This window comes from Heptranchias perlo, unplaced genomic scaffold (assembly GCF_035084215.1).
Source record: "Heptranchias perlo isolate sHepPer1 unplaced genomic scaffold, sHepPer1.hap1 HAP1_SCAFFOLD_134, whole genome shotgun sequence".
Lineage (NCBI taxonomy): Eukaryota > Metazoa > Chordata > Chondrichthyes > Hexanchiformes > Hexanchidae > Heptranchias > Heptranchias perlo.
Genome location: NW_027138580.1, coordinates 87,473 through 215,395, shown reverse-complemented (window position 1 = coordinate 215,395; position 127,923 = coordinate 87,473). Strand labels below are relative to the sequence as shown.

Sequence of the window (127,923 nt, the reverse complement as noted above, 5' to 3'; positions counted from 1 at the left end):
ACTGAATTCACCTTGATCTGAACTCGGTTAAATGGAAGACAGTTCGGGGAGTCGGGAATCATTCACCCCGAGACCGACACTGACAGGTAAAACCCCAGACCGTTCCTCAGTAAGGATTCCTCTGGTTCCTCTGTATTTGTCCGGATACCGAAACCCACCTTCCTTACAGTGGACTCCTGGAGGCCCCACTCCCTGAGCCTTCAGCAGGGTGAGTGATGGAGTTCCGCAGTGGGAGTGATCCCAGAGTAACTCTCGGGATCGACCCCCCTGGGGATATCCCGGGTCGTGTATTTTTACTTATCCTGGTGTCTAACCCGCTCACATCAATAAAACAGGGAATCTGGAAACACACTGCAGGTCCTTCTTTATCTGGAGATCAAATGACTGGTGGATAATTGTACCAGCAGTTAACAGGCTCCTGTGAACTCCTCCCTCTGCTATTTTAATGCAGACTTTAACCCATTTATTTTAGACAATTTTACAACACCAAGTTATAGTCCAGCAATTTTATTTTAAATTCACAAGCTTTCGGAGGCTTCCTCCTTCCTCAGGTGAACGATTCCTTCACCTGAGGAAGGAGGAAGCCTCCGAAAGCTTGTGAATTTAAAATAAAATTGCTGGACTATAACTTGGTGTTGTAAAATTGTTTACAATTGTCAACCCCAGTCCATCACCGGCATCTCCACACCATTTATTTTAAACAGGTTTATTTTAAATGAATTAACACCCGCCTTAAAATAATAGACTCAGGACTGTAACACAAACAGGTTCAATCTTTGTCGAATAATTCCCAGTCAGTTTTAGACTGAAAACTTAAACCTGCCGTTTCCCTTTCAGTCAGGAACAGATCCCAGTTTTACACCAATCTCTGATTTGACAGCACTTTTCCAGCACTCCCCGTTGTTCTTCCTGACTCTAAACACAGTTGTAAAGGAGCCTTCTGTTCCGTGCCTGGAGCTCTGGACCATGGAAGAGAGCGGCTGGGACACATTTCTTACACGCCTCAAGATTAACCCACACGGCGACTCTGCTGTCAGTGAAGAGAGAGGAGAAATCCCAAAGTGCCGTTTGCCCCTCTCAGTGTGGCCCTGAAGGACTGTGTCCAGGCTGAAGTCATAATAAGAATAAAACCGGACGGACCACCCGGCATCGGACCACTAGGCACCAAACACGCCAAAGGCAAACCAAGCTCCGTCCACCCTGCAAAGTCCTCCTCACGACCCTCTGGGGATTTGTGCCAAAATTGGGAGAGCTGTCCCACAGACTAGTCAAGCAACAGCCTGACAGCCATGCTCACAGAATCATACCTTTCAGCCAACGTCCCAGACTCTTCCATCACCATCCCTGGGTATGTCCTGTCCCACCGGCACTGAAATCTCATGGCATCAGGTCAAACATGGGCAAGGAAACCTCCTGCTGATTACCACCTACCTTCCTCCCTCAGCTGATGAATCAGTCCTCCTCCATGTTGAACACCACTTGGAGGAAGCACTGAGGGTAGCAAGGGCACAGAATGTACTCTGGGTGGGGGACTAAAATGTCCATCACCAAGAGTGGCTCGGTAGCACCACTACTGCCCGAGCTGGCCGAGTCCTGAAGGACATAGCTATCAGCCTGGGCCTGCGGCAGGTGGTGAGCGAACTAACACGAGGGAAAAACCTACTTGACCTCATCCTCACCAATCTACTTGTCGCAAATGCATCCAATACGGCCAATTACCACCCCATCAGTCTACTCTCAATCATCAGCAAAGTGATGGAAGGTGTCGTCGACAGTGCTATCAAGCGGCACTTACTCACCAATAACCTGCTCACCGATGCTCAGTTTGGGTTCCGCCAGGACCACTCGGCTCCAGACCTCATTACAGCCTTGGTCCAAACATGGACAGAAGAGCTGAATTCCAGAGGTGAGGTGAGAGTGACTGCCCTTGACATCAAGGCAACATTTGACCGAGTGTGGCACCAAGGAGCCCTCGTAAAATTGAAGTCAATGGGAATCAGGGGGAAAACTCTCCGGTGGCTGTAGTCATACCTAGCACAAAGGAAGATGGTAGTGGTTACATAAGAAATAGGAGCAGGAGTAGGCCAATCGGCCCCTCGAGCCTGCTCCGCCATTCAATAAGATCATGGCTGATCTGATCCTAACCTCAAATCTAAAGAACACAAGGAGTAGGAGCAGGACCCGGCCACTCAGCCCCTGGGCCGGCTCCGCCACCCACAGGGCCTTGACCGATCCGAACTCAGCTTCATGTCCAATTTCCTGCCCGCTCCCCGTAACCCCTAATTCCCTTTACTTCTAGGAAACTGTCTATTTCTGTTTTAAATTTATTTAATGATGTAGCTTCCACAGCTTCCTGGGACAGCAAATTCCACAGACCTACTACCCTCTGAGTGAAGAAGTTTCTCCTCATCTCAGTTTTGAAAGAGCAGCCCCTTATTCTAAGATTATGCCCCCTAGTTCTAGTTTCACCCATCCTTGGGAACATCCTTACCGCATCCACCCGATCAAGCCCCTTCACAATCTTATATGTTTCAATAAAATCGCCTCTCATTCTTCTGAACTCCAATGAGTAGAGTCCCAATCTACTCAACCTCTCCTCATATGTCCACCCCCTCATCCCCGGGATTAACCGAGTGAACCTTCTTTGTACTGCCTCGAGAGCAAGTATGTCTTTTCTTAAGTATGGAGACCAAAACTGTATGCAGTATTCCAGGTGCGGTCTCACCAATACCTCATATAACTGCAGCAATACCTCCCTGTTTTTATATTCTATCCCCCTAGCAATAAAAGCCAACATTCCGTTGGCCTTCTTGATCACCTGCTGCATACTAACTTTTTGATTTTCTTGCACTCGGACCCCCAGATCCCTTTGTACTGCAGTACTTTCCAGTTTCTCGCCATTAAGATAATAACTTGCTCTCTGATTTTTCCTGCCAAAGTGCATAACCTCACATTTTCCAATATTGTATTGCATCTGCCAAATCTCCGCCCACTCACCCAGCCTGTCTATATCCCCTTGTAGGTTTTTTATGTCCTCCTCACTCTCTATTTTCCCTCCCATCTTTGTATCATCTGCAAACTTTGATATGTTACACTTGGTCCCCTCCTCCAAATCGTTAATATAGATTGTAAAGAGTCGGGGACCCAGCACCGACCCCTGCGGAACACCACTGGCTACTGGTTGCCAGTCCGAGAATGAACCATTTATCCCAACTCTCTGCTTCCTGTTAGATAACCAATCCTCCGCCCATGCCAGAATATTACCCCCAATCCAGTGATTCTTTATCTTGAGCAATAATCTTTTATGTGGCACCTTGTCGAATGCCTTCTGGAAGTCTAAATACACTACGTCCACTGGTTCCCCTTTATCCACCCTGTACGTTATGCCCTCAAAGAACTCAAGCAAATTTGTCAGACATGACTTCCCCTTCGTAAAGCCATGCTGACTTTGTCCTATTAAATTATGTTTATCCAAATGTTCCGCTACTGTCTCCTTAATAATAGACTCCAAAATTTTACCCACCACAGATGTTAGGCTAACTGGTTTTTAATTTCCAGCCTTCTGCCTACTACCCTTTTTAAATAAGGGTGTTACATTAGCAGTTTTCCAATCTGCCGGGACCTTTGCTGAGTCCAGAGAATTTTGGAAAATTATTACCAAAGCATCCACAATCCCTACTGCCACTTCCCTCAAGACCCTAGGATGTAAGCCATCAGGTCCAGGGGATTTATCCGCCTTGAGTCCCATTATTTTACTGAGTACCAATTCCTTAGTGATTTTAATCGTATTAACTCCTCCCCCCCTAGAGCCCCCTGTTTGTCCAGTGTTGGGATATTCTTAGTGTCCTCTACCGTAAAGACTGAAACAAAATATTTGTTCAGCATTTTTGCCATCTCCCTGTTTCCCACCATTAATTTCCCGGTCTCATCCTCTAAGGGACCTACTTTTGCCTTAGCCACCCTTTTTCTTTTTATATTTTTTGCTAATTTATTTTCATAATCTATCTTCCCTTTCTTAATCAATCCTTTAGTTACTTTTTGCTGTCTTTTGAAGACTTCCCAATCTTCTATCCTCCCACTAAGTTTGGCTACCTTAGAGTCATAGAGTTATACAGCACGGATAGAGGCCCTTCGGCCCATCGTGTCCGCGCCGGCCATCAAGCCCTGTCTAATCTAATCCCATATTCCAGCATTTGGTCCGTAGCCTTGTATGCTATGGCATTTCAAGTGCTCATCCAAATGCTTCTTGAATGTTGTGAGGGTTCCTGCCTCCACAACCCTCTCAGACAGTGAGTTCCAGACTCCAACCACCCTCTGGGTGAAAAAGTTCTTTCTCAAATCCCCTCTAAACCACCCGCCTTTTACCTTGAATCTATGCCCCCTTGTTATAGAACCCTCAACGAAGGGAAAAAGCTCCTTAGTATCCATCCTATCTGTGCCCCTCATAATTTTGTACACCTCAATCATGTTCCCCCTCAGCCTCCTCTGCTCCAAGGAAAACAAACCCAATCTTCCCAGTCTCTCATCATAGCTGAAGCGCTCCAGCCCTGGTAACATCCTGATGAATCTCCTCTGCACCCTCTCCAAAGCGATCACATCCTTCCTGTAGTGTGGCGACCAGAACTACACACAGTACTCCAGCTGTGGCCTAACCAGTGTTTTATACAGCTCCATCATAAACTCCTTGCTCTTATATTCTATGCCTCGGCTAATAAAGGCAAGTATCCCATATGCCTTCTTTACCACCTTATCTACCTGTTCCGCCGCCTTCAGGGATCTGTGAACTTGCACACCAAGATCCCTCTGACCCTCTGTCTTGCCTCGGGTCCTCCCATTCATTGTGTATTCCCTTGCCTTGTCAGTCCCTCAAGTGCATCACCTCGCACTTTTCCGGGTTAAATTCCATTTGCCACTGTTCCGCCCATCTGACCAACCCATCTATATCGTCCTGCAGACTGAGGCTATCCTCCTCGCTATTTACCACCCTACCAATTTTTGTATCATCAGCGAACTTACTGATCATACCTTTTACATTCATATCCAAGTCGTTAATGTAGACCACAAACAGCAAGGGACCCAGCACCGATCCCTGTGGTACCCCACTGGCCACAGGCTTCCAGTCACAAAAACAACCTTCGACCATCACCCTCTGCCTGATGCCACTAAGCCAGTTTTGTATCCAAAGTGCCAAGGCACCCTGGATTCCATGGGCTCGTACCTTCTTGACCAGTCTCCTGTGCGGGACTTTATCGAAGGCCTTACTGAAATCCATGTATACCACATCCACTGCGTTACCCTCATCCACACGCCTAGTCACCCCCTCAAAAAATTCAATCAAATTAGTCAGACATGATCTTCCCTTGACAAAGCCATGTTGACTATCCCTGATTAATCCTTGCTTCTCCAAGTGGAGACTAATTTTGTCCTTCAGAATTTTTTCCAATAATTTTCCTACCACTGATGTTAGGCTCACTGGCCTGTAGTTCCCCGGTTTTTCCCTACTCCCCTTCTTGAATAATGGTACTACATTAGCGGTTCTCCAGTCCTCAGGCACATCCCCTGTGGCCAGAGAGGTTCCGAATATATGTGTTAGAGCCCCCGCAATCTCCTCCTTTGCCTCACACAGTAGCCTGGGATACATTTCGTCTGGTCCTGGGGATTTATCCATTTTTAGGCCTGCTAAAACCGCCAATACCTCCTCCCGCTCGATGTTAATATGATCGAGTATATGTCCTTGTTTTTAGTCGGATACTATCCTTAATTTCTTTACTTAGCCACGGATGGCTGTCATTTCTTTTACACCCTTTTTTCCTCAGTGGAATATATATTTTTTGAAAGTTGTAAAATAACTCCTTGAATGAACACCTCTGCTCATGTACCGTCTTACCCTTTAATCTATTTTCCCAGTCCACTTTAATCAATTCCGCTCTCATACCATCATAGTCTCCTTTATTCAAGCTCAGTACGCTTGTTTGAGAACCAACCTTCTCACCCTCTAATTGGATATGGAATTTAACCATGTTATGGTCACTCATTCCAAGGGGATCCTTAACTAGGACATTATTAATTAATCCTGGCTCATTACACAGGACCAGGTCCAAGGTTGCTTGCCCCCTTGTAGGATCAGTTACATACTGCTCAAGAAATCCATCCCTAATACACTCAATAAACCCTTCCTCAAGGCTGCCCTGCCCAATTTGATTTGTCCAGTTAATATGATAGTTAAAATCCCCCATAATTATAGCTGTTCCCTTATTACATGCCCGACTATTTCCTGATTAATACTTCTTCCAGCAGAGTTGCAACTATTAGGAGGCCTATATACTACGCCCACGAGAGTTTTTTGCCCCTTATTATTCCTTATCTCCACCCAAACTGTTTCATTATCCTGATCCTTTGTCCCAATATCATTTCTCTGTATTACAGTGATTCCTTCCTTTATTAACATAGCCACCCCACCTCCCCTTCCTTCGTGCCTGTCCTTCCTGATTGTTAAATACCCTGGCATATTTAATTCCCAGTCGTTGTCACCCTGCAGCCATGTTTCTGTAATGGCCACAAGATCATACCCATACATAGTTATTTGTGCCGTTAACTCGTCCATTTTGTTACGAATGCTACGTGCATTCAGATAAAGAACTTTCAAATATGTTTTGTGACACTTAGTTCCTGCTTTTTCCTTTTTTAACACTTTACCTTTTACTCCATACCTCAGGTTCCCAACCCCCTGCCACTTTAGTTTAAACCCTCCCCAACAGCACTAGCAAACACTCCCCTTAGGACAGCGGTCCCGGCTCTGCCCAGGTGCAGACCGTCCGGTTTGTACTGGTCCCACCTCCCCCAGAACCGGTTCCAATGCCCCAGGAATTTGAATCCCTCCTCCTTGCACCACTCCTCTAGCCACATATTCATTTGGAATATCCTCCTATTTCTACTCTGACGAGCACGTGGCACTGGTAGCAATCCTGAGATTACTACCTTTGAGGTCCTATTTTTTAATTTACCTCCTATCTCCCTATATTCTGCTTTTAGGACCTCATCCCCTTTTTTACCTATATCGTTGGTGCCTATGTGCACCACGACAGCTGGCTGTTCGCCCTCCCCCTCCAAAATGTTCTGTAGCCGCTCCGAGGCGTCCTTGACCCTTGCACCCGGGAGGCAACACACCATCCTGGAGTCTCGGTTGCGGCCGCAGAAACGCCTGTCTGTTCCCCTTACAATTGAGTCCCCTATCACTATAGCTCTTCCACTCTTTTTCCTCCTAGCCTGTGCAGCAGAGCCACCCATGGTGCCAGGAAGTTGGCTGCTGCTGCCTTCCCCTGATAAGTCATCCCCCACAACAGTATCCAAAGTGGTCTATCTGTTTGAGAGGGGGATGGCCACAGGGGACCCCTGCACTACCTGCCTGCACCTCTTACTCTGCCTGGTGGTCACCCATTCACTTCCTGCCTGTACACCCTTTACCTGCGGTGTGACCAACTCGCTAAACGTGCTATCCACGTGGTTCTCAGCATCGCGAATGCACCAGTATGTATCCATCCGCACCTCCAGTGCCGCAATGCGGTCTGTCAGTAGCTGCAGCTGCAGCTGGATACACTTCCCGTCAGGGACACAGAAAGTTTCCCTGATTTCCCACATAGAGCAGGAGGAGCATGGCACGGGGCCGAGCTGTCCTGCCATGACTTACCCTTTAGAACATAAGAACATAAGAACATAAGAAATTGGAGCAGGAGTAGGCCAATCGGCCCCTCGAGCCTGCTCCGCCATTCAATAAGATCATGGCTGATCTGATCCCAACCACAAATCTAAAGAACACAAGAAGTCGGAGCAGGACCCGGCCACATAGCCCCTGGGCCCTCTCCGCCACCCACAGGGCATTGACCGATCCGAACTCAGCTTCATGTCCAATTTCCTGCCCGCTCCCCATAACCCCTAATTCCCTTTACTTCTAGGAAACTGTCTATTTCTGTTTTAAATTGATTTAATGATGTAGCTTCCACAGCTTCCTGGGGCAGCAAATTCCACAGACCTACCACCCTCTGAGTGAAGAAGTTTCTCCTCATCTCAGTTTTGAAAGAGCAGCCCCTTATTCTAAGATTATGCCCCCTAGTTCTAGTTTCACCCATCTTTGGGAACATCCTTACTGCATCCACCCGATCAAGACCCTTCACAATCTTATATGTTTCAATAAGATCGCCTCTCATTCTTCTGAACTCCAATGAGTAGAGTCCCAATCTACTCAACCTCTCCTCATATGTCCGCCCCCTCATCCCCGGGATTAACCGAGTGAACCTTCTTTGTACTGCCTCGAGAGCAAGTATGTCTTTTCTTAAGTATGGAGACCAAAACTGTATGCAGTATTCCAGGTGCGGTCTCACCAATACCTTATATAACTGCAGCAATACCTCCTTGTTTTTATATTCTATCCCCCTAGCAATAAAAGCCAACATTCCGTTGGCTTTCTTGATCACCTGCTGCACCTGCATACCAACTTTTTGATTTTCTTGCACTAGGACCCCCAGATCCCTTTGTACTGCAGTACTTTCCAGTCTCTCGCCATTAAGAAAATAACTTGCTCTCTGATTTTTCCTGCCAAAGTGCATAACCTCACATTTTCCAATATTATATTGCATCTGCCAAATCTCCGCCCACTCACCCAGCCTGTCTATATCCCCTTGCAGGTTTTTTATGTCCTCCTCACTCTCTACTTTCCCTCCCATCTTTGTATCATCTGCAAATTTTGATATGTTGCACTCGGTCCCCTCCTCCAAATCGTTAATATAGATTGTAAAGAGTTGGGGACCCAGCACCGACCCCTGTGGAACACCACTGGTTACTGGTTGCCAGTCCGAAAATGAACCATTTATCCCAACTCTCTGCTTCCTGTTCGATAACCAATCCTCCACCCATGCCAGAATATTACCCCCAATCCCGTGATTTTTTATCTTAAGTAATAATCTTTTATGTGGCACCTTGTCGAATGCCTTCTGGAAGTCTAAATACACTATGTCCACTGGTTCCCCTTTATCCACCCTGTACGTTATATCCTCGAAGAACTCAAGCAAATTTGTCAGACATGACTTCCCCTTCATAAAGCCATGCTGACTTTGTCCTATTAAATTATGCTTATCTAAATGTTCCATTACTGTCTCCTTAATAATAGACTCCAAAATTTTACCCACCACAGATGTTAAGCTAACTGGCCTATAATTTCCAGCCTTCTGCCTACTACCCTTTTTAAATAACGGTGTTACATTAGCAGTTTTCCAATCTGCCGGGACCTCTCCTGAGTCCAGGGAATTTTGGAAAACTATCACCAAAGCATCCACAATCCCTACTGCCACTTCCCTCAAGACCCTAGGATGGAAGCCATCAGGTCCAGGGGATTTATCCGCCTTGAGTCCCATTATTTTACTGAGTACCATCTCCTGAGTGATTTTAATCATATTTAGCTCCTCCCCCCCGAGAGTCCCCTGTTTGTCCAGTGTTGGGATATTCTTAGTGTCCTCTACTGTAAAGACTGAAACAAAATATTTGTTCAGCATTTTTGCCATTTCCATGTTTCCCACCATTAATTTCCCGGTCTCATCCTCTAAGGGACCTATGTTTGCCTTAGCCACCCTTTTTCTTTTTATATAACTATAGAAACTCTTGCTATCTGTTTTTATATTTTTTGCTAATTTCTTTTCATAATCTAACTTCCCTTTCTTAATCAATCCTTTAGTTACTTTTTGCTGTCTTTTGAAGAATTCCCAATCTTCTATCCTCCCACTAAGTTTGGCTACCTTGTTTTTAGTCGGATACTATCCTTGATTTCTTTACTTAGCCACGGATGGCTGTCATTTCTTTTACACCCTTTTTTCCTCAGTGGAATATATTTATTTTGAAAGTTGTAAAATAACTCCCTAAATGAACACCACTGCTCATGTACCGTCTTACCCTTTAATCTATTTTCCCAGTCCACTTTAATCAATTCCGCTCTCATACCATCATAGTCTCCTTTATTCAAGCTCAGTACGCTTGTTTGAGAATCAACCTTCTCACCCTCTAATTGGATATGGAATTCAACCATGTTGTGGTCGCTCGTTCCAAGGGGATCCTTAACTAGGACATTATTAATTAATCCTGACTCATTACACAGGACCAGGTCCAAGGTTGCCTGCCCCCTTGTAGGATCAGTTACATACTGCTCAAGAAATCCATCCCTGATGCACTCAATGAACTCGTCCTCAAGGCTGCTCTGCCCAATTTGATTTGTCCAGTTAATATGATAGTTAAAATCCCCCATAATTATGGCTGTTCCCTTATTACATGCCCCGACTATCTCCTGATTAATACTTCTTCCAGCAGAGTTGCAACTATTAGGAGGCCTATATACTACGCCCACTAATGTTTTTTTTCCCTTATTATTCCTTATCTCCACCCAAACTGTTTCATTATCTTGATGCTTTGTCCCAATATCATTTCTCTGTATTACAGTGATTCCTTCCTTTATTAACATAGCCACCCCACCTCCCCTTCCTTCCTGCCTGTCCTTCCTGATTGTTAAATACCCTGGCATATTTAATTCCCAGTCGTTGTCACCCTGCAGCCATGTTTCTGTAATGGCCACAAGATCATACCCATACGTAGTTATTTGTGCCGTTAACTCGTCCATTTTATTACGAATGCTACGTGCATTCAGATAAAGAACTTTCAAATCTGTTTTGTGACGCTTAGTTCCTGCTTTTTCCTTTTTTAACACTTTACCTATTACTCCATACCTTCTGTCCCTTCCTGTTACGCTTTCCTCTCTCTCCCTGCTCAGGTTCCCAACCCCCTGCCACTTTAGTTTAAACCCTCCCCAACAGCACTAGCAAACACTCCTCCTAGGACAGCGGTCCCGGCCCTGCCCAGGTGCAGACCGTCCGGTTTGTACTGGTCCCACCTCCCCCAGAACCGTTTCCAGTGTCCCAGGAATTTGAATCCCTCCCCCTTGCACCATCCCTCTAGCCACGTATTCATTTGAAATATCCTCCTATTTCTACTCTGACTAGCACGTGGCACTGGCAGCAATCCTGAGATTACTACCTTTGAGGTCCTATTTTTTAATTTACCTCCTAACTCCCTATATTCTGCTTTTAGGACCTCATCCCCTTTTTTACCTATATCGTTGGTGCCTATGTGCACCACGACAGCTGGCTGTTCGCCCTCCCCCTCCAAAATGTTCTGTAGCCGCTCCGAGACATCCTTGATCCTTGCACCAGGGAGGCAACACACCATCCTGGAGTCTCGGTTGCGGCCGCAGAAACGCCTGTCTATTCCCCTTACAATTGAGTCCCCTATCACTATAGCTCTGCCACTCTTTTTCCTCCCAGCCTGTGCAGCAGAGCTACCCGTGGTGCCAGGAAGTTGGCTGCTGCTGCCTTCCCCTGATAAGTCATCCCCCCCAACAGCATCCAAAGTGGCATATCTGTTTGAGAGGGGGATGGCCACAGGGGACCCCTGCACTACCTGCCTGCATCTCTTACTCTTCCTGGTGGTCACCCATTCACTTCCTGCCTGTACACCCTTTACCTGCGGTGTGACCAACTCGCTAAACGTGCTATCCACGAGTTTCTCTGCATCGCGGATGCTCCACAGTGAGTCCACCCGCAGCTCCAGCTCCGAGATACGATCGGTCAGTAGCTGCAGGTGGACACACTTCCCGCACACATGGTCGGCAGGGACACTGGTAGTGTCCATGACTTCCCACATCTTGCAGGAGGAGCATATCACGGGTGCAAGGTCTGCTGCCATGACTTGCCTTAGCTTAGTTACCCCTTTTAAATTACGTTGAAATTAGAAAATGTTAACTATACTAGGGACCTAGGTTCACTAAAAAAAAACACTATCTGCTATAAAACCTGCAGATCTTCCCTTTCTTATTACTTTACTTACAGTAAAACGGTAGAAATACTCACCTGAACCTACTCACCAATCAGCTGCCTCCCCTGTGCCGCGTCACTTTCTGACTGGTGACGTCACCCCGAACTCTGCCGCTGGTCTCAGAGTCTCGCTCTCAGAGTAAGCTCTGGTCTCGCTCTCTCCGCGCTGTTTATATCCCCGCTCTGGTCTCGCTCTCTCCCGCCGCTCACCGACTGGACTCTCGCTCTCTCCGCGCTGTTTATATCTCCGCTCTGGTCTCGCTCTTTACCGCCGCTCACCGACTGGTTGATTGATTTAAATTAAATGGATCCCACCAATCACACTGGAATTAAGTGATATCCTCAAGGGCCCTGCTGAACAATCGTCCCCTCGACACAAAGAGACCGGAGTAACCACAAAATATAAGTTTAGAAAGATTGAGAAAGAAAATACTCACCAACCAGTCACTTACCTGCTTTTTGGTGATTCACACTCCGAATACCTTTTGCTTCCCTCTCCCGGAACCTGGATTTGGAAACAACCTCGGGGCTCACCGTTAGTACGGCCCCTCGCCCCCTCGGGGCTCGCCTTCGGCGCCTCCCCTCGCCCCCTCGGGGCTCGCCTTCGGCCCCTCCCCTCGCCCCCTCGGGGCTCGCCTTCGGCGCCTCCCCTCGCCCCCTCGGGGCTCGCCTTCGGCCCCTCCCCTCGCCCCCTCGGGGCTCACCTTCGGCGCCTCCCCTCGCCCCCTCGGGGCTCGCCTTCGGCGCCTCCCCTCGCCCCCTCGGGGCTCGCCTTCGGGCCGGCCCCTCGCCCCCTCGGGGCTCGCCTTCGGCACCTCCCCTCGCCCCCTCGGGGCTCGCCTTCGGGCCGGCCCCTCGCCCCCTCGGGGCTCGCCTTCGGGCCGGCCCCTCGCCCCCTCGGGGCTCGCCTTCGGCCCGGCCCCTCGCCCCCTCGGGGCTCGCCTTCGGCACCTCCCCTCGCCCCCTCGGGGCTCGCCTTCGGCACCTCCCCTCGCCCCCTCGGGGCTCGCCTTCGGCACCTCCCCTCGCCCCCTCGGGGCTCGCCTTTGGCACGGCCCCTCGCCCCCTCGGGGCTCGCCTTCGGCACCTCCCCTCGCGGCTCGCCTTCGGCCCGGCCCCTCGGGGCTCGCCTTCGGCACCTCCCCTCGCCCCCTCGGGGCTCGCCTTCGGCCCGGCCCCTCGCCCCCTCGGGGCTCGCCTTCGGCCCGGCCCCTCGCCCCCTCGGGGCTCCCCTTCGGCATGGCCCCTCGCCGCCTGTGTTTCCTCGCAGGTCCGCCGCCTCTGCCGCTCTAGGTTGTTGGAGGCCAATCATCTCAGCCCCAGGGTAGTGTCCTAGGCCCAACCATCTTCAGCTGCTTCATCAATGACCTTCCCTCCATCATAAGGTCAGAAATGGGGATGTTCGCTGATGATTGCAGTGTTCAGTTCCATTCGCAATCCCTCAGATAATGAAGCAGTCCGAGCCCACATGCAGCAAGACCTGGACAACATCCAGGCTTAGGCTGATAAGTGGCAAGTAACATTCGCACCAGACAAGTGCCAGGCAATGACCATCTCCAACAAGAGAGAGTCTAACCACCTCACCTTGACATTCAACGGCATTACCATCGCCGAATCTCCCACCATCAACATCCTGGGGGTCTCCATTGACCAGAAACTTAACTGGACCAGCCATATAAATATTGTGGCTACAAGAGCAGGTCAGAGGCTGGGTATTCTGCGGCGAGTGACTCACCTCCTGACTCCCCAAAGCCTTTCCACCATCTACAAGGCACAAGTCAGGAGTGTGATGGAATACTCTCCACTTGCCTGGATGAGTGCAGCTTCAACAACACCCAAGAAGCTCGACACCATCCAGGACAAAGCAGCCGGCTTGATTGGCACCCCATCCACCACACTAAACATTCACTCCCTTCACCACCGGCGCACTGTGGCTGCAGTGTGTACCATCCACAGGATGCACTGCAGCAACTCGCCAAGGCTTCTTCGACAGCACCTCCCAAACCCGCGACCTCTACCATCTTGAATGACAAGAGCAGCAGGCACATGGGAACAACACCACCTGCACGTTCCCCTCCAAGTCACACACCATCCCGACTTGGAAATATATCGCCGTTCCTTCATTGTCGCTGGGTCAAAATCCTGGAACTCCCTTCCTAACAGCACTGTGGGAGAACCGTCACCACACGGACTGCAGCGGTTCAAGAAGGCGGCTCACCACCACCTTCTCAAGGGCAATTCGGGATGGGCAATAAATGCCGGCCTCGCCAGCGACGCCCACATCCCATGAACGAATAAAAAAAAAAGTTCTGTTCCCACCGGACGATCCTCCCCCCAGATTGTCCTTTCTGAGCTCCAGTCAGGTGATGCTAAACACTCAGGTGGGAAAGACCAAAATCGACAACAATGTGTTTGAAACAAAGCTGATTTATTTAACGTGTATCCAGAATATTAAACTCCAGCCCAGTTATAGGGGTTATTAACATCAGAAACAAACCCCAACTGTCAGAATGAACATGGTTCAGTCCTGGATGTGATTAACAGCAGAATCCAATCCCTGCAGTCACTGGTGAACTCGCTGGTGTTTCAGCAGGTCGGATGACTGAGTGAATCCCTTCCCACACACGGAGCAGGTGAACGGCCTCTCCCCAGTGTGAACTCGCTGGTGTGCCAGCAAATTGGGTGACTGAGTGAATCCCTTCCCACACACGGAGCAGGTGAACGGCCTCTCCCCAGTGTGAACTCGCTGGTGTGCCAGCAAACTGGCTGACTGAGTGAATCCCTTCTCACACACGGAGCAGGTGAACGGCCTCTCCCCGGTGTGACTGCGTTGGTGTGTCAGCAGATCTTTTGTAGTTTTAAAGCTTTTCTCACAGTCAGAACATTTAAAAGGTCTCTTATCACTGTGAACAAGTTGGTGTGTCAGAAGGTGGGATGACTGAGTGAATCCCTTCCCACACACAGAGCAGGTGAACGGCCTCTCCCCGGTGTGAACTCGCTGGTGTGTCAGAAGACTGGATGAATGAGTGAATCCCTTCCCGCACACAGAGCAGGTGAACGGCCTCTCCCCGGTGTGAACTCGCTGGTGTGTCAGAAGATTAGATGAACGAGTGAATCCCTTCCTGCACACGGAGCAGGTGAATGGCCTCTCCCCGGTGTGAACTCGCTGGTGTATCAGAAGATCGGATGAACGAGTGAATCCCTTCCCGCACACGGAGCAGTCGAACGGCCTCTCCCCGGTGTGAACCCGCTGGTGATTAAGCAGGTTGGACATCGAAGTGATTCGCTTCCCACAGAAAGAGCAGGTGAACGGTGTCTCCCCAGTGTGAGCTCGTTGGTGAGTCAGCAGGCGTTGTGACTGAGTGAATCCCTTCCCACACACGGAGCAGGTGAATGGCCACTCCCCAGTGTGAGTGCGCTGGTGGTTCAGCAGATCGCTTTTGCTTTTATATTTCTTCTCACAGTCAGAACATTTAAAAGGTTTCTCCCTGGTGTGAACTCGCTGGTGTGTCAGAAGATTGGATGAACGAGTGAATCCCTTCCCGCACACGGAGCAGGTGAACGGCCTCTCCCCGGTGTGAACTCGCTGGTGTATCAGAAGAACGGATGAATTAGTGAAGCCCTTCCCACATTCCATGCAGGTGAACGGCCTCTCCCCAGTGTGAACTCGCTGGTGTGTCTGGAGCTTGGATGACTGAGTGAATCCCTTCCCACACACGGAGCAGGTGAACGGCCTCTCCCCGGTGTGACTGCGTCGATGAGTTTCCAGCTCAGACGGGTAATTGAATCCCTTCCCACAGTCCCCACATTTCCACGGTTTCTCCATGGTCCGGGTGTCCTTGTGTCTCTCCAGGTTGGACGATCAGTTGAAGCCTCGTCCACACACAGAACACGTGGACGGTTTCTCCCCGCTGTGAATGGTGCGATGTTTTTTCAGGCTGTGTAACTGGTTAAAACTCTTTCCACACTCAGTGCACTGGAACACTCTCACTCGGGTGTGTGTGTCTCGGTGATTTTCCACTCACACTGATGTTTGAAATCTTTTCCCACAGACACAACAGACAAACATTTCTCCTTCCACATTCAAAGGCCGATGATATTCAGGTCCTGATGAATCGAGGGACTCTGTCAGATCTTGACGTGATGTTTGGTTTGAGTTTCCCGTCTGCAAATCCTCCCCTTCTAATCCCCTGTAAAAGGAGTTTACAAAAGTCCTCACTGTAAATACAGGATAGAAATTCAGAACAGACAATTCTAGTTTCTATGGAACATTCTTCCCGCTCATTCCCCCAGACTGTAAATCCCCGTCCCACACACTCTCCCTCCTCCCTGTGCTGAAATCCAAACCCATCGCACCATCTCCATCATTTCTTCCCTCCACTCCCAGTTTCCTCCCTCCCTCTACTCTGGTCGGGTTCAGTTCTCCACCCCCTGGGAGCAGAGTGAGAGGAAAATAAATGAGGCACTGGGACCCTGAAGCCCCGCCCACTCTTTGTTCACAGTCACAGGAACCCTGAAGCCCCGCCCACTCCTTGTTCCCTGTCACAGGGACCCTGAAGCCCCGCCCACTCTTTGTTCACAGTCACTGGGACCCTGAAGCCCCGCCCACTCTTTGTTCCCAGTCACTGGGACCCTGAAGCCCCGCCCACTCTTTGTTCACAGTCACTGGGACCCTGAAGCCCCGCCCACTCTTTGTTCACCGTCACAGGGACCCTGAAGCCCCGCCCACTCTTTGTTCACAGTCACTGGGACCCTGAAGCCCCGCCCACTCTTTGTTCACAGTCACAGGGACCCTGAAGCCCCGCCCACTCTTTGTTCACAGTCACAGGGACCCTGAAGCCCCGCCCACTCTTTGTTCACAGTCACAGGGACCCTGAAGCCCCGCCCACTCTTTGTTCACAGTCACAGGGACCCTGAAGCCCCGCCCACTCTTTGTTCACAGTCACTGGGACCCTGAAGCCCCGCCCACTCTTTGTTCACAGTCACTGGGACCCTGAAGCCCTGCCCACTCTTTGTTCACAGTCACAGGGACCCTGAAGCCCCGCCCACTCTTTGTTCACAGTCACTGGGACCCTGAAGCCCCGCCCACTCTTTGTTCCCGGTCACTGGGACCCTGAAGCCCCGCCCACTCTTTGTTCACAGTCACTGGGACCCTGAAGCCCCGCCCACTCTTTGTTCACAGTCACTGGGACCCTGAAGCCCCGCCCACTCTTTGTTCACCGTCACTGGGACCCTGAAGCCCCGCCCACTCTTTGTTCACCGTCACTGGGACCCTGAAGCCCCGCCCACTCTTTGTTCACCGTCACTGGGACCCTGAAGCCCCGCCCACTCTTTGTTCACCGTCACTGGGACCCTGAAGCCCCACCCACTCTTTGTTCACAGTCACAGGGACCCTGAAGCCCCGCCCACTCTTTGTTCACAGTCACAGGGACCCTGAAGCCCCGCCCACTCTTTGTTCACCGTCACTGGGACCCTGAAGCCCCGCCCACTCTTTGTTCACAGTCACAGGGACCCTGAAGCCCCGCCCACTCTTTGTTCACCGTCACTGGGACCCTGAAGCCCCGCCCACTCTTTGTTCACCGTCACTGGGACCCTGAAGCCCCGCCCACTCTTTGTTCACCGTCACTGGGACCCTGAAGCCCCACCCACTCTTTGTTCAGTCACAGGGACCCTGAAGCCCCGCCCACTCTTTGTTCACAGTCACAGGGACCCTGAAGCCCCGCCCACTCTTTGTTCACAGTCACAGGGACCCTGAAGCCCCGCCCACTCTTTGTTCACCGTCACTGGGACCCTGAAGCCCCGCCCACTCTTTGTTCACAGTCACAGGGACCCTGAAGCCCCGCCCACTCTTTGTTCACAGTCACAGGGACCCTGAAGCCCCGCCCACTCTTTGTTCACAGTCACAGGGACCCTGAAGCCCCGCCCACTCTTTGTTCACAGTCACAGGGACCCTGAAGCCCCGCCCACTCTTTGTTCAGTCACAGGGACCCTGAAGCCCCGCCCACTCTTTGTTCACAGTCACAGGGACCCTGAAGCCCCGCCCACTCTTTGTTCACAGTCACAGGGACCCTGAAGCCCCGCCCACTCTTTGTTCACAGTCACAGGGACCCTGAAGCCCCGCCCACTCTTTGTTCACAGTCACAGGGACCCTGAAGCCCCGCCCACTCTTTGTTCACAGTCACTGGGACCCTGAAGCCCCGCCCACTCTTTGTTCACCGTCACTGGGACCCTGAAGCCCCGCCCACTCTTTGTTCACCGTCACTGGGACCCTGAAGCCCCACCCACTCTTTGTTCAATGTCACTGGGACCCTGAAGCCCCGCCCACTCTTTGTTCCCGTCACAGGGACCCTGAAGCCCCGCCCACTCTTTGTTCACAGTCACAGGGACCCTGAAGCCCCGCCCACTCTTTGTTCCCATCACAGGGACCCTGAAGCCCCGCCCACTCTTTGTTCACAGTCACAGGGACCCTGAAGCCCCGCCCACTCTTTGTTCACAGTCACAGGGACCCTGAAGCCCCGCCCACTCTTTGTTCACAGTCACAGGGACCCTGAAGCCCCGCCCACTCTTTGTTCCCAGTCACAGGGACCCTGAAGCCCCGCCCACTCTTTGTTCCCGGTCACAGGGACCCTGAAGCCCCGCCCACTCTTTGTTCACAGTCACAGGGACCCTGAAGCCCCGCCCACTCTTTGTTCACAGTCACAGGGACCCTGAAGCCCCGCCCACTCTTTGTTCCCGGTCACTGGGACCCTGAAGCCCCGCCCACTCTTTGTTCCCGTCACCGGGACCCTGAAGCCCCGCCCACTCTTTGTTCACAGTCACTGGGACCCTGAAGCCCCGCCCACTCTTTGTTCACAGTCACAGGGACCCTGAAGCCCCGCCCACTCTTTGTTCCCAGTCACAGGGACCCTGAAGCCCCGCCCACTCTTTGTTCCCGGTCACAGGGACGCTGAAGCCCCGCTCACTCTTTGTTCACCTTCACAGGGACCCTGAAGCCCCGCCCACACTTTGTTCACAGTCACTCGGACCCTGAAGCCCCGCCCACTCTTTGTTCACAGTCACTGGGAGCCTGAAGCCCCGCCCACTCTTTGTTCACAGTCACAGGGACCCTGAAGCCCCGCCCACTCTTTGTTCACAGTCACAGGGACCCTGAAGCCCCGCCCACTCTTTGTTCCCAGTCACAGGGACCCTGAAGCCCCGCCCACTCTTTGTTCCCGGTCACAGGGACCCTGAAGCCCCGCCCACTCTTTGTTCACAGTCACAGGGACCCTGAAGCCCCGCCCACTCTTTGTTCACAGTCACAGGGACCCTGAAGCCCCGCCCACTCTTTGTTCCCGGTCACTGGGACCCTGAAGCCCCGCCCACTCTTTGTTCCCGTCACAGGGACCCTGAAGCCCCGCCCACTCTTTGTTCACAGTCACTGGGACCCTGAAGCCCCGCCCACTCTTTGTTCACAGTCACAGGGACCCTGAAGCCCCGCCCACTCTTTGTTCCCAGTCACAGGGACCCTGAAGCCCCGCCCACTCTTTGTTCCCGGTCACAGGGACCCTGAAGCCCCGCCCACTCTTTGTTCACAGTCACAGGGACCCTGAAGCCCCGCCCACTCTTTGTTCACAGTCACAGGGACCCTGAAGCCCCGCCCACTCTTTGTTCCCGGTCACTGGGACCCTGAAGCCCCGCCCACTCTTTGTTCCCGTCACAGGGACCCTGAAGCCCCGCCCACTCTTTGTTCACAGTCACAGGGACCCTGAAGCCCCGCCCACTCTTTGTTCACAGTCACAGGGACCCTGAAGCCCCGCCCACTCTTTGTTCACAGTCACAGGGACCCTGAAGCCCCGCCCACTCTTTGTTCCCGGTCACTGGGACCCTGAAGCCCCGCCCACTCTTTGTTCCCGTCACAGGGACCCTGAAGCCCCGCCCACTCTTTGTTCACAGTCACTGGGACCCTGAAGCCCCGCCCACTCTTTGTTCACAGTCACTGGGACCCTGAAGCCCCGCCCACTCTTTGTTCACAGTCACAGGGACCCTGAAGCCCCGCCCACTCTTTGTTCCCGGTCACAGGGACCCTGAAGCCCCGCCCACTCTTTGTTCACAGTCACTCGGACCCTGAAGCCCCGCCCACTCTTTGTTCACAGTCACAGGGACCCTGAAGCCCCGCCCACTCTTTGTTCACAGTCACTGGGACCCTGAAGCCCCGCCCACTCTTTGTTCACAGTCACTCGGACCCTGAAGCCCCGCCCACTCTTTGTTCACAGTCACTCGGACCCTGAAGCCCCGCCCACTCTTTGTTCACAGTCACTGGGACCCTGAAGCCCCGCCCACTCTTTGTTCCTCGCCCAAGATGGCCGCGCATGCGCCGTGATCCCTGTCTTCTTTGCCCAAGATGGCGGCCAGTTCCCTGCTCACCCGGGCGGCCGCCGGTCGGGCCTGTCACCGCGGTGTCAACACGGGGCCTGTGGGCTCTTATTCGGGGCCTGGGGCCTACACCAGGTGTTTATGAAGCTTCCCTGCCCACCCACAGGTCCAATTCCTCCCCCGCGCCCACCGTCTCCTACCGGATCCCGACCCGCCTGTTCCTCCTCGGTCCGTCTCCACCACTCGCACCGCGCATGCTCAGAGCACAGCCCAGTCCCGCGCCTGCGCACTGGGCTCCTGTAGTCACTGATAGGGCGCTTTCTGGGCCGCGGGGGATTCTGGGTAAATTCACCGCCATTGAAGGCCCGAATCGGTGAACAGAAATTTAAAGTTTTGTCATCGCATCGAGATTGGGGCCGGAGGGGCAATCAACAAAATCAATAAATAAATTATACAGAACCCCGACTGTCCGGGCCCTCAGACATGGTGCAAGTTCGCTGGCCGCCACTTTCAGTTATTAACTCGCACCTGAGGCTCGCCCGGTCTGTCATTCTCAGAGAAACTTAGAGGCTTCATTTTTTCTGTTTCCTACCCGAGAAATTGTTAATGGTTTTAATAAGCTCCAACAATTCATTTTAAAAGGTGGAAAAACACAGGGACTTACACTGAGAGACCAAATCCAGGGACAGTGATCGATGCCGGGATTGTTCAATTAACAAAATGCCAACATCGTACTTATAATCTCCAGATAAATAGAAGGGCTCCTGATTCCAACAGATTCAGCAAACTGAGACAGCATAAAATGAAGACATTTCATAAAATGAAGACATTTCATTTTACAGTGAAGACCAGTGACAGTCTGTGAATTCACCCACAGTGAAGCACAGGAGGAGATGTGAAAGAGTCAGCAGCAAACTCAGTTCAGTGGTCAGACATCTGAAGCGGTGTCCGATACACAGAATGAAATAATATTTCATAACAGTGATAACCAATAAATACCTTGAACTCCCAGTTAAGCTATTGGGGAGGGAGGACATTGCGCTGCCTCCTTGTGACAATGAGACCGTGAGCTGGCTCATTATCAAACAGATTCATGAAAAAATACTCCAGGTCAGGTTAGTTCCATAACAGCTCCTGATGGTCTGATACCAACTGTTAGCCCAGACAGCTGATTCCAATACATTAAGTACAGAGAATAACCCGGTAACAATGCCAGGGTTGGATAGAATAAGATCATTACAGATATAATGCAATTGCTACAAGACTGAAAGAGAAATACGTTAACACATTCCATCATTCAATGGATAGAACAGAACAGGCGACTGTGTTAAACTGGGAGAAAAAATATTTGCCAATACAGCAGCAGAGTTAACACCGATTCAGACCATTAACAGCGGAGGTAACGGTTTACCCGGAACTCCAACCACTGCAAGAACAGAATAGTAAATGTCTTCTACCTGAAGAATTACTGGATATCCCATTTCTGTGAGAAGCACTGACTTCTGTTGGCTTGGGAACCACAGCTCGGGCACGCACTCTGAGCTGATACATTCCAACAAGCCCTGATTTATACAGCGGAGAAGACTCCACTGACATTATACCACTGATCATTGCTATCAGTTACAGTCACTTGAACAAACACATTACATCAGCAGCTTTGAGTCCGATGTAAATAATGTGGTGGATATAACACAAACATCTCAAAGTTCCTTAATCAGACCTCTCTCGGGAATAAGGCTGAAACCTGTACTCACACAGGACCGATCCAACAACAATGAGTGGCTTTATTTACAGTTTTTATATAATTGTATTGGCCATGTTCACTCTTGGCCATTCAGTTATAATTTATACCGATTTCTCCAGTGTGCACTGAATCCAGGGCCACAAGCAGACCCATTTCACTCTGTTCCTGCAGTTTCCCAGTTATAATATGAATTTTAAGTCTTTGACACGGGGACAGATAAAGACCACATTGAGGATTGCAGCCTTGAAATGACTGTGGGTGATATTAGGGGACGAACATTGAAAGTGTCCCATTGAGATTCCTCTCTCCGCTATTTCACTGCAGATACTGACCCACTGATTCTCCATTGGTTAATGGCTCCAGTAAAATTGGCCCCTTGTAAAACCGAGCTGAGCTCATGACCCAATCTGACCTCCATCACAAAGGCCCCCCGATTCCCTCACCCGCCTCCATTCCTTCCTCAGCCCATTGTCATTGAAACCCTCATCAATGCCTCTGTCCCCTCCAGATCCCATTCCTCCAATGCACCCCTGGACGGCCACCCAACCTCCATCCTTCATAAAGGTGAGCTCGTCCAAAACTCTGTTTCCCATGTTCAATCAGCATCAGGTCCTGCTCGACCTCACTGACCATCACTGGCATCCAGTTCCATACACCTTAAACTTAAAATTCTCATCCTTGGAATTAAATCCCTCCAAGGCCCACCTCTCCCCATCTCCATACCTACAGCAAACCCACCCACCACCCACTCATTCATCGGACACTGGCCTCTTTTCGTGGGAATATCCTCACTTGGTTCCACTCACCTATCTGGCCAGAATGGAAAAGGAGAGGGTGTGGCCCTGATAATAAAGGACGACATAAGGACAGTGGTGAGAAAGGACCTTGGCTCAGAAGATCAGGAAGCAGAATCAGTACGGGTGGAAATTAGAAATAACAAGGGGCAGAAAACACTGGTGGGAGTAGATTATAGGCCCCCTAATAGTAGCAATACCATTGGACAGAGTATTAATCATGAAATAATAGATGCTTGTATCAAAGGTAATGCAATAATCATGGGGGATTAATCACTTTAATCTTCACATAGACCGGGCAAATCAAATTGGCAAAGGTCGTCTGGAGGACGAGTTCATTGAATGCATTCGAGACTGTTTCCTAGAACTTGGACTGTGTAATGAGACAGGGATAATTAGTAATCTCACAGTAAAGGATCCTTTGGGAAATAGTAACCATAATATGATAGAATTTCACATTGAGTTTGAGAGTGACGTACTTAAGTCCGAAACTAGAGCCTTAAACTTAAAGAAAGCCAATTAGATAGGTATGAGGGGCGAGTTGGCTAAGGTGGATCGGGAAATTAGATTAAAAGGTGTGACGGTAGATAAGCAATGGTGAACATTTAAAGAAATATTTCAAAATTTCTCATTCCATTGAGAAATAAAAACTCCACGGGAAAAGTGATCCCCTGTGGCTAATTAAAGAAGTTAATGATAGTATTAGATTAAAAGAAGAGGCCTATAATGTTGCCATGAAGAGTAGTAAGCCTGAGGATTGGGAGAGTTTTAGAAACCAGCAAAGGACAACCAAAAAATTGATAAAAAGGGAGAAAATAGAATATGAAAGTAAACTAGCAAGAAATATAAAAACAGACTGTAAGAGCTTCTGCAAGTATGTAAAAAGGAAGAGATTAGCGAAAGTAAAAGTGGGTCCCTTAGAGGCTGAGACAGGAGAAATTATAATGGGGAATCAGGAAATGGCAGAGACGTTAAACAAATATTTTGTATCTGTCTTCACAGTAGAAGACACAAAAAACAGACCAGAAATAGTGGGGAATCAAGGGGATAATGAGTGAGGAACTTAAAGTAATTAATATCAGTAGAGAAAAAGTACTGGAGAAACTAATGGGACTAAAAGCTGATAAATCCCCTGGACCTGATGGCCTACATCCGAGGGTTCTAAAAGAGGTTGCAGAGATAGTGGATGCATTGGTTTTGATCTTCCAAAAGTCCCTAGATTCTAGAACGATCCCAGTGGATTGGAAGGCAGCAAATGTAACCCCGCTATTCAAGAAAGGAGGGAGTAAACAGGGAACTGCAGGGCAGTTAGCCTGACATCAGTCGTCGGGAAAATGCTGGAATCCATTATTAAGGAAGTAGTAACAGGGCACTTAGAAAATCATAATATGATTAGGCAGAGTCAACATGGTTTTATGAAAGGGAAATCGTGTTTGACAAATTTTTTAGAGTTTTTTGAGGATGTAACTAGCAGGGTAGATAAAGGGGAACCAGTGGATGTCGTATATTTGGATTTTCAAAAGGCATTCGATAAGGTGCCACATAAAAAGTTGTTACACAAGATAAGGGCTCATGGGGTTGGGGGTAACACATTAGCATGGATAGAGGATTGGTTAACGGACAGAAAACAGAAAACTCTCCCAATTCTCAGGCTTACCAATCTTCTTGGCAACATTATAAGCCTCTTCCTTTAATTCAATACTACCCTTAACTTCTTTAGTTAGCCACAGGGGATCAATTTTCCCATGGAGTTTCTTTTCCTTGTGGTACTCCATGGATTCCAACCTGGCTTTTTGATTGGTGAGTCGCTCACCAATCACCCAAGACCTTACTGACCTGCAGAGATTCCAGTCTCCTAAGCCTGTAATTTATTTTTATCCTTTCTTACACTTCAATCCATCAAGGCCTCACCCATCCCTATCTCTGCAACCTCCTCCAGCCCTACAGCCCCTCTCCCAGCTCCTCCGCCTTTGGCCACCTGTGCATCCGCTGTCCCTTTGCCCTACTTTTGGCAGCAATGCCTCAAGCCATATCCACGCTCCAAAATGCGCTCCCTAAGTCCCTCCATCTCCCTCACTCTCGTTCAGGTGTCAATGGAAGCAGCCTCGGCTCTGAGTTAGAAGGTTGTTGGTTCAGAGACTGCTCCCAGAGACTTGAACAAATGATGCAGTGCAGTACTGAGGGCGTGCTGTGCTGTCGGAGGCGCCAACTTTTGCAAGACACATTAAACCGAGTTCCGTCTGCTCTCCCAGGCAGAGGTGAAAGATCCCACGGCACAATTCAATAAAGATCAGGCAATCTTTACCCCTCAACCAAAATTACTAAAACCGATTTTCTGGTCATTTATCTCATTGCTGTTTGTGGGATCTTGCTGTGCGCAAATTGGCTGCTGCGTTTCCCACATTACCACAGTGACTACTCTTCAAAATGTACTTCATTGGCTGTAAAGCGTTTTGGGGCGTCCTGAAGTCTTGAAAGGCGTCATATAAAGGCAATTTCTTTCCTTCTTTCAGACCGTCCATGAAACCCATCTCCTGCTTCAGGCATTTTTCATCCCTCCGAACACTTCCTTCATGAGCATTGGCAACTACTCGTGGAAATCTTTTTGTTAGAACAGCATAACTCGGTTTATCTACAGACATCGCATTGAAATAGGTTTGTACAAGTGTGAGGCAGCATTTAGGGAGTCCTCCATCCGACATGACGCCAGCAACAGTGACTAGGATGAAGCTTTGTCAGATACATGTCTTTTTTCTCTTTGGATAGAGCTGGTTTCACTGCTCCCTGGGGCTGATGACTACGATGAAGCTTTATTGGTTATTCTGTATGGTTAAAGCCCAGAGTATTGAGTGCAGGTTTGGTGTCCCATAATAGAAGCAACATTAAAGCCACAGGCAGCACAGTGCAGATTCAATCGACTGAGGCCAGCAAAGGGGAACTTATCAGGAAAGATTTGAAATACCAAGATTATTTCCACAGGAACAGAGAAGGGGAGGAATACATTATAAGCAATGAAAAGTTTTGATAGAGTAATAGAGAATTAATGTATTCTCTGGTTGTGAGGATCAGTGATAGAGTAATAGAGAATTACTGTATCCTCTGGTTGTGAGGATCAGTGATAGAGTAATAGAGAATTACTGTATCCTCTGGTTGTGAGGATCAGTGATAGAGTAATAGAGAATTACTGTATCCTCTGGTTGTGAGGATCAGTGATAGAGTAATAGAGAATTACTGTATCCTCTGGTTGTGAGGATCAGTGATAGAGTAATAGAGAATTACTGTATCCTCTGGTTGTGAGGATCGATGATGGAGTAATAGAGAATTACTGTATCCTCTAGTTGTGAGGATCAGTGATGGAGTAACAGAGAATTACTGTATCCTCTGGTTGTGAGGATCGGTGATAGAGTAATAGAGAATTACTGTATCCTCTGGTTGTGAGAATCGGTGACAGAGTAATAGAGAATTACTGTATCCTCTGGTTGTGAGGATCGGTGACAGAGTAATAGAGAATTACTGTATCCTCTGGTTGTGAGAATCGGTGACAGAGTAATAGAGAATTACTGTATCCTCTGGTTGTGAGGATCGGTGACAGAGTAATAAAGAATTACTGTATCCTCTGGGTGTGAGGATCAGTGATAGAGTAATAGAGAATTACTGTATCCTCTGGTTGTGAGGATCGGTGATAGAGTAATAGAGAATTACTGTATCCTCTGGTTGTGAGGATCAGTGATGGAGTAACAGAGAATTACTGTATCCTCTGGTTGTGAGGATCAGTGATAGAGTAACAGAGAATTACTGTATCCTCTGGTCGTGAGGATCAGTGATGGAGTAATAGAGAATTACTGTATCCTCTGGTCGTGAGGATCAGTGATGGAGTAATAGAGAATTACTGTATCCTCTGGTTGTGAGGATCAGTGATGGAGTAATAGAGAATTACTGTATCCTCTGGTCGTGAGGATCAGTGATGGAGTAATAGAGAATTACTGTATCCTCTGGTCGTGAGGATCAGTGATAGAGTAATAGAGAATTACTGTATCCTCTGGTTGTGAGGATCGGTGACAGAGTAATAGAGAATTACTGTATCCTCTGGTTGTGAGGAACGGTGACAGAGTAATAGAGAATTACTGTATCCTCTGGGTGTGAGGATCAGTGATGGAGTAATAGAGAATTACTGTATCCTCTGGTTGTGAGGATCGGTGACAGAGTAATAGAGAATTACTGTATCCTCTGATTGTGAGGATCAGTGATGGAGTAATAGAGAATTACTGTATCCTCTGGTTGTGAGGATCGGTGACAGAGTAATAGAGAATTACTGTATCCTCTGGTTGTGAGGAACGGTGACAGAGTAATAGAGAATTACTGTATCCTCTGGGTGTGAGGATCAGTGATGGAGTAATAGAGAATTACTGTATCCTCTGGTTGTGAGGATCGGTGACAGAGTAATAGAGAATTACTGTATCCTCTGGTTGTGAGGATCAGTGATGGAGTAATAGAGAATTACTGTATCCTCTGGTTGTGAGGATCAGTGATGGAGTAATAGAGAATTACTGTATCCTCTGGTTGTGAGGATCGGTGACAGAGTAATAGAGAATTACTGTATCCTCTGGTTGTGAGGATCGGTGACAGAGTAATAGAGAATTACTGTATCCTCTGGTTGTGAGGATCAGTGATAGAGTAATAGAGAATTACTGTATCCTCTGGTTGTGAGGATCAGTGATGGAGTAATAGAGAATTACTGTATCCTCTGGTTGTGAGGATCAGTGATGGAGTAATAGAGAATTACTGTATCCTCCGGTTGTGAGGATCGGTGGCAGAGTAATAGAGAATTACCGTATCCTCTGGTTGTGAGGATCAGTGATAGAGTAATAGAGAATTACTGTATCCTCTGGTTGTGAGGATCGGTGACAGAGTAATAGAGAATTACTGTATCCTCTGGTTGTGAGGAACGGTGACAGAGTAATAGAGAATTACTGTATCCTCTGGGTGTGAGGATCAGTGATGGAGTAATAGAGAATTACTGTATCCTCTGGTTGTGAGGATCGGTGACAGAGTAATAGAGAATTACTGTATCCTCTGATTGTGAGGATCAGTGATGGAGTAATAGAGAATTACTGTATCCTCTGGTTGTGAGGATCGGTGACAGAGTAATAGAGAATTACTGTATCCTCTGGTTGTGAGGAACGGTGATAGAGTAATAGAGAATTACTGTATCCTCTAGTTGTGAGGATCAGTGATGGAGTAATAGAGAATTACTGTATCCTCTGGTTGTGAGGATCAGTGATGGAGTAATAGAGAATTACTGTATCCTCTGGTTGTGAGGATCAGTGATGGAGTAATAGAGAATTACTGTATCCTCTGGTTGTGAGGATCAGTGATGGAGTAATAGAGAATTACAGTATCCTCTGGTTGTGAGGATCGGTGACAGAGTAATAGAGAATTACTGTATCCTCTGGTTGTGAGGATCAGTGATGGAGTAATAGAGAATTACTGTATCCTCTGGTTGTGAGGATCGGTGACAGAGTAATAGAGAATTACTGTATCCTCTGGTTGTGAGGATCGGTGATAGAGTAATAGAGAATTACTGTATCCTCTGGTTGTGAGAATCGGTGACAGAGTAATAGAGAATTACTGTATCCTCTGGTTGTGAGGATCGGTGACAGAGTAATAGAGAATTACTGTATCCTCTGGTTGTGAGAATCAGTGATGGAGTAATAGAGAATTACTGTATCCTCTGGTTGTGAGGATCGGTGACAAGGGGTCATCAATTTCAACTCATCATGAAATAATTTGTGTGAAAATTCTTTCGGCAGAGGGTTTTTTGGAGCCTGAAATACTTTAATCGCAGCGAATGGAAAAAACAGAAAAAGAACAATTGGATATTTTACCATTGCATCGTTTAAGAGAAAATGGAATATATGTTTGAAATTGATGGGGATACGGGGCCTTGGGAAGAAAGCTTGCCATGGCATAGGTTTTGAATTGCTTCAACCATGAACTGGCAGTAACAGGATGGGCCAAATGGCCTCCCCCTGTTCTGTAAACCTCTATGCTTCATATTTCTCCTAGATTGAGATCTGTGATGTGCTTGAATGATCCTGAAGGCCGGTGTTCAGTGCTGCCAATAGCTGAGAATATGACAAGGGACGTAACAGTAATTCCCTGTCTATAATCTGAACTGAATACTCGTGTTTCTGCACTGTCCAATATACAACAATACAACTGTGTAACCCAGGGATGTAACAGTAATTCCCCGTATATAATCTGAACTCGATATCCGTGTTTCTGCACTGTCCAATATACAACAATACAACTGTGTAACCCAGGGATGTAACAGTAGTTCCCCGTGTAATCTGCACTCGATATCCGTGTTTCTGCACTGCCTCATGTCTGACAATATGATAGTGCAATTCAGGGTTGTAACAATACATAGATTTTACATCGTTTCTGAATTTACAGCACACAAACAGGCCATTTGGCCTAACTGGTCCATGCCGGTGTTTATGCTCCACACGAGCCTCCTCCCTTCATCTCACCCTATCAGCATATCTTTCCATTCCTTTCTCCCTCATGTGTTTATCTAGTTTCTCCTTAAGTGTATCTGTGCTATTCATCTCAACCACTCCTTGTGGGAGCGAGTTCCACATTCTCACCACTCTCTGGGTAAAGAAGTTTCTCCTGAATTCCTTAATGGATTTATTATTTTTATATTGATGACCCCAAGTTTTGGACTCCCCACAAGTGGAAACATCTTCTCTACCTCTATCAGGTCACCCCCTCAGCCTTCTCCTTTCTAGAGAAAGAAGTCCCAGCCTGTTCAGTCTTTCCTGATAAGGATATCCTTTCAGTTCTGGTATCATCCTTGTGAATCTTTTTTGCACCTTCTCCAGTGCCTCTGAATCATTTTTATAATGCGGAGACCAGAACTGTGCACAGACCTGAAACGTTAACTCTGTTTCTCTCTCCACATATTCCGCCTGACCTGCTGAGTGATTGCAGCATTTTCTGTATTTATTACGGTATTCTAAGTGTGGTCTAACCAAGGTTCTATACATAACAGAACTTCTCTGCTTTTCAATTCAATTCCCCTAGCAATGAACCCTCGTGCTTGGTTTGCATTCTTATGGCCTTGTTAACCTGCATTCCTGCTTTTAATGATTTGTGAATCTGTACCCCCAGATCCCTCTGCTCCTCTACCCCATCTACACTCTTACCTCCAGAGTACGTGGCCTCCTCACTCCGAATAGCAAAATATACCACAATTACCCATATTGAAACTCAGTTACCATTTACATGCCCATTCTGCAATTTTATTAATGTCTTGTTTTTTGTCGCAATCTGCCTCAGTATTGTCTATACCCCTCAATTTGGTGTCATCCGCAAATTTTGAAATTGTACTTCTGATTCCCGAGACCAATAGTTCGCCCTTATGATCTGAACTGGAAATTCGTGTCTCTGCACAGTCCAACATCTAACAAGACGAGAGTGTAACACAGGGGTGTAGCCACAGTTCCTCATCATAGCCTGAACTGGATATTCGTGTCCCATATCTCACTGACAGCGTGTTCCAGAGGTCCACTGTCCTCTGGGAAAGGACCAACTCCTGACATCTAACCTAGATCTGGCCTTATACAACTTAAAACTGGTCCTCCCTCACTCATTTAGTTGGCAAAACTGTCTACTCGAACGCAACCTATTCCCTTCATCATTTTATACACCTCGATCAAATCACCCCTAAGTCTACGCTTCTCTAAAGTGTAAACTCCCAGCTCTTCTGGCCTATCTTGATAACTAACATGCTTCAAACTGGAAATTGATCTCGTCCTCTCCTCTGCACCCTTTCCAAAGCCTCAATATCACCCACCATGTGGGGAGACCAAAACCGGATGCAGTATTCTAACTGAGGCCTGACCAAGGTCTATTACAAGGACAAAATAGTCTGCTTTGTCTTATAGTGAATTGGAGTCCAATGTGGGAAGATGTGAGGTCATCCACTTTGGACCTAAGAAAGACAGATCAGAGAATTCTTTAAATGGTGAGAGACAAGGAGCTGTGAATGTATGGAGATATTTAGGGGTTCAAGTACAGAAATCCCAGTGGATAGGTACAAAAATAATTAAAAAGACTAAAAGAAGGCTGGCGTTTATCTCAAGGGGGCTGGAATACAAAGGGGTGGAAGTTATGGACAGAGCTCTGGTTAGACCCCATCAGGAGAACGGCGTTCAGTTCTGGGCACTGCACCTCAGGAAGGAGATATTGGCCTTGGAGGGGGTGCAGTGCAGATTCACCAGAATGATACAGGGGCTAAAAGGGTTAAATTATGAGGACAGGTTGCACAGACTGGGCTCGTATTCCCTTGAATACAGAAGATTAAGGGGTGATCTGATCGAGGTGTTTAAGATGATTAAAGGATTTGATGGGGTAGATAGAGAGAAACTATTTCCTCTGGTGGGGGGAATCCAGAACAAGGGGGCAGAACCTTAAAATTAGAGCCAGGCCGTTCAGGGGTGATGTCAGGAAGCACTTCTTCACACAAAGGGGAGTGGGAATCTGGAACTCTCTCCCCCAAAAAGCTGTTGAGGCAGGGGGTGGATATAAAATTTCAAAAGTAAGATTGATAGATGTTTGTTAGGCGAGGGTATTATGGGTTATGGAACCAAGGCGGGTACATTGAGTTAAGATACAGATGAGCCATGAGCTAACTGAATGGCGGAATAGGCTCGAGGGGCTGAATGGCCTCCTCCTGTTCCTATATTCCTCTGTTCCTATGTTTCTATACCTTATAAATGCACCACAACACCCTATTTGCTTCAGCTCTAGCTAGTGCTTCATCGCATTGCTCATGTACATTTAGAGATCTGTGCACTGGAATGCCCAGATCGATCTCTTTCTCCACCTGTTTTAATGCTTTTCCCTGAACGGTGTATTGTCGTTCAGCATTCACCCTCCCCACATGCACGACACTGCACTTTTCCAAATTAAACATCATCTGCCCAGTCACGAGCCCAATCCCCCAAAGCATTAAGGTCTGCCTGGAGCAGCCGAGCATCGTCTACAGTCCTGACACTCGCACAGATCTTGATATCATCTGTAAACTTGCAGACCATGCCCCCCGACACCTACATCTGGACCATTAATAAAAATAGTAGAGAGCAATGGTCCCAACACCACTGGTGACCGGTCTCCAAACAGGTCCAAAACCATCTATAACTAATTTTTGCCTCCGGCCTTCCAGCCAGTTCTCAATCCAATTCAATACATTACCACTGATACCAGAGGCTCCGATCTTGTAGCGAAGCCTCTTGTGCGGCACCTTGTCAAGGGTTTTTTTGGAAGTCGAAGAAGACAATGTCAACTGCCCTTCCCCAATCCACCATCTTGGTGACTTCTTCAAAACATTTGGAAGACTTGACCGTCTTTTTCTGAAGCCATGTTGGGGCCCCTCTCAATCATCAGCAAAGTGATGGAAGGTGTCGTCGACAGTGCTATCAAGCGGCACTTACTCACCGGTAACCTGCTCACCAATGCTCAGTTTGGGTTCCGCCAGGACCACTCGGCTCCAGACCTCATTACAGCCTTGGTCCAAACATGGACAAAAGAGCTGAATTCCAGAGGTGAGGTGAGAGTGACTGCCCTTGACATCAAGGCAGCATTTGACCGAGTGTGGCACCAAGGAGCCTAGTAAAATTGAAGTCAATGGGAATCAGGGGGAAAACTCTCCAGTGGCTGGAGTCACACCTAGCACAAAGGAAGATGGTAGTGGTTGTTGGAGGCCAATCATCTCAGCCCCATGACATTGCTGGAGGAGTTCCTCAGGGCAGTGTCCTCGGCCCAACCATCTTCAGCTGCTTCATCAATGACCTTCCCTCCATCATAAGGTCAGAAATGGGGATGTTTGCTGATGATTGCACAGTGTTCAGTTCCATTCGCAACCCCTCAGATAATGAAGCATTCTGTGCCAGCATGCAGCAAGACCTGGACAACATCCAGGCCTCTGCTGATAAATGGCAAGGAATATGTCCTTCTCTATCTAGGTAGTCATATATTGCATCCCTAATGATTCCCTCAAGAATCTTCTGTTGTCAAACAGTTACCCGAGTCCCTCTTATCTATATTTTTAAAGGTGGGGACTGGATTAGCCTCCTTCCAGTCTAATGAAACCATCCCAGTGTGCAGCGAGCTGTTAAAGATGTGGACAAGGAGCTCGCACAGTACCTGCCCCATCTCCCTTAGGACTCTCGGGTGGATATCATCCGAAACGGCTGCCCTATCGATTTTAAGCTTCCTAATCCGATCTAGATGTGGAGATGCCGGTGATGGACTGGGGTTGACAATTGTAAACAATTTTACAACACCAAGTTATAGTCCAGCAATTTTATTTTAAATTCACAAGCTTTCGGAGGCTACCTCCTTCCTCAGGTGAAGTTACACCTAGCACAAAGGAAGATTTGTTTGTTGTTTTATTTTTTTTTTGTGATTTGTATATTCTGAGACCTGGCAGGTAACACCTGTCTGTCTGCACACTGATTGCCTTGGCAACGGGCAGTTGAAAAAACTGTCTGTAATCACCAAGCATTGTTCTGTGAATTATAAATGCGACTTCATTTCGAGGATTTCATTTCCACATCGTTCACCTGAGGAAGGAGGTAGCCTCCGAAAGCTTGTGAATTTAAAATAAAATTGCTGGACTATAACTTGGTGTTGTAAAATTGTTTACAATAATCCGATCTAAGACAACATGTTCATCTATGTTAATATTCGCAGTTTTATTATTAACGACATCATCAAATTCTGACGGTCGAGCATCATTTTCCAAGAGTGAAGGCCAATGCAAAGTGCTCATTTAATATTTCCAACATACTCGTAAGTCCTTCGTAACCTGTTCTTAAGCATCCGTCAATGGCCCAATGCAGTCATTGACAGTTCTCTGGTACATCACATAACTGAAAACGCTTTTCCCGTAACATCCACAATTCCCCGACAATCCTCTTTTCCTTTATCCCTTTCGCTGGTCTAATCGCTGCCTTAGCTGTCCCCCGGTAACTAACTTTATTTAGTTGAGTATTAGACGCATTTAGTTTTCAGAAACACTTTTGTATCTGGCTTATTTGTCTTTGTACATGGCCAATCAGCCACCTTGCCTTTTCTTACCACACTCCCTTCTTTTGACTTGTCTCCCACACCTTTATCTTGTTTTTAAAAACTTCCAATTTTTATTCTATATCAGTTTCATCACCACCCTATCGTGCTAGCCTATTAACCTAGAATCATAGAATGGTTACAGCATGGAAGGAGGCCATTCGGCCCATCGAGTCCGTGCCGGCTCCCTGCAAGAGCAATCCAGCTAGTCCCATTCCCCCGCCCTTTCCCCGTAGCCCTGCAATTTTTTTCCCTTCAAGTACTTATCCAGTTCCCTTTTGAAGGCCATGATTGAATCTGCCTCCACCACCCCATCAGGCAGTGCATTCCAGATCCTAACCACTCGCTGTGTAAAAAAGTTTTTCCTCATGTCACCTTTATTTCTTTTACCAATCACCTTAAATCTACGTCCTCTGGTTCTCGACATTTCTGCCAATGTGAACAGTTTCTCTCTATCTACTCTGCCTAGACCCTTCATGATTTTGAATACCTCTATCAAATCTCCTCTCAACCATCTCTGTTCCAAGGAGAACAATCCCAGCTTCTCCAGTCTATCCACGTAACTAAAGTCCCTCATCCCTGGAACCATTCTAGTAAATCTCCTCTGCACCCTCTCTAAGGCCTTCGCATCTTTCCTAAAGTCCAGTGCCCAGAACTGGACACAATACTCCAGTGTAGCCGAACCAGTGTTTTATAAAGATTCATCATTACTTCCTTGCTTTTGCACTCTATTTATAAAGCCCAGGATCCCGTATGTTTTTTTAACCGCTTTCTCAACCTGCCCTGCCACCTTCAACGATTTGTGTACATATACCCCCAGATCTCTCTGTTCCTGCACCCCCTTTAGAATTGTGCCCTCTAGTTTATATTGCCTCTCCTCGTTCATCCTACCAAAATGTATCACTTCGCATTTCTCTGCGTTAAATTTCATCTGCCACGTGTCCGCCCATTCCACCAGCCTGTCCATATCGTCTTGAAGTCTATCATTATCCTCCTCACTGTTTACTACACTTCCAAGTTTTGTGTCATCTGCAAATTTTGAAATGGTGCCCTGTACACCCAAGTCCAAGTCATTAATATATATCAAGAAAAGCAGTGGTCCCAGCACTGACCCCTGGGGAACACCACTGTATACCTCCCTCCAGTCCGAAAAACAGCCGTTCACCATGACTCTCTGTTTCCTGTCACTTAGCCAATTTCCTATCCATGCTGCCACTGCCCCTTTTATTCCATGGGCTTCAACTTTGCTGACAAGCCTGTAATGTGGCACTTTATCTAACGCCGTCTGGAAGTCCATATACACCACATCAACGGCATTGCCCTCAACCTGTCCCAAATCATCGGCCGTTTCAGTGACGTTTGCCATAATTAAATCTGGAATGAGTTGTAAATTTTCAGTACCTATGGTTCTACCAGCCAATTAAAACCTTATAACATTGTGGTCGCTGTTGCCCAGGTATTGCCCCACACGGAGACCTGCTACGAGCTCAGGCTCAGTACTAAAACACTGGATTAAATACATGATTGCTCCCGTGAAGGATTGTGGACTTTGCAAAATGGATTTTTTTCACTTGCTGGATGAGCAGAGTTTGGTTCAATTCAGGATGAAAGACAGGACAGTTAGACTTGACACTTCAAGACGGCATTGTGGGAAGGTTTACCGAGTTCGAGAGGTGTTATTATTGCTTCAGACTGTTTAGAAGCCTAACTGAGGTGATGTATTTTCGCTGAGACATGGGAAAAGGTTAAAGATAAGACAGCTGCCGAGCCAGGCCTTGAAAGTCTGTGGGAAACTATCATAAACATCAAATGCTGCAGCACCGCGGGAAGCAGAGAGAGAGAGAGAGAGAGAGGGAAAATAACCAGCGGCTTGTTTTCGCCAGCGAGAATGCGATAAGATCAGCCATTCTAAAGTGAAGGGAGGAGTCACAGTCCACGAGACAGACCAGAAGAACAACAAGAAGGGATGGCAACGGAGAATTAACCCTTCAGTCTCCGGAAGCAGATGCATTTGCCCACTCCGAGTTTCGAGTTGTACTACTGACTTGAAGTTGTAAGCATCTGCACCTGTATACATCTTGTGTTTTAATGTTAATAAAACCAATTGTTGGAAATAATTAGAGGTTTGGTTTATCTTACCTCTGTAACCATAAACAGTAGAGAGTTTTTAAAAATTGTCGAATTCCCCAGTGTCTGATTCATAATTTCCTAATCTTCCAATCAGACGCTTCCTCTCACCCTCACACATTACCACTGTTGCAAGCCGCACACCCACAACTCGCAGGTCACACACACTGGCAGCTATTCAACCGTGACAGGCACATCACCCAGACATCCTGCAGGACCCTCACCGACACGCGTCCCGCTTTCTTGCAGGAGACGGTGGCGCATAACAGGAGGCAGCAAGTGGCAGTGGCATTAAGCCCCTCGAGCCTGTTCCGCCATTCGATGGGATCATGGTTGATCTGTGACCTAACTCCATATACCCGCCTTAGCCCCACATCCCTTGGTTCACAGAAATCTATCAATCTCAGATTTAAAATTAACAGCTGAGCTAGTATCAAATGCCGTCACCACACGGACTGCAGCGGTTCAAGAAGGCGGCTCACCACCACCTTCTCAAGGGCAATTAGGGATGGGCAATAAATGCCGGCCTCGCCAGCGACACCCACATCCCATGAACGAATAAAAAAAAACACTGAATAAAGGTTGCACACTATTAAATCCCACATCCTCCAATCTGCAAGCCAGACCGCACCAATCTGCCGATCTGAGTTGGGTACCAGGCCTGCGATAGTGCATGCACCAAGGTTCTCTGCTGATGTACTAGAGACCTTGGTGCAAGAGGTGGACAGAAGGAGGGACATCCTATATCCGAGGGGGGGAGGAGCAAGAGGCCCTCAAGACATATATCCAAAAGGCAGTGGGAGGTAGCTAGGGATGAAGTCAGTGCCAGGAGCACAGCATCATGAACATGGACGCAGTGCAGGAAGAAGTTCAATGCTTTGACATGAGTGGTCAAGGTGAGTGAGGTCAACTGTCATGTGGCGTCTCCTACCAACTGCTCCACGCACTACACCCCCATCACCCACATACCAATAAACTCTTTCCATCAGTACTCAACTCTTCCAATCAGACGCTTCCTCTCAATCTTACACATTACCATTGTTTCAAGCCGCCCACCCACAACTCACAGGCCACACACACTGGCAGCTATTCAACCATGACAGGCACATCACCCAGGCACACGTCCCACTTTCTTGCAGGAGAAGGAGGCGTAGATCAGGAGGCAGCAAGTGGCAGTGGCATTTAGCCCCTCGAGCCTGTTCTGCTATTCAGTGAGATCATGGTGGATCTGTGACCTAACTCCATATACCCACCTTAGCCCCATATCCCTTAATACCCTTGGTTCACAGAAATCTATCAATCTCAGATTTAACTTTCACAAGCGAGCTAGCATCAACTGCCGTCTGCAGAAGACCGTTCCAAATGTCTCTCACCCTTTACGTGCAGAAGCATTTTCTAACTTCACTCCTGCACCTCCTGGCTCTAAATGTTAGGCCATGTCCCCACGTCCAAGTATTCAAGTGTTGGAAACCTCCAAAAACAAATTACAAAGTTTTTAAAATATATTCATTCATGGGATGTGGGCGTCGCCGGCATTTATTGCCCATCCCTAATTGCCCTTGAGAAGGTGGTGGTGAGCCGCTGCAGTCCATGTGGTGAAGGTTCTCCCACTGTGCTGTTAGGGAGGGAGTTCCAGGATTTTGACCCAGCAACGATGAAGGAACGGCGATATATTTCCAAGTCGAGATGGTGTGTGACTTGGAGGGGAACGTGCAGGTGGTGTTGTTCCCATGTGCCTGCTGCTCTTGTCCTTCTAGGTGGTAGAGGTCGCGGGTTTGGGAGGTGCTGTCGAAGAAGCCTTGGCGAGTTGCTGCAGTGCATCCTGTGGATGGTACACACTGCAGCCACAGTGCGCTGGTGGTGAAGGGAGTGAATGTTTAGGGTGGTGGATGGGGTGCCAATCAAACGGGCTGCTTTGTCCTGGATGGTATTGAGCTTCTTGAGTGTTGTTGGAGCTGCACTCATCCAGGCAAGTGGAGAGTATTCCATCACACTCCTGACTTGTGCCTTGTAGATGGTGGAAAAGCTTTGGGGAGTCAGGAGGTGAGTTACTCACCGCAGAATACCCAGCCTCTGACCTGCTCTTGTAGCCACAGTATTTATGTGGCTGGTCCAGTTAAGTTTCTGGTCAATGGTGACCCCCCAGGATATTGATGGTGGGGGATTCGGCAATGGTAATGCAGTTGAATGTCAAGGGGAGGTGGTTAGACTCTCTCTTGTTGGAGATGGTCATTGCCTGGCACTTGTCTGGCGCGAATGTTACTTGCCACTTATCAGCCCATGCCTGGATGTTGTCCAGGTCTTGCTGCATGCGGGCACGGACTGCTTCATTATCTGAGGGGTTGCGAATGGAACTGAACACTGTGCAATCATCAGCGAACATCCCCATTTCTGACCTTATGATGGAGGGGAGATCGTTGATGAAGCAGCTGAAGATGGTTGGGCCTAGGACGCTGCGCTGAGGAACTCCTGCAGCAATGTCCTGGGGCTGAGATGATTGGCCTCCAACAACCACTACCATCTTCCTTTGTGCTAGGTGTGACTCCAGCCACTGGAGAGTTTCCCCCTGATTCCCATTGACTTTAATTTTACTAGGGACTCCTTGGTGCCACACTCGGTCAAATGCTGCCTTGATGTCAAGGGCAGTCACTCTCACCTCACCTCTGGAATTCAGCTCTTTTGTCCATGTTTGGACCAAGGCTGTAATGAGGTCTGGAGCCGAGTGGTCCTGGCAGAACCCAAACTGAGCATCGGTGAGCAGGTTATTGATGAGTAAGTGCCACTTGATAGCACTGTCGATGACACCTTGCAGATGCCCTAACTATAATCTTTCAAAGTTCTCTAGACTCAGGAACTGTCCCTCTAGATTGGAAAATTGCACATGTCACTCCGCTTTTTAAGGAGAGACAGGGAAACCGGGGAATTATAGACCAGTTAGCCTAACATCTGTTGTGGGGAAAATGCTGGAGTCTATAATTAAGGATAGGGTGACTGAACACCTCGAGAATTTTCAGTTAATCAGAGAAAGCCAGCATGGATTTGTGAAAGGTAGGTCATGCCTGACAAACCTGATTGAATTTTTTGAAGAGATGACTAAAGTAGTGGACAGCGGAATGTCAATGGATGTTATTTATATGGACTTCCAGAAGGCATTTGATAAAGTCCCACATAAGAGACTGTTAGCTAAGATAGAAGCCCATGGAATCGAGGGAAAAGTACAGACTTGGTTAGGAAGTTGGCTGAGTAAAAGACGACAGAGAGTAGGGATAATGGGTAGGTACTCACATTGGCAGGATGTGACTCGTGGAGTCCTGCAGGGATCTGTCTTGGAGCCTCAATTAGTCACAATATTTATTGACAACTTAGATGAAGGCATAGAAAGTCTCGTATCTAAGTTTGCCGATGACACAAAGATTGGTGGCATTGTAAGCAGTGTAGGTGAAAACATAAAATTACAAAGGGATATTGATAGATTAGGTGAATGGGCAAAACTGGCAAATGGAATTCAATGTAGACAAATGTGAGGTCATCCACTTTGGATCAAAAAAAGACAGAACAGGGTACTTTCTAAATGGTAAAAAGTTAAAAACAGTGGATGTCCAAAGGGACTTAGGGGTTCAGGTACATAGATCATTGAAGTGTCATGAACAGGTGCAGAAAATAATCAATAAGGCTAATGGAATGCTGGCCTTTATATCTAGAGGACTATAGTACAAGGGGGCAGAAGTTATGCTGCAGCGATACAAAACCCTGGTTAGACCGCACCTGGAGTACTGTGAGCAGTTCTGGGCACCGCACCTTCGGAAGGACATATTGGCCTTGGAGGGAGTGCAGCGTAGGTTTACTAGAATGATACCCGGACTTCAAGGATTAAGTTACGAGGAGAGATTACACAAATTGGGGTTGTATTCTCTGGAGTTTAGAAAGTTACGGGGTGATCTGATCGAAGTTTATAAGATATTAAGGGGAACGGATAGGGTGGATAGAGAGAAACTATTTCCACTGGTTGGGGATTCTAGGAGTAGGGGGCACAGTCTAAAAATTAGAGCCAGACCTTTCAGGAGCGAGATTAGAAAACATTTCTACACACAAAGGGTGGTAGAAGTTTGGAACTCTCTTCCACAAACGGCAATTGATACTAGCTCAATTGCTGAATTTAAATCTGAGATAGATAGCTTTATGGCAACCAAAGGTATTAAGGGATATGGGCCAAAGGCAGGTATATGGAGTTAGATCACAGATCAGCCATGATCTTAACAAATGGTGGAGCAGGCACGAGGGGCTGAATGGCCTACTCCTGTTCCTGTATTCCTATTACGGCAGCAGTGTCCATAAATAGTAAGAGAGGGAGAGAAGATGGGGATTAGAGAGGACCTCGGACAGGCTGTTAAACTGTCTGTTTCTGTGACCAGTTTTCCTTCTGTTAAAAATAGCCCACTGTAGCCCAGTGATGCACAGACCATCAAATTCCAATCTCCTTTGGACTGGTGAGATCTCCCTTTGTGAAACATCAGCTGTAGGTAAAGCTTTTCATTCTGACACGGTCACAGTCAGAAATGAGCTGGTTCTCCTCTCTCTCCTCTCCTGAAGGTGCTGACTCTGACTGGGTTCAGTTCTGCACTCACTGGTTCCCCTCCCTCTCCTCCCCTGAAGGTGCTGACTCTGACTGGGTTCAGTTCTACACTCACTGGTTCCCCTCTCTCTCCTCCCCTGAAGGTACTGACTCTGACTGGGTTCAGTTCCACACTCACTGGTTCCCCTCTCTCTCCTCCCCTGAAGGTGCTGACTCTGACTGGGTTCAGTTCCACACTCACTGGTTCCCCTCTCTCTCCTCCCCTGAAGGTGCTGACTCTGACTGGGTTCAGTTCCACACTCACTGGTTCCCCTCTCTCTCCTCCCCTGAAGGTACTGACTCTGACTGGGTTCAGTTCTACACTCACTGGTTCCCCTCTCTCTCCTCCCCTGAAGGTGCTGACTCTGACTGGGTTCAGTTCCACACTCACTGGTTCCCCTCTCTCTCCCTCCCCTGAAGGTGCTGACTCTGACTGGGTTCAGTTCCACACTCACTGGTTCCCCTCTCTCTCCTCCCCTGAAGGTGCTGACTCTGACTGGGGTCAGTTCCACAATCACTGGTTCCCCTCTCTCTCCTCCCCTGAAGGTGCTGACTCTGACTGGATTCAGTTCCACAATCACTGGTTCCCCTCTCTCTCCTCCCTGAAGGTGCTGACTCTGACTGGGTTCAGTTCTGCACTCACTGGTTCCCCTCTCTCTCCTCCCCTGAAGGTACTGACTCTGACTGGGTTCAGTTCTGCACTCACTGGTTCCCCTCTCTCTCCTCCCCTGAAGGTACTGACTCTGACTGGGTTCAGTTCCACACTCACTGGTTCCCCTCTCTCTCCTCCCCTGAAGGTGCTCACTCTGACTGGGTTCAGTTCTACACTCACTGGTTCCCCTCTCTCTCCTCCCCTGAAGGTGCTGACTCTGACTGGGTTCAGTTCCACACTCACTGGTTCCCCTCTCTCTCCTCCCCTGAAGGTACTGACTCGGACTGGGTTCAGTTCTACACTCACTGGTTCCCCTCTCTCTCCTCCCCTGAAGGTGCTGACTCTGACTGGGTTCAGTTCCACACTCACTGGTTCCCCTCTCTCTCTCCCTCCCCTGAAGGTGCTGACTCTGACTGGGTTCAGTTCCACACTCACTGGTTCCCCTCTCTCTCCTCCCCTGAAGGTGCTGACTCTGACTGGGTTCAGTTCCACACTCACTGGTTCCCCTCTCTCTCCTCCCCTGAAGGTGCTGACTCTGACTGGGTTCAGTTCCACACTCACTGGTTCCCCTCTCTCTCCTCCCCTGAAGGTGCTGACTCTGACTGGGTTCAGTTCCACAATCACTGGTTCCCCTCTCTCTCCTCCCCTGAAGGTGCTGACTCTGACTGGGTTCAGTTCCACACTCACTGGTTCCCCTCTCTCTCCTCCCCTGAAGGTACTGACTCTGACTGGGTTCAGTTCCACACTCACTGGTTCCCCTCTCTCTCCTCCCCTGAAGGTGCTGACTCTGACTGGGTTCAGTTCCACACTCACTGGTTCCCCTCTCTCTCCTCCCCTGAAGGTGCTGACTCTGACTGGGTTCAGTTCCACACTCACTGGTTCCCCTCTCTCTCCTCCCCTGAAGGTGCTGACTCTGACTGGGTTCAGTTCCACACTCACTGGTTCCCCTCTCTCTCCTCCCCTGAAGGTGCTGACTCTGACTGGGTTCAGTTCTACACTCACTGGTATCATGGTATGACCATCTCAAACGGCCCCCAGCCTATATCCACTCTCCCTACTGGTGAGAACCAACATGAAGTCGGGAGGGAGGAGGCTCATGTGGAGCACAAGCACCGGCATGGACCTGTTCGGCCGAATGGCCTGTTTCTGTGCTGTACATAGAATCATAGAATGGTTACAGCAGAGAAGGAGGCCATTCAGCCCATCGAGTACGTGCCAGCTCTTTGTAAGAGCAATCCAGTTAGTTCCATTCCCCTGCTCTTTCCCCATCGCCCTGCAAATCTTTTCCCTTCAAATATTCATCCAATTCCTTTTTGAAAGTTCTGAATGAATCTGCTTCCACCGCACTTTCAGGCAGCCCATTCCAGATCATAAGCACTCACTGCGTAAAAATGTTTTTCCTCATGTCGCCTTTGTTTCTTTGGCCAATCACCTTAAATCAGTGTCCTCTGGCTCTTGACCCTTCCACCAATGGGAACAGTTTCTCTTTGTTTACTTTATCCAAACCCTTCATGATTTTGAATACTTCTATCAAATCTCCTCTCAACCTTCTCTGTTCCAAGGAGAACAACCCCAGCTTCTCCAGTCTATCCACATAACTAAACCCCCTCATCCCTGGAATCATTCTAGTAAAGTTTTCTGCACCCTCTCTAAGGCCTTCACATCTTTCCTAAAGTATGATGCCCAGAATTGGACACAATACTCCAGTTGTGGCCGAGCCAGTGTTTTATAAAGGTTCAACATAACTTCCATACTTTTGTGCTCTATGCCTCTATTTATAAAGTCCAGGATCCCGTATGCTTTTTGAACCACTTTCTCAACCTGTCCTGCCACCTACAATGATTTGTGCACATATACTCCCAGGTCCCTGAATTCCTGCACCCCCTTTAGAATTGTGCCCTCTAGTTTATATTGCCTCTCCTCATTCTTCCTGCCATGTCTCCGCCCATTCCACCAGCCTGTCTATCTCCTCTTGAAGTCTATCACTATCCTCCTCACTGTTTACTACCCTTCCAAGTTTTGTGTCATCTGCAAATTTTGAAATTGTGCCCTGTACATCCAAGTCATTAATATATATTAAAAAAAACAGTGGTCCCAGCACCAACCCCTGGGGAACACCACTGTATACCTCCCTCCAGTCCGAAAAACAATTGTTCACCACTACCCTCTGTTTCCTGTCACTCAGCCAATTTCATATCCATGCTGCTACTGCCCCTTTTATTCCATGGGCTTCAACTTTGCTGACAAGCCTATTATGTGGCAATTCATCAAATGCCTTTTGAATGTCCACATACATCACATCAACCGCAACGCCCTCATTGACCCTCTCTGTTACCTCAACAAAAAACTCAATCAAGTTAGTTAAACACGATTTGCCTTTAACAAATCCGTGCTGACCTTCCTTTATTAATCCACACTTGTCCAAAAGACTATTAATTTTGTCCCGGATTATCATTTCTAAAAGCTTCCCCACCACTGAGGTTGAACTGACTGGCCTATCCAGTTTATCCTTTCACCCTTTTTTGAACAAGTGTGTATGTAGCATTTGCAATTCTCCAGTCCTCTGGCACACCATTCTACCTATCATAGAATCATAGGAAATTTACGGCACAGAAGGAGGTCATTCTGTGTTCGAGCCACCCAGCCGACTCCCACTTTCCAGCACTTGGTCCGTAGGTTACGGCACCTCAGGTCTGAGGAGGATTGGAAGTTTACGGCCAGCAGCTCCGCAATTTCCACCCTTACTTCCCTCAACAACCGAGGATGCATCCCATCCGGACCTGGTGACTTATCGATGTTATTCCCCCATTACTCCCCCCTCTCTGTCCTGAATTGATCCATTTTACTAACTAATGTTGAAATCTTTGCTCCGCCCCACAGGGTTCCATCTGTTTGAAGCCACAACAGAAAGGTCCAGTTTTCACCTGGAGTTTGAGATCAATCAGGTTTAAAAATGTTTCAGAGTTTCAGACAATGAGGGAGATCCGGGCTCAGCCCCGCCCACTCGGTGCCGCAAGTCCCGCCCCCTCACTCACTCCCATTGGTTGGAGGACCCGACCACACGCTCGGTCCTCCAGCCCCGCCCCCGCTCTTCCTATTGGCCCGGAGCTCCCGTCAATCACCCGCGGGGCAGTGTGAGCTGAGCATGCGCGGCGGGCGGGCGGCGACTGAGGGAGAGGCGGCAGGTAAAGAGCTGGAGAGAGCGGGTTAATAAAGGGCGGGGATCACAGGGCCGAGAAACACCGAGTGTAGGGCCCAGGACCCGAGAGAAAACAGGCGGCATCATCCCCCCTCCACCACCGGCCGCCATGACCCGCTTCGTCGTGGCGCAAACTGAACTGCGGGTCTCGTCGCATGCGCAGTGTAACCGGGGATCGCTGGGCGCATAAGGGAGCGTCTGTAAATGGAGGGGAAATGGTGACAGGTTAGGGAGCGTCTGTAAATGGAGGGGAAATGGTGACAGGTTAGGGAGCATCTGTAAATGGAGGGAAAATGGTGACAGGTTAGGGAGCATCTGTAAATGGAGGGAAAATGGTGACAGGTTAGGGAGCGTCTGTAAATGGAGGGGAAATGGTGACAGGTTAGGGAGCATCTGTAAATGGAGGGGAAATGGTGACAGGTTAGGGAGCATCTGTAAATGGAGGGAAAATGGTGACAGGTTAGGGAGCATCTGTAAATGGAGGGAAAATGGTGACAGGTTAGGGAGCGTCTGTAAATGGAGGGGAAATGGTGACAGGTTAGGGAGCATCTGTAAATGGAGGGAAAATGGTGACAGGTTAGGGAGTGTCTGCAAATGGAGAGGAAATGGTGACCGGTAACGGAGCGTCTGCAAATGGAGGGAAAATGGTGACAGGTTAGGGAGCATCTGTAAATGGAGGGAAAATGGTGACAGGTTAGGGAGCATCTGTAAATGGAAGGAAAATGGTGACAGGTTAGGGAGCATCTGTAAGTGGAGGGAAAATGGTGACACGTGAGGGAGCGTCTGAAAATGGAGGGAAAATGGTGACAGGTGAGGGAGCGTCTGTAAATTGAGGGGAAATGGTGACACGTGAGGGAGCGTCTGAAAATGGAGGGAAAATGGTGACAGGTGAGGGAGCATCTGTAAGTGGAGGGAAAATGGTGACACGTGAGGGAGCGTCTGAAAATGGAGGGAAAATGGTGACAGGTGAGGGAGCGTCTGTAAATTGAGGGGAAATGGTGACACGTGAGGGAGCGTCTGAAAATGGAGGGGAAATGGTGACAGGTTAGGGAGTGTCTGTAAATGAAGAAGGAATGGGACGGGGAGTGTGTGTGAATTAAGGACAAATGGTGACAGGACAGGGAGCATTGGGAAAGAAAGTAGATGTGCAAGGACATGCAGTCCCCCAACACCTCCATCCCTCACCAGGACATACAGTCCCCCAACACCTCCATCCCTCACCAGGACATACAGTCCCTCCACACCTCCATCCCTCACCAGGACATGCAGTCCCCCAACACCTCCATCCCTCACCAGGACATACAGTCCCCCAACACCTCCATCCCTCACCAGGACAGACAGTCCCCCAACACCTCCATCCCTCACCAGGACATACAGTCCCTCCACACCTCCATCTCTCACCAGGACATACAGTCCCTCGACACCTCCATCCCTCACCAGGACATACAATCCCTCTACACCTCCATCCCTCACCAGGACATACAGTCCCCCAACACCTCCATCCCTCACCAGGACATACAGTCCCTCTACACCTCCATCTCTCACCAGGACATACAGTCCCTCGACACCTCCATCTCTCACCAGGACAGACAGTCCCTCCACACCTCCATCCCTCACCAGGACATACAGTCCCTCGACACCTCCATCCCTCACCAGGACATACAGTCCCTCGACACCTCCATCTCACACCAGCACATACAGTCCCTCTACACCTCCATCTCTCACCAGGACATACAGTCCCTCGACACCTCCATCCCTCACCAGGACATACAGTCCCTCCACACCTCCATCCCTCACCAGGACATACAGTCCCTCGACACCTCCATCCCTCACCAGGACATACAATCCCCCTACACCTCCATCCCTCACCAGGACATACAGTCCCTCCACACCTCCATCTCTCACCAGGACATACAGTCCCTCTACACCTCCATCCCTCACCAGGACATACAATCCCCCTACACCTCCATCCCTCACCAGGACATACAGTCCCTCCACACCTCCATCTCTCACCAGGACATACAGTCCCTCCACACCTCCATCTCTCACCAGGACAGACAGTCCCTCCACACCTCCATCCCACACCAGGACAGACAGTCCCTCCACAACTCCATCCCTCACCAGGACATACAGTCCCTCCACACCTCCATCTCTCACCAGGACAGACAGTCCCTCCACACCTCCATCCCACACCAGGACAGACAGTCCCTCCACACCTCCATCCCTCACCAGGACATACAGTCCCTCCACACCTCCATCCCTCACCAGGACATACAGTCCCTCTACACCTCCATCTCTCACCAGGACATACAGTCCCCCTACACCTCCATCCCTCACCAGGACATACAGTCCCTCTACACCTCCATCCCTCACCAGGACATACAGTCCCTCCACACCTCCATCCCTCACCAGGACATACAGTCCCTCTACACCTCCATCCCTCACCAGGACATACAGTCCCTCTACACCTCCATCTCTCACCAGGACATACAGTCCCTCTACACCTCCATCCCTCACCAGGACATACAGTCCCTCTACACCTCCATCCCTCACCAGGACATACAGTCCCTCTACACCTCCATCCCTCGCCAGGACATACAGTCCCCCTACACCTCCATCCCTCGCCAGGACATACAGTCCCTCTACACCTCCATCCCTCACCAGGACATACAGTCCCTCTACACCTCCATCCCTCGCCAGGACATACAGTCCCCCTACACCTCCATCCCTCGCCAGGACATACAGTCCCTCTACACCTCCATCTCTCACCAGGACATACAGTCCCTCCACACCTCCATCCCTCACCAGGACATACAGTCCCCCTACACCTCCATCCCTCACCAGGACATACAGTCCCTCTACACCTCCATCTCTCTCCAGGACATACAGTCCCTCTACACCTCCATCCCTCACCAGGACATACAGTCCCTCTACACCTCCATCCCTCACCAGGACATACAGTCCCTCTACACCTCCATCCCTCACCAGGACATACAGTCCCTCTACACCTCCATCCCTCACCAGGACATGCAGTCCCTCTACACCTCCATCTCTCACCAGGACATACAGTCCCTCCACACTTCCATCCCTCACCAGGACATGCAGTCCCTCTACACCTCCATCTCTCACCAGGACATGCAGTCCCTCCACACCTCCATCCCTCACCAGGACATACAGTCCCTCTACACCTCCATCTCTCACCAGGACATGCAGTCCCTCTACACCTCCATCTCTCACCAGGACATACAGTCCCCCTACACCTCCATCCCTCACCAGGACATACAGTCCCTCTACACCTCCATCTCTCTCCAGGACATACAGTCCCTCTACACCTCCATCCCTCACCAGGACATACAGTCCCTCTACACCTCCATCCCTCACCAGGACATACAGTCCCTCTACACCTCCATCCCTCACCAGGACATACAGTCCCTCTACACCTCCATCCCTCACCAGGACATGCAGTCCCTCTACACCTCCATCCCTCACCAGGACATACAGTCCCTCTACACCTCCATCCCTCACCAGGACATGCAGTCCCTCTACACCTCCATCTCTCACCAGGACATGCAGTCCCTCTACACCTCCATCTCTCACCAGGACATACAGTCCCTCCACACTTCCATCTCTCACCAGGACATACAGTCCCTCGACACCACCATCCCTCACCAGGACATACAGTCCCTCCACACTTCCATCTCTCACCAGGACATACAGTCCCTCTGCACCTCCATCCCTCACCAGAACATACAGTCCCTCCACACTTCCATCTCTCACCAGGACATACAGTCCCTCGACACCTCCATCCCTCACCAGGACATACAGTCCCTCTACACCTCCATCTCTCACCAGGACATACAGTCCCTCTACACCTCCATCCCTCACCAGGACATACAGTCCCTCCACACCTCCATCCCTCACCAGGACATACAGTCCCTCTACACCTCCATCTCTCACCAGGACATACAGTCCCTCTACACCTCCATCCCTCACCAGGACATACAGTCCCTCCACACCTCCATCCCTCACCAGGACATACAGTCCCTCCACACCTCCATCTCTCACCAGGACATACAGTCCCTCCACACCTCCATCTCTCACCAGGACATACAGTCCCTCTACACCTCCATCTCTCACCAGGACATACAGTCCCTCTACACCTCCATCTCTCACCAGGACATACAGTCCCTCTACACCTCCATCTCTCACCAGGACATACAGTCCCCCTACACCTCCATCCCTCACCAGGACATACAGTCCCTCTACACCTCCATCTCTCACCAGGACATACAGTCCCTCTACACCTCCATCCCTCACCAGGACATACAGTCCCTCGACACCTCCATCTCTCACCAGGACATACAGTCCCTCGACACCTCCATCTCTCACCAGGACATACAGTCCCCCTACACCTCCATCCCTCACCAGGACATACAGTCCCTCTACACCTCCATCTCTCACCAGGACATACAGTCCCTCTACACCTCCATCCCTCACCAGGACATACAGTCCCCCTACACCTCCATCCCTCACCAGGACATACACTCCCTCGACATCTCCATCTCTCACCAGGACATACAGTCCCTCTACACCTCCATCCCTCACCAGGACATACAGTCCCTCTACACCTCCATCTCTCACCAGGACATACAGTCCCTCTGCACCTCCATCTCTCACCAGGACATACAGTCCCTTTACACCTCCATCCCTCACCAGGACATACAGTCCCTCTACACCTCCATCTCTCACCAGGACATACAGTCCCTCTGCACCTCCATCTCTCACCAGGACATACAGTCCCTCTACACCTCCATCCCTCACCAGGACAGACAGTCCCTCTACACCTCCATCCCTCACCAGGACATACAGTCCCCCTACACCTCCATCACTCACCAGGACATACAGTCCCTCGACACCTCCATCTCTCACCAGGACATACAGTCCCTCTACACCTCCATCCCTCACCAGGACATACAGTCCCTCTACACCTCCATCTCTCACCAGGACATACAGTCCCCCTACACCTCCATCACTCACCAGGACATACAGTCCCTCGACACCTCCATCCCTCACCAGGACATACAGTCCCTCTACACCTCCATCTCTCACCAGGACAGACAGTCCCTCTGCACCTCCATCTCTCACCAGGACATACAGTCCCTCTACACCTCCATCCCTCACCAGGACATACAGTCCCTCTACACCTCCATCTCTCACCAGGACATACAGTCCCTCCACACCTCCATCTCTCACCAGGACATACAGTCCCTCTACACCTCCATCTCTCACCAGGACATACAGTCCCCCTACACCTCCATCTCTCACCAGGACATACAGTCCCCCGACACCTCCATCCCTCACCAGGACAGACAGTCCCCCGACACCTCCATCTCTCACCAGGACAGACAGTCCCTCTACACCTCCATCCCTCACCAGGACATACAGTCCCCCTACACCTCCATCCCTCACCAGGACATACAGTCCCTCTACACCTCCATCCCTCACCAGGACATACAGTCCCTCTGCACCTCTATCCCTCACCAGGACATACAGTCCCTCGACACCTCCATCTCTCACCAGGACATACAGTCCCCCTACACCTCCATCCCTCACCAGGACATACAGTCCCTCTGCACCTCCATCTCTCACCAGGACATACAGTCCCTCTACACCTCCATCTCTCACCAGGACATACAGTCCCCCTACACCTCCATCCCTCACCAGGACATACAGTCCCTCTACACCTCCATCTCTCACCAGGACATACTGTCCCTCGACACCTCCATCCCTCACCAGGACATACAGTCCCTCCACACCTCCATCTCTCACCAGGACATACAGTCCCTCTACACCTCCATCTCTCACCAGGACATACAGTCCCTCCACACCTCCATCTCTCACCAGGACATACAGTCCCTCTACACCTCCATCTCTCACCAGGACATACAGTCCCTCTACACCTCCATCTCTCACCAGGACATACAGTCCCTCCACACCTCCATCTCTCACCAGGACATACAGTCCCTCTACACCTCCATCTCTCACCAGGACATACAGTCCCTCTACACCTCCATCTCTCACCAGGACATACAGTCCCTCCACACCTCCATCCCTCACCAGCACATACAGTCCCTCTACACCTCCATCTCTCACCAGGACATACAATCCCTCTACACCTCCATCTCTCACCAGGACATACAGTCCCTCCACACCTCCATCTCTCACCAGGACATACAGTCCCTCCACACCTCCATCTCTCACCAGGACATACAGTCCCTCTACACCTCCATCTCTCACCAGGACATACAGTCCCTCTACACCTCCATCTCTCACCAGGACATACAGTCCCTCTACACCTCCATCTCTCACCAGGACATACAGTCCCCCTACACCTCCATCTCTCACCAGGACAGACAGTCCCTCCACACCTCCATCTCTCACCAGGACATACAGTCCCTCTGCACCTCCATCTCTCACCAGGACATACAGTCCCTCTACACCTCCATCTCTCACCAGGACATACAGTCCCTCTACACCGCCATCTCTCACCAGGACATACAGTCCCTCTACACCTCCATCTCTCACCAGGACATACAGTCCCTCTACACCTCCATCTCTCACCAGGACAGACAGTCCCTCCACACCTCCATCTCTCACCAGGACATACAGTCCCTCTACACCTCCATCTCTCACCAGGACATACAGTCCCTCTACACCTCCATCTCTCACCAGGACATACAGTCCCCCGACACCTCCATCTCTCACCAGGACATACAGTCCCTCTACACCTCCATCCCTCACCAGGACATACAATCCCTCTACACCTCCATCTCTCACCAGGACATACAGTCCCTCTACACCTCCATCTCTCACCAGGACATACAGTCCCTCTACACCTCCATCTCTCACCAGGACATACAGTCCCCCGACACCTCCATCTCTCACCAGGACATACAGTCCCTCTACACCTCCATCTCTCACCAGGACATACAGTCCCTCTACACCTCCATCCCTCACCAGGACATCCAGTCCCCCTACACCTCCATCCCTCACCAGGACATACAGTCCCTCTACACCTCCATCCCTCACCAGGACATACAGTCCCTCTACACCTCCATCCCTCACCAGGACATACAGTCCCTCTACACCTCCATCCCTCACCAGGACATACAGTCCCTCTACACCTCCATCTCTCACCAGGACATACAGTCCCCCTCCACCTCCATCTCTCACCAGGACATACAGTCCCTCTACACCTCCATCTCTCACCAGGACAGACAGTCCCTCTACACCTCCATCTCTCACCAGGACAGACAGTCCCTCGACACCTCCATCCCTCACCAGGACATACAGTCCCCCTACACCTCCATCTCTCACCAGGACAGACAGTCCCTCTACACCTCCATCTCTCACCAGGACATACAGTCCCTCTACACCTCCATCTCTCACCAGGACAGACAGTCCCTCGACACCTCCATCCCTCACCAGGACATACAGTCCCTCGACACCTCCATCTCTCACCAGGACATACAGTCCCCCTACACCTCCATCTCTCACCAGGACATACAGTCCCCCTACACCTCCATCTCTCACCAGGACATACAGTCCCTCCACACCTCCATCTCTCACCAGGACATACAGTCCCTCTACACCTCTATCCCTCACCAGAACATACAGTCCCTCTACACCTCCATCCCTCACCAGGACATACAGTCCCTCTACACCTCCATCCCTCACCAGGACATACAGTCCCTCCACACCTCCATCTCTCACCAGGACAGACAGTCCCTCTACACCTCCATCCCTCACCAGGACATACAGTCCCTCTACACCTCCATCCCTCACCAGGACATACAGTCCCTCCACACCTCCATCCCTCACCAGGACATACAGTCTCTCTACACCTCCATCCCTCACCAGGACATACAGTCTCTCTACACCTCCATCTCTCACCAGGACAGACAGTCCCCCGACACCTCCATCCCTCACCAGGACATACAGTCCCTCTACACCTCCATCTCTCACCGGGACAGACAGTCCCTCCACACCTCCATCTCTCACCAGGACATACAATCCCTCGACACCTCCATCTCTCACCAGGACATACAGTCCCTCTACACCTCCATCTCTCACCAGGACATACAGTCCCTCTACACCTCCATCCCTCACCAGGACATACAGTCCCTCTACACCTCCATCTCTCACCAGGACATACAGTCCCCCTACACCTCCATCTCTCACCAGGACATACAGTCCCTCTACACCTCCATCTCTCACCAGGACATACAGTCCCTCTACACCTCCATCCCTCACCAGGACATACAGTCCCTCTACACCTCCATCCCTCACCAGGACATACAGTCCCTCTACACCTCCATCTCTCACCAGGACATACAGTCCCTCTACACCTCCATCCCTCACCAGGATATAGAGTCCCTCTACACCTCCATCCCTCACCAGGACATACAGTCCCTCTACACCTCCATCCCTCGCCAGGACATACAGTCCCTCTACACCTCCATCTCTCACCAGGACATACAGTCCCTCCACACCTCCATCTCTCACCAGGACATACAGTCCCTCTACACCTCCATCCCTCACCAGGACATACAGTCCCCCTACACCTCCATCCCTCACCAGGACATACAGTCCCCCTACACCTCCATCTCTCACCAGGACATACAGTCCCTCTACACCTCCATCCCTCACCAGGACATACAGTCCCTCGACACCTCCATCCCTCACCAGGACATACAGTCCCCCTACACCTCCATCTCTCACCAGGACATACAGTCCCTCTACACCTCCATCCCTCACCAGGACATACAGTCCCCCTACACCTCCATCCCTCACCAGGACATACAATCCCTCTACACCTCCATCCCTCACCAGGACATACAGTCCCTCTACACCTCCATCTCTCACCAGGACATACAGTCCCCCTACACCTCCATCCCTCACCAGGACATACAGTCTCTCGACACCTCCATCCCTCACCAGGACATACAGTCCCTCGACACCTCCATCCCTCACCAGGACATACAGTCCCTCGACACCTCCATCCCTCACCAGGACATACAGTCCCCCTACACCTCCATCCCTCACCAGGACATACAGTCCCCCTACACCTCCATCTCTCACCAGGACATACAGTCCCCCTACACCTCCATCCCTCACCCGGACATACAGTCCCCCTACACCTCCATCTCTCACCAGGACATACAGTCCCCCTACACCTCCATCTCTCACCAGGACATACAGTCCCTCTACACCTCCATCCCTCACCAGGACATACAGTCCCTCGACACCTCCATCTCTCACCAGGACATACAGTCCCTCGACACCTCCATCTCTCACCAGGACATACAGTCCCCCTACACCTCCATCCCTCACCAGGACATACAGTCCCTCTACACCTCCATCTCTCACCAGGACATCCAGTCCCTCTACACCTCCATCCCTCACCAGGACATACAGTCCCTCGACACCTCCATCTCTCACCAGGACATACAGTCCCTCTACACCTCCATCCCTCACCAGGACATACAGTCCCTCTACACCTCCATCTCTCACCAGGACATACAGTCCCTCTGCACCTCCATCCCTCACCAGGACATACAGTCCCTCTGCACCTCCATCCCACACCAGGACATACAGTCCCTCTACACCTCCATCTCTCACCAGGACATACAGTCCCTCTGCACCTCCATCCCTCACCAGGACATACAGTCCCTCGACACCTCCATCTCTCACCAGGACATACAGTCCCTCTACACCTCCATCCCTCACCAGGACATACAGTCCCTCTACACCTCCATCCCTCACCAGGACATACAGTCCCTCTACACCTCCATCCCTCACCAGGACATACAGTCCCTCTACACCTCCATCCCTCACCAGGACAGACAGTCCCCCTACACCTCCATCTCTCACCAGGACATACAGTCCCCCTACACCTCCATCTCTCACCAGGACATACAGTCCCTCCACACCTCCATCCCTCACCAGGACATACAGTCCCTCTACACCTCCATCTCTCACCAGGACATACAGTCCCTCCACACCTCCATCCCTCACCAGGACATACAGTCCCCCTACACCTCCATCTCTCACCAGGACATACAGTCCCTCTACACCTCCATCCCTCACCAGGACATACAGTCCCCCTACACCTCCATCTCTCACCAGGACATACAGTCCCTCTACACCTCCATCCCTCACCAGGACATACAGTCCCCCTACACCTCCATCTCTCACCAGGACATACAGTCCCTCCACACCTCCATCTCTCACCAGGACATACAGTCCCTCTACACCTCCATCTCTCACCAGGACATACAGTCCCTCTACACCTCCATCTCTCACCAGGACATACAGTCCCTCGACACCTCCATCTCTCACCAGGACATACAGTCCCTCCACACCTCCATCTCTCACCAGGACATACAGTCCCTCTACACCTCCATCTCTCACCAGGACATACAGTCCCTCCACACCTCCATCTCTCACCAGGACATACAGTCCCTCTACACCTCCATCTCTCACCAGGACATACAGTCCCTCTACACCTCCATCTCTCACCAGGACATACAGTCCCTCTACACCTCCATCTCTCACCAGGACATACAGTCCCTCTACACCTCCATCTCTCACCAGGACATACAGTCCCTCTACACCTCCATCTCTCACCAGGACATACAGTCCCCCTACACCTCCATCTCTCACCAGGACAGACAGTCCCTCCACACCTCCATCTCTCACCAGGACATACAGTCCCTCTGCACCTCCATCTCTCACCAGGACATACAGTCCCTCTACACCTCCATCTCTCACCAGGACATACAGTCCCCCGACACCTCCATCTCTCACCAGGACAGACAGTCCCTCCACACCTCCATCTCTCACCAGGACATACAGTCCCTCCACACCTCCATCTCTCACCAGGACATACAGTCCCTCTACACCGCCATCTCTCACCAGGACATACAGTCCCTCTACACCTCCATCTCTCACCAGGACATACAGTCCCTCTACACCTCCATCTCTCACCAGGACATACAGTCCCTCTACACCGCCATCTCTCACCAGGACATACAGTCCCTCTACACCTCCATCTCTCACCAGGACATACAGTCCCCCTACACCTCCATCTCTCACCAGGACATACAGTCCCTCCACACCTCCATCTCTCACCAGGACATACAGTCCCTCTACACCGCCATCTCTCACCAGGACATACAATCCCTCTACACCTCCATCTCTCACCAGGACATACAGTCCCTCTACACCTCCATCTCTCACCAGGACAGACAGTCCCTCCACACCTCCATCTCTCACCAGGACATACAGTCCCCCTACACCTCCATCTCTCACCAGGACATACAGTCCCTCTACACCTCCATCTCTCACCAGGACAGACAGTCCCTCTACACCTCCATCTCTCACCAGGACAGACAGTCCCTCGACACCTCCATCCCTCACCAGGACATACAGTCCCCCTGCACCTCCATCCCTCACCAGGACATACAGTCCCTCCACACCTCCATCTCTCACCAGGACATACAGTCCCTCTACACCTCCATCTCTCACCAGGACATACAGTCCCTCCACACGTCCATCTCTCACCAGGACATACAGTCCCTCTACACCTCCATCTCTCACCAGGACATACAGTCCCCCTACACGTCCATCTCTCACCAGGACATACAGTCCCTCTACACCTCCATCTCTCACCAGGACATACAGTCCCTCTACACCTCCATCTCTCACCAGGACAGACAGTCCCTCGACACCTCCATCCCTCACCAGGACATACAGTCCCTCGACACCTCCATCTCTCACCAGGACATACAGTCCCCCTACACCTCCATCTCTCACCAGGACATACAGTCCCCCTACACCTCCATCTCTCACCAGGACATACAGTCCCTCTACACCTCTATCCCTCACCAGAACATACAGTCCCTCTACACCTCCATCCCTCACCAGGACATACAGTCCCTCTACACCTCCATCCCTCACCAGGACATACAGTCCCCCTACACCTCCATCTCTCACCAGGACAGACAGTCCCTCCACACCTCCATCTCTCACCGGGACAGACAGTCCCTCCACACCTCCATCTCTCACCAGGACATACAATCCCTCGACACCTCCATCTCTCACCAGGACATACAATCCCTCGACACCTCCATCTCTCATCAGGACATACAGTCCCTCTACACCTCCATCCCTCACCAGGACATACAGTCCCTCTACACCTCCATCTCTCACCAGGACATACAGTCCCCCTACACCTCCATCTCTCACCAGGACATACAGTCCCTCTACACCTCCATCTCTCACCAGGACATACAGTCCCTCTACACCTCCATCCCTCACCAGGACATACAGTCCCTCTACACCTCCATCCCTCACCAGGACATACAGTCCCTCTACACCTCCATCTCTCACCAGGACATAGAGTCCCCCTACACCTCCATCCCTCACCAGGACATACAGTCCCCCTACACCTCCATCTCTCACCAGGACATACAGTCCCTCTACACCTCCATCTCTCACCAGGACATACAGTCCCTCTACACCTCCATCCCTCACCAGGACATACAGTCCCCCTACACCTCCATCTCTCACCAGGACATCCAGTCCCTCTACACCTCCATCCCTCACCAGGACATACAGTCCCCCTACACCTCCATCCCTCACCAGGACATACAGTCCCTCCACACCTCCATCCCTCACCAGGACATACAGTCCCTCTACACCTCCATCTCTCACCAGGACATACAGTCCCCCTACACCTCCATCTCTCACCAGGACATACAGTCCCCCTACACCTCCATCTCTCACCAGGACATACAGTCCCTCTACACCTCCATCACTCACCAGGACATACAGTCCCTCTACACCTCCATCCCTCACCAGGACATACAGTCCCTCTACACCTCCATCTCTCACCAGGACATACAGTCCCTCTACACCTCCATCCCTCACCAGGACATACAGTCCCTCTGCACCTCCATCCCTCACCAGGACATACAGTCCCTCTACACCTCCATCTCTCACCAGGACATACAGTCCCTCTGCACCTCCATCCCTCACCAGGACATACAGTCCCTCGACACCTCCATCTCTCACCAGGACATACAGTCCCTCTACACCTCCATCCCTCACCAGGACATACAGTCCCTCTACACCTCCATCTCTCACCAGGACATACAGTCCCTCTGCACCTCCATCCCTCACCAGGACATACAGTCCCTCTGCACCTCCATCCCTCACCAGGACATACAGTCCCTCTACACCTCCATCTCTCACCAGGACATACAGTCCCTCTGCACCTCCATCCCTCACCAGGACATACAGTCCCTCGACACCTCCATCTCTCACCAGGACATACAGTCCCTCCACACCTCCATCTCTCACCAGGACATACAGTCCCTCTACACCTCCATCTCTCACCAGGACATACAGTCCCTCCACACCTCCATCTCTCACCAGGACATACAGTCCCTCTGCACCTCCATCTCTCACCAGGACATACAGTCCCTCTGCACCTCCATCCCTCACCAGGACATACAGTCCCTCTGCACCTCCATCTCTCACCAGGACATACAGTCCCCCTACACCTCCATCTCTCACCAGGACATACAGTCCCTCTACACCTCCATCCCTCACCAGGACATACAGTCCCTCTACACCTCCATCCCTCACCAGGACATACAGTCCCTCTACACCTCCATCCCTCACCAGGACATACAGTCCCTCTACACCTCCATCCCTCACCAGGACAGACAGTCCCCCTACACCTCCATCTCTCACCAGGACATACAGTCCCCCTACACCTCCATCTCTCACCAGGACATACAGTCCCTCCACACCTCCATCCCTCACCAGGACATACAGTCCCTCTACACCTCCATCTCTCACCAGGACATACAGTCCCTCCACACCTCCATCCCTCAGCAGGACATACAGTCCCCCTACACCTCCATCTCTCACCAGGACATACAGTCCCTCTACACCTCCATCCCTCACCAGGACATACAGTCCCCCTACACCTCCATCTCTCACCAGGACATACAGTCCCCCTACACCTCCATCTCTCACCAGGACATACAGTCCCTCTACACCTCCATCTCTCACCAGGACATACAGTCCCTCTACACCTCCATCCCTCACCAGGACATACAGTCCCTCTACACCTCCATCCCTCACCAGGACATACAGTCCCTCTACACCTCCATCTCTCACCAGGACATAGAGTCCCCCTACACCTCCATCCCTCACCAGGACATACAGTCCCCCTACACCTCCATCTCTCACCAGGACATACAGTCCCTCTACACCTCCATCTCTCACCAGGACATACAGTCCCTCTACACCTCCATCCCTCACCAGGACATACAGTCCCCCTACACCTCCATCTCTCACCAGGACATCCAGTCCCTCTACACCTCCATCCCTCACCAGGACATACAGTCCCCCTACACCTCCATCCCTCACCAGGACATACAGTCCCTCCACACCTCCATCCCTCACCAGGACATACAGTCCCTCTACACCTCCATCTCTCACCAGGACATACAGTCCCCCTACACCTCCATCTCTCACCAGGACATACAGTCCCCCTACACCTCCATCTCTCACCAGGACATACAGTCCCTCTACACCTCCATCACTCACCAGGACATACAGTCCCTCTACACCTCCATCCCTCACCAGGACATACAGTCCCTCTACACCTCCATCTCTCACCAGGACATACAGTCCCTCTACACATCCATCCCTCACCAGGACATACAGTCCCTCTGCACCTCCATCCCTCACCAGGACATACAGTCCCTCTACACCTCCATCTCTCACCAGGACATACAGTCCCTCTACACCTCCATCCCTCACCAGGACATACAGTCCCTCTACACCTCCATCTCTCACCAGGACATACAGTCCCTCTGCACCTCCATCCCTCACCAGGACATACAGTCCCTCGACACCTCCATCTCTCACCAGGACATACAGTCCCTCTACACCTCCATCCCTCACCAGGACATACAGTCCCTCTACACCTCCATCTCTCACCAGGACATACAGTCCCTCTGCACCTCCATCCCTCACCAGGACATACAGTCCCTCTGCACCTCCATCCCTCACCAGGACATACAGTCCCTCTACACCTCCATCTCTCACCAGGACATACAGTCCCTCTGCACCTCCATCCCTCACCAGGACATACAGTCCCTCGACACCTCCATCTCTCACCAGGACATACAGTCCCTCCACACCTCCATCTCTCACCAGGACATACAGTCCCTCTACACCTCCATCTCTCACCAGGACATACAGTCCCTCCACACCTCCATCTCTCACCAGGACATACAGTCCCTCTGCACCTCCATCTCTCACCAGGACATACAGTCCCTCTGCACCTCCATCCCTCACCAGGACATACAGTCCCTCTGCACCTCCATCTCTCACCAGGACATACAGTCCCCCTACACCTCCATCTCTCACCAGGACATACAGTCCCTCTACACCTCCATCCCTCACCAGGACATACAGTCCCTCTACACCTCCATCCCTCACCAGGACATACAGTCCCTCTACACCTCCATCCCTCACCAGGACATACAGTCCCTCTACACCTCCATCCCTCACCAGGACAGACAGTCCCCCTACACCTCCATCTCTCACCAGGACATACAGTCCCCCTACACCTCCATCTCTCACCAGGACATACAGTCCCTCCACACCTCCATCCCTCACCAGGACATACAGTCCCTCTACACCTCCATCTCTCACCAGGACATACAGTCCCTCCACACCTCCATCCCTCAGCAGGACATACAGTCCCCCTACACCTCCATCTCTCACCAGGACATACAGTCCCTCTACACCTCCATCCCTCACCAGGACATACAGTCCCCCTACACCTCCATCTCTCACCAGGACATACAGTCCCTCTACACCTCCATCCCTCACCAGGACATACAGTCCCCCTACACCTCCATCTCTCACCAGGACATACAGTCCCCCTACACCTCCATCCCTCACCAGGACATACAGTCCCTCTGCACCTCCATCCCTCACCAGGACATACAGTCCCTCCACACCTCCATCTCTCACCAGGACATACAGTCCCTCCACACCTCCATCTCTCACCAGGACATACAGTCCCTCTACACCTCCATCTCTCACCAGGACATACAGTCCCTCTGCACCGCCATCCCTCACCAGGACATACAGTCCCTCTACACCTCCATCTCTCACCAGGACATACAGTCCCCCGACACCTCCATCTCTCACCAGGACATACAGTCCCTCCACACCTCCATCCCTCACCAGGACATACAGTCCCTCTACACCTCCATCTCTCACCAGGACATACAGTCCCTCTACACCTCCATCCCTCACCAGGACATACAGTCCCTCTACACCTCCATCTCTCACCAGGACATACAGTCCCCCTACACCTCCATCTCTCACCAGGACATACAGTCCCTCCACACCTCCATCCCTCACCAGGACATACAGTCCCTCGACACCTCCATCTCTCACCAGGACATACAGTCCCTCCACACCTCCATCTCTCACCAGGACATACAGTCCCTCTACACCTCCATCCCTCACCAGGACATACAGTCCCTCGACACCTCCATCTCTCACCAGGACATACAGTCCCTCCACACCTCCATCTCTCACCAGGACATACAGTCCCTCTACACCTCCATCCCTCACCAGGACATACAGTCCCTCGACACCTCCATCTCTCACCAGGACATACAGTCCCTCTACACCTCCATCTCTCACCAGGACATACAGTCCCTCCACACCTCCATCTCTCACCAGGACATACAGTCCCTCTACACCTCCATCCCTCACCAGGACATACAGTCCCTCGACACCTCCATCTCTCACCAGGACATACAGTCCCTCGACACCTCCATCTCTCACCGGGACATACAGTCCCCCTACACCTCCATCTCTCACCAGGACATACAGTCCCTCTACACCTCCATCCCTCACCAGGACATACAGTCCCTCAACAACTCCATCTCTCACCAGGACATACAGTCCCTCTACACCTCCATCTCTCACCAGGACATACAGTCCCTCGACACCTCCATCTCTCACCAGGACATACAGTCCCTCTACACCTCCATCTCTCACCAGGACATAGAGTCCCTCTACACCTCCATCCCTTACCAGGACATACAGTCCCTCTACACCTCCATCTCTCACCAGGACATACAGTCCCTCGACACCTCCATCCCTCACCAGGACATACAATCCCTCGACACCTCCATCTCTCACCCGGACATACAGTCCCTCCACACCTCCATCCCTCACCAGAACATACAGTCCCCCTACACCTCCATCTCTCACCAGGACATACAGTCCCTCTACACCTCCATCTCTCACCCGGACATACAGTCCCTCGACACCTCCATCCCTCACCAGGACATACAATCCCTCTACACCTCCATCTCTCACCCGGACATACAGTCCCTCCACACCTCCATCCCTCACCAGAACATACAGTCCCCCTACACCTCCATCTCTCACCAGGACATACAGTCCCTCCACACCTCCATCCCTCACCAGAACATACAGTCCCCCTACACCTCCATCTCTCACCCGGACATACAGTCCCTCTACACCTCCATCTCTCACCCGGACATACAGTCCCTCTACACCTCCATCTCTCACCCGGACATACAGTCCCTCCACACCTCCATCCCTCACCAGGACATACAGTCCCTCGACACCTCCATCTCTCACCAGGACATACAGTCCCTCTACACCTCCATCTCTCACCCGGACATACAGTCCCTCTACACCTCCATCCCTCACCAGGACATACAGTCCCTCTACACCTCCATCCCTTCCCAGGACATACAGTCCCTCTACACCTCCATCTCTCACCCGGACATACAGTCCCTCCACACCTCCATCCCTCACCAGGACATACAGTCCCTCGACACCTCCATCCCTCACCAGGACATACAATCCCTCTACACCTCCATCTCTCACCCGGACATACAGTCCCTCGACACCTCCATCCCTCACCAGGACATACAATCCCTCGACACCTCCATCTCTCACCAGGACATACAGTCCCTCGACACCTCCATCTCTCACCAGGACATACAGTCCCTCTACACCTCCATCTCTCACCAGGACATACAGTCCCCCTACACCTCCATCTCTCACCAGGACATACAGTCCCTCCACACCTCCATCTCTCACCAGGACATACAGTCCCTCTACACCTCCATCTCTCACCCGGACATACAGTCCCTCCACACCTCCATCTCTCACCAGGACATACAGTCCCTCCACACCTCCATCTCTCACCAGGACATACAGTCCCTCCACACCTCCATCTCTCACCAGGACATACAGTCCCTCTACACCTCCATCTCACACCCGGACATACAGTCCCTCTACACCTCCATCTCTCACCAGGACATACAGTCCCTCTACACCTCCATCCCTCACCAGGACATACAGTCCCTCTACACCTCCATCCCTCACCAGGACATACAGTCCCTCCACACCTCCATCCCTCACCAGGACATACAGTCCCTCTACACCTCCATCCCTCACCCGGACATACAGTCCCCCAACACCTCCATCTCTCACCAGGACATACAGTCCCTCCACACCTCCATCTCTCACCAGGACATAGAGTCCCTCTACACCTCCATCTCACACCCGGACATACAGTCCCTCTACACCTCCATCCCTCACCAGGACATACAGTCCCTCTACACCTCCATCCCTCACCAGGACATACAGTCCCTCTACACCTCCATCCCTCACCAGGACATACAGTCCCTCTACACCTCCATCTCTCACCAGGACATACAGTCCCTCCACACCTCCATCCCTCACCAGGACATACAGTCCCTCGACACCTCCATCCCTCACCAGGACATACAGTCCCTCCACACCTCCATCTCTCACCAGGACATACAGTCCCTCTACACCTCCATCTCTCACCAGGACATACAGTCCCCCTACACCTCCATCCCTCACCAGGACATACAGTCCCTCTACACCTCCATCTCACACCCGGACATACAGTCCCTCTACACCTCCATCTCTCACCAGGACATACAGTCCCTCTACACCTCCATCTCTCACCCGGACATACAGTCCCTCCACACCTCCATCCCTCAACAGGACATACAGTCCCTCTACACCTCCATCTCTCACCCGGACATACAGTCCCTCCACACCTCCATCCCTCACCAGGACATACAGTCCCCCTACACCTCCATCTCTCACCAGGACATACAGTCCCTCTACACCTCCATCTCTCACCAGGACATACAGTCCCCCTGCACCTCCATCCCTCACCAGGACATACAGTCCCCCTACACCTCCATCCCTCACCAGGACATACAATCCCTCTACACCTCCATCCCTCACCAGGACATACAGTCCCTCTACACCTCCATCCCTCACCAGGACATACAGTCCCTCTACACCTCCATCCCTCACCAGGACATACAGTCCCTCTACACCTCCATCTCTCACCGGGACATACAGTCCCTCTACACCTCCATCCCTCACCAGGACATACAGTCCCTCTACACCTCCATCTCTCACCAGGACATACAGTCCCTCTACACCTCCATCTCTCACCGGGACATACAGTCCCTCTACACCTCCATCCCTCACCAGGACATACAGTCTCTCTACACCTGCATCCCTCACCAGGACATACAGTCCCTCTACACCTCCATCCCTCACCAGGACATACAGTCCCTCTACACCTCCATCTCTCACCAGGATATAGAGTCCCTCCACACCTCCATCCCTCACCAGGACATACAGTCCCTCAACACCTCCATCTCTCACCAGGACATACAGTCCCCCTACACCTCCATCTCTCACCAGGACATACAGTCCCTCTGCACCTCCATCCCTCACCAGGACATACAGTCCCCCGACACCTCCATCTCTCACCAGGACATACAGTCCCCCAACACCTCCATCCCTCACCAGGATATAGAGTCCCTCTACACCTCCATCCCTCACCAGGACATACAGTCCCTCGACACCTCCATCTCTCACCAGGACATACAGTCCCTCTACACCTCCATCCCTCACCAGGACATACAGTCCCTCTACACCTCCATCTCTCACCAGGACATACAGTCCCTCTACACCTCCATCCCTCACCAGGACATACAGTCCCTCTACACCTCCATCTCTCACCAGGACATACAGTCCCTCTACACCTCCATCCCTCACCAGGACATACAGTCCCTCCACACCTCCATCCCTCACCAGGACATACAGTCCCTCCACACCTCCATCTCTCACCAGGACATACAGTCCCTCTACACCTCCATCCCTCACCAGGACATACAGTCCCTCGACACCTCCACCTCACACCAGTACATACAGTCCCTCTACACCTCCATCTCTCACCAGGACATACAGTCCCCCTACACCTCCATCTCTCACCAGGACATACAGTCCCTCTACACCTCCATCTCTCACCAGGACATACAGTCCCTCTACACCTCCATCCCTCACCAGGACATACAGTCCCCCTACACCTCCATCTCACACCAGTACATACAGTCCCCCTACACCTCCATCTCTCACCAGGACATACAGTCCCTCTACACCTCCATCCCTCACCAGGACATACAGTCCCCCTACACCTCCATCTCTCACCAGGACATACAGTCCCTCTACACCTCCATCTCTCACCAGGACATACAGTCCCCCTACACCTCCATCTCTCACCAGGACATACAGTCCCTCTACACCTCCATCTCTCACCAGGACATACAGTCCCTCTACACCTCCATCTCTCACCAGGACATACAGTCCCTCCACACCTCCATCCCTCCCCAGGACATACAGTCTCCCTACACCTCCATCTCACACCAGTACATACAGTCCCTCGACATCTCCATCTCTCACCAGGACATACACTCCCTCCACACCTCCATCTCACACCAGTACATACAGTCCCTCTACACCTCCATCTCTCACCAGGACATACAGTCCCTCCACACCTCCATCTCTCACCAGGACACACAGTCCCTCTACACCTCCATCCCTCACCAGGACATACAGTCCCCCTACACCTCCATCCCTCACCAGGACATACAGTCCCTCTACACCTCCATCTCTCACCAGGACATACAGTCCCCCTACACCTCCATCTCTCACCAGGACATACAGTCCCTCGACACCTCCATCTCTCACCAGGACATACAGTCCCTCTACACCTCCATCTCTCACCAGGACATACAGTCCCTCTACACCTCCATCTCTCACCAGGACATACAGTCCCTCTACACCTCCATCCCTCACCAGGACATACAGTCCCTCTACACCTCCATCCCTCACCAGGACATACAGTCCCTCTACACCTCCATCTCTCACCAGGACATACAGTCCCCCTACACCTCCATCTCTCACCAGGACATACAGTCCCTCTGCACCTCCATCTCTCACCAGGACATACAGTCCCTCTACACCTCCATCCCTCACCAGGACATACAGTCCCTCTACACCTCCATCCCTCACCAGGACATACAGTCCCTCTACACCTCCATCTCTCACCAGGACATACAGTCCCTCGACACCTCCATCTCTCACCAGGACATACAGTCCCCCTACACCTCCATCTCTCACCAGGACATACAGTCCCTCTACACCTCCATCCCTCACCAGGACATACAGTCCCTCTACACCTCCATCTCTCACCAGGACATACAGTCCCTCGACACCTCCATCTCTCACCAGGACATACAGTCCCCCTACAGCTCCATCTCTCACCAGGACATACAGTCCCCCTACACCTCCATCTCTCACCAGGACATACAGTCCCTCTACACCTCCATCCCTCACCAGGACATACAGTCCCTCGACACCTCCATCTCACACCAGCACATACAGTCCCTCGACACCTCCATCTCACACCAGCACATACAGTCCCTCTACACCTCCATCTCTCACCAGGACATACAGTCCCCCTACACCTCCATCTCTCACCAGGACATACAGTCCCTCCACACCTCCATCTCACACCAGTACATACAGTCCCTCTACACCTCCATCTCTCACCAGGACATACAGTCCCCCTACACCTCCATCCCTCACCAGAACATACAGTCCCTCTACACCTCCATCCCTCACCAGAACATACAGTCCCTCTATACCTCCATCTCTCACCAGGACATACAGTCCCTCCACACCTCCATCCCTCACCAGGACATACAGTCCCTCGACACCTCCATCCCTCACCAGGACATACAGTCCCTCGACACCTCCATCTCTCACCAGGACATACAGTCCCTCCACACCTCCATCTCTCACCAGGACATACAGTCCCTCCACACCTCCATCCCTCACCAGAACATACAGTCCCTCTGCACCTCCATCTCTCACCAGGACATACAGTCCCTCTACACCTCCATCTCTCACCAGGACAAACAGTCCCCCTACACCTCCATCCCTCACCAGGACATACAGTCCCCCTGCACCTCCATCTCTCACCAGGACATACAGTCCCTCTACACCTCCATCCCTCACCAGGATATAGAGTCCCTCTACACCTCCATCTCTCACCAGGACATACAGTCCCTCTACACCTCCATCTCTCACCAGGACATACAGTCCCTCCACACCTCCATCTCTCACCAGGACATACAGTCCCTCTACACCTCCATCTCTCACCAGGACATACAGTCCCTCTACACCTCCATCACTCACCAGGACATACAGTCCCTCCACACCTCCATCTCTCACCAGGACAGACACTCCCTCTACACCTCCATCTCTCACCAGGACATACAGTCCCTCCACACCTCCATCCCTCACCAGGACATACAGTCCCTCTGCACCTCCATCTCTCACCAGGACATACAGTCCCTCCACACCTCCATCTCTCACCAGGACATACAGTCCCTCCACACCTCCATCTCTCACCAGGACATACAGTCCCTCTACACCTCCATCTCTCACCAGGACATACAGTCCCTCCACACCTCCATCCCTCACCAGAACATACAGTCCCTCCACACCTCCATCCCTCACCAGGACAGACAGTCCCTCTACACCTCCATCTCTCACCAGGACATACAGTCCCCCTGCACCTCCATCTCTCACCAGGACATACAGTCCCTCTACACCTCCATCTCTCACCAGGACATACAGTCCCTCCACACCTCCATCTCTCACCAGGACAGACACTCCCTCTACACCTCCATCTCTCACCAGGACATACAGTCCCTCCACACCTCCATCCCTCACCAGGACATACAGTCCCTCTGCACCTCCATCTCTCACCAGGACATACAGTCCCTCCGCACCTCCATCTCTCACCAGGACATACAGTCCCTCTACACCTCCATCTCTCACCAGGACATACAGTCCCTCCACACCTCCATCCCTCACCAGGACATACAGTCCCTCTGCACCTCCATCTCTCACCAGGACATACAGTCCCTCCACACCTCCATCTCTCACCAGGACAGACACTCCCTCTACACCTCCATCTCTCACCAGGACATACAGTCCCCCTACACCTCCATCTCTCACCAGGACATACAGTCCCTCTACACCTCCATCTCTCACCAGGACATACAGTCCCTCTACACCTCCATCTCTCACCAGGACATACAGTCCCTCCACACCTCCATCCCTCCCCAGGACATACAGTCTCCCTACACCTCCATCTCACACCAGTACATACAGTCCCTCGACATCTCCATCTCTCACCAGGACATACACTCCCTCCACACCTCCATCTCACACCAGTACATACAGTCCCTCTACACCTCCATCTCTCACCAGGACATACAGTCCCTCCACACCTCCATCTCTCACCAGGACACACAGTCCCTCTACACCTCCATCCCTCACCAGGACATACAGTCCCCCTACACCTCCATCCCTCACCAGGACATACAGTCCCTCTACACCTCCATCTCTCACCAGGACATACAGTCCCCCTACACCTCCATCTCTCACCAGGACATACAGTCCCTCGACACCTCCATCTCTCACCAGGACATACAGTCCCTCTACACCTCCATCTCTCACCAGGACATACAGTCCCTCTACACCTCCATCTCTCACCAGGACATACAGTCCCTCTACACCTCCATCCCTCACCAGGACATACAGTCCCTCTACACCTCCATCCCTCACCAGGACATACAGTCCCTCTACACCTCCATCTCTCACCAGGACATACAGTCCCCCTACACCTCCATCTCTCACCAGGACATACAGTCCCTCTGCACCTCCATCTCTCACCAGGACATACAGTCCCTCTACACCTCCATCCCTCACCAGGACATACAGTCCCTCTACACCTCCATCCCTCACCAGGACATACAGTCCCTCTACACCTCCATCTCTCACCAGGACATACAGTCCCTCGACACCTCCATCTCTCACCAGGACATACAGTCCCCCTACACCTCCATCTCTCACCAGGACATACAGTCCCTCTACACCTCCATCCCTCACCAGGACATACAGTCCCTCTACACCTCCATCCCTCACCAGTACATACAGTCCCTCTACACCTCCATCCCTCACCAGGACATACAGTCCCTCTACACCTCCATCCCTCACCAGGACATACAGTCCCTCTACACCTCCATCTCTCACCAGGACATACAGTCCCCCTACAGCTCCATCTCTCACCAGGACATACAGTCCCCCTACACCTCCATCTCTCACCAGGACATACAGTCCCTCTACACCTCCATCCCTCACCAGGACATACAGTCCCTCGACACCTCCATCTCACACCAGCACATACAGTCCCTCGACACCTCCATCTCACACCAGCACATACAGTCCCTCTACACCTCCATCTCTCACCAGGACATACAGTCCCCCTACACCTCCATCTCTCACCAGGACATACAGTCCCTCCACACCTCCATCTCACACCAGTACATACAGTCCCTCTACACCTCCATCTCTCACCAGGACATACAGTCCCCCTACACCTCCATCCCTCACCAGAACATACAGTCCCTCTACACCTCCATCCCTCACCAGAACATACAGTCCCTCTATACCTCCATCTCTCACCAGGACATACAGTCCCTCTACACCTCCATCCCTCACCAGGACATACAGTCCCTCGACACCTCCATCCCTCACCAGGACATACAGTCCCTCGACACCTCCATCTCTCACCAGGACATACAGTCCCTCCACACCTCCATCTCTCACCAGGACATACAGTCCCTCCACACCTCCATCCCTCACCAGAACATACAGTCCCTCTGCACCTCCATCTCTCACCAGGACATACAGTCCCTCTACACCTCCATCTCTCACCAGGACAAACAGTCCCCCTACACCTCCATCCCTCACCAGGACATACAGTCCCCCTGCACCTCCATCTCTCACCAGGACATACAGTCCCCCTACACCTCCATCCCTCACCAGGACATACAGTCCCTCTGCACCTCCATCTCTCACCAGGACATACAGTCCCTCTACACCTCCATCTCTCACCAGGACATACAGTCCCTCCACACCTCCATCTCTCACCAGGACATACAGTCCCTCTACACCTCCATCTCTCACCAGGACATACAGTCCCTCTACACCTCCATCACTCACCAGGACATACAGTCCCTCCACACCTCCATCTCTCACCAGGACAGACACTCCCTCTACACCTCCATCTCTCACCAGGACATACAGTCCCTCCACACCTCCATCCCTCACCAGGACATACAGTCCCTCTGCACCTCCATCTCTCACCAGGACATACAGTCCCTCCACACCTCCATCTCTCACCAGGACATACAGTCCCTCCACACCTCCATCTCTCACCAGGACATACAGTCCCTCTACACCTCCATCTCTCACCAGGACATACAGTCCCTCCACACCTCCATCCCTCACCAGAACATACAGTCCCTCCACACCTCCATCCCTCACCAGGACAGACAGTCCCTCTACACCTCCATCTCTCACCAGGACATACAGTCCCCCTGCACCTCCATCTCTCACCAGGACATACAGTCCCTCTACACCTCCATCTCTCACCAGGACATACAGTCCCTCCACACCTCCATCTCTCACCAGGACAGACACTCCCTCTACACCTCCATCTCTCACCAGGACATACAGTCCCTCCACACCTCCATCCCTCACCAGGACATACAGTCCCTCTGCACCTCCATCTCTCACCAGGACATACAGTCCCTCCGCACCTCCATCTCTCACCAGGACATACAGTCCCTCTACACCTCCATCTCTCACCAGGACATACAGTCCCTCTACACCTCCATCTCTCACCAGGACATACAGTCCCTCTACACCTCCATCTCTCACCAGGACAGACACTCCCTCTACACCTCCATCTCTCACCAGGACATACAGTCCCTCTACACCTCCATCTCTCACCAGGACATACAGTCCCTCTACACCTCCATCTCTCACCAGGACATACAGTCCCTCCACACCTCCATCTCTCACCAGGACATACAGTCCCTCTACACCTCCATCCTTCACCAGGACATACAGTCCCTCGACACCTCCATCTCTCACCAGGACATACAGTCCCTCCACACCTCCATCTCTCACCAGGACATACAGTCCCTCTACACCTCCATCTCTCACCAGGACATACAGTCCCTCTACACCTCCATCTCTCACCAGGACATACAGTCCCTCTACACCTCCATCTCTCACCAGGACATACAGTCCCTCCACACCTCCATCTCTCACCAGGACATACAGTCCCTCGACACCTCCATCCCTCACCAGGACATACAGTCCCCCTACACCTCCATCCCTCACCAGGACATACAGTCCCCCTACACCTCCATCTCTCACCAGGACATACAGTCCCCCTACACCTCCATCTCTCACCAGGACATACAGTCCCCCTACACCTCCATCTCTCACCAGGACATACAGTCCCTCTACACCTCCATCTCTCACCAGGACATACAGTCCCCCTACACCTCCATCTCTCACCAGGACATACAGTCCCTCCACACCTCCATCCCTCACCAGGACATACAGTCCCCCTACACCTCCATCCCTCACCAGGACATACAGTCCCCCAACACCTCCATCCCTCACCAGGACATACAGTCCCCCTACACCTCCATCTCTCACCAGGACATACAGTCCCTCCACACCTCCATCCCTCACCAGGACATACAGTCCCTCCACACCTCCATCTCTCACCAGGACATACAGTCCCTCTACACCACCATCCCTCACCAGGAGATACAGTCCCTCTGCACCTCCATCCCTCACCAGGACATACAGTACCCCTACACCTCCATCTCTCACCAGGACATACAGTCCCTCTGCACCTCCATCCCTCACCAGGACATACAGTCCCTCTGCACCTCCATCTCTCACCAGGACATACAGTCCCTCTACACCTCCATCCCTCACCAGGACATACAATCCCTCTACACCTCCATCTCTCACCAGGACATACAGTCCCTCTACACCTCCATCCCTCACCAGGACAGACAGTCCCTCTGCACCTCCATCCCTCACCAGGACATACAGTCCCTCTACACCTCCATCTCTCACCAGGACATACAGTCCCTCTATACCTCCATCCCTCACCAGGACAGACAGTCCCTCTGCACCTCCATCCCTCACCAGGACAGACAGTCCCTCTGCACCTCCATCCCTCACCAGGACATACAGTCCCTCTACACCTCCATCTCTCACCAGGACATACAGTCCCTCTGCACCTCCATCTCTCACCGGGACATACAGTCCCTCCACACCTCCATCCCTCACCAGGACATACAGTCCCTCTGCACCTCCATCCCTCACCAGGACATACAGTCCCTCTACACCTCCATCCCTCACCAGGACATACAGTCCCTCTACACCTCCATCTCTCACCAGGACAGACAGTCCCTCTGCACCTCCATCCCTCACCAGGACAGACAGTCCCTCTGCACCTCCATCCCTCACCGTGACAGACAGTCCCTCTACACCTCCATCTCTCACCAGGACATACAGTCCCCCGACACCTCCATCTCTCACCAGGACATTCAGTCCCTCTGCACCTCCATCTCTCACCAGGGCATACAGTCCCTCTGCACCTCCATCTCTCACCAGGACATACAGTCCCCCTAAACCTCCATCCCTCACCAGGACATACAGTCCCTCTACACCTCCATCTCTCACCAGGACATACAGTCCCCCTACACCTCCATCTCTCACCAGGACATACAGTCCCTCTACACCTCCATCCCTCACCAGGACATACAGTCCCTCTAAACCTCCATCTCTGACCACAACTTACCAGTCTCTACACCTCCAGAGTCAGTACCTTCAGGAGAGGAGAGAGAGGGGAAGCAATGAGTGTGGAACTGAACCCAGTCAGAGTCAGCACCTTCAGGGGAGGAGAGAGAGGGGAACCAGTGAGTGTGGAACTGAACCCAGTCAGAGTCAGCACCTTCAGGGGAGGAGAGAGAGGGGAATCAGTGAGTGTGGAACTGAACCCAGTCAGAGTCAGCACCTTCAGGGGAGGAGAGAGAGAGGAACCAGTGAGTGTGGAACTGAACCCAGTCAGAGTTAGCACCTTCAGGGGAGGAGAGAGAGGGGAACCAGTGAGTGTGGAACTGAACCCAGTCTGAGTCAGCACCTTCAGGGGAGGAGAGAGAGGGGAACCAGTGAGTGTGGAACTGAACCCAGTCAGAGTCAGTACCTTCAGGGGAGGGAGAGGAACCAGTGAGTGTAGAACTGAACCCAGTCAGAGTCAGCACCTTCAGGGGAGGAGAGAGAGGGGAACCAGTGAGTGTAGAACTGAACCCAGTCAGAGTCAGCACCTTCAGGGGAGGAGAGAGAGGGGAACCAGTGAGTGTGGAACTGAACCCAGTCTGAGTCAGCACCTTCAGGGGAGGAGAGAGCGGGGAACCAGTGAGTGTGGAACTGAACCCAGTCTGAGTCAGCACCTTCAGGGGAGGAGAGAGTGGGGAACCAGTGAGTGTGGAACTGAACCCAGTCAGAGTCAGTACCTTCAGGGGAGGGAGAGGAACCAGTGAGTGTAGAACTGAACCCAGTCAGAGTCAGCACCTTCAGGGGAGGAGAGAGAGGGGAACCAGTGAGTGTAGAACTGAACCCAGTCAGAGTCAGTACCTTCAGGGGAGGAGAGAGAGGGGAACCAGTGAGTGTGGAACTGAACCCAGTCAGAGTCAGCACCTTCAGCGGAGGAGAGAGAGGGGAACCAGTGAGTGTAGAACTGAACCCAGTCAGAGTCAGCACCTTCAGGGGAGGAGAGAGAGAGGAACCAGTGAGTGCAGAACTGAACCCAGTCAGAGTCAGCACCTTCAGGGGAGGAGAGAGAGGGGAACCAGTGAATGTTAAACTGAACCCAGTCAGAGTCAGCACCTTCAGGGGAGGGAGAGAGGGGAACCAGTGAGTGTCAAACTGAACCCAGTCAGAGTCAGCACCTTCAGGGGAGGGAGAGAGGGGAACCAGTGAGTGTGGAACTGAACCCAGTCAGAGTCAGCACCTTCAGGGGAGGAGAGAGAGGGGAACCAGTGAATGTGGAAGAAAAATGTTGGAGATGGTGCGAAGGGTTTGGATTTCAGCACAGGAGGAGGGAGAATGTGTGGGACGGGGATTTACAGCTTTGTGGGAACCAGATTAACACAAAAGTTTCTACAATTATATTAGAAGAGAAAGGGCAGTCAAGGGTAATGTGGGCCCTTTAAAAACAGGCGCGGGTAATATTGCAAATTAAAATAAGGAAATGGCAGACTTGTTGAACAATTACTTTGTGTCAGTTTTCACAGTAGAGGAAGAGGATAATATACCCGACATTCCAGGGAAACGTATAATGAATCAAGGACTGGAACTCACTAAAGTTAAGGTAAGCAAGAAAACAGGATTAGAAAAGATAATGGTATTAGAGAGTGACAAATCCCCAGGACCTGATGGTTTCCACCCCAGGGTTTTTAAGGCATTATGTGAGGAAATTGAAGATGCTTTAAGCATAATCTTCCAACGCCCTCTCAATTCAGGAATTGTCCCTCCAGATTGGAGAATTGTAAATGGAACCCCATTATTTAAGAAAGGTGAGAGAGAGAGAGAGAGACTAGGAAATCATAGACCTGTTAGTTTAACATCTGTTGTGGGGAAGTTATTGGAATCTATAATTAAGGACAGAGAGACTGAGCACTTGGAGGAATTTGAGCTGATTGGAGAGAGCAAACACGGATTTGTAAAGGGCAGGTCTCAACGAACTTAATTGAATTTTTTGAGGGAGTAACTGAAGTAGTCGACAGGGGAATGTCAATGGATGTAGTTTATATGGACTTCCAGAAGGCATTCGATAAGGTTCCACATAAGAGACTGTTAGCTCAAATTAAAGCTCATGGAATTGAAGGCAAATTATTGACCTGGTTAGGAGATTAATTGGGCGGCAGAAGACAGAGAGTAGGGATGATGGGAATGTACTCGAATTGGAAGGAAGTGACTAGTGGTGTCCCACAAGGATCTGTGCTGGGGTCTCAACTATTCTCTATATTTATTAATGACTTCGATAACACAATAGGGTGCCAGATATCCAAGTTTGCAGATGACACAAAGATTGGTGGCATAGTAAGTAGTGTAGACGGGAACATAAAATTACAAAGAGACATTGATAGATTAAGTGAGTGGGCAAAACTGTGGCAGGTGGATTTCAACGCAGGTAAGTGTGAGGTCATCCATTTTGGACCAAAAAAGGATCGATTGGAGTATTTTTTAAATGGTGAAAAGCTCAGAACAGAGGAGATCCAAAGAGATTTCGGGGTCTGTGTACACCGATCAGTAAAATGTAGTGATCAGGTACAAAAAATAATCAAAAAGACTAATGAAATGTTAGCCTTTATAACTAGAGGGTTAGAATGTAAAGGGAAGGAAGCTTTGCTACAGCTGTACACCACATCTGGACTGCTGTGTACAGCTCTGGGCACCGCACCGTAGAAAGGAGATATTGGCCTCGGAAGGAGCGCAGCACAGATTCACCAGAATGTCACCAGGACTCCACGGGTTAGATTGTGAGGAGAGATTACATAAACTAGGCTTGTATTCCCTGGAATATAGAAGGTCAAGGGGTGATTTGATTGAGGTTTTTAGGAATTTGAATGAAATTGATAGGGTTGATAGAGAGAAACATTTTCCCACTGGTGGGGAGTCCAGGACAAGGGGACATAATCTTAAAATCAGAGCCAGGCCATTCAGGAGAGAAGTTAGGAAACATTTCTTCACACACAGGGTGGTAGAAATGAGGAACTCTCTCCCACAAAAAGCAGTAGATGCTCAATTCATAATTCTAATCTGAGATCGATAGATTTTTGCTAGCCGAGGTTATTAAGGGATCTGGAGCCAAGGTGGGTGGATGGAGTTAGGATACAGATCAGCCATGATCTCGTTGAATGGTAGAACAGGCTCAAGGGGCTGAATGGCCTCCTCATGTTCCTATCTTCCTAAGAGAGGAAAAAATGTTCCACAGAAACTAGAATTGTCTGTTCTGAATTTCTATCCTGTATTTACAGTGATGACTTTTGTAAACTCCTTTTACAGGGTATTAGAAGGGGAGGATTTGCAGACGGGAAACTCAAACCAAATATCACCTCAAGATCTGACAGAGTCACTCGATTCATCAGGACCTGAATATCATCGGCCTTTGAATGTGGAAGGAGAAATGTTTGTCTGTTGTGTCTCTGGGAAAAGATTTCAAACATCAGTGTGAGTGGAAAATCACCGAGACACACACACCCGAGTGAGAGTGTTCCAGTGCACTGAGTGTGGAAAGAGCTTTAACCAGTTACACAGCCTGAAAAAACATCGCACCATTCACAGCGGGGAGAAACCGTCCACGTGTTCTGTGTGTGGACGAGGCTTCAACTGATCGTCCAACCTGGAGAGACACAAGGACACCCGGACCACGGAGAAACCGTGGAAATGTGGGGACTGTGGGAAGGGATTCAATTACCCGTCTGAGCTGGAAACTCATCGACGCAGTCACACTGGGGAGAGGCCGTTCACCTGCTCCGTGTGTGGGAAGGGATTCACTGAGTCTTCCACCCTGCTCACACACAAGCGAGTTCACACCGGGGAGAGGCCGTTCACCTGCTCCGTGTGTGGGAAGGGATTCACTCAGTCATCCAACCTGCTGAGACACCAGCGAGTTCACACGAGGGAGAGGCCATTCACCTGCTCCATGTGTGGGAAGGGATTCACTTGTTCATCTAGCCTCACTGAACATCAACCTATTCACACCGATAATTCACCTTTTAAATGTTCTGACTGTGAGATGAGATTTAAAAGCACAAACGATCTACTGACACACCAACGCACTCACACTGGGGAGAGGCCGTTCACCTGCTCAGTGTGTGGGAAGGGATTCACTTGTTCATCCAGCCTCATTGAACATCAACTTATTCACACTGATGAGAGACCTTTTAAATGTTCTGACTGTGAGAAGAGCTTTAAAAGCACAAACGAACTGCTGAAACACCAACGCACTCACACCGGGGAGAGGCCGTTCACCTGCTCAGAGTGTGGGAAGAGATTCACTCAGTCATCCAACCTGCTGATTCACCAGCGAGTTCACACTGGGGAGAGGCCGTTCACCTGCTCCGTGTGTGGGAAGATATTCACTCATTCATCCAACCTGCTGAAACACCAACGAGTTCACACCGGGGAGAGACCGTTCACCTGCTCCGTGTGTGGGAAGGGATTCACTCAGTCACAACACCTACTGAGACACCAGCGGACTCACACTGGTGAGAGGCCGTTCAGCTGCTCCGTGTGTGGGAAGGGATTCACTCAGTCATCACACCTTCTGACACACCAGCGAATTCACCTGTGATGCAGGGGTTGGATTCTGCTGTTAATCACATCCAGGACTGAACCACGTTCATTCTGACAGTTGGGGTTTGTTTCTGATGTTAATAACCCTGATAACTGGGCTGAAGTTTAATATTCTGTATAAGTGTCAAATAAATCAGCATTCTTTTAAACACAGTGTCTCTGGTCCATGATATCTCAATCAGAAGACAAGCTGATTGAGGACTTATTAGAAAGTGAGTGGAATCCATCTTTGAACTGAGTTCCTACAACTCTTTAACAGATGGATCTACAAGATGTCCAAGTCTGAGAGGACAGAAAATTCTATTATATCACAGGGTCCACTTCAATCAGCCTGAGCAGATTTCCACTGCCCTTGTGTGATAAAGAGCTTCCTGATTTCACTCCGAGACGCCCGAGCTCTAATTTTAAGGTCATGCCCTCTTGTTCAGGATTCCCCCACCAGAGAAAATAGTTTCTATTTCTACCCGATCGAATCCCTTTATCATTTGAAATCCCTGGATCAGATCACCCTCAACCTTCGAAACTCAAGAGAATACAAACCAAGTTTCTGCACCCTGTCCTCATAATTGAACCTTCAAGCCCCAGTATCATTCTGGTGAATCTGCACTGTCCCCCCTCCAAGGCCAATATATCCTTGTTGAGGATCAGTACTCCAGAGGGGCTCTGACCGAGGCTCTGTGGAACTGAAGCATAACTTCCTCCCCTTTGTATTCCAGCTCTCGAGATAAAGGCCAACATTCCATTAGACTTTGTGATTACTTTTTGTATCTGGGCACTAGCTTTTAGTGATCTGTGTACACAGACACCCAAATCCCTTTGCTCCTCCACTGTTCCCAGTCTCTCACTTTAAGAAAATACTCCAATGTTTCCTTCTTGCATCCAAAGTGGATGATCCAAAGTAAGAAATATGAGAACGGATTGTAAGAGCTTCTACAAGAATGTAAAAAGGAAGAGATTAGCAAAAGTAAACGTGGGTCCCTTAGAGGCTGAGACAGGAGAAATTATAATGGGGAATCAGGAAATAGCAGATGCGTTTAACAAATATTTTGTATCTGTCTTCACAGTAGAAGACACAAAAAGCATTCCAAAAATAGTGGGGAATCAAGGGGCAAATGAGTGAGGAACTTTAAACAATTAATATCAGTAGAGGAAAAAGTATTGGAGAAACTAATGGGACTAAAAGCTGATAAATCCCCTGGACCTGATGGCCTACATCCAAGGGTTCTAAAAGAGGTTGCAGAGATAGTGGATGCATTGGTTGTGATCTTTCAGAATTCCCTAGATTCTAGAACGGTCCCAGCGGATTGGAAGGCAGCAAATGTAACCCCGCTATTCAAGAATATTTTTTAAATGGTGAGAAACTATTAAATGTTGGTGTTCAGAGGGATTTGGGTGTCCTTGTACAAGAAACACAAAAAGTTAGTATGCAGGTACAGCGAGAAATTAGGAAAGCAAATGGAATGTTGCCCTTTATTGTAAGGGGGTTGGAGTACAAGAGTAAGGAAGTCTTACTACAGTTGTACAGGGCTTTAGTGCGACCTCACCTGGAGTACTGTGTACAGTTTTGGTCTCCTTATCTAAGGAAGGATATACTTGCCTTTGAGGCGGTGCAATGAAGGTTCACTAGATTGATTCCTGAGATGAGAGGGTTGTCCTATGAGGAGAGATTGAGTAGAATGGGCCTATACTCTCTGGAGTTTAGAAGAATGAGAGGTGATCTCATTGAAACATATAAGATTCTGAGGGGGCTTGACAGGGTAGATGCTGAGAGGCTGTTTCCCCTGGCTGGAGAGTCTAGAACTAGGGGGCATTGTCTCAGGATAAGGAACCGGCCATTTAGGACTGAGATGAGGGGGGATTTCTTCATGCAGGTGGTTGTGAATCTTTGGAATTCTCTATCCCAGAGGGCTGTGGATGTTGAGTCATTGAGTATATTCAAGGCTGAGATCGATGGATTTTTGGACTCGAGGGGAATCAAGGGATATGGGGATCAGGCGGGAAAGTGGAGTTGAGGTCAAAGATCAGCCATGATCTGATTGAATGTGAAGCAGTCTCAAGGGGCCACACAGAAACATAGAAAATAGGAGTAAGAGTAGGCCATTCAGCCCTTCGGGCCCACTCCGCCATTCAAAATGATCATGGCTGATCATCTAACTCAGTACCCTGTTCCCGCTTTTTCCCCATATCCCTTTAGCATTAAGAAATATATCTATCTCCTGCTTGAATACATCTAATGACTTGGCCTCCACTGCCTTCTGTGGTAGAGAATTCCACAGGTTCACCACCCTCTGAGTGAAGAAATTTCTCCTCATCTCGGTTCTAAATGGCATACCCCGTATCCTGAGACTGTGACCCCTGGTTCTGGACTCCCCAGTCATCGGGAACATCCTCCCTGCATCGAGTCTGTCTAGTCCTGTTAGAATTTTATATGTTTCGATGAGATCACCTCTCATTCTTCTAAACTCGAGTGAATATAGGCCTAGTCGACCCAATCTCTCCTCATACGTCAGTCCTGCCATCCCAGGAATCAGTCTGGTAAACCTTTGTTGCACTCCCTCCATGGCAAGGACATCCTTCCTCAGATAAGGAGACCAAAACTGCACACAATATTCCAGATGTGGTTTCACCGAGGCCCCGTACAACTGCAGTAAGACATCCCTGCTCCTGTACCCAAATCCTCTTGCAATGAAGGCCAACATACCATTCGCCTTCCTAACTGCTTGCTGCACCTGAATGCTTGCTTCCAGCGACTGGTGTACAAGGACACCCAAGTCTCGTTGCACCTCCCCTTTTCCCAATCTATCACCATTCAGATAATAATCTGCCTTTCTGTTTTTACAACTAAAGTGGATAACATCACATTTATCCACATTATACTGCATCTGCCATGTTCTTGCCCACTCACCCAAATTGTCTAAATCACATTGGAGCCACTTTGCGTCCTCCTCACAGCTCACATTCCACCCCAGCTTTGTGTCGTCTGCAAACTTGAAAATGTTACATTTAGTTCCCCCATCCAAATCATTGATATATATTGTGAATAGCTGGGGCCCAAGCACTGATCCCTGTGGTACCCCACTAGTCACTGCCTGCCACCCGGAAAAAGACCCGTTTATTCCTACTCTCCATTTCCTGTCTGTCAACCAATTCTCAATCCATGCCAGTATATTCCCCCCAATCCCATGTGCTTTAATTTTGCACACTAACCTCTTGTGTGGGACCTTATCAAAAGCCTTCTGAAAATCCAAATACACCACATCCACTGGTTCTCCCCTATCTATTCTATTAGTTACCTCCTCAAAAAACTCCAGTAGATTTGTTAAGCATGATTTCCCTTTCATAAACCCATGCTGACTTTGTCCAATCCCGTTAATGCCCTCCAAGTGTTCTGTTATCACATCTTTCATAAAGGACTCTAGCATTTTCCCCACTACTGATGTTAGGCTAACTGGTCTGTAATTCCCTGTTTTTTCTCTCCCTCCTTTTTTAAATAGTGGGGTTACATTTGCCACCCTCCAATCTGTAGGAACTGTTCCAGAGTCTATAGAATTTTGGAAGATGACCACCAATGCATCCACTATTTCCAGGGCCACTTCCTTTAGTACTCTGGGATGTAGATTATCAGGCCCTGGGGATTTGTCAGCCTTTAGCCCCATTAATTTCCCTAGCACTATTTTTTCACTAATACTGGTTTCCTTCAGTTCCTCCCTCTCACTAGACCCTTGGTTCCCTAACATTTCTGGCAGGTTATTTGTGTCCTCCTTTGTGAAGTCAGAACCAATGTATGTGTTTAATTGTTCTGCCATTTCTTTGTTCCCCATTATAATTTCCCCCATTTCTGACTGTAAGGGACCTACATTTGTCTTCACTAATCTTTTTCTCTTGACACATTTATAGTGGGGAGGTGAGCTGCTGGTTTAGCGGGGAGGTGAGCTGCTGGTTTAGCGGGGAGGTGAGCTGCTGGTTTAGCGGGGAGGTGAGCTGCTGGTTTAGCGGGGAGGTGAGCTGCTGGTTTAGCGGGGAGGTGAGCTGCTGGTTTAGCGGGGAGGTGAGCTGCTGGTTTAGCGGGGAGGTGAGCTGCTGGTTTAGCGGGGAGGTGAGCTGCTGGTTTAGCGGGGAGGTGAGCTGCTGGTTTAGCGGGGAGGTGAGCTGCTGGTTTAGCGGGGAGGTGAGCTGCTGGTTTAGCGGGGAGGTGAGCTGCTGGTTTAGCGGGGAGGTGAGCTGCTGGTTTAGCGGGGAGGTGAGCTGCTGGTTTAGCGGGGAGGTGAGCTGCTGGTTTAGCGGGGAGGTGAGCTGCTGGTTTAGCGGGGAGGTGAGCTGCTGGTTTAGCGGGGAGGTGAACTGCTGTCATTTGTAGTTCATTCATGTAAATGTCCATTAACTTGTTCATTACTCACTTCTGTAACTTTCAAATCTCCACCTCTTCCAATGCCCTTGACAAAAGGACCTGATTCTCGAGCCACCAGACACCCTGGGAGTCATTAAATTCAATCTTCACACTTGGCTGCAGCTGTGTGTCTGGCTGAAGTGTGTTTTAACCAAACTTAACCCCTACTTATTCTAGCTTAACATTGATATAATTCTATATGCAGTCAACTGGGGTATTCTATTTAATAATTATACGTACCTATCCTTACAAGAACTTTTAAAATGTCTGTTATTAGTGTGAATTCGCTGGTGTTTCAGCAAGCTGGATGACCGAGTGAATCCCTTCCCACACACGGAGCAGATGAACGGCCTCTCCCCGGTGTGACTGTGTCGATGAGTTTCCAGCTGGGACGGGTAACTGAATCGCTTCCCACAGTCCCCACATTTCCACGGTTTCTCCGTGGTCCGGGTGTCCTTGTGTCTCTCCAGGTTGGACGATCAGTTGAAGCCTCGTCCACACACAGAACACGTGGACGGTTTCTCCCCGCTGTGAACGGTGCGATGTTTTTTCAGGCTGTGTAACTGGTTAAAGCTCTTTCCACACTCAGTGCACTTAAACACTCTCACTCGGGTGTGTGTGTCTCGGTGATTTTCCACTCACACTGATGTTTGAAATCTTTTCCCAGAGACACAACAGACAAACATTTCTCCTTCCACATTCAAAGGCCGATGATATTCAGGTCCTGATGAATCGAGGGACTGTCAGATCTTGAGGTGATGTTTGGTTTGAGTTTCCGTCTGTGAATCCTCCCCTTCTAATCCCCTGTAAAAGGAGTTTACAAAAGTCCTCACTGTAAATACAGGATAGAAATTCAGACCATTCTTTGCTTCTGGCCCTTTAAAACCCTGCAGGGAGCTGGTGCGCAGGCGCGGCGGCGGCGGGCCCCGGGGGGGGCGGGGGCTCCGGAGCGGGTCCCGCGCCTGCGCAGTGCCGGCGGTCGGGTGATGGAGACGGAGGGCGGAGAGAAGGTTCCAGAGCGGGGCGGCGGCGGCGGGGCGCAGGGGAGGAATGGAAGCGGCCGGGAGGCTTCGTAAACACCCGGTGTAGGCTTCAAGACCCCGAATAAGAGGCGGCAGGTCCGGCGTTTGTCCCCGGGTCGGCGGCGGCGGCGGCGGGTCTTTCTTCCCCCTCCCCGGGGGGGGGGGACAGGCCCCGGGTTAACGGCCGCCATCTTGATCGAGGGTGGAGCCCGGGGTCAATGGGCAGCAGGGCGCATGCGCGGCCCTCCTGGGACAGGAAGCAGCAGCAGAGAATGGGCTGAATTTCCACCCTGGATTTACAGGGAGGGTTTTTATAAACTCCATTTACAGGGGAGCTCAAAGCAAAGCTCACACTTCAAGACCGGACACAGTCAGTGCATCCCTCAGGACCTGAATATCATCGGCCTTTCAATGTGGAAGGGGGAAATGTTTGTCTGTGGGACGAGATTTCAAACATCAGCCTGACCGGAAAATCACCGAGACTCACACACACACACACACACACACGCCCGAGTGAGAGCGTTCGAGCGCACCGACTGTGGAAAGAGCTTTAACTGAAGAAAGAACAAAAACATCGCACCGTTCGCCGCGGGGAGAAACCGTCCACGTGTTCTGTGTGTGGACGAGGCTTCGACCGATCGTCCAACCTGGAGAGACACAAGGACACCCGGGCCACGGAGAAACCGTGGAAATGCGGGGACTGCGGGAAGGGGTTCAGTTACCCGTCCGAGCTGGAAACTCACCGGCGCAGCCACAACGGGGAGAGGCCGTTCACCTGCTTTGTGTGCGGGAAGGGGTTCACTCAGTCGTCCAGCCTCAACACACACCTGCGAGTTCACACCGGGGAGAGGCCGTTCACCTGCATTGAATGCGGGAAGGGATTTAATGCTTTATCCAACCTGCTGACGCACCAGCGAGTTCACACTGATACGAGACCTTTTAAATGTTCTGATTGTTTGAAGAGCTTTAAAAGCAATACCCATCTGCTGACACACCAGCGGACTCACACTGGGGAGAGGCCGTTCACCTGCTCCCTGTGTGGGAAGGGATTCAGTCAGTCATCACACCTTCTGACACACCAACTTGTTCACTCTGATAACAGACCTTTTAAATGTTCTGACTGTGAGAAGAGCTTTAAAAGTAAAAAGGATCTACTGACACACCAACGTACTCACACGGGGGAGAGGCCGTTCACCTGCTCTGTGTGTGGGAAGGGATTCACTTCTTCATCCCACCTTCTGACACACCAGCATGTTCACACCGATAAAAGACCTTTTAAATGTTCTGACTGTGAGAAGAGCTTTAAAAGCAAAAAAGGTCTCCTGAAACACCAACACACTCACAGCGGGGAGAGGCCGTTCACCTGCACCGTGTGTGGGAAGGGATTCACTCGTTCATCCCACCTTCTGAGACACCAGCGAGTTCACACTGGGGAGAGGCCGTTCACCTGCACTGAGTGTGGAAAGAGGTTCACTGATTCATGCGACCTTCTGACACACCGGCGAGTTCACACCGGGGAGAGACCGTTCACCTGCTCCGTGTGTGGGAAGGGATTCACTCAGTCATCCCATCTCACTGAACATCAACTTGTTCACACTGATAAGAGACTTTTTCAATGTTCTGACTGTGAGAAGAGATTTAAAAGCAAAAAGGACCTGCTGAAACACCAGCGCACTCACACTGGGGAGAAGCCGTTCACCTGCTCCATGTGTGGGAAGGGATTCACTCAGTCGTCCAACCTGCTGAGACACCAGCGAGTTCACCTGTGATGCAGGGGTTGGATTCTGCTGTTAATCACATCCAGGACTGAACCATGTTCATTCTGACAGTTGGGGTTTGTTTCTGCTGATGTTAATAACCCCTATAACTGGGCTGGAGTTTAATATTCTGGATACATGTTAAATTAATCAGCTTTGTTTTAAACACGTTGTAGATTTTGGTCTTTCCCACCTGAGTGTTTAGCATCACCTGACTGGAGCTCAGAAAGGACAATCTAGGGGGAGGATCGTCCGGTGGGAACAGAACTTCAGCCTGGACACAGTCCTTCAGGGCCACACTGAGAGGGGCAAACGACACTTTGGGATTTCTCCTCTCTCTTCACTGACAGCAGAGTCACCGTGTGGGTTAATCTTGAGACGTGTGAGAAATGTGTCCCAGACGCTCTCCTCCATGGTCCAGAGCTCCAGGCACGGAACAGAAGGCTCCTTTACAACTGTGTTTAGAGACAGGAAGAACAACGGGGAATGCTGGAAACATGCTGTCAAATCAGAGATTGGTGTAAAACTGGGATCTGTTCCTGACTGAAAGGGAAAGGGCAGGTTTAAGTTTCCAGTCTAAAACTGACTGGGAATTATTCGACAAAGATTGAACCTGTTTGTGTGACAGTCCTGAGTCTATTTAAAGCCAGGCATTAACTCATTTAAAATAAACCCATTTCAATGGGGTAAAGTCTGCATTAAGATTTCAGGGGACCACGGTTTCCGGGACCGCAAAAGTGGTGCTGCAGAAAACGATCCAGTGGTGTGAAGAATCTAGGACCTCGTCGGCAGACGTCGGCCATCACAGCCTGGCGATGTTTTGGACTAAGACTTAGGACTTGGATTTTGAAAATTTACAATTCTATCGAGAAGGATAAGCAATCTTCAGCCTCGATCCAAGCTGCTTTTCCTCTTTTGAAAATGTTTTGATTTGATTAAACATTTATTGTCCGAGACATGAGTGCTTAAAGGAGAGGGCAAGTATATCCAAAAATAATTACAAGCACTTCTGTCTCCACTGTAAAACCGCAAAGCCTGGACATAATTGGCCTCTGAAATTGCAGAAATTGACCTGAGTTGCTGTTCAAGCTCTCAGGGAGGGAAAATTGACCTGTAATTTAAGGGGAGAATCAAATTATTTATTTTAAAATAAAACGAGTCCAGTCTCAATGGTTCTTTATCCGATGATGTGCGTCAAGGGAGAGAGTATTTTGGGGGGAAATAAAATTGCACGTTGACCAGTCCTGTCAGTCCAACAATACCGCCCTCTGGAATTAGGAAATGAAAAGTGTCCAAGAAAAAAATTAAATAAAATAAACAAAAAAAAGTATTAAGATATTGGATCCCACTGTAAATATTGTATTGGACAGTAAAGTTCCTCCAGGGCTCATGATTGGTAATATAATGGGATGGGTAATATGGGATGAGAGGGAGTGATTGAGAATTAAATTTTAGAAGCAGGGAAATTACACCAGCAAATGGGACTTTCTCTCAAGTCACTGACCTGGGCACGATTTACCAAAAGATATCAGTCGGGTATCTAGTGAAAGTCGGGGCAGTGTAGTTGAGAATGGTAAGTTTGATAGCTTTCTCGTGGAGATGTTGGGTCCTTGCCTATACTGAACAGAAAACTGCATCTGAGAGCCTGGCCACTACCCGAGACATTGGGACCAGGCAGGGGGAGATAAGCAAAGACCTCCAGACAACCCCCATCCCCCAACCCCGCTCTTATGGCCACAGAGGGCATGAAAGATACAAATGTAGGTCGCCATTGATTGGAAATGGAGACCAGGATGAAGAAACGATTACAAAGGCCTGGGGAGTTATTGGAACCACTCTCCAAACAGAGCAGCTGCTCTTACAGGACTGAATCTTACTGGACGTTTGACGTGTGCCGTGGAAAACATGTTCGGAAATACCGTGAGGGGAGAGAGACTGGCCGGCAGAAAGTTAATATCCGAGAACATTACCTGCGATCTGTTGCGTGTGAGACAACCAGTCTGTGGAAATGGGCAGTGAAGAGCAGGTCTCAGGCAGGCCCAGCTACTGAGAACAGCGTGACATGAAATGGTTAATGTGGCTCGGGAAAGGGAGAAAACCTTTTAAACAAGGCACTGACACACGCTCCATAGAGAAAGAGACCGATTAATGAAACAATCAGGAAACTTCTGGTCCCAATCAGAGGGATTGAAATTTAAAGTAAAGAGGGACATTCGGATTTCCAAAACTCAGGGTCAGGTTCCTTTCAGTTAACAATGAAATTGGGAGAACGGAGGAAAGATATCCGCAAAATGGAGATTAGTAAAAGGAGAGCTGGAGAATCTTTGAAGTCCATGATTTCTTGATATTATGATGTGATGCTTGAAACGTATGCTTAAAATACTTGGCCAACACGCTGATAACCTAGTGGTAGTGACCCTGTTGTAGCAAGGTGAGAAATAAGATTGAGTGAGGAGTTGGAGGTAGCTGCACCTCCTCAAGGTGGGGACTGTAAGGAAATATAGATTAAGGTATTTAGGGGAACCAGGCTCGAAAGGGTTAATTAGTCAAGGCTTTAGCTGAAACTACTGTACCATAACACAGACTGCTTTTAAATTAACTTACTGCAGCTGCAGGCACTAACAGCCGTGAGAATCTTGTTACTGCAAACTAAGGGAGGAACATAACAGAGCCCCACTCCTTCAGAGAGCTGAAGCTGGTCGTCATCTGTCACCTTCAAGACCCATCGGGTGATTTATCAACTGCAGGGATAGAGGAACATTGTGCTGAGGATAAGGAGAGAGAAAGGGGTCACAAGGCACTGTCTCTTCTCGACCAGTACGTGTTGTCGAGATGATTGGGTAAATTAAGAGGAGTATTTGGAAAATACCTGATTGGATGTATTTTGCCACAGTTAAGTATTTTTGGGTGGGGTTGGGGAATCCGAGCCTTTGTTAAGTGTAGAGGACAGAAAAGAGAGTACCACACAGGTAAACGAGAACGAGAGTACGTGCAGGACAACGGGGTAATATAATTCTCAACTGTGCTTTGTAAACTACTGCTTAAATACAGTAATGTATTGATTCTCGCTTGTGCAAAATAAAGTCATGTGGCTATTGACTGTGTCAGTCTCGAACAATTGAACAGAGAGTCAAATTGACTACAGTTATCTCTGGGGCCTCCATAGAGGGGAGGAAAACTGTAAGAAGAGGGAAAAAGAGGAGCCCATTCTTCCCATTGCAATCTGCGGGCTTTACTCTGGAACCTTTGCTCTTCAAATAAAGTAACTCCCGTCGGGCTTTTCTCAAGGTTTCTTTGGACGACTTTTTTCCCACAGTTCGGAGTATTGACAACGTGACCGACCCGCATCATCGGTGACATCACATTGACAACGTGACCGACCCGCATCATCGGTGACATCACATTGACAACGTGACCGACCCGCATCATCGGTGACATCACATTGACAACGTGACCGACCCGCATCATCGGTGACATCACATTGACAACGTGACCGACCCGCATCATCGGTGACATCACATTGACAACGTGACCGACCCGCATCATCGGTGACATCACATTGACAACGTGACCGACCCGCATCATCGGTGACATCACATTGACAACGTGACCGACCCGCATCATCGGTGACATCACATTGACAACGTGACCGACCCGCATCATCGGTGACATCACATTGACAACGTGACCGACCCGCATCATCGGTGACATCACATTGACAACGTGACCGACCCGCATCATCGGTGACATCACATTGACAACGTGACCGACCCGCATCATCGGTGACATCACAATGACCATTGGCATCATCGGTGACATCACAATGACCATTGACAACATGACCTACCCGCATCATCGGTGACATCACAATGACCATTGACAACGTGACGACCCACATCATCGGTGACATCACAATGAACATCGACAACGCGACCGACCCGCATCATCGGTGACATCACAATGAACATCGACAACATGACCAACCCGCATCATTGGTGACATCATAATGAACATCGACAATGTGACCAACCCACATCATCGGTGACATCACATTGATCTGATCCGTTGGTTGTGGAATCGCTCAGCTCTGTCTACAGCATGTTGTTTCCGCTGTTTAGCACGTATGTAGTCCTGAGTTGTAGCTTCACCAGGTTGGCACCTCATTTTTAGGTACGCCTGGTGCTGCTCCTGTCATGCTCTTCTACACTCCTCATTGAACCAGGGTTGATCCCCTGGCTTGTTGGTAATGGTAGAGTGAGGAATATGCCGGGCCATGAGGTTACAGATTGTGCTGGAATACAACTCTGCTGCTGCTGATGGCCCACAGCACCTCATGGATGCCCAGTTTTGAGCTGCTAGTTCTGTTCTGAATCTATCCCATTGAGCACTTCGTCTCCACGAGGACTGTGCGGTGGTCACTCCTACCAATACTGTCATGGACAGATGCATTTGCGACAGGTAGATTGGTGAGGACGAGGTCAAGTAAGTTTTTCCCTCGTGTTGGTTCGCTCACCACCTGCCGCAGGCCCAGTCTGGCAGCTATGTCCTTCAGGACTCAGCCAGCTCGGTCAGTAGTGGTGCTACCGAGCCACTCTTGGTGATGGACATTGAAGTCCCCCACCCAGAGTACATTCTGTGCCCTTGCTACCCTCAGTGCTTCCTCCAACTGGTGCTCAACATGGAGGAGGACTGATTCATCAGCTGAGGGAGGGCGGTAGGTGGTAATCAGCAGGAGGTTTCCTTGCCCATGTCTGACCTGATGCCATGAGATTTCATGGGGTCCAGAGTCAATGTTGAGGACGCCCAGGGCCACTCCCTCCTGACTGTATATCACTGATCCACCACCTCTGGTGGGTCTGTCCTGCCGGTGGGACAGGACATACCCAGGGATGGTGATTGGAAGAGTCTGGGACATTGGCTGAAAGGTATGATTCTGTGAGTATGGCTGTCAGGCTGTTGCTTGACTAGTCTGTGGGACAGCTCTCCCAATTTTGGCACAAGTCCCCAGATGTTAGGAAGGAGGACCTTGCAGGGTCGACTGGGCTTGGTGTTTTGCCGTTGTCGTGTCCGGTGCCTAGTGGTCCGATGCCGGGTGGTCCGTCCGGTTTTATTCTTATTATGACTTTTTTTCGCGAGATTTTAAACTGAGTGTCTTGCTGGGCCATTTCAGAGGGCAATTCAGAATCAACCACATTGTGTGGGTCTGGAGTCACATGTAGGCCAGACCGGGTAAGGGCGGCAGGTTTCCTTCCCTAAAGGACATTAGTGAACCAGATGGGTTTTTACGACAATCCGGTAGTTTCACGGCCATCATCATTGATACTCGTATTTTAATTCCAGATTTTATTTAATTAATTGAATTTAATTAATTGAATTTAAATTCCCGAGCTGCCCTGGCGGGATTTGAACTCATGACTCTGGATTTCAGTCCAGGAACAGAACCACTGAGCGACCGTACCCTGATCGTCACAGTGTAAGAGGTCCCCGGATCAGGTGTCTCAGTGTAAGCGGTCCCCGGATCAGGTGTCTCGGTGTAAGCGGTCCCCGGATCAGGTGTCTCAGTGTAAGCGGTCCCCGGATCAGGTGTCTCAGTGTAAGGGGTCCCCGGATCAGGTGTCTCAGTGTAAGGGGTCCCCGGATCAGGTGTCTCAGTGTAAGAGGTCCCCGGATCAGGTGTCTCAGTGTAAGGGGTCCCCGGATCAGGTGTCTCGGTGTAAGCGGTCCCCGGATCAGGTGTCTCAGTGTAAGCGGTCCCCGGATCAGGTGTCTCGGTGTAAGCGGTCCCCGGATCAGGTGTCTCAGTGTAAGCGGTCCCCGGATCAGGTGTCTCAGTGTAAGCGGTCCCCGGATCAGGTGTCTCGGTGTAAGCGGTCCCCGGATCAGGTGTCTCAGTGTAAGCGGTCCCCGGATCAGGTGTCTCAGTGTAAGCGGTCCCCGGATTAGGTGTCTCAGTGTAAGCGGTCCCCGGATCAGGTGTCTCAGTGTAAGGGGTCCCCGGATCAGGTGTCTCGGTGTAAGTGGTCCCCGGATTCGGTGTCTCAGTGTAAGCGGTCCCCGGATTAGGTGTCTCAGTGTAAGAGGTCCCCGGATTAGGTGTCACAGTGTAAGAGGTCCCCGGATTAGGTGTCTCAGTGTAAGAGGTCCCCGGATTAGGTGTCACAGTGTAAGGGGTCCCCGGATTAGGTGTCACAGTGTAAGCGGTCCCCGGATTAGGTGTCTCAGTGTAAGCGGTCCCCGGATTAGGTGTCTCAGTGTAAGCGGTCCCCGGATTAGGTGTCTCAGTGTAAGAGGTCCCCGGATTAGGTGTCACAGTGTAAGAGGTCCCCGGATTAGGTGTCTCAGTGTAAGAGGTCCCCGGATTAGGTGTCACAGTGTAAGGGGTCCCCGGATTAGGTGTCACAGTGTAAGCGGTCCCCGGATTAGGTGTCTCAGTGTAAGCGGTCCCCGGATTAGGTGTCTCAGTGTAAGCGGTCCCCGGATTAGGTGTCTCAGTGTAAGGGGTCCCCGGATTAGGTGTCTCAGTGTAAGGGCTCCCCGGATTAGGTGTCACAGTGTAAGCGGTCCCCGGATCAGGTGTCTCAGTGTAAGCGGTCCCCGGATTAGGTGTCTCAGTGTAAGGGGTCCCCTGATCAGGTGTCTCAGTGTAAGCGGTCCCCGGATCAGGTGTCTCAGTGAAGAGGTCCCCGGATTAGGTGTCTCAGTGTAAGCGGTCCCCGGATCAGGTGTCTCAGTGTAAGCGGTCCCCGGATTAGGTGTCTCAGTGTAAGCGGTCCCCGGATTAGGTGTCTCAGTGTAAGCGGTCCCCGGATTAGGTGTCTCAGTGTAAGGGGTCCCCGGATTAGGTGTCTCAGTGTAAGGGCTCCCCGGATTAGGTGTCACAGTGTAAGCGGTCCCCGGATCAGGTGTCTCAGTGTAAGCGGTCCCCGGATCAGGTGTCTCAGTGAAGAGGTCCCCGGATTAGGTGTCACAGTGTAAGGGGTCCCCGGATCAGGTGTCTCAGTGTAAGGGGTCCCCGGATCAGGTGTCTCAGTGTAAGGGGTCCCCGGATCAGTTGTCACAGTGTAAGCGGTCCCCGGATTAGGTGTCTCAGTGTAAGCGGTCCCCGGATCAGGTGTCTCAGTGTAAGGGGTCCCCGGATCAGGTGTCTCAGTGTAAGGGGTCCCCTGATCAGGTGTCTCAGTGTAAGCGGTCCCCGGATCAGGTGTCACAGTGTAAGCGGTCCCCGGATCAGGTGTCACAGTGTAAGCGGTCCCCGGATCAGGTGTCTCAGTGCAAGCGGTCCCCGGATCAGGTGTCTCAGTGTAAGCGGTCCCCGGATCAGGTGTCTCAGTGTAAGCGGTCCCCGGATTAGGTGTCTCAGTGTAAGCGGTCCCCGGATTAGGTGTCTCAGTGTAAGCGGTCCCCGGATTAGGTGTCACAGTGTAAGCGGTCCCCGGATAAGGTGTCTCAGTGTAAGCGGTCCCCGGATCAGGTGTCACAGTGTAAGCGGTCCCCGGATCAGGTGTCTCAGTGCAAGCGGTCCCCGGATCAGGTGTCTCAGTGTAAGCGGTCCCCGGATCAGGTGTCTCAGTGTAAGCGGTCCCCGGATTAGGTGTCTCAGTGTAAGCGGTCCCCGGATTAGGTGTCACAGTGTAAGGGGTCCCCGGATTAGGTGTCACAGTGTAAGCGGTCCCCGGATTAGGTGTCTCAGTGTAAGCGGTCCCCGGATTAGGTGTCTCAGTGTAAGCGGTCCCCGGATTAGGTGTCTCAGTGTAAGGGGTCCCCGGATTAGGTGTCTCAGTGTAAGGGCTCCCCGGATTAGGTGTCACAGTGTAAGCGGTCCCCGGATCAGGTGTCTCAGTGTAAGCGGTCCCCGGATTAGGTGTCTCAGTGTAAGGGGTCCCCTGATCAGGTGTCTCAGTGTAAGCGGTCCCCGGATCAGGTGTCTCAGTGAAGAGGTCCCCGGATTAGGTGTCTCAGTGTAAGCGGTCCCCGGATCAGGTGTCTCAGTGTAAGCGGTCCCCGGATTAGGTGTCTCAGTGTAAGCGGTCCCCGGATTAGGTGTCTCAGTGTAAGCGGTCCCCGGATTAGGTGTCTCAGTGTAAGGGGTCCCCGGATTAGGTGTCTCAGTGTAAGGGCTCCCCGGATTAGGTGTCACAGTGTAAGCGGTCCCCGGATCAGGTGTCTCAGTGTAAGCGGTCCCCGGATCAGGTGTCTCAGTGAAGAGGTCCCCGGATTAGGTGTCACAGTGTAAGGGGTCCCCGGATCAGGTGTCTCAGTGTAAGCGGTCCCCGGATCAGGTGTCTCAGTGTAAGGGGTCCACGGATTAGGTGTCTCAGTGTAAGCGGTCCCCGGATCAGGTGTCTCAGTGTAAGCGGTCCCCAGATCAGGTGTCTCAGTGTAAGGGGTCCCCGGATCAGGTGTCTCAGTGTAAGGGGTCCCCGGATCAGTTGTCACAGTGTAAGCGGTCCCCGGATTAGGTGTCTCAGTGTAAGCGGTCCCCGGATCAGGTGTCTCAGTGTAAGGGGTCCCCGGATCAGGTGTCTCAGTGTAAGGGGTCCCCTGATCAGGTGTCTCATTGTAAGCGGTCCCCGGATCAGGTGTCACAGTGTAAGCGGTCCCCGGATCAGGTGTCACAGTGTAAGCGGTCCCCGGATCAGGTGTCTCAGTGCAAGCGGTCCCCGGATCAGGTGTCTCAGTGTAAGCGGTCCCCGGATCAGGTGTCTCAGTGTAAGCGGTCCCCGGATTAGGTGTCTCAGTGTAAGCGGTCCCCGGATTAGGTGTCTCAGTGTAAGCGGTCCCCGGATTAGGTGTCACAGTGTAAGCGGTCCCCGGATAAGGTGTCTCAGTGTAAGCGGTCCCCGGATCAGGTGTCACAGTGTAAGCGGTCCCCGGATCAGGTGTCTCAGTGCAAGCGGTCCCCGGATCAGGTGTCTCAGTGTAAGCGGTCCCCGGATCAGGTGTCTCAGTGGAAGCGGTCCCCGGATTAGGTGTCTCAGTGTAAGCGGTCCCCGGATTAGGTGTCTCAGTGTAAGCGGTCCCCGGATTAGGTGTCTCAGTGTAAGGGGTCCCCGGATTAGGTGTCTCAGTGTAAGGGCTCCCCGGATTAGGTGTCACAGTGTAAGCGGTCCCCGGATCAGGTGTCTCAGTGTAAGCGGTCCCCGGATCAGGTGTCTCAGTGAAGAGGTCCCCGGATTAGGTGTCTCAGTGTAAGCGGTCCCCGGATCAGGTGTCTCAGTGTAAGCGGTCCCCGGATCAGGTGTCTCAGTGTAAGCGGTCCCCGGATTAGGTGTCTCAGTGTAAGCGGTCCCCGGATCAGGTGTCGCAGTGAAAGCGGTCCCCGGATCAGGTGTCTCAGTGTAAGCGGTCCCCGGATCAGGTGTCACAGTGTAAGCGGTCCACGGATCAGGTGTCTCAGTGCAAGCGGTCCCCGGATCAGGTGTCTCAGTGTAAGCGGTCCCCGGATCAGGTGTCACAGTGTAAGCGGTCCCCGGATCAGGTGTCTCAGTGCAAGCGGTCCCCGGATCAGGTGTCTCAGTGTAAGCGGTCCCCGGATTAGGTGTCTCAGTGTAAGCGGTCCCCGGATTAGGTGTCTCAGTGTAAGCGGTCCCCGGATTAGGTGTCTCAGTGTAAGCGGTCCCCGGATTCGGTGTCTCAGTGTATGCGGTCCCCGGATTAGGTGTCTCAGTGTAAGAGGTCCCCGGATTAGGTGTCTCAGTGTAAGAGGTCCCCGGATTAGGTGTCTCAGTGTAAGAGGTCCCCGGATTAGGTGTCACAGTGTAAGGGGTCCCCGGATTAGGTGTCTCAGTGTAAGGGCTCCCCGGATTAGGTGTCACAGTGTAAGCGGTCCCCGGATTAGGTGTCTCAGTGTAAGCGGTCCCCGGATTAGGTGTCACAGTGTAAGCGGTCCCCGGATTAGGTGTCTCAGTGTATGCGGTCCCCGGATTAGGTGTCTCAGTGTAAGAGGTCCCCGGATTAGGTGTCTCAGTGTAAGAGGTCCCCGGATTAGGTGTCTCAGTGTAAGAGGTCCCCGGATTAGGTGTCACAGTGTAAGGGGTCCCCGGATTAGGTGTCACAGTGTAAGCGGTCCACGGATCAGGTGTCTCAGTGCAAGCGGTCCCCGGATCAGGTGTCTCAGTGTAAGCGGTCCCCGGATCAGGTGTCACAGTGTAAGCGGTCCCCGGATCAGGTGTCTCAGTGCAAGCGGTCCCCGGATCAGGTGTCTCAGTGTAAGCGGTCCCCGGATTAGGTGTCTCAGTGTAAGCGGTCCCCGGATTAGGTGTCTCAGTGTAAGCGGTCCCCGGATTAGGTGTCTCAGTGTAAGCGGTCCCCGGATTCGGTGTCTCAGTGTATGCGGTCCCCGGATTAGGTGTCTCAGTGTAAGAGGTCCCCGGATTAGGTGTCTCAGTGTAAGAGGTCCCCGGATTAGGTGTCTCAGTGTAAGAGGTCCCCGGATTAGGTGTCACAGTGTAAGGGGTCCCCGGATTAGGTGTCTCAGTGTAAGGGCTCCCCGGATTAGGTGTCACAGTGTAAGCGGTCCCCGGATTAGGTGTCTCAGTGTAAGCGGTCCCCGGATTAGGTGTCACAGTGTAAGCGGTCCCCGGATTAGGTGTCTCAGTGTATGCGGTCCCCGGATTAGGTGTCTCAGTGTAAGAGGTCCCCGGATTAGGTGTCTCAGTGTAAGAGGTCCCCGGATTAGGTGTCTCAGTGTAAGAGGTCCCCGGATTAGGTGTCACAGTGTAAGGGGTCCCCGGATTAGGTGTCTCAGTGTAAGGGCTCCCCGGATTAGGTGTCACAGTGTAAGCGGTCCCCGGATTCGGTGTCTCAGTGTAAGCGGTCCCCGGATTCGGTGTCTCAATGTAAGGGGTCCCCGGATTCGGTGTCACAGTGTAAGAGGTCCCCGGATCAGGTGTCTCAGTGTAAGTGGTCCCCGGATTAGGTGTCTCAGTGTAAGGGGTCCCCGGATTAGGTGTCTCAGTGTAAGCGGTCCCCGGATTAGGTGTCTCAGTGTAAGCGGTCCCCGGATCAGGTGTCTCAGTGTAAGCGGTCCCCGGATTAGGTGTCTCAGTGTAAGCGGTCCCCGGATTAGGTGTCACAGTGTAAGCGGTCCCCGGATTAGGTGTCTCAGTGTAAGCGGTCCCCGGATCAGGTGTCTCAGTGTAAGCGGTCCCCGGATCAGGTGTCTCAGTGTAAGCGGTCCCCGGATTAGGTGTCTCAGTGTAAGCGGTCCCCGGATTAGGTGTCTCAGTGTAAGGAGTCACCGGATTAGGTGTCTCAGTGTAAGGGGTCCCCGGATTAGGTGTCTCAGTGTAAGCGGTCCCCGGATTAGGTGTCTCAGTGTAAGCGGTCCCCGGATTAGGTGTCTCAGTGTAAGCGGTCCCCGGATTAGGTGTCTCAGTGTATGTGGTCCCCGGATTCGGTGTCTCAGTGTAAGCGGTCCCCGGACTAGGTGTCTCAGTGTAAGAGGTCCCCGGATTAGGTGTCACAGTGTAAGAGGTCCCCGGATTAGGTGTCTCAGTGTAAGAGGTCCCCGGATTAGGTGTCACAGTGTAAGGGGTCCCCGGATTAGGTGTCTCAGTGTAAGGGCTCCCCGGATTAGGTGTCACAGTGTAAGCGGTCCCCGGATTAGGTGTCTCAGTGTAAGCGGTCCCCGGATTAGGTGTCTCAGTGTAAGGGGTCCCCGGATTAGGTGTCTCAGTGTAAGGGCTCCCCGGATTAGGTGTCACAGTGTAAGCGGTCCCCGGATCAGGTGTCTCAGTGTAAGCGGTCCCCGGATCAGGTGTCTCAGTGTAAGGGGTCCCCTGATCAGGTGTCTCAGGGTAAGCGGTCCCCGGATCAGGTGTCTCAGTGAAGAGGTCCCCGGATTAGCTGTCTCAGTGTAAGCGGTCCCCGGATCAGGTGTCTCAGTGTAAGCGGTCCCCGGATCAGGTGTCTCAGTGTAAGCGGTCCCCGGATCAGGTGTCTCAGTGTAAGCGGTCCCCGGATCAGGTGTCGCAGTGAAAGCGGTCCCCGGATCAGGTGTCTCAGTGTAAGCGGTCCCCGGATCAGGTGTCACAGTGTAAGCGGTCCCCGGATCAGGTGTCTCAGTGTAAGCGGTCCCCGGATCAGGTGTCTCAGTGTAAGCGGTCCCCGGATTAGGTGTCACAGTGTAAGCGGTCCCCGGATAAGGTGTCTCAGTGTAAGCAGTCCCCGGATCAGGTGTCACAGTGTAAGCGGTCCCCGGATCAGGTGTCTCAGTGCAAGCGGTCCCCGGATCAGGTGTCTCAGTGTAAGCGGTCCCCGGATCAGGTGTCTCAGTGTAAGCGGTCCCCGGATTAGGTGTCTCAGTGTAAGCGGTCCCCGGATTAGGTGTCTCAGTGTAAGCGGTCCCCGGATTAGGTGTCTCAGTGTAAGGGGTCCCCGGATTAGGTGTCTCAGTGTAAGGGCTCCCCGGATTAGGTGTCACAGTGTAAGCGGTCCCCGGATCAGGTGTCTCAGTGTAAGCGGTCCCCGGATCAGGTGTCTCAGTGAAGAGGTCCCCGGATTAGGTGTCACAGTGTAAGGGGTCCCCGGATCAGGTGTCTCAGTGTAAGCGGTCCCCGGATCAGGTGTCTCAGTGTAAGGGGTCCCCGGATTCGGTGTCTCAATGTAAGGGGTCCCCGGATGCGGTGTCACAGTGTAAGAGGTCCCCGGATCAGGTGTCTCAGTGTAAGTGGTCCCCGGATTAGGTGTCTCAGTGTAAGGGGTCCCCGGATTAGGTGTCTCAGTGTAAGCGGTCCCCGGATTAGGTGTCTCAGTGTAAGCGGTCCCCGGATCAGGTGTCTCAGTGTAAGCGGTCCCCGGATTAGGTGTCTCAGTGTAAGCGGTCCCCGGATCAGGTGTCTCAGTGTAAGCGGTCCCCGGATCAGGTGTCTCAGTGTAAGCGGTCCCCGGATCAGGTGTCTCAGTGTAAGTGGTCCCCGGATTAGGTGTCTCAGTGTAAGGGCTCCCCGGATTAGGTGTCACAGTGTAAGCGGTCCCCGGATCAGATGTCTCAGTGTAAGCGGTCCCCGGATCAGGTGTCTCAGTGAAGAGGTCCCCGGATTAGGTGTCTCAGTGTAAGCGGTCCCCGGATCAGGTGTCTCAGTGTAAGCGGTCCCCGGATCAGGTGTCTCAGTGTAAGCGGTCCCCGGATTAGGTGTCTCAGTGTAAGCGGTCCCCGGATCAGGTGTCTCAGTGTAAGCGGTCCCCGGATCAGGTGTCACAGTGTAAGCGGTCCCCGGATCAGGTGTCTCAGTGTAAGCGGTCCCCGGATCAGGTGTCTCAGTGTAAGCGGTCCCCGGATTAGGTGTCACAGTGTAAGCGGTCCCCGGATAAGGTGTCTCAGTGTAAGCGGTCCCCGGATCAAGTGTCACAGTGTAAGCGGTCCCCGGATCAGGTGTCTCAGTGCAAGCGGTCCCCGGATCAGGTGTCTCAGTGTAAGCGGTCCCCGGATTAGGTGTCTCAGTGTAAGCGGTCCCCGGATTAGGTGTCTCAGTGTAAGGGGTCCCCGGATTAGGTGTCTCAGTGTAAGGGCTCCCCGGATTAGGTGTCACAGTGTAAGCGGTCCCCGGATCAGGTGTCTCAGTGTAAGCGGTCCCCGGATCAGGTGTCTCAGTGAAGAGGTCCCCGGATTAGGTGTCACAGTGTAAGGGGTCCCCGGATCAGGTGTCTCAGTGTAAGCGGTCCCCGGATCAGGTGTCTCAGTGTAAGGGGTCCACGGATTAGGTGTCTCAGTGTAAGCGGTCCCCGGATTAGGTGTCTCAGTGTAAGCGGTCCCCGGATCAGGTGTCTCAGTGTAAGCGGTCCCCGGATTAGGTGTCTCAGTGTAAGCGGTCCCCGGATCAGGTGTCTCAGTGTAAGCGGTCCCCGGATCAGGTGTCACAGTGTAAGCGGTCCCCGGATCAGGTGTCTCAGTGTAAGCGGTCCCCGGATCAGGTGTCTCAGTGTAAGCGGTCCCCGGATAAGGTGTCTCAGTGTAAGCGGTCCCCGGATCAAGTGTCACAGTGTAAGCGGTCCCCGGATCAGGTGTCTCAGTGCAAGCGGTCCCCGGATCAGGTGTCTCAGTGTAAGCGGTCCCCGGATTAGGTGTCTCAGTGTAAGCGGTCCCCGGATTAGGTGTCTCAGTGTAAGGGGTCCCCGGATTAGGTGTCTCAGTGTAAGGGCTCCCCGGATTAGGTGTCACAGTGTAAGCGGTCCCCGGATCAGGTGTCTCAGTGTAAGCGGTCCCCGGATCAGGTGTCTCAGTGAAGAGGTCCCCGGATTAGGTGTCACAGTGTAAGGGGTCCCCGGATCAGGTGTCTCAGTGTAAGCGGTCCCCGGATCAGGTGTCTCAGTGTAAGGGGTCCCCGGATTCGGTGTCTCAATGTAAGGGGTCCCCGGATGCGGTGTCACAGTGTAAGAGGTCCCCGGATCAGGTGTCTCAGTGTAAGTGGTCCCCGGATTAGGTGTCTCAGTGTAAGGGGTCCCCGGATTAGGTGTCTCAGTGTAAGCGGTCCCCGGATTAGGTGTCTCAGTGTAAGCGGTCCCCGGATCAGGTGTCTCAGTGTAAGCGGTCCCCGGATTAGGTGTCTCAGTGTAAGCGGTCCCCGGATCAGGTGTCTCAGTGTAAGCGGTCCCCGGATCAGGTGTCTCAGTGTAAGCGGTCCCCGGATCAGGTGTCTCAGTGTAAGCGGTCCCCGGATTAGGTGTCTCAGTGTAAGGGCTCCCCGGATTAGGTGTCACAGTGTAAGCGGTCCCCGGATCAGGTGTCTCAGTGTAAGCGGTCCCCGGATCAGGTGTCTCAGTGAAGAGGTCCCCGGATTAGGTGTCTCAGTGTAAGCGGTCCCCGGATCAGGTGTCTCAGTGTAAGCGGTCCCCGGATCAGGTGTCTCAGTGTAAGCGGTCCCCGGATTAGGTGTCTCAGTGTAAGCGGTCCCCGGATCAGGTGTCTCAGTGTAAGCGGTCCCCGGATCAGGTGTCACAGTGTAAGCGGTCCCCGGATCAGGTGTCTCAGTGTAAGCGGTCCCCGGATCAGGTGTCTCAGTGTAAGCGGTCCCCGGATTAGGTGTCACAGTGTAAGCGGTCCCCGGATAAGGTGTCTCAGTGTAAGCGGTCCCCGGATCAAGTGTCACAGTGTAAGCGGTCCCCGGATCAGGTGTCTCAGTGCAAGCGGTCCCCGGATCAGGTGTCTCAGTGTAAGCGGTCCCCGGATTAGGTGTCTCAGTGTAAGCGGTCCCCGGATTAGGTGTCTCAGTGTAAGGGGTCCCCGGATTAGGTGTCTCAGTGTAAGGGCTCCCCGGATTAGGTGTCACAGTGTAAGCGGTCCCCGGATCAGGTGTCTCAGTGTAAGCGGTCCCCGGATCAGGTGTCTCAGTGAAGAGGTCCCCGGATTAGGTGTCACAGTGTAAGGGGTCCCCGGATCAGGTGTCTCAGTGTAAGCGGTCCCCGGATCAGGTGTCTCAGTGTAAGGGGTCCACGGATTAGGTGTCTCAGTGTAAGCGGTCCCCGGATTAGGTGTCTCAGTGTAAGCGGTCCCCGGATCAGGTGTCTCAGTGTAAGCGGTCCCCGGATCAGGTGTCTCAGTGTAAGCGGTCCCCGGATTAGGTGTCTCAGTGTAAGGGGTCCCCGGATCAGGTGTCTCAGTGTAAGGGCTCCCCGGATTAGGTGTCACAGTGTAAGCGGTCCCCGGATCAGGTGTCTCAGTGTAAGCGGTCCCCGGATCAGGTGTCTCAGTGTAAGGGGTCCCCTGATCAGGTGTCTCAGTGTAAGCGGTCCCCGGATCAGGTGTCACAGTGTAAGCGGTCCCCGGATCAGGTGTCACAGTGTAAGCGGTCCCCGGATCAGGTGTCTCAGTGCAAGCGGTCCCCGGATCAGGTGTCTCAGTGTAAGCGGTCCCCGGATCAGGTGTCTCAGTGTAAGCGGTCCCCGGATTAGGTGTCTCAGTGTAAGCGGTCCCCGGATTAGGTGTCTCAGTGTAAGCGGTCCCCGGATTAGGTGTCACAGTGTAAGCGGTCCCCGGATAAGGTGTCTCAGTGTAAGCGGTCCCCGGATCAGGTGTCACAGTGTAAGCGGTCCCCGGATCAGGTGTCTCAGTGCAAGCGGTCCCCGGATCAGGTGTCTCAGTGTAAGCGGTCCCCGGATCAGGTGTCTCAGTGGAAGCGGTCCCCGGATTAGGTGTCTCAGTGTAAGCGGTCCCCGGATTAGGTGTCTCAGTGTAAGCGGTCCCCGGATTAGGTGTCTCAGTGTAAGGGGTCCCCGGATTAGGTGTCTCAGTGTAAGGGCTCCCCGGATTAGGTGTCACAGTGTAAGCGGTCCCCGGATCAGGTGTCTCAGTGTAAGCGGTCCCCGGATCAGGTGTCTCAGTGAAGAGGTCCCCGGATTGGGTGTCTCAGTGTAAGCGGTCCCCGGATCAGGTGTCTCAGTGTAAGCGGTCCCCGGATCAGGTGTCTCAGTGTAAGCGGTCCCCGGATTAGGTGTCTCAGTGTAAGCGGTCCCCGGATCAGGTGTCGCAGTGAAAGCGGTCCCCGGATCAGGTGTCTCAGTGTAAGCGGTCCCCGGATCAGGTGTCACAGTGTAAGCGGTCCACGGATCAGGTGTCTCAGTGCAAGCGGTCCCCGGATCAGGTGTCTCAGTGTAAGCGGTCCCCGGATCAGGTGTCACAGTGTAAGCGGTCCCCGGATCAGGTGTCTCAGTGCAAGCGGTCCCCGGATCAGGTGTCTCAGTGTAAGCGGTCCCCGGATTAGGTGTCTCAGTGTAAGCGGTCCCCGGATTAGGTGTCTCAGTGTAAGCGGTCCCCGGATTAGGTGTCTCAGTGTAAGCGGTCCCCGGATTCGGTGTCTCAGTGTATGCGGTCCCCGGATTAGGTGTCTCAGTGTAAGAGGTCCCCGGATTAGGTGTCTCAGTGTAAGAGGTCCCCGGATTAGGTGTCTCAGTGTAAGAGGTCCCCGGATTAGGTGTCACAGTGTAAGGGGTCCCCGGATTAGGTGTCTCAGTGTAAGGGCTCCCCGGATTAGGTGTCACAGTGTAAGCGGTCCCCGGATTAGGTGTCTCAGTGTAAGCGGTCCCCGGATTAGGTGTCACAGTGTAAGCGGTCCCCGGATTAGGTGTCTCAGTGTATGCGGTCCCCGGATTAGGTGTCTCAGTGTAAGAGGTCCCCGGATTAGGTGTCTCAGTGTAAGAGGTCCCCGGATTAGGTGTCTCAGTGTAAGAGGTCCCCGGATTAGGTGTCACAGTGTAAGGGGTCCCCGGATTAGGTGTCTCAGTGTAAGGGCTCCCCGGATTAGGTGTCACAGTGTAAGCGGTCCCCGGATTCGGTGTCTCAGTGTAAGCGGTCCCCGGATTCGGTGTCTCAATGTAAGGGGTCCCCGGATTCGGTGTCACAGTGTAAGAGGTCCCCGGATCAGGTGTCTCAGTGTAAGTGGTCCCCGGATTAGGTGTCTCAGTGTAAGGGGTCCCCGGATTAGGTGTCTCAGTGTAAGCGGTCCCCGGATTAGGTGTCTCAGTGTAAGCGGTCCCCGGATCAGGTGTCTCAGTGTAAGCGGTCCCCGGATTAGGTGTCTCAGTGTAAGCGGTCCCCGGATTAGGTGTCACAGTGTAAGCGGTCCCCGGATTAGGTGTCTCAGTGTAAGCGGTCCCCGGATCAGGTGTCTCAGTGTAAGCGGTCCCCGGATTAGGTGTCTCAGTGTAAGCGGTCCCCGGATTAGGTGTCTCAGTGTAAGGAGTCACCGGATTAGGTGTCTCAGTGTAAGGGGTCCCCGGATTAGGTGTCTCAGTGTAAGCGGTCCCCGGATTAGGTGTCTCAGTGTAAGCGGTCCCCGGATTAGGTGTCTCAGTGTAAGCGGTCCCCGGATTAGGTGTCTCAGTGTATGTGGTCCCCGGATTCGGTGTCTCAGTGTAAGCGGTCCCCGGACTAGGTGTCTCAGTGTAAGAGGTCCCCGGATTAGGTGTCACAGTGTAAGAGGTCCCCGGATTAGGTGTCTCAGTGTAAGAGGTCCCCGGATTAGGTGTCACAGTGTAAGGGGTCCCCGGATTAGGTGTCTCAGTGTAAGGGCTCCCCGGATTAGGTGTCACAGTGTAAGCGGTCCCCGGATTAGGTGTCTCAGTGTAAGCGGTCCCCGGATTAGGTGTCTCAGTGTAAGGGGTCCCCGGATTAGGTGTCTCAGTGTAAGGGCTCCCCGGATTAGGTGTCACAGTGTAAGCGGTCCCCGGATCAGGTGTCTCAGTGTAAGCGGTCCCCGGATCAGGTGTCTCAGTGTAAGGGGTCCCCTGATCAGGTGTCTCAGGGTAAGCGGTCCCCGGATCAGGTGTCTCAGTGAAGAGGTCCCCGGATTAGCTGTCTCAGTGTAAGCGGTCCCCGGATCAGGTGTCTCAGTGTAAGCGGTCCCCGGATCAGGTGTCTCAGTGTAAGCGGTCCCCGGATCAGGTGTCTCAGTGTAAGCGGTCCCCGGATCAGGTGTCGCAGTGAAAGCGGTCCCCGGATCAGGTGTCTCAGTGTAAGCGGTCCCCGGATCAGGTGTCACAGTGTAAGCGGTCCCCGGATCAGGTGTCTCAGTGTAAGCGGTCCCCGGATCAGGTGTCTCAGTGTAAGCGGTCCCCGGATTAGGTGTCACAGTGTAAGCGGTCCCCGGATAAGGTGTCTCAGTGTAAGCAGTCCCCGGATCAGGTGTCACAGTGTAAGCGGTCCCCGGATCAGGTGTCTCAGTGCAAGCGGTCCCCGGATCAGGTGTCTCAGTGTAAGCGGTCCCCGGATCAGGTGTCTCAGTGTAAGCGGTCCCCGGATTAGGTGTCTCAGTGTAAGCGGTCCCCGGATTAGGTGTCTCAGTGTAAGCGGTCCCCGGATTAGGTGTCTCAGTGTAAGGGGTCCCCGGATTAGGTGTCTCAGTGTAAGGGCTCCCCGGATTAGGTGTCACAGTGTAAGCGGTCCCCGGATCAGGTGTCTCAGTGTAAGCGGTCCCCGGATCAGGTGTCTCAGTGAAGAGGTCCCCGGATTAGGTGTCACAGTGTAAGGGGTCCCCGGATCAGGTGTCTCAGTGTAAGCGGTCCCCGGATCAGGTGTCTCAGTGTAAGGGGTCCCCGGATTCGGTGTCTCAATGTAAGGGGTCCCCGGATGCGGTGTCACAGTGTAAGAGGTCCCCGGATCAGGTGTCTCAGTGTAAGTGGTCCCCGGATTAGGTGTCTCAGTGTAAGGGGTCCCCGGATTAGGTGTCTCAGTGTAAGCGGTCCCCGGATCAGGTGTCTCAGTGTAAGCGGTCCCCGGATCAGGTGTCTCAGTGTAAGCGGTCCCCGGATTAGGTGTCTCAGTGTAAGCGGTCCCCGGATCAGGTGTCTCAGTGTAAGCGGTCCCCGGATCAGGTGTCTCAGTGTAAGCGGTCCCCGGATCAGGTGTCTCAGTGTAAGCGGTCCCCGGATTAGGTGTCTCAGTGTAAGGGCTCCCCGGATTAGGTGTCACAGTGTAAGCGGTCCCCGGATCAGGTGTCTCAGTGTAAGCGGTCCCCGGATCAGGTGTCTCAGTGAAGAGGTCCCCGGATTAGGTGTCTCAGTGTAAGCGGTCCCCGGATCAGGTGTCTCAGTGTAAGCGGTCCCCGGATCAGGTGTCTCAGTGTAAGCGGTCCCCGGATTAGGTGTCTCAGTGTAAGCGGTCCCCGGATCAGGTGTCTCAGTGTAAGCGGTCCCCGGATCAGGTGTCACAGTGTAAGCGGTCCCCGGATCAGGTGTCTCAGTGTAAGCGGTCCCCGGATCAGGTGTCTCAGTGTAAGCGGTCCCCGGATTAGGTGTCACAGTGTAAGCGGTCCCCGGATAAGGTGTCTCAGTGTAAGCGGTCCCCGGATCAAGTGTCACAGTGTAAGCGGTCCCCGGATCAGGTGTCTCAGTGCAAGCGGTCCCCGGATCAGGTGTCTCAGTGTAAGCGGTCCCCGGATTAGGTGTCTCAGTGTAAGCGGTCCCCGGATTAGGTGTCTCAGTGTAAGGGGTCCCCGGATTAGGTGTCTCAGTGTAAGGGCTCCCCGGATTAGGTGTCACAGTGTAAGCGGTCCCCGGATCAGGTGTCTCAGTGTAAGCGGTCCCCGGATCAGGTGTCTCAGTGAAGAGGTCCCCGGATTAGGTGTCACAGTGTAAGGGGTCCCCGGATCAGGTGTCTCAGTGTAAGCGGTCCCCGGATCAGGTGTCTCAGTGTAAGGGGTCCACGGATTAGGTGTCTCAGTGTAAGCGGTCCCCGGATTAGGTGTCTCAGTGTAAGCGGTCCCCGGATCAGGTGTCTCAGTGTAAGCGGTCCCCGGATTAGGTGTCTCAGTGTAAGCGGTCCCCGGATCAGGTGTCTCAGTGTAAGCGGTCCCCGGATCAGGTGTCACAGTGTAAGCGGTCCCCGGATCAGGTGTCTCAGTGTAAGCGGTCCCCGGATCAGGTGTCTCAGTGTAAGCGGTCCCCGGATAAGGTGTCTCAGTGTAAGCGGTCCCCGGATCAAGTGTCACAGTGTAAGCGGTCCCCGGATCAGGTGTCTCAGTGCAAGCGGTCCCCGGATCAGGTGTCTCAGTGTAAGCGGTCCCCGGATTAGGTGTCTCAGTGTAAGCGGTCCCCGGATTAGGTGTCTCAGTGTAAGGGGTCCCCGGATTAGGTGTCTCAGTGTAAGGGCTCCCCGGATTAGGTGTCACAGTGTAAGCGGTCCCCGGATCAGGTGTCTCAGTGTAAGCGGTCCCCGGATCAGGTGTCTCAGTGAAGAGGTCCCCGGATTAGGTGTCACAGTGTAAGGGGTCCCCGGATCAGGTGTCTCAGTGTAAGCGGTCCCCGGATCAGGTGTCTCAGTGTAAGGGGTCCCCGGATTCGGTGTCTCAATGTAAGGGGTCCCCGGATGCGGTGTCACAGTGTAAGAGGTCCCCGGATCAGGTGTCTCAGTGTAAGTGGTCCCCGGATTAGGTGTCTCAGTGTAAGGGGTCCCCGGATTAGGTGTCTCAGTGTAAGCGGTCCCCGGATTAGGTGTCTCAGTGTAAGCGGTCCCCGGATCAGGTGTCTCAGTGTAAGCGGTCCCCGGATTAGGTGTCTCAGTGTAAGCGGTCCCCGGATCAGGTGTCTCAGTGTAAGCGGTCCCCGGATCAGGTGTCTCAGTGTAAGCGGTCCCCGGATCAGGTGTCTCAGTGTAAGCGGTCCCCGGATTAGGTGTCTCAGTGTAAGGGCTCCCCGGATTAGGTGTCACAGTGTAAGCGGTCCCCGGATCAGGTGTCTCAGTGTAAGCGGTCCCCGGATCAGGTGTCTCAGTGAAGAGGTCCCCGGATTAGGTGTCTCAGTGTAAGCGGTCCCCGGATCAGGTGTCTCAGTGTAAGCGGTCCCCGGATCAGGTGTCTCAGTGTAAGCGGTCCCCGGATCAGGTGTCTCAGTGTAAGCGGTCCCCGGATCAGGTGTCTCAGTGTAAGCGGTCCCCGGATTAGGTGTCTCAGTGTAAGCGGTCCCCGGATTAGGTGTCTCAGTGTAAGCGGTCCCCGGATTAGGTGTCTCAGTGTAAGGGGTCCCCGGATTAGGTGTCTCAGTGTAAGGGCTCCCCGGATTAGGTGTCACAGTGTAAGCGGTCCCCGGATCAGGTGTCTCAGTGTAAGCGGTCCCCGGATCAGGTGTCTCAGTGAAGAGGTCCCCGGATTAGGTGTCACAGTGTAAGGGGTCCCCGGATCAGGTGTCTCAGTGTAAGCGGTCCCCGGATCAGGTGTCTCAGTGTAAGGGGTCCACGGATTAGGTGTCTCAGTGTAAGCGGTCCCCGGATCAGGTGTCTCAGTGTAAGCGGTCCCCAGATCAGGTGTCTCAGTGTAAGGGGTCCCCGGATCAGGTGTCTCAGTGTAAGGGGTCCCCGGATCAGTTGTCACAGTGTAAGCGGTCCCCGGATCAGGTGTCTCAGTGTAAGCGGTCCCCGGATCAGGTGTCTCAGTGTAAGGGGTCCCCGGATCAGGTGTCTCAGTGTAAGGGGTCCCCTGATCAGGTGTCTCATTGTAAGCGGTCCCCGGATCAGGTGTCACAGTGTAAGCGGTCCCCGGATCAGGTGTCACAGTGTAAGCGGTCCCCGGATCAGGTGTCTCAGTGCAAGCGGTCCCCGGATCAGGTGTCTCAGTGTAAGCGGTCCCCGGATCAGGTGTCTCAGTGTAAGCGGTCCCCGGATTAGGTGTCTCAGTGTAAGCGGTCCCCGGATTAGGTGTCTCAGTGTAAGCGGTCCCCGGATTAGGTGTCACAGTGTAAGCGGTCCCCGGATAAGGTGTCTCAGTGTAAGCGGTCCCCGGATCAGGTGTCACAGTGTAAGCGGTCCCCGGATCAGGTGTCTCAGTGCAAGCGGTCCCCGGATCAGGTGTCTCAGTGTAAGCGGTCCCCGGATCAGGTGTCTCAGTGGAAGCGGTCCCCGGATTAGGTGTCTCAGTGTAAGCGGTCCCCGGATTAGGTGTCTCAGTGTAAGCGGTCCCCGGATTAGGTGTCTCAGTGTAAGGGGTCCCCGGATTAGGTGTCTCAGTGTAAGGGCTCCCCGGATTAGGTGTCACAGTGTAAGCGGTCCCCGGATCAGGTGTCTCAGTGTAAGCGGTCCCCGGATCAGGTGTCTCAGTGAAGAGGTCCCCGGATTAGGTGTCTCAGTGTAAGCGGTCCCCGGATCAGGTGTCTCAGTGTAAGCGGTCCCCGGATCAGGTGTCTCAGTGTAAGCGGTCCCCGGATTAGGTGTCTCAGTGTAAGCGGTCCCCGGATCAGGTGTCGCAGTGAAAGCGGTCCCCGGATCAGGTGTCTCAGTGTAAGCGGTCCCCGGATCAGGTGTCACAGTGTAAGCGGTCCACGGATCAGGTGTCTCAGTGCAAGCGGTCCCCGGATCAGGTGTCTCAGTGTAAGCGGTCCCCGGATCAGGTGTCACAGTGTAAGCGGTCCCCGGATCAGGTGTCTCAGTGCAAGCGGTCCCCGGATCAGGTGTCTCAGTGTAAGCGGTCCCCGGATTAGGTGTCTCAGTGTAAGCGGTCCCCGGATTAGGTGTCTCAGTGTAAGCGGTCCCCGGATTAGGTGTCTCAGTGTAAGCGGTCCCCGGATTCGGTGTCTCAGTGTATGCGGTCCCCGGATTAGGTGTCTCAGTGTAAGAGGTCCCCGGATTAGGTGTCTCAGTGTAAGAGGTCCCCGGATTAGGTGTCTCAGTGTAAGAGGTCCCCGGATTAGGTGTCACAGTGTAAGGGGTCCCCGGATTAGGTGTCTCAGTGTAAGGGCTCCCCGGATTAGGTGTCACAGTGTAAGCGGTCCCCGGATTAGGTGTCTCAGTGTAAGCGGTCCCCGGATTAGGTGTCACAGTGTAAGCGGTCCCCGGATTAGGTGTCTCAGTGTATGCGGTCCCCGGATTAGGTGTCTCAGTGTAAGAGGTCCCCGGATTAGGTGTCTCAGTGTAAGAGGTCCCCGGATTAGGTGTCTCAGTGTAAGAGGTCCCCGGATTAGGTGTCACAGTGTAAGGGGTCCCCGGATTAGGTGTCTCAGTGTAAGGGCTCCCCGGATTAGGTGTCACAGTGTAAGCGGTCCCCGGATTCGGTGTCTCAGTGTAAGCGGTCCCCGGATTCGGTGTCTCAATGTAAGGGGTCCCCGGATTCGGTGTCACAGTGTAAGAGGTCCCCGGATCAGGTGTCTCAGTGTAAGTGGTCCCCGGATTAGGTGTCTCAGTGTAAGGGGTCCCCGGATTAGGTGTCTCAGTGTAAGCGGTCCCCGGATTAGGTGTCTCAGTGTAAGCGGTCCCCGGATCAGGTGTCTCAGTGTAAGCGGTCCCCGGATTAGGTGTCTCAGTGTAAGCGGTCCCCGGATTAGGTGTCACAGTGTAAGCGGTCCCCGGATTAGGTGTCTCAGTGTAAGCGGTCCCCGGATCAGGTGTCTCAGTGTAAGCGGTCCCCGGATCAGGTGTCTCAGTGTAAGCGGTCCCCGGATTAGGTGTCTCAGTGTAAGCGGTCCCCGGATTAGGTGTCTCAGTGTAAGGAGTCACCGGATTAGGTGTCTCAGTGTAAGGGGTCCCCGGATTAGGTGTCTCAGTGTAAGCGGTCCCCGGATTAGGTGTCTCAGTGTAAGCGGTCCCCGGATTAGGTGTCTCAGTGTAAGCGGTCCCCGGATTAGGTGTCTCAGTGTATGTGGTCCCCGGATTCGGTGTCTCAGTGTAAGCGGTCCCCGGACTAGGTGTCTCAGTGTAAGAGGTCCCCGGATTAGGTGTCACAGTGTAAGAGGTCCCCGGATTAGGTGTCTCAGTGTAAGAGGTCCCCGGATTAGGTGTCACAGTGTAAGGGGTCCCCGGATTAGGTGTCTCAGTGTAAGGGCTCCCCGGATTAGGTGTCACAGTGTAAGCGGTCCCCGGATTAGGTGTCTCAGTGTAAGCGGTCCCCGGATTAGGTGTCTCAGTGTAAGGGGTCCCCGGATTAGGTGTCTCAGTGTAAGGGCTCCCCGGATTAGGTGTCACAGTGTAAGCGGTCCCCGGATCAGGTGTCTCAGTGTAAGCGGTCCCCGGATCAGGTGTCTCAGTGTAAGCGGTCCCCGGATCAGGTGTCTCAGTGTAAGCGGTCCCCGGATCAGGTGTCTCAGTGTAAGCGGTCCCCGGATCAGGTGTCTCAGTGTAAGCGGTCCCCGGATCAGGTGTCGCAGTGAAAGCGGTCCCCGGATCAGGTGTCTCAGTGTAAGCGGTCCCCGGATCAGGTGTCACAGTGTAAGCGGTCCCCGGATCAGGTGTCTCAGTGTAAGCGGTCCCCGGATCAGGTGTCTCAGTGTAAGCGGTCCCCGGATTAGGTGTCACAGTGTAAGCGGTCCCCGGATAAGGTGTCTCAGTGTAAGCAGTCCCCGGATCAGGTGTCACAGTGTAAGCGGTCCCCGGATCAGGTGTCTCAGTGCAAGCGGTCCCCGGATCAGGTGTCTCAGTGTAAGCGGTCCCCGGATCAGGTGTCTCAGTGTAAGCGGTCCCCGGATTAGGTGTCTCAGTGTAAGCGGTCCCCGGATTAGGTGTCTCAGTGTAAGCGGTCCCCGGATTAGGTGTCTCAGTGTAAGGGGTCCCCGGATTAGGTGTCTCAGTGTAAGGGCTCCCCGGATTAGGTGTCACAGTGTAAGCGGTCCCCGGATCAGGTGTCTCAGTGTAAGCGGTCCCCGGATCAGGTGTCTCAGTGAAGAGGTCCCCGGATTAGGTGTCACAGTGTAAGGGGTCCCCGGATCAGGTGTCTCAGTGTAAGCGGTCCCCGGATCAGGTGTCTCAGTGTAAGGGGTCCCCGGATTCGGTGTCTCAATGTAAGGGGTCCCCGGATGCGGTGTCACAGTGTAAGAGGTCCCCGGATCAGGTGTCTCAGTGTAAGTGGTCCCCGGATTAGGTGTCTCAGTGTAAGGGGTCCCCGGATTAGGTGTCTCAGTGTAAGCGGTCCCCGGATTAGGTGTCTCAGTGTAAGCGGTCCCCGGATCAGGTGTCTCAGTGTAAGCGGTCCCCGGATTAGGTGTCTCAGTGTAAGCGGTCCCCGGATCAGGTGTCTCAGTGTAAGCGGTCCCCGGATCAGGTGTCTCAGTGTAAGCGGTCCCCGGATCAGGTGTCTCAGTGTAAGTGGTCCCCGGATTAGGTGTCTCAGTGTAAGGGCTCCCCGGATTAGGTGTCACAGTGTAAGCGGTCCCCGGATCAGGTGTCTCAGTGTAAGCGGTCCCCGGATCAGGTGTCTCAGTGAAGAGGTCCCCGGATTAGGTGTCTCAGTGTAAGCGGTCCCCGGATCAGGTGTCTCAGTGTAAGCGGTCCCCGGATCAGGTGTCTCAGTGTAAGCGGTCCCCGGATTAGGTGTCTCAGTGTAAGCGGTCCCCGGATCAGGTGTCTCAGTGTAAGCGGTCCCCGGATCAGGTGTCACAGTGTAAGCGGTCCCCGGATCAGGTGTCTCAGTGTAAGCGGTCCCCGGATCAGGTGTCTCAGTGTAAGCGGTCCCCGGATTAGGTGTCACAGTGTAAGGGGTCCCCGGATCAGGTGTCTCAGTGTAAGCGGTCCCCGGATCAGGTGTCTCAGTGTAAGGGGTCCACGGATTAGGTGTCTCAGTGTAAGCGGTCCCCGGATTAGGTGTCTCAGTGTAAGCGGTCCCCGGATCAGGTGTCTCAGTGTAAGCGGTCCCCGGATTAGGTGTCTCAGTGTAAGCGGTCCCCGGATCAGGTGTCTCAGTGTAAGCGGTCCCCGGATCAGGTGTCACAGTGTAAGCGGTCCCCGGATCAGGTGTCTCAGTGTAAGCGGTCCCCGGATCAGGTGTCTCAGTGTAAGCGGTCCCCGGATAAGGTGTCTCAGTGTAAGCGGTCCCCGGATCAAGTGTCACAGTGTAAGCGGTCCCCGGATCAGGTGTCTCAGTGCAAGCGGTCCCCGGATCAGGTGTCTCAGTGTAAGCGGTCCCCGGATTAGGTGTCTCAGTGTAAGCGGTCCCCGGATTAGGTGTCTCAGTGTAAGGGGTCCCCGGATTAGGTGTCTCAGTGTAAGGGCTCCCCGGATTAGGTGTCACAGTGTAAGCGGTCCCCGGATCAGGTGTCTCAGTGTAAGCGGTCCCCGGATCAGGTGTCTCAGTGAAGAGGTCCCCGGATTAGGTGTCACAGTGTAAGGGGTCCCCGGATCAGGTGTCTCAGTGTAAGCGGTCCCCGGATCAGGTGTCTCAGTGTAAGGGGTCCCCGGATTCGGTGTCTCAATGTAAGGGGTCCCCGGATGCGGTGTCACAGTGTAAGAGGTCCCCGGATCAGGTGTCTCAGTGTAAGTGGTCCCCGGATTAGGTGTCTCAGTGTAAGGGGTCCCCGGATTAGGTGTCTCAGTGTAAGCGGTCCCCGGATTAGGTGTCTCAGTGTAAGCGGTCCCCGGATCAGGTGTCTCAGTGTAAGCGGTCCCCGGATTAGGTGTCTCAGTGTAAGCGGTCCCCGGATCAGGTGTCTCAGTGTAAGCGGTCCCCGGATCAGGTGTCTCAGTGTAAGCGGTCCCCGGATCAGGTGTCTCAGTGTAAGCGGTCCCCGGATTAGGTGTCTCAGTGTAAGGGCTCCCCGGATTAGGTGTCACAGTGTAAGCGGTCCCCGGATCAGGTGTCTCAGTGTAAGCGGTCCCCGGATCAGGTGTCTCAGTGAAGAGGTCCCCGGATTAGGTGTCTCAGTGTAAGCGGTCCCCGGATCAGGTGTCTCAGTGTAAGCGGTCCCCGGATCAGGTGTCTCAGTGTAAGCGGTCCCCGGATTAGGTGTCTCAGTGTAAGCGGTCCCCGGATCAGGTGTCTCAGTGTAAGCGGTCCCCGGATCAGGTGTCACAGTGTAAGCGGTCCCCGGATCAGGTGTCTCAGTGTAAGCGGTCCCCGGATCAGGTGTCTCAGTGTAAGCGGTCCCCGGATTAGGTGTCACAGTGTAAGCGGTCCCCGGATAAGGTGTCTCAGTGTAAGCGGTCCCCGGATCAAGTGTCACAGTGTAAGCGGTCCCCGGATCAGGTGTCTCAGTGCAAGCGGTCCCCGGATCAGGTGTCTCAGTGTAAGCGGTCCCCGGATTAGGTGTCTCAGTGTAAGCGGTCCCCGGATTAGGTGTCTCAGTGTAAGGGGTCCCCGGATTAGGTGTCTCAGTGTAAGGGCTCCCCGGATTAGGTGTCACAGTGTAAGCGGTCCCCGGATCAGGTGTCTCAGTGTAAGCGGTCCCCGGATCAGGTGTCTCAGTGAAGAGGTCCCCGGATTAGGTGTCACAGTGTAAGGGGTCCCCGGATCAGGTGTCTCAGTGTAAGCGGTCCCCGGATCAGGTGTCTCAGTGTAAGGGGTCCACGGATTAGGTGTCTCAGTGTAAGCGGTCCCCGGATTAGGTGTCTCAGTGTAAGCGGTCCCCGGATCAGGTGTCTCAGTGTAAGCGGTCCCCGGATCAGGTGTCTCAGTGTAAGCGGTCCCCGGATTAGGTGTCTCAGTGTAAGGGGTCCCCGGATCAGGTGTCTCAGTGTAAGGGCTCCCCGGATTAGGTGTCACAGTGTAAGCGGTCCCCGGATCAGGTGTCTCAGTGTAAGCGGTCCCCGGATCAGGTGTCTCAGTGTAAGGGGTCCCCTGATCAGGTGTCTCAGTGTAAGCGGTCCCCGGATCAGGTGTCACAGTGTAAGCGGTCCCCGGATCAGGTGTCACAGTGTAAGCGGTCCCCGGATCAGGTGTCTCAGTGCAAGCGGTCCCCGGATCAGGTGTCTCAGTGTAAGCGGTCCCCGGATCAGGTGTCTCAGTGTAAGCGGTCCCCGGATTAGGTGTCTCAGTGTAAGCGGTCCCCGGATTAGGTGTCTCAGTGTAAGCGGTCCCCGGATTAGGTGTCACAGTGTAAGCGGTCCCCGGATAAGGTGTCTCAGTGTAAGCGGTCCCCGGATCAGGTGTCACAGTGTAAGCGGTCCCCGGATCAGGTGTCTCAGTGCAAGCGGTCCCCGGATCAGGTGTCTCAGTGTAAGCGGTCCCCGGATCAGGTGTCTCAGTGGAAGCGGTCCCCGGATTAGGTGTCTCAGTGTAAGCGGTCCCCGGATTAGGTGTCTCAGTGTAAGCGGTCCCCGGATTAGGTGTCTCAGTGTAAGGGGTCCCCGGATTAGGTGTCTCAGTGTAAGGGCTCCCCGGATTAGGTGTCACAGTGTAAGCGGTCCCCGGATCAGGTGTCTCAGTGTAAGCGGTCCCCGGATCAGGTGTCTCAGTGAAGAGGTCCCCGGATTAGGTGTCTCAGTGTAAGCGGTCCCCGGATCAGGTGTCTCAGTGTAAGCGGTCCCCGGATCAGGTGTCTCAGTGTAAGCGGTCCCCGGATTAGGTGTCTCAGTGTAAGCGGTCCCCGGATCAGGTGTCGCAGTGAAAGCGGTCCCCGGATCAGGTGTCTCAGTGTAAGCGGTCCCCGGATCAGGTGTCACAGTGTAAGCGGTCCACGGATCAGGTGTCTCAGTGCAAGCGGTCCCCGGATCAGGTGTCTCAGTGTAAGCGGTCCCCGGATCAGGTGTCACAGTGTAAGCGGTCCCCGGATCAGGTGTCTCAGTGCAAGCGGTCCCCGGATCAGGTGTCTCAGTGTAAGCGGTCCCCGGATTAGGTGTCTCAGTGTAAGCGGTCCCCGGATTAGGTGTCTCAGTGTAAGCGGTCCCCGGATTAGGTGTCTCAGTGTAAGCGGTCCCCGGATTCGGTGTCTCAGTGTATGCGGTCCCCGGATTAGGTGTCTCAGTGTAAGAGGTCCCCGGATTAGGTGTCTCAGTGTAAGAGGTCCCCGGATTAGGTGTCTCAGTGTAAGAGGTCCCCGGATTAGGTGTCACAGTGTAAGGGGTCCCCGGATTAGGTGTCTCAGTGTAAGGGCTCCCCGGATTAGGTGTCACAGTGTAAGCGGTCCCCGGATTAGGTGTCTCAGTGTAAGCGGTCCCCGGATTAGGTGTCACAGTGTAAGCGGTCCCCGGATTAGGTGTCTCAGTGTATGCGGTCCCCGGATTAGGTGTCTCAGTGTAAGAGGTCCCCGGATTAGGTGTCTCAGTGTAAGAGGTCCCCGGATTAGGTGTCTCAGTGTAAGAGGTCCCCGGATTAGGTGTCACAGTGTAAGGGGTCCCCGGATTAGGTGTCTCAGTGTAAGGGCTCCCCGGATTAGGTGTCACAGTGTAAGCGGTCCCCGGATTCGGTGTCTCAGTGTAAGCGGTCCCCGGATTCGGTGTCTCAATGTAAGGGGTCCCCGGATTCGGTGTCACAGTGTAAGAGGTCCCCGGATCAGGTGTCTCAGTGTAAGTGGTCCCCGGATTAGGTGTCTCAGTGTAAGGGGTCCCCGGATTAGGTGTCTCAGTGTAAGCGGTCCCCGGATTAGGTGTCTCAGTGTAAGCGGTCCCCGGATCAGGTGTCTCAGTGTAAGCGGTCCCCGGATTAGGTGTCTCAGTGTAAGCGGTCCCCGGATTAGGTGTCACAGTGTAAGCGGTCCCCGGATTAGGTGTCTCAGTGTAAGCGGTCCCCGGATCAGGTGTCTCAGTGTAAGCGGTCCCCGGATCAGGTGTCTCAGTGTAAGCGGTCCCCGGATTAGGTGTCTCAGTGTAAGCGGTCCCCGGATTAGGTGTCTCAGTGTAAGGAGTCACCGGATTAGGTGTCTCAGTGTAAGGGGTCCCCGGATTAGGTGTCTCAGTGTAAGCGGTCCCCGGATTAGGTGTCTCAGTGTAAGCGGTCCCCGGATTAGGTGTCTCAGTGTAAGCGGTCCCCGGATTAGGTGTCTCAGTGTATGTGGTCCCCGGATTCGGTGTCTCAGTGTAAGCGGTCCCCGGACTAGGTGTCTCAGTGTAAGAGGTCCCCGGATTAGGTGTCACAGTGTAAGAGGTCCCCGGATTAGGTGTCTCAGTGTAAGAGGTCCCCGGATTAGGTGTCACAGTGTAAGGGGTCCCCGGATTAGGTGTCTCAGTGTAAGGGCTCCCCGGATTAGGTGTCACAGTGTAAGCGGTCCCCGGATTAGGTGTCTCAGTGTAAGCGGTCCCCGGATTAGGTGTCTCAGTGTAAGGGGTCCCCGGATTAGGTGTCTCAGTGTAAGGGCTCCCCGGATTAGGTGTCACAGTGTAAGCGGTCCCCGGATCAGGTGTCTCAGTGTAAGCGGTCCCCGGATCAGGTGTCTCAGTGTAAGGGGTCCCCTGATCAGGTGTCTCAGGGTAAGCGGTCCCCGGATCAGGTGTCTCAGTGAAGAGGTCCCCGGATTAGCTGTCTCAGTGTAAGCGGTCCCCGGATCAGGTGTCTCAGTGTAAGCGGTCCCCGGATCAGGTGTCTCAGTGTAAGCGGTCCCCGGATCAGGTGTCTCAGTGTAAGCGGTCCCCGGATCAGGTGTCGCAGTGAAAGCGGTCCCCGGATCAGGTGTCTCAGTGTAAGCGGTCCCCGGATCAGGTGTCACAGTGTAAGCGGTCCCCGGATCAGGTGTCTCAGTGTAAGCGGTCCCCGGATCAGGTGTCTCAGTGTAAGCGGTCCCCGGATTAGGTGTCACAGTGTAAGCGGTCCCCGGATAAGGTGTCTCAGTGTAAGCAGTCCCCGGATCAGGTGTCACAGTGTAAGCGGTCCCCGGATCAGGTGTCTCAGTGCAAGCGGTCCCCGGATCAGGTGTCTCAGTGTAAGCGGTCCCCGGATCAGGTGTCTCAGTGTAAGCGGTCCCCGGATTAGGTGTCTCAGTGTAAGCGGTCCCCGGATTAGGTGTCTCAGTGTAAGCGGTCCCCGGATTAGGTGTCTCAGTGTAAGGGGTCCCCGGATTAGGTGTCTCAGTGTAAGGGCTCCCCGGATTAGGTGTCACAGTGTAAGCGGTCCCCGGATCAGGTGTCTCAGTGTAAGCGGTCCCCGGATCAGGTGTCTCAGTGAAGAGGTCCCCGGATTAGGTGTCACAGTGTAAGGGGTCCCCGGATCAGGTGTCTCAGTGTAAGCGGTCCCCGGATCAGGTGTCTCAGTGTAAGGGGTCCCCGGATTCGGTGTCTCAATGTAAGGGGTCCCCGGATGCGGTGTCACAGTGTAAGAGGTCCCCGGATCAGGTGTCTCAGTGTAAGTGGTCCCCGGATTAGGTGTCTCAGTGTAAGGGGTCCCCGGATCAGGTGTCTCAGTGTAAGCGGTCCCCGGATCAGGTGTCTCAGTGTAAGCGGTCCCCGGATCAGGTGTCTCAGTGTAAGCGGTCCCCGGATCAGGTGTCTCAGTGTAAGCGGTCCCCGGATCAGGTGTCTCAGTGTAAGCGGTCCCCGGATCAGGTGTCTCAGTGTAAGCGGTCCCCGGATCAGGTGTCTCAGTGTAAGCGGTCCCCGGATTAGGTGTCTCAGTGTAAGGGCTCCCCGGATTAGGTGTCACAGTGTAAGCGGTCCCCGGATCAGGTGTCTCAGTGTAAGCGGTCCCCGGATCAGGTGTCTCAGTGAAGAGGTCCCCGGATTAGGTGTCTCAGTGTAAGCGGTCCCCGGATCAGGTGTCTCAGTGTAAGCGGTCCCCGGATCAGGTGTCTCAGTGTAAGCGGTCCCCGGATTAGGTGTCTCAGTGTAAGCGGTCCCCGGATCAGGTGTCTCAGTGTAAGCGGTCCCCGGATCAGGTGTCACAGTGTAAGCGGTCCCCGGATCAGGTGTCTCAGTGTAAGCGGTCCCCGGATCAGGTGTCTCAGTGTAAGCGGTCCCCGGATTAGGTGTCACAGTGTAAGCGGTCCCCGGATAAGGTGTCTCAGTGTAAGCGGTCCCCGGATCAAGTGTCACAGTGTAAGCGGTCCCCGGATCAGGTGTCTCAGTGCAAGCGGTCCCCGGATCAGGTGTCTCAGTGTAAGCGGTCCCCGGATTAGGTGTCTCAGTGTAAGCGGTCCCCGGATTAGGTGTCTCAGTGTAAGGGGTCCCCGGATTAGGTGTCTCAGTGTAAGGGCTCCCCGGATTAGGTGTCACAGTGTAAGCGGTCCCCGGATCAGGTGTCTCAGTGTAAGCGGTCCCCGGATCAGGTGTCTCAGTGAAGAGGTCCCCGGATTAGGTGTCACAGTGTAAGGGGTCCCCGGATCAGGTGTCTCAGTGTAAGCGGTCCCCGGATCAGGTGTCTCAGTGTAAGGGGTCCACGGATTAGGTGTCTCAGTGTAAGCGGTCCCCGGATTAGGTGTCTCAGTGTAAGCGGTCCCCGGATCAGGTGTCTCAGTGTAAGCGGTCCCCGGATTAGGTGTCTCAGTGTAAGCGGTCCCCGGATCAGGTGTCTCAGTGTAAGCGGTCCCCGGATCAGGTGTCACAGTGTAAGCGGTCCCCGGATCAGGTGTCTCAGTGTAAGCGGTCCCCGGATCAGGTGTCTCAGTGTAAGCGGTCCCCGGATAAGTGTCTCAGTGTAAGCGGTCCCCGGATCAAGTGTCACAGTGTAAGCGGTCCCCGGATCAGGTGTCTCAGTGCAAGCGGTCCCCGGATCAGGTGTCTCAGTGTAAGCGGTCCCCGGATTAGGTGTCTCAGTGTAAGCGGTCCCCGGATTAGGTGTCTCAGTGTAAGGGGTCCCCGGATTAGGTGTCTCAGTGTAAGGGCTCCCCGGATTAGGTGTCACAGTGTAAGCGGTCCCCGGATCAGGTGTCTCAGTGTAAGCGGTCCCCGGATCAGGTGTCTCAGTGAAGAGGTCCCCGGATTAGGTGTCACAGTGTAAGGGGTCCCCGGATCAGGTGTCTCAGTGTAAGCGGTCCCCGGATCAGGTGTCTCAGTGTAAGGGGTCCCCGGATTCGGTGTCTCAATGTAAGGGGTCCCCGGATGCGGTGTCACAGTGTAAGAGGTCCCCGGATCAGGTGTCTCAGTGTAAGTGGTCCCCGGATTAGGTGTCTCAGTGTAAGGGGTCCCCGGATTAGGTGTCTCAGTGTAAGCGGTCCCCGGATTAGGTGTCTCAGTGTAAGCGGTCCCCGGATCAGGTGTCTCAGTGTAAGCGGTCCCCGGATTAGGTGTCTCAGTGTAAGCGGTCCCCGGATCAGGTGTCTCAGTGTAAGCGGTCCCCGGATCAGGTGTCTCAGTGTAAGCGGTCCCCGGATCAGGTGTCTCAGTGTAAGCGGTCCCCGGATTAGGTGTCTCAGTGTAAGGGCTCCCCGGATTAGGTGTCACAGTGTAAGCGGTCCCCGGATCAGGTGTCTCAGTGTAAGCGGTCCCCGGATCAGGTGTCTCAGTGAAGAGGTCCCCGGATTAGGTGTCTCAGTGTAAGCGGTCCCCGGATCAGGTGTCTCAGTGTAAGCGGTCCCCGGATCAGGTGTCTCAGTGTAAGCGGTCCCCGGATTAGGTGTCTCAGTGTAAGCGGTCCCCGGATCAGGTGTCTCAGTGTAAGCGGTCCCCGGATCAGGTGTCACAGTGTAAGCGGTCCCCGGATCAGGTGTCTCAGTGTAAGCGGTCCCCGGATCAGGTGTCTCAGTGTAAGCGGTCCCCGGATTAGGTGTCACAGTGTAAGCGGTCCCCGGATCAAGTGTCACAGTGTAAGCGGTCCCCGGATCAGGTGTCTCAGTGCAAGCGGTCCCCGGATCAGGTGTCTCAGTGTAAGCGGTCCCCGGATTAGGTGTCTCAGTGTAAGCGGTCCCCGGATTAGGTGTCTCAGTGTAAGGGGTCCCCGGATTAGGTGTCTCAGTGTAAGGGCTCCCCGGATTAGGTGTCACAGTGTAAGCGGTCCCCGGATCAGGTGTCTCAGTGTAAGCGGTCCCCGGATCAGGTGTCTCAGTGAAGAGGTCCCCGGATTAGGTGTCACAGTGTAAGGGGTCCCCGGATCAGGTGTCTCAGTGTAAGCGGTCCCCGGATCAGGTGTCTCAGTGTAAGGGGTCCACGGATTAGGTGTCTCAGTGTAAGCGGTCCCCGGATTAGGTGTCTCAGTGTAAGCGGTCCCCGGATCAGGTGTCTCAGTGTAAGCGGTCCCCGGATCAGGTGTCTCAGTGTAAGCGGTCCCCGGATTAGGTGTCTCAGTGTAAGGGGTCCCCGGATCAGGTGTCTCAGTGTAAGGGCTCCCCGGATTAGGTGTCACAGTGTAAGCGGTCCCCGGATCAGGTGTCTCAGTGTAAGCGGTCCCCGGATCAGGTGTCTCAGTGAAGAGGTCCCCGGATTAGGTGTCTCAGTGTAAGCGGTCCCCGGATCAGGTGTCTCAGTGTAAGCGGTCCCCGGATCAGGTGTCTCAGTGTAAGCGGTCCCCGGATTAGGTGTCTCAGTGTAAGCGGTCCCCGGATCAGGTGTCTCAGTGTAAGCGGTCCCCGGATCAGGTGTCACAGTGTAAGCGGTCCCCGGATCAGGTGTCTCAGTGTAAGCGGTCCCCGGATCAGGTGTCTCAGTGTAAGCGGTCCCCGGATTAGGTGTCACAGTGTAAGCGGTCCCCGGATAAGGTGTCTCAGTGTAAGCGGTCCCCGGATCAAGTGTCACAGTGTAAGCGGTCCCCGGATCAGGTGTCTCAGTGCAAGCGGTCCCCGGATCAGGTGTCTCAGTGTAAGCGGTCCCCGGATTAGGTGTCTCAGTGTAAGCGGTCCCCGGATTAGGTGTCTCAGTGTAAGGGGTCCCCGGATTAGGTGTCTCAGTGTAAGGGCTCCCCGGATTAGGTGTCACAGTGTAAGCGGTCCCCGGATCAGGTGTCTCAGTGTAAGCGGTCCCCGGATCAGGTGTCTCAGTGAAGAGGTCCCCGGATTAGGTGTCACAGTGTAAGGGGTCCCCGGATCAGGTGTCTCAGTGTAAGCGGTCCCCGGATCAGGTGTCTCAGTGTAAGGGGTCCACGGATTAGGTGTCTCAGTGTAAGCGGTCCCCGGATTAGGTGTCTCAGTGTAAGCGGTCCCCGGATCAGGTGTCTCAGTGTAAGCGGTCCCCGGATCAGGTGTCTCAGTGTAAGCGGTCCCCGGATTAGGTGTCTCAGTGTAAGGGGTCCCCGGATCAGGTGTCTCAGTGTAAGGGGTCCCCGGATTAGGTGTCACAGTGTAAGCGGTCCCCGGATAAGGTGTCTCAGTGTAAGCGGTCCCCGGATCAAGTGTCACAGTGTAAGCGGTCCCCGGATCAGGTGTCTCAGTGCAAGCGGTCCCCGGATCAGGTGTCTCAGTGTAAGCGGTCCCCGGATTAGGTGTCTCAGTGTAAGCGGTCCCCGGATTAGGTGTCTCAGTGTAAGGGGTCCCCGGATTAGGTGTCTCAGTGTAAGGGCTCCCCGGATTAGGTGTCACAGTGTAAGCGGTCCCCGGATCAGGTGTCTCAGTGTAAGCGGTCCCCGGATCAGGTGTCTCAGTGAAGAGGTCCCCGGATTAGGTGTCACAGTGTAAGGGGTCCCCGGATCAGGTGTCTCAGTGTAAGCGGTCCCCGGATCAGGTGTCTCAGTGTAAGGGGTCCACGGATTAGGTGTCTCAGTGTAAGCGGTCCCCGGATTAGGTGTCTCAGTGTAAGCGGTCCCCGGATTAGGTGTCTCAGTGTAAGCGGTCCCCGGAGCAGGTGTCTCAGTGTAAGTGGTCCCCGGATTAGGTGTCTCAGTGTAAGCGGTCCCCGGATCAGGTGTCTCAGTGAAGAGGTCCCCGGATTAGGTGTCACAGTGTAAGGGGTCCCCGGATCAGGTGTCTCAGTGTAAGCGGTCCCCGGATCAGGTGTCTCAGTGTAAGGGGTCCACGGATTAGGTGTCTCAGTGTAAGCGGTCCCCGGATTAGGTGTCTCAGTGTAAGCGGTCCCCGGATTAGGTGTCTCAGTGTAAGCGGTCCCCGGATGAGGTGTCTCAGTGTAAGCGGTCCCCGGATCAGGTGTCTCAGTGTAAGCGGTCCCCGGATCAGGTGTCTCAGTGTAAGCGGTCCCCGGATCAGGTGTCGCAGTGAAAGCGGTCCCCGGATCAGGTGTCTCAGTGTAAGCGGTCCCCGGATCAGGTGTCACAGTGTAAGCGGTCCCCGGATCAGGTGTCTCAGTGTAAGCGGTCCCCGGATCAGGTGTCTCAGTGTAAGCGGTCCCCGGATTAGGTGTCACAGTGTAAGCGGTCCCCGGATAAGGTGTCTCAGTGTAAGCGGTCCCCGGATCAGGTGTCACAGTGTAAGCGGTCCCCGGATCAGGTGTCTCAGTGCAAGCGGTCCCCGGATCAGGTGTCTCAGTGTAAGCGGTCCCCGGATCAGGTGTCTCAGTGTAAGCGGTCCCCGGATTAGGTGTCTCAGTGTAAGCGGTCCCCGGATTAGGTGTCTCAGTGTAAGCGGTCCCCGGATTAGGTGTCTCAGTGTAAGGGGTCCCCGGATCAGGTGTCGCAGTGAAAGCGGTCCCCGGATCAGGTGTCTCAGTGTAAGAGGTCCCCGGATTAGGTGTCTCAGTGTAAGAGGTCCCCGGATTAGGTGTCACAGTGTAAGGGGTCCCCGGATTAGGTGTCTCAGTGTAAGGGCTCCCCGGATTAGGTGTCACAGTGTAAGCGGTCCCCGGATTAGGTGTCTCAGTGTAAGCGGTCCCCGGATTAGGTGTCTCAGTGTAAGCGGTCCCCGGATTAGGTGTCTCAGTGTAAGGGGTCCCCGGATTAGGTGTCTCAGTGTAAGGGCTCCCCGGATTAGGTGTCACAGTGTAAGCGGTCCCCGGATCAGGTGTCTCAGTGTAAGCGGTCCCCGGATTAGGTGTCTCAGTGTAAGGGGTCCCCTGATCAGGTGTCTCAGTGTAAGCGGTCCCCGGATCAGGTGTCTCAGTGAAGAGGTCCCCGGATTAGGTGTCTCAGTGTAAGCGGTCCCCGGATCAGGTGTCTCAGTGTAAGCGGTCCCCGGATTAGGTGTCTCAGTGTAAGCGGTCCCCGGATTAGGTGTCTCAGTGTAAGCGGTCCCCGGATTAGGTGTCTCAGTGTAAGGGGTCCCCGGATTAGGTGTCTCAGTGTAAGGGCTCCCCGGATTAGGTGTCACAGTGTAAGCGGTCCCCGGATCAGGTGTCTCAGTGTAAGCGGTCCCCGGATCAGGTGTCTCAGTGAAGAGGTCCCCGGATTAGGTGTCACAGTGTAAGGGGTCCCCGGATCAGGTGTCTCAGTGTAAGCGGTCCCCGGATCAGGTGTCTCAGTGTAAGGGGTCCACGGATTAGGTGTCTCAGTGTAAGCGGTCCCCGGATCAGGTGTCTCAGTGTAAGCGGTCCCCGGATCAGGTGTCTCAGTGTAAGGGGTCCCCGGATCAGGTGTCTCAGTGTAAGGGGTCCCCGGATCAGTTGTCACAGTGTAAGCGGTCCCCGGATTAGGTGTCTCAGTGTAAGCGGTCCCCGGATCAGGTGTCTCAGTGTAAGGGGTCCCCGGATCAGGTGTCTCAGTGTAAGGGGTCCCCTGATCAGGTGTCTCAGTGTAAGCGGTCCCCGGATCAGGTGTCACAGTGTAAGCGGTCCCCGGATCAGGTGTCACAGTGTAAGCGGTCCCCGGATCAGGTGTCTCAGTGCAAGCGGTCCCCGGATCAGGTGTCTCAGTGTAAGCGGTCCCCGGATCAGGTGTCTCAGTGTAAGCGGTCCCCGGATTAGGTGTCTCAGTGTAAGCGGTCCCCGGATTAGGTGTCTCAGTGTAAGCGGTCCCCGGATTAGGTGTCACAGTGTAAGCGGTCCCCGGATAAGGTGTCTCAGTGTAAGCGGTCCCCGGATCAGGTGTCACAGTGTAAGCGGTCCCCGGATCAGGTGTCTCAGTGCAAGCGGTCCCCGGATCAGGTGTCTCAGTGTAAGCGGTCCCCGGATCAGGTGTCTCAGTGTAAGCGGTCCCCGGATTAGGTGTCTCAGTGTAAGCGGTCCCCGGATTAGGTGTCTCAGTGTAAGCGGTCCCCGGATTAGGTGTCTCAGTGTAAGGGGTCCCCGGATTAGGTGTCTCAGTGTAAGCGGTCCCCGGATTAGGTGTCTCAGTGTAAGCGGTCCCCGGATTAGGTGTCTCAGTGTAAGCGGTCCCCGGATTAGGTGTCTCAGTGTATGTGGTCCCCGGATTCGGTGTCTCAGTGTAAGCGGTCCCCGGATTAGGTGTCTCAGTGTAAGAGGTCCCCGGATTAGGTGTCACAGTGTAAGAGGTCCCCGGATCAGGTGTCTCAGTGTAAGCGGTCCCCGGATTAGGTGTCTCAGTGTAAGCGGTCCCCGGATCAGGTGTCTCAGTGTAAGCGGTCCCCGGATTAGGTGTCTCAGTGTAAGCGGTCCCCGGATCAGGTGTCTCAGTGTAAGCGGTCCCCGGATCAGGTGTCTCAGTGTAAGCGGTCCCCGGATCAGGTGTCGCAGTGAAAGCGGTCCCCGGATCAGGTGTCTCAGTGTAAGCGGTCCCCGGATCAGGTGTCACAGTGTAAGCGGTCCCCGGATCAGGTGTCTCAGTGTAAGCGGTCCCCGGATCAGGTGTCTCAGTGTAAGCGGTCCCCGGATTAGGTGTCACAGTGTAAGCGGTCCCCGGATAAGGTGTCTCAGTGTAAGCGGTCCCCGGATCAGGTGTCACAGTGTAAGCGGTCCCCGGATCAGGTGTCTCAGTGCAAGCGGTCCCCGGATCAGGTGTCTCAGTGTAAGCGGTCCCCGGATCAGGTGTCTCAGTGTAAGCGGTCCCCGGATTAGGTGTCTCAGTGTAAGCGGTCCCCGGATTAGGTGTCTCAGTGTAAGCGGTCCCCGGATTAGGTGTCTCAGTGTAAGGGGTCCCCGGATTAGGTGTCTCAGTGTAAGGGCTCCCCGGATTAGGTGTCACAGTGTAAGCGGTCCCCGGATCAGGTGTCTCAGTGTAAGCGGTCCCCGGATCAGGTGTCTCAGTGAAGAGGTCCCCGGATTAGGTGTCACAGTGTAAGGGGTCCCCGGATCAGGTGTCTCAGTGTAAGCGGTCCCCGGATCAGGTATCTCAGTGTAAGGGGTCCCCGGATTCGGTGTCTCAATGTAAGGGGTCCCCGGATGCGGTGTCACAGTGTAAGAGGTCCCCGGATCAGGTGTCTCAGTGTAAGTGGTCCCCGGATTAGGCGTCTCAGTGTAAGGGGTCCCCGGATTCGGTGTCTCAGTGTAAGCGGTCCCCGGATCAGGTGTCACAGTGTAAGCGGTCCACGGATCAGGTGTCTCAGTGCAAGCGGTCCCCGGATCAGGTGTCTCAGTGTAAGCGGTCCCCGGATCAGGTGTCACAGTGTAAGCGGTCCCCGGATCAGGTGTCTCAGTGCAAGCGGTCCCCGGATCAGGTGTCTCAGTGTAAGCGGTCCCCGGATTAGGTGTCTCAGTGTAAGCGGTCCCCGGATTAGGTGTCTCAGTGTAAGCGGTCCCCGGATTAGGTGTCTCAGTGTAAGCGGTCCCCGGATTCGGTGTCTCAGTGTATGCGGTCCCCGGATTAGGTGTCTCAGTGTAAGAGGTCCCCGGATTAGGTGTCTCAGTGTAAGAGGTCCCCGGATTAGGTGTCTCAGTGTAAGAGGTCCCCGGATTAGGTGTCACAGTGTAAGGGGTCCCCGGATTAGGTGTCTCAGTGTAAGGGCTCCCCGGATTAGGTGTCACAGTGTAATCGGTCCCCGGATTAGGTGTCTCAGTGTAAGCGGTCCCCGGATTCGGTGTCTCAGTGTAAGCGGTCCCCGGATTCGGTGTCTCAATGTAAGGGGTCCCCGGATGCGGTGTCACAGTGTAAGAGGTCCCCGGATCAGGTGTCTCAGTGTAAGTGGTCCCCGGATTAGGTGTCTCAGTGTAAGGGGTCCCCGGATTAGGTGTCTCAGTGTAAGCGGTCCCCGGATTAGGTGTCTCAGTGTAAGGGGTCCCCGGATTAGGTGTCTCAGTGTAAGCGGTCCCCGGATTAGGTGTCTCAGTGTAAGCGGTCCCCGGATCAGGTGTCACAGTGTAAGCGGTCCCCGGATTAGGTGTCTCAGTGTAAGCGGTCCCCGGATCAGGTGTCTCAGTGTAAGCGGTCCCCGGATCAGGTGTCTCAGTGTAAGCGGTCCCCGGATTAGGTGTCTCAGTGTAAGCGGTCCCCGGATTAGGTGTCTCAGTGTAAGGAGTCCCCGGATTAGGTGTCTCAGTGTAAGGGGTCCCCGGATTAGGTGTCTCAGTGTAAGCGGTCCCCGGATTAGGTGTCTCAGTGTAAGCGGTCCCCGGATTAGGTGTCTCAGTGTAAGCGGTCCCCGGATTAGGTGTCTCAGTGTATGTGGTCCCCGGATTCGGTGTCTCAGTGTAAGCGGTCCCCGGATTAGGTGTCTCAGTGTAAGAGGTCCCCGGATTAGGTGTCACAGTGTAAGAGGTCCCCGGATCAGGTGTCTCAGTGTAAGCGGTCCCCGGATTAGGTGTCTCAGTGTAAGCGGTCCCCGGATCAGGTGTCTCAGTGTAAGCGGTCCCCGGATTAGGTGTCTCAGTGTAAGCGGTCCCCGGATCAGGTGTCTCAGTGTAAGCGGTCCCCGGATCAGGTGTCTCAGTGTAAGCGGTCCCCGGATCAGGTGTCGCAGTGAAAGCGGTCCCCGGATCAGGTGTCTCAGTGTAAGCGGTCCCCGGATCAGGTGTCACAGTGTAAGCGGTCCCCGGATCAGGTGTCTCAGTGTAAGCGGTCCCCGGATCAGGTGTCTCAGTGTAAGCGGTCCCCGGATTAGGTGTCACAGTGTAAGCGGTCCCCGGATAAGGTGTCTCAGTGTAAGCGGTCCCCGGATCAGGTGTCACAGTGTAAGCGGTCCCCGGATCAGGTGTCTCAGTGCAAGCGGTCCCCGGATCAGGTGTCTCAGTGTAAGCGGTCCCCGGATCAGGTGTCTCAGTGTAAGCGGTCCCCGGATTAGGTGTCTCAGTGTAAGCGGTCCCCGGATTAGGTGTCTCAGTGTAAGCGGTCCCCGGATTAGGTGTCTCAGTGTAAGGGGTCCCCGGATTAGGTGTCTCAGTGTAAGGGCTCCCCGGATTAGGTGTCACAGTGTAAGCGGTCCCCGGATCAGGTGTCTCAGTGTAAGCGGTCCCCGGATCAGGTGTCTCAGTGAAGAGGTCCCCGGATTAGGTGTCACAGTGTAAGGGGTCCCCGGATCAGGTGTCTCAGTGTAAGCGGTCCCCGGATCAGGTATCTCAGTGTAAGGGGTCCCCGGATTCGGTGTCTCAATGTAAGGGGTCCCCGGATGCGGTGTCACAGTGTAAGAGGTCCCCGGATCAGGTGTCTCAGTGTAAGTGGTCCCCGGATTAGGTGTCTCAGTGTAAGGGGTCCCCGGATTAGGTGTCACAGTGTAAGCGGTCCCCGGATCAGGTGTCTCAGTGTAAGCGGTCCCCGGATCAGGTGTCTCAGTGAAGAGGTCCCCGGATTAGGTGTCTCAGTGTAAGCGGTCCCCGGATCAGGTGTCTCAGTGTAAGCGGTCCCCGGATCAGGTGTCTCAGTGTAAGCGGTCCCCGGATCAGGTGTCTCAGTGTAAGCGGTCCCCGGATCAGGTGTCTCAGTGTAAGCGGTCCCCGGATCAGGTGTCACAGTGTAAGCGGTCCCCGGATCAGGTGTCTCAGTGTAAGCGGTCCCCGGATCAGGTGTCTCAGTGTAAGCGGTCCCCGGATTAGGTGTCACAGTGTAAGCGGTCCCCGGATAAGGTGTCTCAGTGTAAGCGGTCCCCGGATCAAGTGTCACAGTGTAAGCGGTCCCCGGATCAGGTGTCTCAGTGCAAGCGGTCCCCGGATCAGGTGTCTCAGTGTAAGCGGTCCCCGGATTAGGTGTCTCAGTGTAAGCGGTCCCCGGATTAGGTGTCTCAGTGTAAGGGGTCCCCGGATTAGGTGTCTCAGTGTAAGGGCTCCCCGGATTAGGTGTCACAGTGTAAGCGGTCCCCGGATCAGGTGTCTCAGTGTAAGCGGTCCCCGGATCAGGTGTCTCAGTGAAGAGGTCCCCGGATTAGGTGTCACAGTGTAAGGGGTCCCCGGATCAGGTGTCTCAGTGTAAGCGGTCCCCGGATCAGGTGTCTCAGTGTAAGGGGTCCACGGATTAGGTGTCTCAGTGTAAGCGGTCCCCGGATTAGGTGTCTCAGTGTAAGCGGTCCCCGGATTAGGTGTCTCAGTGTAAGCGGTCCCCGGAGCAGGTGTCTCAGTGTAAGTGGTCCCCGGATTACGTGTCTCAGTGTAAGGGGTCCCTGGATTAGGTGTCTCAGTGTAAGGGGTCCCTGGATTAGGTGTCTCAGTGTAAGCGGTCCCCGGATCAGGTGTCTCAGTGTAAGCGGTCCCCGGATCAGGTGTCTCAGTGTAAGTGGTCCCCGGATCAGGTGTCTCAGTGTAAGCGGTCCCCGGATTAGGTGTCTCAGTGTAAGCGGTCCCCGGATTAGGTGTCTCAGTGTAAGCGGTCCCCGGATCAGGTGTCTCAGTGTAAGCGGTCCCCGGATTAGGTGTCTCAGTGTAAGCGGTCCCCGGATCAGGTGTCTCAGTGTAAGCGGTCCCCGGATTAGGTGTCTCAGTGTAAGCGGTCCCCGGATTAGGTGTCACAGTGTAAGCGGTCCCCGGATTAGGTGTCTCAGTGTAAGCGGTCCCCGGATCAGGTGTCTCAGTGTAAGCGGTCCCCGGATCAGGTGTCTCAGTGTAAGCGGTCCCCGGATTAGGTGTCTCAGTGTAAGCGGTCCCCGGATTAGGTGTCTCAGTGTAAGGAGTCCCCGGATTAGGTGTCTCAGTGTAAGGGGTCCCCGGATAAGGTGTCTCAGTGTAAGGGGTCCCCGGATTAGGTGTCTCAGTGTAAGCGGTCCCCGGATTAGGTGTCTCAGTGTAAGCGGTCCCCGGATTAGGTGTCTCAGTGTAAGCGGTCCCCGGATTAGGTGTCTCAGTGTATGCGGTCCCCGGATTCGGTGTCTCAGTGTAAGCGGTCCCCGGATTAGGTGTCTCAGTGTAAGAGGTCCCCGGATTAGGTGTCACAGTGTAAGAGGTCCCCGGATTAGGTGTCTCAGTGTAAGAGGTCCCCGGATTAGGTGTCACAGTGTAAGGGGTCCCCGGATTAGGTGTCTCAGTGTAAGGGCTCCCCGGATTAGGTGTCACAGTGTAAGCGGTCCCCGGATTAGGTGTCTCAGTGTAAGCGGTCCCCGGATTCGGTGTCTCAGTGTAAGCGGTCCCCGGATTCGGTGTCTCAATGTAAGGGGTCCCCGGATCCGGTGTCACAGTGTAAGAGGTCCCCGGATCAGGTGTCTCAGTGTAAGTGGTCCCCGGATTAGGTGTCTCAGTGTAAGGGGTCCCCGGATTAGGT

The 127,923-nt window shown here is 52.7% G+C and overlaps 1 protein-coding gene and 1 pseudogene across 1 annotated transcript; one reads left to right on the top strand and one right to left on the bottom strand.

Annotated features, from left to right (window-relative positions):
* Positions 1-14,317: 14,317 nt before the first annotated feature.
* LOC137308580 (zinc finger protein 271-like) lies at positions 14,318-82,088 on the bottom strand. The gene is made up of 2 exons (XM_067977195.1): positions 82,015-82,088; positions 14,318-16,096 (listed from the first exon to the last, which is right to left on the bottom strand). The coding sequence occupies exon 2, from the start codon at positions 15,730-15,732 to the stop codon at positions 14,470-14,472; it is 1,263 nt and encodes a 420-aa protein (XP_067833296.1). The 5' UTR covers positions 15,733-16,096; positions 82,015-82,088; the 3' UTR covers positions 14,318-14,469.
* On the top strand, positions 20,287-87,653 carry LOC137308620 (zinc finger protein 850-like; annotated as a pseudogene).
* The last annotated feature ends 40,270 nt before the right edge of the window (positions 87,654-127,923 follow it).

Coding starts and splice junctions, on each gene's coding strand:
- LOC137308580 (XM_067977195.1), bottom strand. CDS start 15,732: ATGGAGAAACCGTGGAAATGTGGGGACTGTGGGAAGGGATTCAATTAC.